Here is a 144,179-nt window from a genome sequence, read left to right as displayed (position 1 = left end):
TAGAATCAGCCAACACCAGTATGCGACAAAGGAGGCTCAAATTCTATGGGCACATACAATGAATGAACAACAATAGGCTTACAGAGATCTTCTCATTGGTTAAAAGCTACAAGACTGGAAGCCTGTGGCTTCATGAAGTACTAAATAACTTGGATTCGGCTGGGATCTCTGATCTTGAGGTAGAAGATTGTTCCAAATTTTGTGCTAGAGTCCCTAAATGTCGGAAGCCCCTTTCACAGGAGAGGAAGAACTTATCGGCAGGGCTCAAGAGATATTGGGAACGGAAGAGGGCATCAAAGAAGAACTAGTCATAAGTGCTCCTTAGTGGGCTTAAATCAATAATAATATATATGTATTCACAATTCATCTATTTCTTAAAAATGATTACAATAATATCACTGTGAAATCCATTATTAGGAATAGTTGTGATTACACTTTCACCATAAGAAATGCCTATTGAAAAGGCATGTAAAACATCTTAAGTTCTTTGTTGACATGCCAGTTGACTAAATTCCAGTATACAATACTTTTTAAATTTTATGGTGCATTAGTTTTAAGTTTCTTCCTTCACATGTTAGCAACCTCATATTGTGATGAGGAAGAAACTGCAAATAGATGACCCCTAAAATAACACTTCTAATGCACTAACATAGTTTAATAACTAACAACATGATGATATGATAAAATGGCATAATTTGCTGGCTACAATGGCATACGAATAAGTAAGGAGGGAATGAACAAAGTGTGTGTGCTTGGAGATTTAAAGTAAGATAAAGAAACACAAACAGGTCATTAATTTTTTTTTCATTTGCAACGTAGAAATATCAAACAGTGTAAAAAAGTTAACGGTAGTTATGAGGGGGAGGCATTGATTATGAACACAGTGATCTACCTGAATACATGTAGAACGACAGGAGATTGGGTAGTGCACCCAGAAGGTAGGTATGAGGATGCTGTATACAGGGGCGCCAAATCTGAAGGGAAAAGAAAGGAAGTGGACATCAAAAATGAAATGAGTACATCTGAGGAATGAGGTGAAACTAACATAATGCTAAACTGAATCCGAAAAGATTATGGAATTTGCGTAAATAAAGTATTAATGATATAAAAATTATCTGCAATTGTGCTGAGCTGATACCGAACAAGAAGACAAACCTCTCTCTCTCTCTCTCTCTCTCTCTCTCTCTCTCTCTCTCTCTCTCTCTCTCTCTCGGAATAGAGAAGTTACGTGAAAGCATAATATTTCTAAGTTCTCCAAGTGTACAAGGGCAATTAAAATGAGAACCTTAAAAGTTCCATAAAATTCCGAAAAATTGTGTGATGGTGTTGCTAGGAGGCAGGAGTATTCCTTGATGTTCAGAAAGTGATCAACATGTGGCACAATGCAGGAGAAGGCAGCGGCACCCACAACAAGATGGCTGCCCCACTGCCAACATGCACCACGATCGAGCAGTGAACTGTGATGTCTTTCTTGGGTAGTGAAGGTTCAACCAACTGTAATTCATCACAGAATGACAGTGCAGTACGGTGATTTTTGCTTATCATTACAGCACATGTACAGAATTTAAAAATGGTGTAACTTCTGTGGAGGACGTGTCAAGATGGTGGCAGGCTCGCTGCCTAGTAATGGACAAGAACATTGCATTTGTGGAGGAGATTCTGAACGAAATAGTCACCAAGTCTGAAGATTAATATTGGTTCATTGCAGAATATTGTTCACAATGTACTGCACTTTAATGAGTTGTCTGCAAGATGGGTGCCAAGTCAGTTGACTGCCAAATTGAAAGACCGCCGTGTTGATGCCTGTGAAGAACTTTTGCATCATCTCCGCATTGAAGGCAATGTATTTCCGTGAAACATTGTTGCAGGTGATGAGATAGGTCCATTATCATCAGAGAGAAATGAAGGGGTCAAACAAGGAATGGCACCACAGCTCATTGCTGAAACCAAAAAAAGTTTGCACGGAATCATCTGCTGGAATAGTCATGCTCATTCTCTTCTGTGATGCAAATGGAGTAATTTTGGAGCATTACATGGGTGGAGAAGTGGCAGTAACCAGTAATACTTATTCAGATATGCTGAAAAATACCCTGCAATCTGACTTCAGAAGTTCTGCAACAGAATGACAATGTCTGACTGCGTACAACCACTAAGACAGTTGAGACTATTCAGGAAATTAAATCTGGTTGTCTGGTACATCATCCTCATTCACCAGACCTCACTCCTAGTGATTTTCATCTGTTCGGTGCACTCAGACAAGCAATGGGAGACAGGAATTTCAAAAGTAACAAAGAGGGGAGAACCACGATGCACGACTGACTACAGCACACGACCAAAAGAATCCTTTCATCAAGGTATCTATGCACTTCTGAAGCGGTGCAATATGTGCATTCCATGTCAGGGAGAACATGTCAAAAAATGACATCCAAGTTTTTTTGTTTATTGTTACGTGATGATGATGATTGGTTTGTGGGGCGCTCAACTGCACGGTTATTAGCGCCCGTACAAATTCCCAACCTTTGCTCAGTCCAAACTTGCCACATTCAGGAATGATAATGAAATGATGAGGACAACACAAACACCCAGTCAACTCGAGGCAGGTGAAAATCCCTGACCCCGCCGGGAATCGAACCCGGGACCCTGTGCTCGGGAAGCGAGAATGCGACCGCGAGCTGCGGACAATTCATCGTTACAGTTAAAAATATTATAGCACTTTTAAATTTTCATTTGAAATTCTCTCATACTTTTGCCGAATTAACGTTTCAAATAAATCCTACTGCGAAATAATGGGGTAACAAGAGTATGCTATGCTACTTATGGGAAGTCAATGGTTTTTTTAAGGCTCTTTCCTCTAACTATAGCATGTAAGCACATTTCATTTCAATATTGAAGTTCAAGTTAGGAAGCAGGTTCCAGCAAAATCTTGCCGCTATAGTGATAAAGTTGTCATATAATCAATTTTCAACTCTGTTAATCTCAAATCCTAATCACCAAAATGAAGATATTATCATAAATATTTGTTATGGTCAAGCAATGCCATATCCATGTGTCATTCAATACTCCTATCCCAACGAATTTGTCATAAACTGCCTACTGTCTCTAATTAAAAGTAGGAATTTATAATTTTAAAAAAATATTATTTTGTGTGTAGCACCAAATTTCTTTACCAGGAGCAGCATCAGTAATAATACGTAATGTGGGTGTTGCCAGAGTATCATTGTCATACAGTCTACGATACCTGTAAAATATATATAGAGAGAGATAGCAGAAAGAGCTATAACTCAGCTAATGTCTTTTAATGGTATAAACATTTTATATTACACATGGCACACAGATTTATTCACAGCATGACCATTCACCTAAGTGGTGGAATACGTAGTGAAATATACCACTCCTGGAGAGAGAGGCGCATCCCTACAGCATCTTACTGACGAATGACACTCGCAACAAAGCAGTTTATACAGTACGAAAATAAAAACGTAAAATAATATGTCTAATATAATTGTGCAGATACTGTATTTTGGTTTTATTTTTACTGTGCGCACGGTGAGCCATACCGTGGGCTGACGTACATCTTCCCCCTCAGCAAGAGGAAATAACGGCTCAGACACGCCAATAAGTATTGCGTAAATCGCTATCCTGCCCTGGAGATGCACGTTCTTCCCGAGAACTTTCATATTCATATCAAAATGTTAAAATGGGATGCCAGATTAATTTCTGAGATGGATATGCTGACCTTGTATAAGGAAGCATTAACATGTTACTAATGACTGGGTGATGTATTTAAAGTAAAAGAATATACAGGGTGGTTACAATTAAACTTTCACTACTCGAGAGGGCCACCACGAAAAACAAGTGATTGTAGGACAATCGAACTTTGTGGAAACAGTTGTAAGGATATGCGGTAGGGAAATAAAGAATAAACCATTGGAATAAACATATTTTAATTTCTTATGAAAGTGTAACTGTTGTTTACTGTGTACCATGTTTACGTTCCAGGTTACAAACACTGCTCAACATGACGATCACCTGCATCCACGACAGCCTGGATAGCATTTCACAATTATTCGCAGCACTTTTCAAACGGTGCACTACAGAATGTTCAGCTGCGATGATTTGTGCCGCAGTTGGCCATCGGCCTCTCCCAGGAGCAATTCCCAAATCATCAGTTAATTCCAACTCCTGAATCGTGTTCTTCAAACCCAATGCAGAAAGAGGACCTCTACGTACTCCTTCAATATTTCGATACTTGCAAAGAACAGCAGCACTATTGCTGTTGTTTTGATAAAACAGCTTTACAAGTAAGGCCCTACTCATCTCATCCAGACCCGTGTAGACTGTAACTGTACTGCTCACTGATGTTTATGTTTAAAACCCTACATTGCCATACCAGCACCAACACCTAACAGCAAGTCATGGCACCAGTAACAACACACAGACTGCAGTGCACATTCTGAACATCATTCCTATAAAATTTGTATACATGAACCATGGACCTTGCCGTTGGGGGGGAGGCTTGCGTGCCCCAGCGATACAGATGGCCGTACCGTAGGTACAACCACAACGGAGGGGTATCTGTGGAGAGGCCAGACAAACGTATGGTTCCTGAAGAGGGGCAGCAGCCTTTTCAGTAGTTGCAGGGGCAACAGTCTGGATGATTGACTGATCTGGCCTTGTAACATTAACCAAAACGGCCTTGCTGTGCTAGTACTGCGAACGGCTGAAAGCAAGGGGAAACTACAGCCGTAATTTTTCCCGAGGACATGCAGCTCTACTGTATGATTAAATGATGATGGCGTCCTCTTGGGTAAAATATTCCGGAGGTAAAATAGTCCCCCATTCGGATCTCCGGGCGGGGACTACTCAAGAGGACGTCGTTATCAGGAGAAAGAAAACTGGCATTCTACGGATCGGAGCGTGGAATGTCAGATCCCTTAATCGGGCAGGTAGGTTAGAAAATTTAAAAAGGGAAATGGATACGTTAAAGTTAGATATAGTGGGAATTAGTGAAGTTCGGTGGCTGGAGGAACAAGACTTTTGGTCAGGTGAATACAGGGTTATAAATACAAAATCAAATAGGGGTAATGCAGGAGTAGGTTTAATAATGAATAAAAAAATAGGAGTGCGGGTTAGCTACTACAAACAGCATAGTGAACGCATTATTGTGGCCAAGATAGACACAAAGCCCATGCCTACTACAGTAGTACATGTTTATATGCCAACTAGCTCTGCAGATGATGAAGAAATTGATGAAATGTATGACGAGATAAAAGAAATTATTCAGGTAGTGAAGGGAGACGAAAATTTAATAGTCATGGGTGACTGGAATTCGTCAGTAGGAAAAGGGAGAGAAGGAAAAATAGTAGGTGAATATGGATTGGGGGGAAGAAATGAAAGAGGAAGCCACCTTGTAGAATTTTGCACAGAGCATAACTTAATCATAGCTAACACTTGGTTCAAGAATCATGAAAGAAGGTTGTATACCTGGAAGAATCCTGGAGATATTAAAAGGTATCAGATAGATTACATAATGGTAAGACAGAGATTTAGGAACCAGGTTTTAAATTGTAAGACATTTCCTGGGGCAAATGTGGATTCTGACCACAAATCTATTGGTTATGAACTGCAGATTGAAACTGAAGAAACTGCAAAAAGGTGGGAATTTAAGGAGATGGGACCTGGATAAACTGAAAGAACCAGAGGTTGTACAGAGTTTCGGGGAGAGCATAAGGGAACAATTGACAGGAATGGGGGAAAGAAATACAGTAGAAGAAGAATGGGTAGCTCTGAGGGATGAAGTAGTGAAGGCAGCAGAGGATCAAGTAGGTAAAAAGACGAGGGCTAATAGAAATCCTTGGGTAACAGAAGAAATATTGAATTTAATTGATGAAAGGAGAAAATATAAAAATGCAGTAAATGAAGCAGGCAAAAAGGAATACAAACGTCTCAAAAATGAGATCGAGAGGAAGTGCAAAATGTCCAAGCAGGGATGGCTAGAGGACAAATGTAAGGATGTAGAGGCTTGTCTCACTAGGGGTAAGATAGATACTGCCTACAAGAAAATTAAAGAGGCCTTTGGAGAGAAGAGAACCACTTGTATGAATATCAAGAGCTCAGATGGCAACCCAGTTCTCAGCAAAGAAGGGAAGGCAGAAAGGTGGAAGGAGTATATAGAGGGTTTATACAAGGGCGATGTACTTGAGGACAATATTACGGAAATGGAAGAGGATGTAGATCAAGATGAAATGGGAGATAAGATTCTGCGTGAAGAGTTTGACAGAGCACTGAAAGACCTGAGTCGAAACAAGGCCCCGGGAGTAGACAACATTCCATTAGAACTACTGATGGCCTTGGGAGAGCCAGTCATGACAAAACTCTACCAACTGGTGAGCAAGATGTATGAGACAGGCGAAATACCCACAGACTTCAAGAAGAATATAATAATTCCAATCCCAAAGAAAGCAGGTGTTGACAGATGTGAAAATTACCAAACTATCAGTTTAATAAGTCACAGCTGCAAAATACTAACGCGAATTCTTTACAGACGAATGGAAAAACTGGTAGAAGCGGACCTCGGGGAAGATCAGTTTGGATTCCGTAGAAATGTTGGAACACGTGAGGCAATACTAACCTTACGACTTATCTTAGAAGAAAGATTCAGAAAAGGCAAACCTACGTTTCTAGCATTTGTAGACTTAGAGAAAGCATTTGACAACGTTAACTGGAATACTCTCTTTCAAATTCTGAAGGTGGCAGGGGTAAAATACAGGGAGCGAAAGGCTATTTACAATTTGTACAGAAACCAGATGGCAGTTGTAAGAGTCGAGGGGCATGAAAGGGAAGCAGTGGTTGGGAAAGGAGTGAGACAGGGTTGTAGCCTCTCCCCGATGTTATTCAATCTGTATATTGAGCAAGCAGTAAAGGAAACAAAAGAAAAATTCGGAGTAGGTATTAAAATTCATGGAGAAGAAGTAAAAACTTTGAGGTTCGCCGATGACATTGTAATTCTGTCAGAGACAGCAAAAGACTTGGAAGAGCAGTTGAACGGAATGGACAGTGTCTTGAAAGGAGGATATAAGATGAACATCAACAAAAGCAAAATGAGGATAATGGAATGTAGTCAAATTAAATCGGGTGATGCTGAGGGTATTAGATTAGGAAATGAGACACTTAAAGTAGTAAAGGAGTTTTGCTATTTAGGGAGTAAAATAACTGATGACGGTCGAAGTAGAGAGGATATAAAATGTAGACTGGCAATGGCAAGGAAATCGTTTCTGAAGAAGAGAAATTTGTTAACATCGAGTATAGATTTAAGTGTCAGGAAGTCGTTTCTGAAAGTATTTGTATGGAGTGTAGCCATGTATGGAAGTGAAACATGGACGATAACCAGTTTGGACAAGAAGAGAATAGAAGCTTTCGAAATGTGGTGCTACAGAAGAATACTGAAGATAAGGTGGGTAGATCACGTAACTAATGAGGAGGTATTGAATAGGATTGGGGAGAAGAGAAGTTTGTGGCACAACTTGACTAGAAGAAGGGATCGGTTGGTAGGACATGTTTTGAGGCATCAAGGGATCACAAATTTAGCATTGGAGGGCAGCGTGGAGGGTAAAAATCGTAGAGGGAGACCAAGAGATGAATACACTAAGCAGATTCAGAAGGATGTTGGTTGCAGTAGGTACTGGGAGATGAAGAAGCTTGCACAGGATAGAGTAGCATGGAGAGCTGCATCAAACAAGTCTCAGGACTGAAGACCACAACAACAACATACGGTAAATTGTTATCCATCTACACTGGCTCAAGAAGCGGAAGTTTAATTATAGCCACCATTTATATTGAGTCATATAGGAATACTGAGGAAAGTTCATTCCTAAAATGTGGTGTATGTGAGATAACATTTTTCTGGGTTTGAAGGAGTTGGTATATCTGTGGTGATGACATCTGAAATATTAATGTGGGAAGTACACGGTCAAACTACTGTTACAGAAATATAATAAAAACCGCATTTTTAAAGAACCAGTTACGCCGCCAGTTCCCGGTCGTGCTATGGCAGGAAGGCCTCAGCTTTGTCTAGCCCTACCAGCAGTTTAAGCTATTTCACAATTACATTAGTGGTGAAGAGGAGGAGGAGGAGGAGATTAGTGTTTAACGTCCCGTCGACAACGAGGTCATTAGAGACGGAGCGCAAGCTTGGGTGAGGGAAGGATGGGGAAGGAAATCGGCCGTGCCCTTTCAAAGGAACCATCCCAGCATTTGCCTGAAGCGATTTAGGGAAATCACGGAAAACCTAAATCAGGATGGCTGGAGACGGGATTGAACCGTCGTCCTCCCGAATGCGATTTGTGGTGAAGGCTTCAGGGGAGATCAAATGGGCATCTGGCTGTAACTGTGTCATTAATAACCATGAATTATGCATTTAAAGTTGTGATTATAGCTGAATGTCTCAATGACTCACACTTGTAAAACTGGTAGTGCAATCTAATATTTAAAAAAAATGTATGTTCGTGAAGTCTCATTACATTTTATCAGAACAATCGAAGACCTCATCCCTAAACAGTGAGGGACAGACAATGAGACACAGAATCGTTTAATGTAAAACATTGTATTCATTCATATTGGTGGACAGTTTTACTACAAACCAAGAAATGACAGCTCTATCTCTGAATTTCAATAATGTCAACTTCGTCAAAATGTGTGCGTGTAAACAACGGTAAACACCAAAAGGTAGTAGTAACATGTGCCATGTTTATGGCAGGAAAATGTTTTTCAGGACAACTGGTAAAAAGGCAAGCATGATGTGGATACCCACAACTCAGATATAGATACTGAATACGTTCCTGAATGGCAGTCCACTTCAAAACTTGTTGCTACAATAAATATTATGTTGCGTCCCTTACCACAGTTTATGAGACAGTGTGATGATTGAAATGTTATTTGCATAGTAAGGCGACAAGAAAATTTTATTTTGTGCTGAATCACGTATTATTTTTGAGGACGTTATGGGTTCGTGCACAAGTCTGTAGCATTTTTCCACAAGTTTAATGGACACAACAGACCCACATAACAGAGACCATTAGGAACATGTTCTCCTTCACCATTTACCACAGCCTCCCAACACTGGGGCAATTTTTAAATTCTGAAATGGTAGAAATCACACAGCTTTGAGGTAAGGAACTCACCTAACAATGTTTGGAGTGCGTTTTCATCCTGAAAGAGTTCCTTCAGAGTTGTCTGATAGAGAGTGAAGAAGGTGAAAATCTGAGGGCACAAGATCAGGTGAATAAGGCTGTTGCGGAATAACTCTCCAATACAACTCCAGCACAGTGTTTTTGTCAACCTAGCAGAATGTGGATGGGTGTTAACATGGAGGGGCATCACTTGATGCAGTCTTCTTGATCATTGTCCCCGGATCACGTCTGCAAGATGTCTCAGTTGTTGACAATAAGTATCAGCAGTGATGAAACTTCCTGGAAGACTAAAACTGTGTGCTGAACCGAGACTCAAACTTGGGACCTTTGCCTTTTGTGGGCAAGTGCTCTACCATCTGAGCTACCCGAGCACGACTCTCGCCGCGTCCTCAGCTTTACTTCTGCCAGTACCTCGTCTCCTACCTTCCAAACTTTACAGAAGCTCTCCTGCGAACCTTGCAGAACTAGCACTCCTGAAAGAAAGGATACTGATACTGTGGAGACATGGCTTAGCCACAGCCTGGGGGGTGTTTCCAGAATGAGATTTTCACTCTGCAGTGGAGTGCGCTGATATGAAACTTCCTGGCAATATCCTAGTTTCATTTGCCGAATTGTTTCCGTATATTGTAAAACACAATTTAAGAGTGTACCCTTTTCAGCACAATAATTGTCACTTCTGGTTGTTGTCAGTGCACATTTATTCCTTTTGTTGTTGTGTACTTGGTTCTATAATCATTCCAACCACCTTCTGTTGTCAGCAGATGTTTTATCCTTACAAATAAGTAAGAAGATATCATCAACAAAATTGCCCGGTATGTATTGCACATATTCTACATCATTTACATAGCGTTAAGTTGCAGTTTCATTTCTTTCTCGTCTCAATTTACTAAATACGAACAAATTAGGAAAGAGAAATCGCTACTTACCATAAAGAAGACACATTAGGTTGCAGACAGGCACAATTAAAAGACACTTACACAAAACTTTCAGCCACAGCCTTCATCAGCAAAAGAGAAGTTCTCACTATTCATACACACATGCAAGCACAATTCACACACAGACGACCATCAGCTTTGGCCGGGTGCCTGGCCAGAGCTGCCAGAGTTGGCAGCCACGCGTGTATGAGATGCCGCTTGCTTGTGTGTATGAATGGTGTGTGCTTCTGTTTCTCTTTTTCTGTTGAAGGCTGTCGACGAAAGTTTTGTGTAAGTGTCTTAATTATGCCTGCCTGCAACTTAATGTGTCTTCTTTACAAGTAGCAATCTATCTTTCCTACATTGTTGATATTCCTATGTGGAGCTTCCATTTTGATGTTACTAAATGCTAGAAGTACATACACTCAACACACAGCGGCCACTTCAGTAAGATAACAGGCACAGGTTATGTTAAAGAGAAGGAGAATTTATTCAGCAGTAGAGTGCAGGCAATATTCGTAGACTGCGTGGTGGGTGAAGGAACAACATTAGTGGTGGGGGCTGCCTTGTGGAGGGAACAGCATATTAGGGGATGTGTAGTTCTACAGTGTACGTCTTCACACAAACATCATCTCACACGACATGTGAGATACAGCTAGTGCATCTGCAAATGATTATATTAACAGGTTATGCCAGTATGACGAATAATTTAAGTCAACAATTTATTATTAAAGTACAACAGGTGCAGGATCATGCTGAAATTGCAACACTGGGAATGATTGATTTTCGCCTGTCTTGAGCATCTTTTTATTACTTGCTGCAAAGTTAAAATTAGCTTATTTTCCAAAAACACAGAGAGGTTTACACAATTTCACCTCAATAAAGTCGCTAGTGCAGTTGAAACTGTGATGGAATCCTAAAACAGCCAACTATTAATGAAACAATTGAGGATAAGTGTTACGGTGTAAAGTCGAGTGCCAGGACGTCAGTCGGAAACGGTAGAGGAGAGATGGCGGTGAGAAGAGATCGGCCAATTGCACGCTGACCAGACCTCCATCCAGGACGACATCGCGAAAGCAGTGGCCACTATGTTAAGAGGACGTAAGTGCCGCGGCCGGCTGGTGGTGGCGCAGTTCGATAGTTGCTTCGAGATTGGCGAGTTCTATAGCAACGTCAACTCTAGTCGCATCACTTCTACTCTCTATGTACCACAGACTTGGGACTGTTTATACTCAAGAAGATAGATTATTTCTTATGTCGCCCTCTGCTTGTGACACATCTGTGCAATTGCAAAAGTTAAGCGTTGTAATTTTCTTTTTGTAATAAAACTCATTAATACGATTTGTTCGATTGATTGTCTCACAACCCAAGTACTCAGGCTAGCTGAGATGATGAAGATTGCACAGGATAGAGTAGCATGGAGAGCTGCATCAAATCGGTCTCAGGACTGAAGACCACAACAACAACTTGGATGGCTCTTCAAAGAATTACATTATTTCACTAGCAAAATCTGTAGTCACTCTTATATCGCAGCACATACTAAAGTTTTGCATGTCAGCTGCTTTGTATGCTATCATTTGCCAAAAATTTGTTTCATTATCTCGAATCGTGTATGAGATATGTGGGATATTATGAATCTTTCACTTCCACTTGTATTGTTTGCACACGAGATCACAAGTGAGTGCACTATATGCAAATTTTTCGAGATTGGTGGTAGGTATGGATCTAATCTCAAGTTCGAAGAAGAATTCAATACATTAGTGGCATTTTGTATGCAGCAATATGTAATCTTACATGCACCAAATGCAAATTCATAGCAACCCCTATTTTTATTGCAAACTACTCTAATTTTGTGCAGTACCTTACCAAATACAGCAATGAATGTTCACAAAATGAAAAGCAGTTCATCAAGAAGCTGACAAATGTGGTCACAAGATATGTGAGAACGGGTTTTTTTCTGGACAAAGTTCACAGCTCACTAGGCGACACACAAGCGAGGCAGCCATCCATTCAGAACCGAGGGCTCGCCCTGCATTGACAACTTGAATGCATTTCTGTACACAAGCCAAGTAATCTTGCATAAGCTCTACTTAAATCATAATTATTTGCTTCACACAGAAGAAGAAAACTATATGATGCACGTAAATATCACTGAGAGCTGACAAAAATTTGAGGAACTTTGATTAAGGAATAAAAGCACTTAAACAAATATTTTTAAATAGGTCAAACTCTTAAATGGAGTGTCTGCAATAAGTGTGTGTTTACATCATTTAATTTGAGGTGCCTGACTAAATATGGATCAGACAATGAATTATACACAAAAATAATATTGTCACTTGTGGATCATGTTGCACACTTTCAATACTCAACTCCATGTTTGAGCCAGCCATTGTGTCCCATTATGATCCGGAAACAGAACATTCCTGCACTCCCTATGAATGTATTTGTATAGTGTTTGATGGAATTACAATGAAATCATTCGATGTACCTGGCACATTCACATTTGGTAACTTCATTTATTTTGAAACTTAAGAATCTGAGGTTGGAGTGTCCTGTGTAACAAAATTTCGTAGCAAATTAAAACTGTGTGTTGGACAGGGACTCGAACCTGGAACCTTTGTCTTTGGTGGGAAACTGCTCTACCAACTGTTCTATCAGAGCACAAATGATGACCCAACTTCATAGCTTTACTTTTGTCAGAGCCACATTGCCTATATTGCAAACTTCACAGAAGTTATTTCATATACAATTCGGAACTAGTGCTCCTGGAAGAAAGGTTACTGCAGAGGCATGGCTCGATCACAGCCTGGGGGGGCTGTTTCCAGAATGTATTTTCCCCTCAGCAATGGGATGTGTGCTGATTTGAAACTTTCTGGCAGATTTAAACTGTGTGCCAAGACATGACTCAAAGCTGGATCCTCTGCCTTTTGTGGGCAAGTGTTTTATCGACCGAGCTAGCTACCTGAGTGCGATTCACAGTTTTACTGCCTTCAGTACTTTTATCTCCTACTTTCCAAACTTACATTCTTTCTTCCAAGAGTGCTAGTCCCACAAGGTATGCACAACAACTACTGCGAAATCTGGAAGGTAAAGAGACAAAGTACTGCCAAAAGCAAAGCTGTGGAGATGGGTTGCAAATCTCACTCAGATAGCTCAGTCAGTAGAGCACTTGCCTGGGAAAGGCGAGGATCGCAGGTTCAAATTGCTGTCTGGCACAAATTTTTATCTGCCTGGAAGCTTCAAATCAGATCATACACCACTGCACACAGCAGAAATTCATTATCCCACGTACTGGTTTACCGTAATGAAACTTTAAGAGAAAGTCAGTCTCCCACTAATATTATCTTCAGACACGTTAGTGCTTTTTTCCTTTGATGGTAAAAATGACTTCCTCCTCTAACATTTGTTTGTCTTACCAAACTCTGCATTTACTGTCATTTGTTGGGTACTGTGGTGTGCGTACTGTAAGACCTTCAGTACACACACCGTCAGATTATTTATTTGACTTGTTGCTCTAACGAAGTAGGCGAGTGTCAGCAATATGTCTCATGGTCTTGTTGTGGCGCGTTTATCTTCTGCCGTTAGGTCAGACGATAGAAATGCCACTTGCACGCTTAGAGTAGCAGATTGACGGTGACCAACTTTAAACAGAACTTGATTAATTTTCACACACATTTATTAAAATAATAACAAGCATAAAAATTACTTAACTTGGTTCTGGATGCTATTTACAATTGACAATCTGAAGTTCCTTTGGTATTGGTTCGTTAATCTTATTCCCACATATATCTCTGATACTTGACATAAGTGTCTACACATTTATCTTCGTGGCTATGTACAGGAATATGGTAATCTTATTAGGTGCTGACTGAAAGTTGACTATAGACTGGTACAGACTAATGGAGGAACTATGTACACGACAGGTACTCTGCAACTCATAAATTATTGTGAAGCTGAATACAATGTATCACATTCACATTAAGTGTTACACTGCCCAATTACATTAATGTGACCACCTGACAAAAGCTACCTTCTGCAGTGTGTCAGTTAGGTTCTGCAAGGTACCGACAGGGATCACGAGCCGTGCCAACTCCAGTGTAATGCCACTTCCTCGGACGAGAAATAAAAATCAAAAATTAGCTCCCAATACCCCAAAGATTTCCCCCCAAGTCCCAAATTCCCAGAAAAGTGAATAAGCGAACGGAGTTCCATTTATCACTATTATTAGGACAATAACAAGTAATTAAATCAGGAATCTAGGACTTGACAATTTAGCAATCTACGAAAGAAAGATTAAATTTCAGTAAAATTAAAATTGAAATCATAAAAAATCGAAAATCGGCATAAATTAACACTCGCAAAGTAGAACCGACGATCCCGAAGAATACTCTGTGTGAGTACTCTTTGGGAATCGTGAGTAATGACTAAGTACAATTCAATGCATCGTCACTACGTTACGAGAGTTAGCCAAAGCAGGTCATATATTTGAATGCTCGTACGTGTAGGCGCGCTTAGATTGTTTTTGAGATTGAATAATTGCGATCTATTATGACGCAATAATATGATCTTCTGACTTCAAATATCACGGCATTAGAATTCGAATGTAGGACTTTTACCTACTAGAATAAAGTGAACTTTTAACTAGATAATTGAACTAAACATTACTTACAAGGGAACCTCCCCATCGCACCCCCCTCAGATTTAGTTATAAATTGGCACAGTGGATAGGCCTTGAAAAACTGAACACAGATCAATCGAGAAAACAGGAAGAAGTTGTGTGGAACTATGAAAAACATAGGCAAAATATACAAACTGAGTAGTCCATGCGCAAGATATGCAACATCAAGGATAATATGAGCTCAGGAGCGCCGTGGTCCTGTGGTTAGCGTGAGCAGCTGCGAAACGAGAGGTCCTTGGTTCAAGTCTTCCCTCGAGCGAAAAGTTTAATTTTTTATTTTCAGACAATTATCAAAGTTCAGGCACTCACACTTAATAAACTTTACTCTCCAAAATTCCAGGACATGTTCAGATTTGCTTGGACATATGCTGGATTTGACGGTCTACACACGCAAAAATTTGAAAACGTTAAAAACATATGTTTTGACAGAGCACAGGGAAAACTGTGCGACTGTGAAACTGTCGCATTCATTTGTTGCAGTTTATGTGACCAACTCTTATGTTTTCATCACTTTTTTGGGAGTGATTATCACATCCACAAGAGAACCTAAATCGGGCAAGGTAGAAGAATCTTTTTACCCATTTGCAAAGTGTACAAGTTAGGTGGGCCGACAACATATTCCTGTCATGTGACGCACATGCCGTCACCGGTGTCGTATAGAATATATCAGACGTGTTTTCCTTGCGATCAAATGTTTTCGGTTCCCATTGGAGAGGTACGTCCTTTCATCTACTAATCGCACGGTTTTGCGCTGCGGTCGCAAAATACAGACACTAAACTTATTACAATGAACAGAGATGTCAATGAACGAATGGACAGACCATAACTTTGCGAAGATAAAGAAAGGAAACTTTTCACTCAAGGAAAGACTTGAACCGAGGACCTCTCGTTCCGCAGCTGCTCACGCTAACCACGGCACTCCTGAGCTCACACTCTCCTTGATGTTGCCTATCTTGCGCATGGACTACTCAGTTTGTATATTTTGATTTTTTTCATAGTTCCATACAACTTCTTCCTCTTTTCTCGATTGATCTGTGTTCAGTTTTTCAAGGCCTATCCACTGTGCCAACTTATAACTAAATCTGAGGGGGGTGCGATGGGGAGGTTCCCTTGTTAGACAGTGATTTAGGCAACAAACACTGATAGACAATTTTCATTCATAATAGCCAGTGGTTTATGGAACTTCAGTGATAGGTCCGAAGCATATAATTTAAATACCCCCAACACCTGGTAAAGTTTTCTTCTCATGGCTCGGTTAGTAAGGGACTGATATTGTGCAATAAAACACCCTCTCGTGCCAAGTCGTGCATTTGTAATTTAAAATTCTATCAAATTATTAACACAAAACTCCCGAGTAATAATTACACGCAGCGATAATATTTGACTGTAGCGCTCACTTCAACCATAGATGCTAGTAGACTGGCCTTGCTGTGCAGAAGCTATACGGCTGGTGTGGCTCCAACATAAACCACGTGACTGTTGGCAAAACGTGGCGGGATTTCAAATCAGCGGTGTGCCATCCTATGTTTGTATCGGGTTTTCCCCACATTTCTCAATTGACCGCCAAACGCTTCCAACAAAAATTACTTTTTTATTTGTGAAAAATTATGCCAGAACTACATTTGACCTGGATTTGTTCACAGTACCACTTATAAAATGTAACAAATACATCGAACGCCACTCTGGTGGGCAGCGGGACGAAATTACTATAAACTATCAATTAAAGTAAAATGTTAAAATTCTTTTAAACAGTAAGAGTGGGCTCGTGTCAAAACATTAAACATTGGATTTGCCACGTTTTGAGCTCTAGTCACTTATAAAAGAAAATGGGATATGGGAATTGTGTCAACTATAGGTGTCAAAATTGTTGACTTTAGGAGCAGGTCCATTTTAGAGTATCAATTCTAGGTGCACTTCAAAGGTTCAGTTCCTACTATTTTTACAAAAGTTTAAACTATCAGTTTAAAAAAAAAGAGATATTTTAGATGAAAGGTGAGACTTTGAAGTTTCAGAAAATAATTTTAGAGCCTAGTTTTAAAAATGACAGAAACTGTAAATACAAATTATAGATATACATTGTAAATAATAACCAACCTATCAAAACACTTCTCCGCGAAGTGCTTCGAGCAAAGGCGCATATGTGCAAATGGCTTAAAGTTTTTCCGTTTCAGGGCCTGTATCCAAAGTTGCCTTCGGTTTTCATCCTTAGGGAACCTATGAGTAGGAACGAGAAACGATTATACTTACTTCTGTAACCGAATTATCACAGACACTTTCCCAAATGTAATATGAGTCTGACTTTACAGGCATCACTTTCAACACTTTAATTTACGTGATACTCTATTTCAAGTGCAAAAAACATATAAAAGTCACTTCAGCAGATTTCAATAAACACATCTACACTATCATAGAAACACTTACACGTGAAATGTAATGCCATATCCCCCGACAAAACGCTGAGTACAGCCATAAGCGCAACACGAAACAACCATGTTTTGCCGACATTCATGTGACTTCAGCCCAGAGATGTTGGAGCCACGGAAATGACGTCAGGGCCAGTCTATTATATTTATGGTCGAAGAGCGCTCGGCGCTTGTGTAGAATCTTTGACTCAAATAACAAGCCCACAGTTACGATTTCTTAGATACTTGAAATTACGACCAGCTTGTACGGAATTTGTTGTGGATGTTACTGTATTGGTTTTATCATTAATATTTCATCATTAATCAGTTAAACATCGATTACGTATTTCATCATTAATCAGTTAAACATCGATTACGAACGATTAATTACGATTCTTGGTGAATTTTTATTTATTTAATATTTAGCGTATGGCTAATACAGACATATCATGAAATTAAATTACATATACATATGTACATATTGACACACAAGAAACTTAAATTTGTCTTTATATCTGAATATCCAGTCCTTCAATCCAGCGCATTGCATCTGGGATTCCCGGTGGGGTCAGGGATTTTCTCTGCCTCGTGATGACTGGGTGTTGTGTGATGTCCTTAGGTTAGTTAGGTTTAAGTAGTTCTACATTCTAGGGGACTTATGACCATAGATGTTGAGTTCCATAGTGCTCAGAGCCATTTGAACTGCATCTGGAGTTGCTAGCAGGAAGTCCTCTTTGGCGCCACGATAGGCTCGAATCCTGCATTCACTGACAATGTGGTGAACAGTCTGGTATGGTGAAGTAAATATCTCACGCACGGCGACATTCCGGTTCAGCACTGTTATTTTGTGTAACGTCGTCTTCGTAACTTGATAATGATCTCAACACTCTACCGACTGTCGCCGAGTTTTAGCCGAGGCCAAGTACAAATCAAACAAAATCATCAAGAAGAAGAGCCATTATACCAGCTGCACTTAGGTTCTCTGCTGAGAATCTGTGGCACGAACCGACTGATCGAGGTGGTCCCACAGATTTTCAGCTGGGTTTAATCCATGGGATTTGGTGATCAGAGAAACTCGTCTCGGTGCTCTTCGAACCACGCACGCGCATTGTGAGTTGCGTGACAGGTTCCACTGTTCTGCTGGGAAATGCCGTCGTGGCGAGGAAAACAAACTTCTCGTAGGGGTGGGACGTGGCCCTACAGTCAGATACATGCCAGTGTTGATCCACTGCACCCTCCATAATGACAATATCACCCACGGAATGCAATATAAACATTCCACATACCGTAACACTTCCCCCAGCTCCACCCCTCAACCTGGGACCTCACGATTGTTGCAGGGCCACAAATGCCAATGCCAATGGCCACCTGTCTGACGCAGCATAAAACGTGATTAATCAAAAAAGGCCAAAGTCGCTACTCAGTGGATGTCCAGTTGCAGTATGGGGTGAAAATGCCAGTCCTCGTTGCCAACTAACAGCAGTCAGCACGGATGCACGAACCGGGCACCAGCTACGGAGGCCAATACACGGCAATCTCCACCGAACGGTCATTGAGGGGACACTGTTGGAAGCCTCTCGGTCCGTCTGGGTGGTCAGTCACTTAACAGTTGCACGTCTATTTGCAAGTATACATCTCCGTAGCTGTTGTTCACTGCCATTATTTTTGCCCCGTGGTGCACCCAGTTGCCTCGGCACCAGTTTTGGATAGTGCCATTCTGCCACGCGTGGTGTTCTTTAACCGTGGCAGCACGTGAACAGTGTACAAACTTGGCCATTTAGGAAATGCTTCCAATCTTGACCAAAAAGCCTATGATAATGCCTTTTTTGACGGTAGATAAATCGCTCTGTTTCTGCATTACGATGACGACTGCAGCATTTCCAGCATCCTCCTGACATGTTTTATATACCTTCCACTATTAGTGCTGCCACATGCCACCTGTGAGTGGTTACTGCAAGCTGACATCGAAAAATGTCAGTGGTCAGATTAATGACTGGACTGTGTATATTCAAAAATTGTATTTGACAAATTAACTTTAAGCTCCCTATATTCCCAAACTGTTAAATCACAATTGCTGTATTTTGGGTAATTATGTGATGTTTCTTTTTGTGATCAGTATCACAAAGTAATTAAAGCAACTGGAAGACTATACGACAAGTTCCAGACTGTCGCAGATTCCAACGGTTTATTGAAATATCAGTTCTGTTAACATAAATACACACAAGGCAAAAACCATACACATCTACACACACACGCTGCAAATGATTGAAGAGCACGGAAAAGGTCACTTCCCACTGTATCAGTTATTAGGCTCTTTCCCACACTATTCACGTATGATGTATGGGACGAATGATTGCTTAAACGCATCTGTGTGCACTGTAATTAATATAATCTTGTCCTCACAATTCCTACATACAGGCTTATCGCATACGAACTCTGTCGAAAAAATCCCAGAACTCTCTCCATGTTTTTCTGCGCTTACCTTTTACTTATTGTGCATGGTCTCCTTTGAAATACTCTCCTCCGCAACTGATACACTGCTTCCAATACCATTTTCATTTCCCAGTTGCAGTCTTGGTACGCCTTTTGCTGGATCATGGGAAGCATCGTCTGCAAATTTTCTTTATCTCGTCTATCATTGCAAATCTTCGTTCTTTCAACAGAGTTTTCAACTTTGGAAATAAAAATATTTCCCAGAGGCCATATGATTCTCTTAAGGAACATCTCATTTTCATTTGCATGCTCCAAAAGGTCTACACTGATTGCAAAACGAAGATCTTTCTGGTCTCAACCCACAAGCCACGGGACAAACTTGGCGACAACACAATGCATTTCAAGATGATGTATCAGGATTTCATGATGTGATCCATCTGAAATGTTACATTCTTCTGCAATCCCTCACACAATCAGTCTTCGTTTGCCACACACAGTTTCGTTGACATTCCTGAGATGAGGATCGTCGGTAAACATCGAAGGGCATCCTGAACAAGGGTCATCATTAATTTCCGCCCGTCCATTTTTAAATGATGAGAACCATTCGTAACAGTGAGTACTGATTCAGCACTCGTCACCATAGGCTTCCTGTATCATTCAGTGTGTCTTTGTAAAGGTTTCTTGAGTTCCATGCAAAATTGAATGCAGAGACGTTGCTCCTCTACATATGATGTCTCAAAATTTGCAAACTGTGTGACAACACTCTACCCAATAAAGCACTGAACAATAACTAAAAGGCATGAAACAATGAAACTTCCAGCAGTTACACAATAAACAAAGGCATGTGCAGGGATGCCAACCGCATTTCGCTCCCACAACCACTGGCATGAAATTACGACTCTCCTGAAATTTTTTGAATGATGACATACTCCTAGATTCATCACATAAAGCTGGTTCTTGAAATTATGCATGTTTACACCTATCTTCAAGTATCTGTCACTTCAGGTTCTTCATCTGTGTAACACTCTCCCACAGGTCAAACAAACCTGTAACTATTTGTGTTGCCCTTCTCCGTACATTTGGGAACCCTATACAATCATGCTTTCAATAATAAGCCTATTTTACTGAATTAAATGCTTTCTGGAAGTTGATAAATACTGCAGCTACCTGACTGATCCATGGCTTTCAGAACATTATGTAAGAAAAGTGAGAGCTGGGTTTCACATGACTGATGTTTTTTGAATACAAGCTGTCTGTCAAGGTGGAGTTAATTCTGTTACATAAACTTCCTTATCTGAGCTCAGAATACATTCTAATTTTCTATTTCAACAAATGGATAGCACGGATATTGAACTGTAATTATGTGGATGCCTTTGGCTGCCCTTCTTGTAGTCGAGTGTGACTTGTGCTTTCCTCTAACTACTGAGCACAAGTATTTGTCCGAGGAATTTATGGTATATCTTTGCTAGAAGAGAGGCTTCATAATAGGAAATCTGATAGGGATTACAATGAGCCCTTGAATTTGGCTCAGTTTCTCAGTTTTAGCAATTTCAGCTGTTTCTCAACATCACTGACACTATTCTCTGCATCGCTCATATTCACAGTGATTTGAGTAGGTAACTGGGTCAATATACTCATGTTGTCCTTTGTAAAGGATCATTCGAAGAAAAATGAAAAGAAAAAAACAAAAAGTTCACCATTTCTGATTTTACTCTGCTGCCCTCTATGTCAATTCCTGTCTCAACCATGGGTGTCTGGGCACTAACTTTGGCACCACTAACAGCCTTGACATATGGCCAGAGTTTTTTTGGATTTTCCAAGAGCTTTCAATAATATTCTGATACGGTAATCATCAATATAAATGACTCATTATTTTTCTTGTGTACATGTTGAGTGTGTTAGTAAAGGTTGTCAGAGCAAATGCTAGGCTATTTATTTGTCAAGTGTGCAATACACGATGACAGGTTTTCATTCAAATGTATTCCCAAGGATTTTACAGGCTGCTTTATTTAGTTCCTGAGTTTTGTGGATTTTTTTTTTTTTAAGTTTTAATTGTACCAAATGGGTTTTTGAAATATTTAATTTTCATCCATTAAGCTGGAATCAAGTACCTCAGTTTTCTAGGGCATCTATGATATTCTCGGGATGTTTTCATTACTATTTTCATTCAGTACTGGTCACATATCTGTAAATAGTACTGAATGGGAATTACGTTAAATTATAGGTCATTTATAATTTAAAAAAATGCAAGCGATCACACAACAAAAGACTCAGCAGGCTAGACAATTATTACCAAGAACATTGTACACACTACAGATGGAATATAAATAAACCCAGCTTCAGAATTGCAGGAAAAATACATGTATTCCTCAAATCAATTACCTATGTCCACCAACTTCTACAAGAAGATCAACACAAAACATGTCAGGCTCAAATGAGTTTAAAGAAGCAAGTAGGAGAGATTTTTTCTAGTGTCTTTCCGTCAATCAAACATGACAATCTTCAGTAAAAGTCACAATTTAGTAAGATGTAGGTCATTTATATGAGATACTTTCCGGATTGGAAGTTTCAGGATGGAGTACTACCAAATCATTTCATTTCAAGGAACAGCAAATTACATTTTTGATGACACTGGGATAATGTTCCAAAATCAAAAACCAATTCATATAAAGCTGTTTCGTAAGTCATACTACAATGGATGACACTGTATGGAATGGAATGGGACATGTGAAGGAAAACTGTAAGATATTATTTGTTGCAAGTGAAGTACATTCCGCCAGCTTCCAGTCCACACACCAAAAAAATCCATATGGCACCCTGTATGCAATAACCAGGACACAGTTATGTGAGGAAAGGATAGTTAATACACCCACTATGAATAACTACATGGAAGAAAAAGTTACCCAGGAACAAAACGAAACATCTGTGTTTGCAACAACAGCAAAACAAAGAGCGAGGGAAAAAGCTTAGAACAAAACCAAGCATGCAGCTGGTCCCAACAAAATAAGAGGATACGACGGTTGTAAAGAACCTATGTAACCTCTCCCAACATCAGAAATGAACGATTCAAGTGATGTTAATAGGGATGTTATCATTCACAAACAATTTAAAACACCAAGAAACAGCTACTACGATTTATGTAATAAAAGTCAGTAAAAATGTCATAATGAATAGCTACACTGATGATGGAAGCCTTGAAATATTTCCCTACCTAATGAAAACAGTAGGGCATTCCTCCTAGAAGTAGTCAAAAGTGTCACAAATCTGACTGAAAAATACCCAACACTATATGCAAACAAATAATACAGCCAGGGGTAAACTGTAGGAGCCTCTGGAAATGTACAAGGGCTTGTTAGTACACAGTGACAGAAACAACAAAAAACTCCCACCTGCATACATCAATCAAAACGAGGAAGTACCACCATAGGCATCTGCAAGGGGGGCACCTACTCGCCTCCCCCATGGAATCTGGGATAAAGAGTTTCTGAAAAGTTACACACTGAGCTTTCGGCCAAAGCTTTCTTCAGAAGAGAAAGGGAAAAAAAAAAACACACACACACACACACACACACACACACACACACACAGAGAGAGAGAGAGAGAGAGAGAGAGACCACTATCTCCAGCCGCTCTGGCCAGACTGCAACTGTGTTCGTTCAATGCAACAGTTGCAATCCAGCCATAGTGGCTGCAGATAGTGGTCAAGTGTGTGTGACATGTGCCTGGTTGTATGTAAGAGTGTTTTCATTAAGCCTGATTGCAATTCAATGTGTCATATTTACAGCGATAAATTTCTAACTGACCACTTAGAAAGCAAAATGTCCCAAGCTATGGTCAGCCGACACGGATGAACTGGCTGCGATGTCTGGATGTGAACTAGTTACAACTGGAATACTGACTGCCGGCACGACACAGTACAAATCATGCTGTGAGGAAGGCAACTCCTTTCCCATACAGAATTTACAAGGTTCTTGAAAGCAACTAGGCATTTTAACAGGTGCTTCTAGTAGCAAAACAATTTATGTAGGACCTCAGCATCCTAAAATTGGAGACAGGAAAGACAGTCTTCAGAATGAAAGACATTAAAACAACATAGAAGTTGCAACAATTGTCTCTTGCCTTGCAATCACAAATACCACCATGACAGACATCTCCGTCCATTTACACAAAGCTACAGTGATCCCACACTGCAACAACAATCTTTTGTAATTAATACAAGAAAACAAAACAGGTCTAATGTTTGCCCAGGATAAATGCTGTATACAAAATAAACCTCTCGATTAACATTAAAGTGCTTAACTTCCAGTGCAGGAACCAAAAGAAAAGATGCTGCAACAATAACCATCAACTCCGGAATAAATGCAATAACATTGAGGTGCTAAAAATATTCTATACAGTTATCATTTATTTCAATATAGCAAGGGATGTGTACAATCTATTAAGAAAAGGACTGGTATGCACATTTTGGCAACTGACAAAGATATGAAAGAATAATGTAATGTCAAAGACTACTTTATTAGAGATGAAGCTAGTGACAGAACAACACAGATGCAGGGGCAAAAGGTAATACTGACTTCACAGTTGGAAACACTCGCATGTTACCTGTAATACATCAATGGGAATGTAATGAAGAAGAAAACTCTTCAGATCATATAATCATTTGCTTCAGTATATACAAAACTTTTGGCTAAGCATCACGAAAGCTTCACTTCAAATGTATCAATTGCCACAGAAGAGAAACTCAGTAAATTTGATGAACATAGTCGGTGAGCTCATACATTAACAATGCTTGAGCCTACAATGGGTAGATCATTTCTGTAAGTGTTTCTTGTGCTGCATTTGTTTTGCTTGTGACATCATCATACGAATGCAGGCACATGCATGGTTGTTTCAAATTAACTTTGTGAAAAGTTATAAATTCATGTACCTTGGAAATGCATTTAGCCAGGACACTGATTTGGTTGTAATTGTAAAGAGCTCACGGAGCACTACAAGAACCCGCAGTGAAACAATAAAAATACTTGCTAGAATATAAGTGAAGATCAGCATTAAATTAAAAAATTACAAAATAATGAAAGCTGTCAACTCATACGACTCATAAATATGAATGGAATTATAGAAAACAAAAGTCAGAGGAACGCCTGAGTCGAAATGAATCCAAAAAGCCTAAAACATACAACATCTACAGAACATGTGCTCGCATCATTGAAAGGAAATACCAAAAACATGAAAGTGCCAAACAAGTATCATGACAACCCAATATTGTTGTGTTGTCAACTGAAACTGACATGTCGGGCATCAATGCACATACACCAACAGAGGATGCTATGGTAGGCTGTGATGTTATCGATAATTAAATTACATATTAATACTCAACATTTATGACTTTACCCCAATAATTTCACAAAAAATCTATGGCAAGTACCTGAACTGTGCACACAAAACATTTTTTGTCACTAAATAACCTTGTTTCACAAATATACGCAGTTGGAAATGATAAAAATATCAAAGCAGCCTTTTGAGACCTTTTGAGACAATGTTCCTCACCTTTTAAACTGCACCAGAATTCTGCTAATGGGACTAATTTAAACGTCCTTCCTACAATTAATTAGATGTCAGTTCAATAAAAATACATCCTTCTGTGAACACAAAGTACAGGGTGGTCCAGAAGTCCGGAAACACCCTCATAAAATTCAAATGGAGTAGCAAACAAGGAAACAGAGTCCCTACACAAGGAACGGAAAGGGGAAACTTTATATGCTATGCCACCAACATGGCGGCCATCTTGAAAGCCGCCATCTTGGATTCAACTCCAAAATTTCAAATGGGAATGTGGTCATGTGACATATCAAACAGATAGAGAATTTTACTACAAAAAAAATGCCGTTGTTATTTTAAACATAGCTTTATTCATTCTCAGGTTATAGCCAGTTACATGTGGCAGCGGTGGGGCACTCAGCAGCATGTGTTATGTGGCGAACAGACATTACACCTATGTTACACAGTCTCGAGAGACCACCAACAGTCATAAGAATGGCTCGATACGTTGTCCATTATGTTGGATTGTTAATGCTATCCTCCGAACTCAGTCCCGATGAACTTTGACCAACACATCTGACTGAATTTGACCACACGCATCAACAATGCGCTGCTTTAGATGATGCAAATCCCGTATTTTCACAGAACAAACCAGTGCTTTGACATGACCCCAACAATAAAAATCCAAAGGAGTCAAATCTGGTGAACGTGGTGGCCACTCCACAGCACCCCTACGACCAATCCACTTTTGAGGGAACTGCACATCCAGGTATGCTCGCACATTGTGCCCATGATGTGGTGGGGCTCCATCATGCTGAAAGAAATCCAGAAATGTCCCGTCCTCCATTAACAATGAGGGAAACACTTCTTCATCCAATAACTTCAGATAACCACTGGCTGTTGACGTACCATCAATAAATAAAGGTCCAACGACTTTGGTACCCCATACCAGACCATCACTTTTGTGAGTCGATCATTTTGGAAGCATCAATCCAGTGCAGATTTGTGTCGGATCAGAATTTGTGATTATGCTTGTTCATTCAACATTGATAAAGAAATTGGCTTCATCACTCAACAGTACCTGATAGGGGAAACATGGGTTTATCTGCAGCTGCTGTGTCACCCATTCTGCGAACTGTACCCGATGGTCTGGGTCATCCTCGTTCAGGTGTTGGAGCAGCTGAATTTTGTACATGTGCCATTTATGCTGTGATAAAATTCGCAGTATTGAGGTACGGCGAACCCCACATTCTTGTGACAGGCGACGAGTGCGCCATTGCGGACTCTTGCTAAATGATGCGAACACGCTCACTGTTGTTGCTTCATCGGTGGCGGATTTTGGTCTTCCAGCCTTAGGTTTATCTGCGACAGAACCTGTTGCTCAGAATTTGGCCAAAAGCTTGGCAACTGCGCTGAGTGGTGGGCTGTCTGGTTGGGTGACGACTGTTGAAATCCTCAGCAATGACCCATGTGCTTCTTTCTCCTGATATCAAGATGATTTGAATGTGTTCTTCATGTGTTAAGGACATTTTGTAACCTGTAAATAAGGAAACAATGATTAAAAAGTTAGCATGAGTAAATGATACCTAACAGTTAAACACATGTAACATATCAGGCATGGGATAGTCACTTTGCACAGTTTCAGACTCCATTTTATGACTTCTCAGTACGTAACACTCACACTGCCGAGCGTCCCACTGCTGCCGCAAGTAACTGGCTATAACCTGAGAATGAATAAAGCTATGTTTAAATAAGGACGGCATGGTTTTTCTAGTGAAATTCTCTGTCTGTTTGATATGTCTCATGACCACATTCCCATTTTTTATTTTGGAGTTGAATCCAAGATGGCGGCTTTCAAGATGGTCGCCATGTTGGTGGCATAGCCTATAAAGTTTCCCCCTTCCAGTTCCTCATGTGTAGGGACTGTTTCCTTTTTTGCTACTCCATTTGGATTTTATCAGGGTGTTTCCAGACTTTTGGACCAACCTGTATGTGTCTTGACAATAGAGGATTTTAATCTAGAATTCATTCAGATATTTAATCTGCCATTTAGTTTGAAAACTGTTAAAAGCTTCATTCAAACTTTTCACACCTTGTGTAACTTCAGTGCATCTCCTTATTTCAATTCCTGAGTCTTCCAAAAAGCTTTTTATTGGTGGGAAATGAACAAACTCATTTTTATAGAAAGTAAGAAGGTATTGTGAGCAATAAAAACATTAACTTGTTTGGTTTGAAAAGTTAAATTAAGTTCATTGATCTCTGTAAAAATGTCACTTAAACAGCCATTCTGAATGAGAGAGTTTATTTCAAATAACCTCTCAATTTCAAATTTTGTTCTACGAAGAAAGCATCCATTTTGACCCCAGTGCAACAATACAGGTCAGTATCTTTCCTCAAAATAACTGCCTGACCTTAGTACATTAAGGATGATATGCATATACACATCCCATGTCCTCACGTGCGATTTTGAATAAATCATTATTTAGTGGCTAAAATTTTAGCTACTTTCTGACCACATTAAGAGCATTCTTGTAACTAATGGATAATCTTTTTTTTAATACAAAATCAATCAAAAGCAGCCAAACAGTTGCAACAACAAAAGGTTGTTTTAATCAACCTTTGACAATGTTTTTGGCAGATGTAAACCTGTCTTCTTCAGGAACACATGTAAGTAAAATCTCACATTGGAAAAGTAGCAAATAATGAAGCAATCTGACATTTATCCAATGAAAATATGCATTCAGCACATTTCATTGGATACATTATTAAATACACTTATGACCAGGCAACAATGGAATCAGTAAATAATTCTTTCATTCAGCGAGTGCACCGGTGTATCAGTGTCCAGGGTCACCACTTTGAGTACCTTTGAATGTTCTACTCCTGGGTAATGGTATAGAAGTGTCAAAGTCAGTTTTGTGTTATGTTTTTACTTTGTTTTCATTTGTTTTCTGACAACTCCAGCAAGTGGATGAGTTTGTGATCCCAGCCTCAAAGTCAGTGTTGTGTTATGTAATTGCGTTTCAGGGAATGGTACACTGTGATACATTTTTGAATAGGTATTTAGAAGAGGAAATGAATTACTGAATAAAAAGTACAGGGTGCCATTTAAAAAAGTCATACTACCCTCCATATCTTTGTAAAAAAAACAAGTTACAACAAAGGCAATCATGCTGATTGACATCCCCCTGATGGCTAAAGAACATTTGCTTGAAACATTTTGCAATTTGCACCTGAGCAAACAGTTATTTAGGGTAGTCAAGATAAATGAGACACCCTGTATTCAGTCATGTTCAATAACCAACTGAAATGAACCCCATACCATTTCCTGTTAAGATATCTATCCTGTACTGATTCCCTTTTTGATCCATTCAATCAGTCCCACCCATGTGCTTGTTTTATTCTGTGACGATGGGGAGTTCAGGAAGTACAATGTGTTCTCATGACTGTCGAGGTTATCTTTTAACATTGGTTCCTGGATTCACACCAGTCTTATTTGATGCTGCAAGAATAATGGAGATGTTATGCAATTTATACGCAGGTTGGCAGGTCTTCTATAAAATGTGGAATTCTCAAGGAATTACATTTTACATGGAAAAATTGGGGGAACTCCCAGGGAATTTCAGGAATTTATTAATATATAAGTGGATTGTATGTTTTTAACCTAGCATGAAATTTAATTTTATTGAGTTCTATAAATTACAGTTTTCTACTGCTCATAGCTAGTATATCTCAGCAGCAAGGAAAGCAGAATCGTTATTGTGGTATGCCCCCCCCCCCCCCCCGCACACTGTTAATTTATCAGGACCTTCTTATGACACCATCTTTCTTCCCATATCTGGAATTCTCATGGAAAGTTTTTCTTTATTTATTCATTTTTTAAGTATGAGTTGTCACCCTGACATAGAAACAGACCATTTTCCTTTCATGTGTCAGAATGACAAGTACCTCTTTTGTCTTTCCCTGTTCCCCCCTCCTTTAGAGGAGGGCAATTTTGGGGGATATGATTCTCTCTCGCAGTCCCAGTGCACCAAAATAATACAAAATTACAACAGAAATAGGCATCATAGAATAACACGCAAAAATTACTGAAGTGATCTCATTGGGGGCTAGCATTAGTTTTATGTAAGGCTGAAAATTTAGCATGTGTTTCTGCAATACAAGTAATGCTACATAAATTTAAATAAATGACATGTGATTGCATTTAAGGAATTACATACAGTTTTTGCAGTTGCCAGTTGTCCCCAATAGTGGGCTGCTTTTCACAACTACTAACACAGGAATGAAAGAACAGTAAACAATCCTTAAATAAGCATAACAAGATTATATAAGTTCATTTTTGTCTAAAAAGCCAGCAAAAGGCTAGTTGAATCACATGTACCATTAATGTAATGTGGGCACTAATAGGTTACAGGAGAAAATTTCAATTCTTTATTAAAAAATGTGATGAACTCTTACAGAAAAAATATTTATAGTTCCAACACAATGCTGATGAATGAAGAAGCAACTGAGACTTCTTACTTCGCTACCTGATAGCTCAATGTGAAATCTAGTCTGTTTTGGAAAATCTTAATCTTTCTCTATGCAGATGGTAAAATGTATGGTAAATGAAGAATCAGAAAAACAAATAGCTAACATTCCATGTAAGAAAGAAATGCCAGCTCAGTGTCTCGGAGATTTAGCAACTAGTTCAAAAATGAACAAGCTTTTTGGTCTCAAATCATCAGTATGTTCATTACAAATGGATGAATTTAACAATGTAACTGACTCTCGGTATTAATTATAATAGCTAGGTTTCAGCACACAACTGGAGGATCTCAATTTTATGCAAATCTCTGCCACCACATATTACTGGGGTTGAAACAGTTGGTTTCCTAGATTCTTTTCTTGAAGAGAATGAAATAACATGGGACAACTGCAAGGAAGAAAGAACACGAGAGGCATAATTTTTTGTCTATGTAGTTTACTAAAAATAGTGCCAGAACTGTTCTAGTAACCACTGCATGATCCACAGGCAAAAGAAAAAGTTAAATATTTTGAACATGGCTGTAGCTCAGCAAGTTAGAGATCAGTAAATGAATCCAAAGCAGCCAACAAGTTGCAACAAAATGTGCCTTTTTCAACCTTTGGCTGTGCTTTCAAAGCATCTTGAGACTTATATGTAACTAAAATTTCATATTGTAGAAACACCAGATGATGAAACAGTCACATTTTTCCAATGAAAATATGCTGTATCATTGAATGCATTATTAAATATGCTGGCCCCTATGATCAGGGCTTGTCAAGCAAGAATAGTTCAAATACAAAAATAAAACCAAGCAAATAAAATGGCAGTTCATGTTGTGAGCAGCACACTGCCTGACAGGAAATGGAGAGTGTTCTTGCTTGACAAGCCCTGATCATAGGGGCCAGCATATTTAATAATGCATTCAATGATACAGCATATTTTCATTGGAAAAATGTGACTGTTTCATCATCTCGTGTTTCTACAATATGAAATTTTAGTTACATATATGTCTCAAGATGACGGGTTTACATCCTTTGAAAGCATGGCCACTACCAACAAGGCCTGGACGAATCCCGCACTTCAGTACCGTAGCAGATGACCTTTGGTATGATGGAATGAAGCAGATGACTGAAAATACAGGTGCTCAAAAGATGGTGTACTGGAATAAACTTTTCAGACACCAGCACGTATTCAGTGCAAGAAATGTAGTGTGAGGCCTTGTGTTGGAATGTTTTACAGCTGATTCTACCAAGTAATTTGTTGTTTTTGATTTGTAATTTGTTCTCATGTACATGTACATATATGGTACAGTAGATTATATTAAAACTAGAATGAAAAGAATGCTTTTTTCACTTTAGATGCTTCTTTTCAAATGTAGCAAACATGCTAGAAGAATTAAATGTACAACACAAAAAATAAAAATAAAAAATAGTTCGGGCAGTAATGGGTTAAACTCACTCTGAACAGATTTCTTATGACATTTTCAAATGACATCAAGGAAACTTCTCTTTCTGCATGAAAGGATAGTTCAAATTATGTACACAGTTCCCCTGCAAACTCCAGATGTAATCTTTTTAAGAAACTTGAAATATTTACAGCAACTTCTCAATAATAAAATCATCTCAGTTTACAAGCTGCGTCATTTCAAATAAAACACTTGAGCTTTCGACAGCTGTATCTGTCACCGTCATCAGAAGATGAAATCACTGGCTGCCGGGGCTGGCAGTGATTTCAACTGCTGATGACAATGGTGAAAACAGCTGTCGAAACATTGAGTGTTTTATTTGAAATGATACGGCTTGTAACCAAGATTTTATTGAAGCATGATGCTGTGAAAGACTCTGAAGACACAACTTTTCAATACATTTATTCCATTATCAACTACATGGTTGACAATCCTATGCACTACAAGAACCAGTGAAATATACCATAATGACATTACAAGGAAGGAAGGCCAACCTCCATTGGGATTTCAAAAAATTAACTCTTCTACACAAAAATGTAGAGTATTCCCGTACTAAAATATTTAATTCAGTGCCAAATAACATCAAAGATCTATGTAGTAATAGAGTATTGTATAAAATAAAATGAAGACGTATTTGGTAAAATTATTGAAGTTCATTAGATTACTAGAATTTTCATGCATACATTTTTATTGTTTTATTTGTCATGTATTATTGTACAACATATGCTAATTCTTGTTCAGTGTTTGTTTTCACTTTTTCTGTAACTAGATTTGTAATTTCCTGTAATTTTCATTGTTACCTTTGGTGGGATAAACAAATATACTGTTACATGTGAAGCTAAAAGTTATAGGAAAAATGTTGAAGCTGAACCCACCTGTTTTTGACCGAATGGTGCACTGTGCTGGAATGTGTACACACCACAAAGCCAATTTCTTGAGAATCAATTGCAGTTGTTACATATAGCCCTAAACCTGGCAAAGCATGTTAATTTTATGAAATGTTCTCATAATAAGATGTTACATTTTGATCCTTTATACAGACAGTGTGTATAACAAATACTCAGAAGAGCCATACAAGGTCACATCAAAGTTATTTTTTGTACCCACTTTGACTGTTGCTGTTTTCCAGTATGTGATAAGTTTGGCCACTTATCAGTCCCATCTTCTTCTTGAAGGCACTGGGTAATAGACGTAACTGTTTCCCGTGAAATGTGTGGCTTTAATATTTTCTATTGGCTGCACTTAAACCCCTGATAATGACTTAGCAGACAAAACCACAACAATAGTGGGATTTACTAAGAACACCGGGCGCAGAAAAAGAATTTGACCACAGGTGTATATTTACACCAATACTTCATAACCCACTGTATGGGGTACCCTGTACCGCTACTAGTCATTTCCTTTCCTGTTACACTCACTCACAAATAGTGTTAGTGAAAAACAACTGTCTATATGCCTCCGTATTAGACCTAATTTCAAATATCTTGTCTTCGTGGTCCTACCACGCTATGTATGCTGGCGGGAGTAGAATCATTCAGCAGTCAACTCCAAATTCCGGTTCTCAAAAAGAACATCGCCTCCCCCCCCCCCCTTTCCCAAGGATTCCCATCTGAGTTCTTGAAGCATCTCCGCAGTACTTACATGTTGTTCAAACCTACAGGTAACAAATCTAGCAGCTCACCTCTGACTTACTTTGATGTCTTCCTTCAATCCGACCTGGAACATATCCCAACCAACTTGAGCAGTACTCTCAAACATGTCACACCATTGTACCCATATGCAGTATCCTTTACAGGTGAACCACTCTCTTCTAAAATTCTCCCATTAAACCGAAGTTGAGAATTAGCCTTCCCTATCACAGTTCTCACATGCTCGTTCCATTTCAGACTGTCTTGCATCATTATGCCCAGATACTTAAACAACTTGACTGTGTCAAGTGGGACGCTGGTAATACAGTATCCCCAGCATTATAGGTTTCATTTTTCTACTGATCTGCATTGTCGTTGTTGTGGTCTTCAGTCCTGAGACTGGTTTGATGCAGCTCTCCATGCTACCCTATCCTGTGCAAGCTTCTTCATCTCCCAGTACCTACTGCAGCCTACACCCTTCTGAATCTGCTTAGTGTATTTATCTCTTGGTCTCCGTCTACGATTTTTACCCTCCACACTGCCCTCTAATACTAAATTGGTGATCCCTCTATGTCTCAGAATATGTCCTACCAACCGATCCCTTCTTCTAGTCAAGTTGTGCCACAAGTTCCTCTTCTCCTCAATTCTATTCAATACCTCCTCATTAGTTATGTGATCTACCCATCTAATCTTCAGCATTCTTCTGTAGCACCACGTTTCAAAAGCTTCTATTCTCTTCTTGTCTAAGCTATTTACTGTCCATGTTTCACTTCCATACATGGTTACACTCCATACAAATACTTTCAGAAAAGACTTCCTGACACTTAAATCTATACTCGATGTTAATAAATTTCTCTTCTTCAGAAACGCATTTCTTGCCATTGCCATTCTATATTTTGTATCCTCTCTACTTCCACCATCATCAGTTATTCAGCTCCCCAAATAGCAAAACTCCTTTACTACTTTAAGCGTCTCATTTCCTAATCTAATTCCCTCAGTATCACCCGACTTAATTCGACTACATTCCATTATCCTCGTTTTGCTTTTGCTGATGTTCATCTTATATCCTCCTTTCAAGACACTGTCCATTCCGTTCAACTGCTCTTCCGAGTTCTTTGCTGTCTCTGACAGAATTACAATGCCATCGGCGAACCTCAAAGTTTTTATTTCTTCTCCAGGGATTTTAATACCTACTACGAACTTTTCTTTTGTTTCCTTTATTGCTTGCTCAATATACAGATTGAATAACATCGGGGATAGGCTACAACCCAGTCTCTCACTCACTTCCCAACCACTACTTCCCTTTCATACCCCTCGACTCTTATAACTGCTGTCTGGTTTCTGTACAAATTGTAAATAGCCTTTCAATCTCTGTATTTTACCCCTGCCACCTTCTGCATTAAATTATAGTTTTCCACATTTAGAGCTGACTGTCATTCATCAGACCAACTGGAAATTTTGTCTAAACCGTCTTGTATGCTCCTATAGTCACTCAATTACAACACCTCACTGTGCACCACAGCATCGTCAGCAAACAATCGCAGGCTGCTGCCCACCCTGTGCACCAATCATTTATGTATATACAGAACAACAGTGGTCGTATCACAATTTCCTGGTGAACTCCTGATGTCTCTGATGAACACTCATTGTTGAGGACAACACACTGGGTTCCATTACTTAAGAAATCTCTGAGCCATCTGTGTACCTGTGAATGTACCTACGTTAATAACCTGAAATGGGGCACCGTCTCAAATGCTTTCCGAAAATCTAGAAATATGGAATTTGCCTGATGCACCTCATCCACTGTTCACAGCGTATCATGTGAGAAAAGGGCAAAAAGACAGCACCAAACAAAGGACTTTGAGTACAGGAACTAGGAGTCGCAGCTGCACGTTTTCGGCACTACAGGAATGTAATTGAAATCTAATATATGGACGTCTTTACTCAAAATGAATTGTAATTCACAGAAAATGTATACGTGAGCAAAATGTTTGGACCAACCAATTGTCACGATGACAACAAGAAAAACTTGAAAGCACCACATACTCGTGTATCATACTTAGCTGACAAACCCAACAGCACTTCTTCAGAAATTAAAACAATCATATGTCGATGTTTCAGTATGTCCTAAAAGGGTCAAAGTAAATGAGTATTCTCTTGTGCACAGACTAGCCACGACTTAATTAACATTAAGTATGTTCAAAACCGATCACCGTTTTCACACTGGCATATTGCCGTTAATATTCAACTATGACCCTTAGTTCTTATACTAAAATTCCTCAATTTGATGCTGTCTTTTTGCTCTAAACGTTTGGTCAAATTGTTTTTCTGCACTCTGTACATGCACGTCAAAGACGAAAATGATGTCATCCACAACAAATGTGTATTTGTGGCTGGCATGACAGTCAGCATAAATACGGGCACTCAAGTGTTGGAACCTGTTTCTACTTCCTGCGAGATAGTTTCCGCACATCAATTACGATACTTTATTTAAATTGAGTACACTGTTTATACAAGTTGTATCCAGGAGTTGTTTCTAAATGGCATCCTACGCAGTATCCACTGCCCAGTTTCTGTTTAATCTGCTAGTGACAAGTGCGGCAGAAAAGCTGTCCTGTAGATTGAGGTACATTTACATGGGACACAGAAATTGAGTATTGCCCTAATTATGACTCAGCAACACAATGCAGACACGAATTTCGGGGTCACATTACTGTTACAAAATAGATGGACGGGAATTAGTGGACGAGTTTGCAGCTCTCTTGCTTTTGCATCCCACGAAGAAAAATGTTTACAGGGAAAAGTGAAATCAGACATTGTGTGTGCATTCTTCTTTTAAATAGGGGAAGAGCTACTGAAACTCTGACTCATGAATTGATGCTGGGTGGATAGTTTTTCTATAATTGCAACACAATTTGAATATATTGTAAAAGCAATTGGTTTGAGAGTTGATAAGAGCAATACCAATATGAGAGACTGTATACCAATTATAGCAAGACTAGAAATCACCCTTGGGTTAGTGGCTACTGGAGATTCACACACACGTTTGATGTACTTTTAAATCACACTTTGCATCGGTATGTGTCTTAATATAAGAAGCTTTCAATGATTTTGTGGAAGGGCTCAAAAAATTCATTAAGGTTTGTCAGAAGTATCAAATGTTTACATTTATATTTTATTGTAGTTCACCAGAACACTGCAACAACTATGGACCTCATACGTGTGATACATGTATGAAAGAGATGTGGAACACGGAAAGTAGGCCAATGTATACTTGGTCACGAACACGGAAGCACAAGCGACGACATTTACAAAAAGTTTAAATGTTGCCAGAACCTACGTAGAATACAGCTGTGGCTCACTGCCACTGATCCACTTCTGAGACTGCATTCTCTCTCTCTCTCTCTCTCTCTCTCTCTCTCTCTCTCTCTCTCTCTCTCTCTATATATATATATATATATATATATATATATATATATATATAAAAAGAAAGATGATGAGACTTACGGGCACATATATATATATTTAAAAAGAAAGATTTTGAGACTTACCAAACAAAAGCGCTGGCAGGTCGATAGACACACAAACAAACACAAACATACACACAAAATTCTAGCTTTCGCAACCAACGGTTGCCTCGTCAGGAAAGAGGGAAGGAGAAGGAAAGACAAAAGGATATGGGTTTTAAGGGAGAGGATAAGGAGTCATTCCAATCCCGGGAGCAGAAAGACTTACCTTAGGGGGAAAAAAGGACAGGTATACACTTGCACACACACACATATCCATCCACACATACACAGACACAAGCAGACATTTGTAAATTTACAAATGTCTGCTTGTGTCTGTGTATGTGTGGATGGACAAATGTCTGCTTGTGTCTGTGTATGTGTGGATGGATATGTGTGTGTGTGCAAGTGTATACCTGCCCTTTTTTCCCCCTAAGGTAAGTCTTTCCGCTCCCGGGATTGGAATGACTCCTTACCCTCTCCCTTAAAACCCATATCCTTTTGTCTTTCCTTCTCCTTCCCTCTTTCCTGACGAGGCAACCGTTGGTTGCGAAAGCATATTACTTTCTATGTTCCACAACAGCTGTGGTCATAAATGAATCACGTTTTTGAAATTCATGGTTTTCCTGCTATCCCATTTCTACATTCCTGAAGACAACAGACAGAGTGCGTCTATGTAAATGCACAAAAGTGAAATAATATTGTTATGTGACTCAATACTGCAGTGCTGTCTGCACGAAAAAGAGTGAGAGCGAGTTAGAGGTATTTACAGACAATGACAGAGGCAGGTATGGCCCGACCATATGAAATATTCTCCACCCCAGACGGGCACGACTGGCAACACCTCACGCATACCTCGGTAACTACCTGCAGCAGCCTGCTCCGTCAGCAGTGTCACCAGGCCATACGACTACACTGCCTCGTATTGTAGCCACAATGCAGTGATGTTGCCAGCAACAATGTTGTGGCCAACACTATCATAAAATATGGTACATAAAAATGCAGCTTTAGGTGCACTGAGAAATCCAATTACTGATACACGTGGCCGAGCAACCGACGACTGCACACCCCAAGAGCACATCCCTCGACACGAGACGAGGTGCTGTGCCGAGTCAGGTGATACACCGATGCGGTTGTAGCAATAAAAATGGATCGCTCCGGTAGGCACAAACCGTGATGTCCTTAAGACTGACAAGAAGCCATGTCTGTGCCAATTAGGTGACTGCCATCTTGATGGATGTCAGTCTTACAGGTCCTGTTCCAAACTAGGACATTCTTGTAGAACTTTTGAGGTATACACTCATTTTATTGTTTGGCTATGGTGGAATATGAGGTACAGTAGATTGCTACACTACTGCCTGTCTTCTATCACACTTTATCGTTTGCTCTGAACCTGACAGGTGGTATTTTTGCAAACTTTTTCAGAAGTGCTAGTCCAGTAAGGTGTGCAGGACAACTGCTCTGAACTTAGGAAAATTAAGTAGGGCATTTGCCCAAGAAAGTTCTGCATTTAATACCCAGTCTGGCACACACAAGTTCCCAATCAACAAATACTCCATTGCAAAGTGAAAATTCCTTCCGGAGACTTCACTGTCAATTTGATGTCAGCACCTTCAACAGGCTGCCACCAAACTTTGTAGCGTGCAGTGAACTCTAGTGTTGGTGATGTGATGTACATTATGCAATTTTGCCATCAGTGTTAACAGTGGAGTGACAGCACACTTCACTTCATAGTTTGCTGGACATTTAACAGATTACACTGCAATGTACATCCTGTGACTTCTGGTGAATCTGCGTCACTGCATCTGTGCGGCTGCAGTGTTGTTACGAGTAAAATTATAAATAACTTCTAACTTAACTCTCCCAGTGCCTGTTCGAAGACTGGAAGAACAAAGCAAGCTGAGAAACGATGAGCAAGTCAGAAGTACTCAGCACCCAGAACACTGCAATGAGTGTAGTAATGAAGGACTTGAAGCACAGCTACAAAGTCTCGCTCATAGCTGTCAAATGGTTAGACAGTGCACACATATATTATAGCTTTCCACCATTTGATAGGGCAAGCTTTTGTAGGAAAAATTATGTTGACAAGACAGTCATATAATATACATACAACATATCAATTTGATGTATGTATTTATACTAAATACATCTGATGATGAGGCTGAAAGCCTTGAAATTGGTGATGGCAAAATAAAATGAAGAACATTAAATGCAGTCTGAGGTAAACTTTCTTTCCCCGAATTATACATCAGGATTTTATCCTCTCAACACGGTACATGTTACAATTGAGAAGTAATCTTAACAAATTACAGTTGGTAACTTTCAAATAATGACTGTCTACAACACAGAGCAATGTATCATAGTCTTAATCAACAGTTCCAGGTTAGACCAGCCTGAAGCACATAATGAGCCCTGCCAGAAGGTGTATGCACTAGGTGTGTGGAACCAAAGTCCAGCCATGACTGTGTGACCAAAGCTGGTGTAATTCCACAAAGCAAATCAGTTAACACTCCAATGCCTCCACGTGTCAGAAAATATATAGATTTACAGCTGGACACCCACCTACACAGTTCCTTACTCTCTGCATGCCTGAGGATCACAATCCCGAGTCTCAATTCCTCAAAGTGGTGCCGAGAAATGTTTCTCAGCCACCGATCGCGTGTGCGAGGTCGCTGAACTGCCCCCTCACGGGGAAGGGGGGTGGGGGTAGGGGTGGGGAGAGACTAATTCAATTGAATCCTGGTGGTCTCGCGAGGATCTTGAAGGACACTTGCCCCATACCGAGATACAGTTTAAATTTGTACCCCCTCAGTGCCCGGTAAGACTTCTCGTCGATAACGAGAACCAGCGACGTGCCATCGTCCGCATCTTTCCTGCTGACGGCCTTCCATTCTGCAGATGGCACGCCTATATTCTGCTTCTGCAGAAGTGCCAGAATCTCGGGGGTACCCTTCTTGCTTGCAGGTTTCGGGATCCAGACGAGAACCTTCGCCAGCCGCATCACGGCGTTGGCAGGCCCGACCTTCAGCCTGGCACCTCCCCATGGGCTGATGTCGGGTATCGTCTCCTCCAGCCACACCGCCGTCCACTTGTTGGCGCAAATGAAATACGAGGCCCCGTCGGTGCACCGAGCAGACAGGAACTGCAACGGCTGCGTGCCACCGGACAGCTCGATCCTGTCGAGCAGGGCATCCTGCAGCGCATCGTGCTGCTCCTCGGTGATCTTAACCGACGGGAACCCTCTGCAGACGACGGCCATCCTCACGGAGGTCGTCGGGTCCCCGCACGGAGACGCGGGGCCGTCGCTCGGGTTTTGCCCCGGTTCCGAATGACCAGCTTCCTCTCCTGGAGACACCTCCAGTTTGCCATTCGTCGCACCCACGGGCCTGGAGTTTGGAGCTACCTTAGCCGGAGCTCTCCCTCTCTGCGATCGTTCAGATCTGGGAATCACCTTCTCTCCTGCTGCCAGTGCCCGCTGCATTCTCAATTTGCGCTTCTGAGCTCCACTCCGCTGTCTTTTTCCACGCTGCTGTTCCTTAAATGAGAAGTTAAAATACAGACGTACGTCATAAATAAGAAGTGCAACAGATGCATAATTTTCAGTTGTTAAACATATAATAATAATCTGCAGAAATTACGAGGGCTATCCTGAAAGTAACCTCCATTTCAATCTAGCACGAGAAGCAGTGAGGGGGACAGAACAGTCACTACATTTACCCTGGTCACTAAGCTCAGCATGGAAGCCACACTACATTGCTTCTCATTCACTTACCGTATCCACTGAACTTTAACCACAACAGCAGAACAGTAGTGGAATATTCACTACTCTGAATCAGTGAAGCACCTGATACATACGTATCTTTTCAATTTACCGATTGTCTTCTTGGTTTTTTTTTTATTTGGCAATGACAATTTTTGGTAGAAAGCTAACACTACTGATTGCTAATAAGAGAATTTTGCATAATTCTGGAATTACATTTCACATGTGGCAAAGTTAATAATGTTAGATAAAAATACAAAAGTACAGGACATTCCACTGTTTACATCACATAATCAAAAATTTCAGATACAGTTTGCTTCTTTCACAAAAACTAATAATGACTATGAATGTAGATTGACATTGTACTTCTAAATTTATGTAGGCAAGCTTTGAAGTCTGATATTAGCAGAATAATTAATAACTAAAATCAATGTACAAAACTTGAAATTTTAAGCTGGTTCACTTAGGATTCTAACATAAAACTTGATTTTATAGGAAAAAGCAGAGATTAATTAATCAAAAATCTATAATGTAAAACAATGTTATACTTTTATAAAATACAAATGCCCTGTATGGTTCCATTTGTCACATTATTTCACACTAACTTGGAAAAGGCTGTATTATTTTTTGCCTTGCATATTGAAGCATAAATCTTAAAAAAGATTGTATTGTTGTTCTTTTATAAATACCCAGTAACAGCTCATTCAAAAGTAACTAATGATCCCTTATATTCAACATTTGCTGCATGCATCACTGACATGGCCTGAATTTATATAGATTTTGCGCTACAAATATCAGCTTCCTACGTTGTTCCTCAAATTAATAATTTTGAATAAACAAAGTGTATTCAAAAACTAGGGTACATTTGGCATTAAAAAATTCAGCTCATTAGGAAAGGTTTCCATCAACAATAATATTTTACTATATATCAACTTTACTTTTCCACATAATAGCCATTTACATCTCTACACTTTCTGTAACACTGCACCAGCTTCTTTAACCTCTCTCACAGGAGTCTTCAACTGGCCACTGAATAAGTTGGTAACACCAGTCTTGAGTTCGTCATTTGTTACCCACCCAGCCACTTCTTCAAATGCAAAAAGAAGAAATAGTCACTTGGTACAAGGTCATGACTGTGTAGAGGATGCTCAAAATGTTCACAACAAAAATCTTGAATCTTCTCCTTGGTTCTGGCAGTGTGTGAAGGTGTGCATTATTGTAATGGAGGATTAAACCACACGACATTTCCCCACTGCATCGATTATGGATTGCATGTCTCAGTTCGGTCAGCAGTTCACAGAATACATCAGCTGCTATTGACCCATGGTACATGAAATCAATCAAAAGGATGCTCTTTTTTTCCCAAAAAATGATAGCAATCACTTTTCAATTCAAGAACAGAGATTGCTTAAACTTATTTGGTTTGTTTTGATTCTGCACTGGTGTACGATATCAATATCTTGTCGGTCGTAACAATGTGGGAAACAAATTCATCTCCTCCTTGTCTATAGTGCTCCAAAAACTGTCTGTACTGTGTTTTCTCAGCTCTTTGTGCTGATCAGTGAGCATTTTTGGAACCTCCCTCACACACAGTTTGTGATATCCAAGCTGTTCAGTGTCAATTCTGTAAACTGTGATTCAAGCAACATTTTGGAATTCATTAGCCAGATAAATAATCATCAATCACTGATTGCTTAGAAGTTTTCAGTTCACTTTTATCAACAATGTTGCTAGTATAAATACTGCTCATCATGGACATTTGTACAGCAAATTTGAAATTATTGACACCATTTTTGAACGTGTTTGTCACCCATTTTTCAGGTTCGTGTAGTAGGCATAACTCACGACATATTTCAGCAGCTTAAGATCCTTTCGCCAGCAAAAATCTTAGCACCTCCCGCACTTCACAAATGGCAGAATCTACAATTGTCTTGGCCATTGTGATCTGCTCTCATCAACTGGCAAATGGTACTGAATCAAACGAACATTGCAGTTGTTTCCTAAAGAGTAAGTAGACAGGGCTGCATGTGTGAAACTTCATTCAGACCTACAGTCAGTTAAATGTTAGTCACCAGACCTTAGTTTTAGAACATGCCTTGTATGTTGAAAGGATATCAATATTAAAACTTCGAAATGAGTGTTACAATACTGAAGATCCTGCCAAACATGAAATCCACTGTGTAATACAGATTTCAGTGGCAAAAAACTTCAAAACTGTTGACATTTTTTGCAAATATTGTATGGTTTCTGGGTGGTGACTGTTACAACACAGGGGCATTCCAGAGAGCGGGCATAGAGATCCCGACAGAGGGAAGTGAGACACATTGAAACTGCCAACCTCACCCGTGGCCAGTTATCAGGAAGGAGACGTCCCTCATTTGCAAAGAGAGCAGGGTACACGGGATGGCCAGGGAATCGGTGAATGGTGATGGTGTAAGAAACCAGGAGCTGGCTCCATCATATTTGTAGAGAGGGAATCCCCACTTCTGTGAGGAGACTGTCAATAGCAAGATGCACTCCATAATGGTGAACAGGGTCAAGTATTTTCAGAGTGGAAGGAGCCACTGAACCGTAAACCTGACTACCACAATCTAGTTTGGACAAAACCAGAACACAGTAAAGATGGAGAAGAGTAGCATGGTCTGCCCCCCCCCCCCCCTCTGATGTGTGAACCAGGAGGTGGGGAGCATTAAGCTTCCGCATACATGTACCGTATTTACTCGAATCCAAGCCGCACCTGAAAAATGAGACCCGAAATAAAGGAAAAAAAAAAAAAAAATTCCCGAATCTAAGCCGCATCTGAAATTTGAGACTCGAAATTCGAGGGGAGAGAAAAGTTTTAGGCCACAACTCCAAATCGAAACAAAGTTGGTCCATTGTAATATGAGACACAATTTAGGTCAGATGAATGACGATACACCTACAGTACTTTGGTTCGAGTCGTAAGCTTAGCAGTTAAGCTTTACCAGGTAGCCATGCTATGCATCAGGTGCTCCATCCGTATTTATACGCGTACCCTTCCTTTTTCACGTGCTTCGTCTGGTTTGAATTGATTGTTTATTTTTCTTTGATCTGATAAGTGCAATATTCTTTGTAATAGGTGTTTACGTCACTCTAAGCTGAAAATGCATTACTGTACTGTGTCATGCATTGTTTGTTGCATTCTGATAGTGCGTGTTTACGAACTGTCACCGCTCGCGGCATGGCTTGCTTTTGTGCACGCTACCGCCGCTTACAATTAAGAAAAAAAAAGAGAGGAATCGTCTCATTAGCGAAACAATAGCAAGAGACTGCTATTTGTTGTTACTTACACTGCTGCTTTCTTTGATAATGATCAACAAGAACCAAATAATAGACCGCGTATGATAGAACATGTTCTGAACGAGAGTTAGGCGAAAATTTTTCTCCGTTTGAAAATCTTTGCGGCCACTTCTTTGGTACATCAAATTCTACACAGAAATTAGAGTAATCTTACATTTAAAAATCTAGTCAGTTGCCGTGCTTCATTTCTGACTGTATCACTATTAGGCATAAGAATAATACGAATATAAACATGAAACGATACGTATATTCTTCCGCGTTTGCTGTTGTCTCACTCTAGTTTCGTAGTTTATTAGGCAGACAAGATTTAAATGAGATAGCAGCAAACATGAAAGAATACATGGCAAAATGTTTATATTCGTATTATTTTTATGGTGAAGAGAATACTGCATGTGATTTGCAATTCATAAAAGTTCCTATTAGCAACCATCTCTTCTCACAGGTAGGAAAAAAAATCAGAACGTAGAGTTGGCCATATTGACAAACATCCCAAACAGTCTTGCCAGTCGGATTTTCGTAGTACATTGAATTTCTGCTACATCTGAAGATGAACAATACGGGGTTTGTATTTACTTCGTTGCATAATGTATGAAAATGCAGTGGTCGAAATTCGGGGCAGAGAAAAAAGCTCGTCTTCCACCTTTTTTTTTTTAATTTATTTACTGACGCAGAGAATTTGGCGCCAGAATTTATCTTTGTGCCTGCAAAGCATGCCTGTGTAGCGCTACATATATTCGACGGCAGAAGTTAGTTGTGGCGGCACCTACCAGCATATTTCAGAACTTCCGCTTACTTTGCACTTGATTCTAAGCCGCAGGCGGTTTTTTGGATAACAAAAACCGGAAAAAAGTGTGGCTTAGATTCGAGTAAATACGGTAGTCTTCAGATGGTGGATATGGGGACCCAACATCAGCATTTTATCAAAAATAAGGCCCAAGAAAAGGGACTGCACTACAACATCTAGGAGCTGGTCACCTAAATAAAGTTCCGGATCAAGGTGTGCTGTGGGTCGATGAAAAATGCATAACCTGGGTTTTGGAGGTAGAAAACTGGAAGCCATGGGAAACTGAGTAAATTATCAGTTGGAGACCGTCCTTCCCGGAAGCCACACTGATACGAAGACAAAAGGTCCTGAGATACGAGTACCGTATTTAGTTGAATCTAAGCTACACTTTTTTTCCGGTTTTTGTAATCCAAAAAAACGCCTGCGGCTTAGAATCGAGTGCGAAGTAAGCGGAAGTTCTGGAAAATGTTGGTAGGTGCCGCCACAACTAACTTCTGCCGTCGAATATATGTAGCGCTACACAGGCACGCTTTGCAGGCACAGAGATAAATACTGGCGCCAAATCCTCTGCGTCAGTAAATAAATTAAAAAAAAGGTGGAAGACGAGCTTTTTTTCTCCGCCCCGAGTTTCGACCACTGCATTTTCATACATTATCCAACGAAGCAAATACAAATTCCGTATTGTGCATCTTCGAATGTAGCAGCATTTCAATGTACTACGAAAATCCAACTGGCAAGACTGTTTGGGATGTTTGCCAATATGGCCAACTCTACGTTCTGAATTTTTTCCTACATGTGAAAAGAGATGGTTCCTTATAGGAACTTTTATGAATTGTGAATCGCATGCAGTATTCTCTTCATCGTAAGAATAATATGAATATAAACATTTTGTCATGTATTCTTTCGTGTTTTCTGCTAACTCATTTAAATCCTGTCTGCCTAATAAACTACGAAACTAGAGTGAGACAACAGCAAACGCGGAAAAATATAGATATCATCCCATGTTTATATTCGTATTATTCTTATGCTGAATAGTGAGTCAGAAATGAAGCACGGCAATTGACTAGATTTTTAAATCTAAGATGACTAATTTCAGTGCAGAATATAATGTACCAAAGAGGCATCTGCGAAGATTTTCAAAATGAGAAAAATTTTCGCTAAACTCTCATTCAGAACATCTTCTATCATACGCTGTCTATTATTTGGTTTTTGTTGAAGATTATCAAAGAAAGCAGGAGTGTAGGTAACAGCAAATAGCAGTCTCTTGCCATTGTTTTGCTACTGAGACGATCCCCCCTCCCTCTTTTTTTTTAGTTGTAAGCGGCAGTAGCGTGCACAGGAGCAAGCCATGCCACGAACAGAGACAGGTCGTAAACACTCATTATCAGAATGCGACAAACAATGCATGACACAGTACAGTAATGCATTTTCAGCTTAGTGTGACGTAAACACCTACAACAAAGAGAACGGCATTTATCAGATCAAAGAAAAACAAACAATCAATTCAAACCAGATGAAGTATGCGAAAAAGGAAGGGTACCTGTATAAATACAGATGGAGCACCTGACGCATAGCAATGGCTATCTGGTAAAGCTTAACTGCTAAGCGTACGACTCTAACCAAACTACTGTAACTGTATCGTCATTCATTCGACCTAAATTGTGTCTCATATTACAATGGACCAACTTTGTTTCGATTTGGAGGTGTGGCCTAAAACTGTTCTCTCCCCTCGAATTTCGAGTCTCAAATTTCAGGTGCGGCTTAGATTCGTGAAATTTTCTTTTCCTTGATTTCGAGTCTCATTTTTCAGGTGCGGCTTAGATTCGAGTGCGGCTTAGATTCGAGTAAATACGGTATCAGACATAACCGGAAGCTAACCATCATCTCGAGCAGTTTACAAAGTACAATCGTTAGGCTAATCAGGCGGTAGTCGTCGCAAGATGTCGAGTTCTTCCCGAGTTTAAGGACAGGGATAACTACACTGTCTCGCCATTGCAAGGGCAAGGCACCTGTGAGCCAAATGCGGCTGAAGACCCTGAGCAGATATTGCCTCTGAGTGGAGTCCAGGTTGTGGATGGAATTCACAGCTGGAGCCATGTCACGTGAAGAGATAAAGCCTGCAAGAATTCCCATTCAGTGAAGGGTTCACCCTGGTGGGGGTTCAAACAGAGGGGAGTCTGTTCAACTCAGCATTTCTGCCAGAAAAATGTAGCAGGAAGGGGGAGAACGCCAATGCTGTTGCAGTGTGTCACAAGGTGTATTGCATAGACCAATGGAGCAGTACACGGAGCAACCTGAAGGATAAGATCCTGGACAGTTGATCGTCACTGATGGAACAGAATACAATGGAGCTTGGACCAAACCTGTAGTGAGAAGGCATACATCCCCACAGAGGAAACATAGCACTCCCATCATTCCTGCTTATCACTTAAAAGCGAGGTGGTCGGTCTCCGAAGGGTGTTGTTTAAATCACTAAAGCACGTGTCAGCAGTCCTGGACAGCGACCGCTACGACCTCAGTCCACCACGCTACCGATCGACAACAAAGGGAACCGGTGGATAGGAGGATAGCAGTGCCAGCAGCATGAAATATAGTGGTAGAGAGACCCTGCACTACCACATCAATGCAATTCGACAGAGAGGCGTCTAAGTGCACAGCAGATGTATATAAAGGACAACTGGCCCTGCAAATGCGCAACAATGGTGGCAGGGGACTGACTGATTCACCAGAAAGTGGTTACTGTCCCAAAGATCATTATGGGGTGATAGGGAAGTCACGAGAGCAGGGAAGGAGGTTATGAGATCAATAGCAGTAAATGTGCCACGAGCGGCACTGAAGTGGGTAGCGGAACCCTCACTGAGAGACACAAATCAACGTCTGTATTAAGTTAGTCAATTAGAAGATCCCTATCTGTCGAAGTGGCACTCTCCCACATGGGATGTTGTGCATGGAAGTCCTCGAGGAGGACATAGGGGACGGGAGTTGCTGTATTCAATGTAAGGAAGTAGACTGCCTGGAGGGAGGTAGACATTGCAAACAGTGAATGCTGGGGCTGTTTGCACTCTAACCACTACTGATTACACATTGGTGCAAAGGGGGATCCAGTCACTAATGACATCGGTGCGAACCAAAGTGCAGACCCTTCACATGCTATCTCGGGACCGACACGGTTCCGACAAAAAGCCCAATAACTACAAAATGTTGGAGAGTGGTCATCACAGAAGAAAGCATAACAATAGGAAACAAGCTGTTGTATTTCTCGTAGGTGACAATAATATCCAATGCAATTCCACTGGAATATCGTGTGGTGAGAGTCCAGGTTAGACATAAAAAAGCCAAGGGGAGGTCGTTTCACTCAGTCGCTGGTCTTCACCGACAAGGATAGGGTGACATCCACACATAAAACATCAGACTCAGCTGTGAGGGGCGAGATGACAACTCTGGGGCCACCAGGGTAATCTTGTCCTCGGACTTATGTTGTTTCTTATTTTTCTTCTTATACTTCTTCTCTATCAGAAGTGGAGGAGGACAGGGCAAAGAGGGAGAGCAGGCTTCTGTAACACCCAAAACTGCGAGAGCGCAGGAGACCATGGGACGATGGGACGCATAGACTGTGTATATTGTTGCTAAGTGTCATAGTAGGCTTCTGACATCAGACGCCACAGGAAGGGGGGGAAGGAGGGAGGGAGCCCCAGGGGAAGCCTGATCACCGGCAGGTGCCAAAGAAGAGAGGCACTATTTCGACCAGAGAGAGGGAGCAGTTCCCAAAGGAGAAGGAATGGGAACCCGGAGGAGGATGGGTAGGGGGAGGGGGAAGGGAGAGGAGAAAGGGATGGGGCTGGGGTAAGAAAGGGGTAGGAGAGGGAAAGGATGCAACAGGGGCAAAAGCTCCTCAACGATGCTCGAAGGAGTAAGATATTTATTTTTGGCAAGTCTCAGCACAACATAGGCTATCCATGAACTTGTACTCTTGGGTCTTCTTTTCTCTCTAGTAAGCTGGGCAATCTGGTGACCAAGGAGAGGGGTGGTCATGACAACTGACACACACAGGTGGCAGAACACAGGGGCTTCCTTCACACAGTGGGTATTCACAGTTACCACACAGAGGGTTCGAGGTACAGCGGGAGGGTATATGCCCAAAACGCAAGCACCAAAAACACCTCGTGGGTGGTGGGACGTACAGCTTCACATAACCTTTATCTTCTCTGGGAGTGTATCTTCCTTGAGAGCCAGAATGAAGGCACCAGCATCAATGCGCTTGTCTTTACGACTCTTCTGCACACATTGAACAAAAATGACACCATGTAGCTCCAGATTGCCCTGCATTCTTCTTCAGTTTGCAGGATGAGGTCCCTATGAAAAATCACTCCCTGGACCACATTCAGAGACTGGTGAGAGGTAATAGACTAAGACATTGCCAAGACAATCGCAAGCATGAAGAGCTGCAGGGTGGAAGAAGAAGCTTTGATCAAGAAGGAGCCCGACCGAATCTTGTGGAGTGACTCCACTTCACCAAACCTTGTCCTCTATATTCTCAAGAAAAAAAAAATGGCTTTCTGGCGATGAATGTGTCCCTCTTCATCCTAGTACAGACGATGTAACAGGGAAAGCAGCCCTTGCCAGGAGTTCCTATGCCCCAGGCACACAAGCAACGACTTCTTGGCATAAATGGGAAAGGGACAGCTCAGGTATAAGTAGTGCGATCCCCGCATTGTTAGGTGGGCTCAGCCAGATGGGTACATACCTGCCCCACCACACACAGTGGCTACACGTGCTGGTGACCTAGTAGGGTGGAGGGGGGGCTACGGCAGCGAAGGAAAAGAGGAAAGAAGGAGGAGGAGGAATCCACAATGTTAATGTTTGGGAGGGAGTTCTTCCCCAAAGGGTTTACACAAAAAACAGAAAATGTAGAAATGGAGGTCAAACCCCAATCGGTGATCTAAATGGCAAAAAGGATGAAAGAGAACAGGCTGGATGAAACTAATCTGGAGGCAATACAGGGAACCAAGATGATAGCCAGGTCGACATAAATCAGAACACGGAAAGAGGGGAAGGATGGGGAAGCAGGAAAGAAGTGAGGATAGGGAGGGAAGGGCACGGTGAAGGAAATACAGCCAGGGAAGGAAGAATGGACTGTAATAGCGCAGAGCCCTGTGTGCATCAAATACAAACTCATAAAAGAACCGTGAGCTCCGCCCCCAGGGGGAACTTTATTAACACACTTTCTTCAGACAGTTTACATCTATCTTTAAGAATATTTCAGTTCAGCATGTTCAGTATCTCTGTGACATTCTCCCACATATTAAACAAACCTATGACCACTTGTGCTGCCATTCTCTGTATACGTTCAATATTCTCTGTTAGTCCTATTACGTTCAGGTGCCGTACACTTGTGCAAGTTTCAGGAACCGGTCATATGACTGATTTGTAAGCAATCTCCTTTGTACACTGATTGCACTTCACCAGTATTCTACCAATAAATTGATGTCTACCACCTGCTTTACCCGTGACAACCTATGTGATCATTCCATTTCACATCCCTACAACATTTTACCCCCAGGTATTTGTATGAGTTGGCTGATTCCAACAGTGACTCACTGATATTATATTCATAGGATACTACTTTTTTTGTTTGGGAAGTGTCAAGTTTTACATTTATGAACATTTAGAGTAAGTTGCCAATCTCTGCACCATGTTGAAATATTATCAAGAACTTATTGAATTTTTATGCAGCTTCTCTCAGACAGTATTTCATTACAGATAACTGCATCACCCGAAAAAATCCTGATTGTACTATTGTCTGCAAGGTCATTAATATACAATATGAACAGCAAGGGTTGCTACACAATGCTTTTTGAAAATCAAGAAATACTGCATCTACCTGGCTGCCTTGAGCCAAAGCTTTCAGTACGCCATGTGAGAAAAATGTGATCAATGTTTTCGGAATTATGCTTTTTGGAATTGAGGAGGTAATTTTGTTCAAGATACCTCATTATGTTTGGGCTCACAACATGTTCTAAGATACAACAACAAATCAATGCCAAATATATTGGAATATAGTTTTGTGGATCACTTCTACTACTTTTCTAGTAGAAGGATGTAACCTGTGCCTTTTTTTAAAACTGGGCACGGTTTTTTGTTTCAGGGACCTACAATAGATTATAGTTAAAAGAGGGACTAACTCAACTGCAAATCCCGTACAGAATCTAAAAGGGATTCCATGGGGCCCTGAATCTATGTTAAAATTTAACGATTTCAGCAGTTTCTCAACACCATTGACAATAATACTTATTTCATACATCTTTTAGGGATACGATGATTACATTGTGGCATTTCTCCTAGGTGTTCTTAGTAAAGGAACTAGTTTTCATGGCCACAAAAGAAATTTAAGTTTTCCACATCACCTATTAGTGATCTCTAGTAAAGCGTGTTTCTTTAAAGAATCAAACTACCAGGTACAAACAGCTTCACACTGCTGATTACTTTACAAATGAAGTAATGAGTTACTTATTTTATGTCGAGCAAGTAAACAAACGATGTTATATTAGAAGTTATCGGAAGTAACTAAATACTCTCATTATCAAAGCATTTTGAATTTGGTCAATTGTAATTACATGAAATATTAAGAATCAAATTTTTGTTGCCCCTGGACACCATTAGATAGGCAACCTCAAACTGAGAATGTGCACCATGAACCGGGCTACCAATTTAGTAACACAGATTCCAAGTTCAGCCAAGATTTAAAGTTTTAACAACACTCCTGGAAATTTCTTTATTACAAACATGTCACCACTGTCCGAAAACATCACACATTTAGAAATTTTTGTATAAAGATGCTGCAAACTGTTGTCACTAGAATGTAATGTCAGAAAGCTTTGATAACAATAACATGTCACATCACGTTGAAAAACTGACATTCTTACAACATTAATTTGAGCCACAACACTACACAAAAGTTGACAAAATACATCCTAGTACTGAAACTACCGGAAAAGAACTGAAGACTGAACATTCGGTGCTGATCTGACATGTGTATTCGAATATTTACCTTATTTACACTTTCCATAAAATTAAAATTTTCTTTTGCTCTTTTATGAACGACAAATACATAACTCCATGACAAATTCTCAGAGGCAAGAGATGCAATCATACAATAAATAATGAACAAAAACTAAGATTCCTGACATCTGGGTAGCATGCTGGAATTAGCTGTGATAAAACAACATTACAACATCTCAATGCCCTTCTTCACTGTTCCTTACCCAACTGATTGTTTCCAAAGCAGAATCTCAAAGTGATTTGTAACAAATGACTAATTTCCCACTTTTTCTAGAGGAAGTCATAATCCTGTGTATACAGATCAAATGCGACAAGTGAATACGCTGTATACCAATGGTTTAATGTGCACGAAAGGTGGAGGAAAAATTTTCACCATGACAAACCTCCGTTATCTAGTAGTTGTCAACAAATGAATAAATCCATATAAAAACCAGTGTTTCACAACATCTCAATTGTTTTGCGCGAGATGGTGACCAAACAATTAGAGAACCTCCAAGTTCTGTTTTTATTGGGTACCTGTAGTCCTTTGGCAGAACCATAAATCTCTGTGCATAATTGGTGTTCCGTAAGATGCAGGCATTAACTTCTGAATGACACTGTCATCAGTGATGACAGGCAAGTTTTCTATGCTAACACAGATGTAAAATAGCTGTTAAAGGTGATGGGGCAGCGAACACACAAATTTTTGCATCAGCACAAATGGGATGTATTTGAACACCAGCCCTGAACCCATACTTGGCTTCAAGTGATATGAAAAAGTAGTTTGCACCCCGCTCTACTTTGATGCTGCCATTGTGGCTGCAAACTCAGGTGACAGGATGTTATGACGAGAGAGTTTTTCAACTCATTACGGGAGCTGATAAATTTGAGATACTTCTAAAATGTTTAGTATAACTATTACAGTACGTTATTTACAGTCAAACAGAGGTTGCTTTGTGGATAGTCTTCATAATATGAAACAGACTCTCTATAGAGATGCCGTGGCAACTGGAGTAACTTCGTTTACACTAAGAGTCAAATTTCAGAAAAATACCTTTTCCACCACCTCTGACACTTTGGCTTCTTCTTCTTCGCCATTGATGGAACTTCCATTCACAGATAAGCATGCAGGTATCTGAAATTAGAAAGGGGTAAAAAGAAACTGAGGAGTGTTACAGCATTAAAAATGTAAGAGAGACAATTATACTGATGTCTCCCTTAAAACTTCAAACAGTGTAAATGTATCAAGATACAGTTATGTGGATTTTTCCTATAAAACTTCAAACAGCTCAATAAATTCAGATTCCCCAGTCTCACAATGAAAGTATCGCATACCTCAACAAGCAGTGACTCACACTGCAGAAACTGAAATAATTTTCGGCATATATTTCTATGAGGAAATTCAGCACAGTTACTTGATTCACGCCTAGAACATGCACAAACTAATTTCAATGACTTCGTTTGAGACAGCTTTTCATGTAGCTGTAAAATCACTGGTGTAATATCAAATACCAACAACGGTCACAGAATGAATTTTGTTTCTGCAGTGGAGTGTGATATGGAAACTTCCTGGCAGTAGTATTCAGCTGACTTTTTTATGGTTCCTAGTGAAATATTTCAGTAAAATTTTCATTCACTGTATTAATTTCATTGGATGTTCCAGTGGCAGCTTGTATGTTTGGTTTTAGCTTCAAAACTGTGTGAAGTTTTGGTGGTATTGGTATTAGTTGTTGTTTAGTAGTACTGATAGAAGTTGTTGCTTTCTTAGAAGAGAGAGAATTTCGAGATCACTATCAATAGATCTTTGAATAGTTCTACTATTGTAACTGAACTTAGGTAATGTAGACGTTTAGTTTTTTCAGTAACTTAAAATTTTATTTTGCGTGACAATTGTGGGCATCGTCACAGGTTTGTGAGTAGTGGGTTACGGTGTGGGATTTGTTCAAGGTATTTTCTTGAAGAGGGCGGGTGGGAGGAATGCAGTGGAGAAGCCAGTGGGCATTCATTCATGCGAAATACTCTCCTGGGAATACAGAATCTGAAGTAGAAATAAGTTGATAGAGGAGCAGGAGCATAAGATCTGTGCCCTTCAAGTGCAGTTACAAGACAGAAAGGAGGAACTAGATGGGTTGAGGAAGGTGAAGGGTGCTGGGGAAAGTGTAACTGGCTGTTGGTAAGAAGGCACCTAGGAGGACGTGCTATTCAGATAGCTGTACGTTGTGGATATGCAATAGATATGACCAACTGTCAGAGCTGAGTGGAGAGGAGCCTCTTGTAGATGTAAGCGTGGGAAACATGCAGCAGCACTCAGCGGTATGGCACCTAAGTCAGTCACAAATTCTAACAGAAAGAAGAAGGTTCTGCTGCTAGGTAAATCACACGGTAGAGGTGTGGGCCAGCAGTTGCAGGAAGTGTCGGGGAATGGGGAGTGAGTACCAGGTCACCAGCATTGTGAAGCATAGTGCACAGTTAGCTCACGTGACTGACAGTATAGGGGAGTTATGTAGGAATTTTACAAAAGAGGATAAGGTAGTGATTGTGGGTGGAGGATGGTATAGCCTTGATAGGGACAAGGAACATGACGTAAGTGGTGACCTGGTTAAGATATCTACTCAAACTGGTGGCACTAATGTGCACTTTGTGCAACTGTTTCAGGGTCATGATTGGCCTCACCTTAATGTTGCTGTTACACGTGTTAACATGGGGCTGGAGAAGACACTGATGGCAGAGGGCACGGGTCACATTGCAGTGATGTCTGTTGAGAATATCAAGAGAGTGGATTTCACTAGGCGTGGCCTGCACCTCAATAGGTACGGAAAGGGAACCTCGCAAACCTTATAGGTGACAGTGTGGTGAGTGGTGGTGGGATCACTTGTGGAAAAATCCCTGTAGCAGTTGGTGTTAGAGCTGCATTTTTTTAGACTCAATTCAGCTGATAGGTATACCTGCTTAAGGGAAGTCCCTCTGACAAAGGAATCAGCTTCAGAAGAGGTCGGGTATCTAAGTACAGAAGGAATTAGCATATTTCATCAATATATAAGAAGTATTACAGATAAAGTTAGTGAATTGCTTATAAATGTTCAATCAGATATTACTGGTATAAAAAAAGCACCACTTTAATAATTTGACTATTCAGAGGCTTCCTTTACCAGAATACAGATTAGCTGGCTGTTTTTCAAGGAGTTCTTTTTGGACTGGGGGAGTGGCCATTTACGTAATTAGACACCATTCCGTTTGAGTCCTTAGCGTTAACACGGCACTACACTCAACAGATATTTGAATGTTGTGCAGGGGCAGTTGAATTTAGTTGTTTATATGTCCACTAACCCTAACTATGACTTCAGAACATTTCTGCTCAAGCTAGAGAGTATTCTTGTTCACTTTATAGGAAGTACCAAAAATTAGTTATATGTGGTAACTTCAATATTAATTTTGTATGTGATTGTGCACGGAAAAGGATGTTGCTAGATCTCCCAACTCATATGATCTGATGCAGACTGTTTTTTTCCAACAAAAGTGTAAGGGAACAGTAGCACAGCCACAGACAGTATTTTTATTCATTCTTCATTACTAGATGGGCATTCTGTTAGGAAATGGGTGAATAGCCTTTCAGACCATGATGCACAAATTTTAACACTAAAAGACTGAACAAATGTCTCATATAATTACCAACTATGCAGGAAAGGTAATCCAACAGCAACAGAGAGTGTTTTAAACCCTGTTAAGAAACAAGAATGGCAGGCTGTTTACAGTGCTGTTAGCACAGATGACAAATAAAATGCATTCCTTAACACACTTCCCATGCTCTTTGAGAGTTGCTTTCCATTTAAATATTCTAAACAGGGTACTAGCAATAAAAGGCAGTCTGGGTGGCAGACTACCAGGATGGGGATATCATGTAGAACAAAGTGGGAATTCTATCAAAATGTTAGAAGAAGTCATAATATAGCTACATTAGTCCATTACAAGTACTATAAGGTGCTTAAAAATGTTACTAGGAAGGCAAAGAGTATGTGGTATGCAAATAGAATAGTTAACTCACACAATAAAATTAAAACCATATGGTCAGTTGTGAAGGAAGTGTCTGGTCAACAATATAAAGTCAGTTCGTAGTAAAAATATATCTGTTACTGGTAAGTCAGACTATGTACAGTATTCAACAATCATTTTCTCAGCATTGCTGGTGAATTAAATAAATACTTAGTTTCTACAGGGACTCATGTAACTTTTCCGATATTGACATCCAAAATACTCCTCTGTGATACTGAATCAATAATTGAATCACTGAAGACTAAGGACTCTCGTGGTTACGATGGAGTTCCTTTAAGAATGGTCAGTTTCCTGAACGATTAAAGTACTCAGTAGTAAAGCCGCTTTATAAAAAGCGAGAAAGGGATAATGTAGACAATTTTAGACCTATTTCTATGCCATCAGTGTTTGCTAAAGTTATTGAAAAGGCTGTTTATATAAGGATAATTAATTACTTCATATCACATAATTTGAGATCAAATCTAGAGTTTGGCTTTAGAAGTATTCTCTTTTCTCTGTGAGGTACTGGATGAATTAAACAAAAGGTTTCAAATGATAGGCATATTTTTTGATTTAACTAAGGAATTAGATTGTGATGATCACAAAATTCTGCTCCATAAGTTGGACCATTAAAGAATATGGTAAGTAGCTCCCAATTGGTTCATCTCTTACTTTAACAAGAGACAGCAAAAGGTCATTATTCACAGTGTTGAGAATGGCTGTGCAGTGGGGTCTGAGTGGCGGGACTCGGTAAACGGAGGGGGGGGGGGGGGTGCCCCAAGGATCACTGTGGGGGTCACTCCCTCCCTTATTTATACTAGCTTCGTAGTGAAGTGAAGGATGTTGTGTGCAACACTGGCCCGGTTTCAGATAGTGCACTTCATGATGGAAGTTTATGGCTTGTCGAAAATATACTAACGCCAAATCACAGAAGACTCAGTTTTTACAGTTTCTAACACACAATTCAACAATTTTTGGCTCAGAAACCATCAGTTCAGGCAGTAAGTGGTGTAAGTTCACGAATCTCTTCTCAACCCCTGTTCACTAGTGTTTGTACTAGGCAGAAATCAAATTTGCATCTGGATCACTCTTTCTCGATTCATGAGCAGAAAGGTGTGCAGTATACTGCTGCATCCATTTTCAGTAAGTTACCACAAGAATTCAACAACCTTAGCAGTAATCCACATGTTTTCCAATTGAAACTGAAGAGTCTCCTCATGGGTAACTCCTCCTATTCTGTCAAAGAGCTCCTTGAAAAATTAAGCTGATTTCTATGTTATATTGTTGACTGCATTTACTTAAACATATGGCTTGTCATTTTTTGTATTCATAAACATTTTCTTTTATCTGTTATTAGGAGGAGGAGGATATTAGTGTTTAACGTCCCGTCGACAACGAGGTCATTAGAGACGGAGCACAAGCTCAGGTGAGGGAAGGATGGGGAAGGAAATCGGCCGTGCCCTTTCAAAGGAACCATTCTGGCATTTGCCTGAAGCGATTTAGGGAAATCACGGAAAACCTAAATCAGGATGGCCGAAGACGGGATTGAACCGTCGTCCTCCCGAATGCGAGTCCAGTGTGCTAACCACTGCACCACCTCGCTCGGTATATATCTGTTATTACTTTAATTTTGTATTTCATGTACTGACAAGGTCCATTACCTTGGAGATTTGCTCCTCAATTTGCTCCTATGGAAATAGAAGTATAAAATAAAAATAATAAGTAAATTAAAACTGTGTGCTGGGTCAGGAATTAAAACTGTATCCTTTGCTTTATGCAGGAAGGTGCTTTACCAACTGAGCTATCCACACAAGTTGGAATCTGCCAGGGAGTTTCATCAACAAAGTTAATTAATGACCTGTTGTGAGAGTAGCAAACTCGTAAATTCCTTGTAATGCAATTTATGAAGGCAACATTTCCAGGTTGATAAGGCTTTGTTTCTCCTCTTTGCTGTTGCCACAAATATTTAGCTATTTTTTACAAATATGGCACAAATGATGAGGGTGTGGTTAGACTGGAATGCAACAAATGTTAAGACTATAAGAAACCTGGTCGTGGTGATACACTGACCTTAACACAAGATCTAGGTTAGACTAGAATGCGTATCTCACTTGAAAAAAATTTATGATCTCTGTCATCACATTTTTTACAAATATGTCATGAATTATAAGGTTGCAGTTACGTTAGTGCCTAACACCACAGCTTTATTAATTCAGCTGTCATAAATATTTGCTTCATCCTGAATGTGTCATGAATTTTATGGCTGTGGTCGGTTTGAGACCAAACAACACAGGATGACTAATCTGTGTTCAAAATATTTGTCCATTTATTCAGACTGTGTTACGACTGTGGACGTTGTTGCAATATTCCTTTGTCTACTGCTGCAAAACACTGCTCTCTCACTGGCTGTGCAGAACCGGCAGTTGAAACACACCCTTTGCTTCCCACCATACCTAATAGCGAGTGCTGACAACACTGCTACACAGAACACACAACTATGCATGCCACAGGCCCTGGTCTAGACAGGGTAGCAATTCAAACTTGGAAAAAAATATTCTCTGACAATTCCTTGTAAGGGGGAGAAGAATATGTCATAAAAGGCTCCTGAGAAGTTAACGGTAACAGGTGGAGAGGGGTATGAGCAGCTAACAGTAATGACTTTTCTGTACTCTCCGCTATACTTTAGCAGCAGTTTTTATAAACATTGATAATCTATAGTGACTAATATTGAAATAATTAACACTATGAAATTATTGGTTATAATAGAGGGAAACATTCCACATAGGAAATATATATCTAAAAACAAAGATGATGTGACTTACCAAATGAAAGTGCTGGCAGGTCGACAGACACACAAACAACCACAAACGTACACACAAAATTCAAGCTTTCGCAACAAACTGTTGCCTCATCAGGAAAGAGGGAAGGAGAGGGAAAGACGAAAGGAAGTGGGTTTTAAGGGAGAGGGTAAGGAGTCATTCCAATCCCGGGAGCGGAAAGACTTACCTTAGGGGAAAAAAAGGACGGGTATACACTCGCGCACACACACACACACACACACACACACACACACACACATATCCATCCACACATATACAGACACAAGCAGACATATTTAAAGACAAAGAGTTTGGGCAGAGATGTCAGTCGAGGCAGAAGTGCAGAGGCAAAGATGTTGTTGAATGACAGGTGAGGTATGAGTGGCGGCAACTTGAAATTAGCGGAGATTGAGGCCTGGTGGATAACGGGAAGAGAGGATATATTGAAGAGCAAGTTCCCATCTCCGGAGTTCGGATAGGTTGGTGTTAGTGGGAAGTATCCAGATAACCCGGACGGTGTAACACTGTGCCAAGATGTGCTGGCCGTGCACCAAGGCATGTTTAGCCACAGGGTGATCCTCATTACCAACAAACACTGTCTGCCTGTGTCCATTCATGCGAATGGACAGTTTGTTGCTGGTCATTCCCACATAGAATGCGTCACAGTGTAGGCAGGTCAGTTGGTAGATCACGTGGGTGCTTTCACACGTGGCTCTGCCTTTGATCGTGTACACCTTCCGGGTTACAGGACTGGAGTAGGTGGTGGTGGGAGGGTGCATGGGACAGGTTTTACACCGGGGGCGGTTACAAGGGTAGGAGCCAGAGGGTAGGGAAGGTGGTTTGGGGATTTCATAAGGATGAACTAAGAGGTTACGAAGGTTAGGTGGACGGCGGAAAGACACTCTTGGTGGAGTGGGGAGGATTTCATGAAGGATGGATCTCATTTCAGGGCAGGATTTGAGGAAGTCGTATCCCTGCTGGAGAGCCACATTCAGAGTCTGATCCAGTCCCGGAAAGTATCCTGTCACAAGTGGGGCACTTTTGTGGTTCTTCTGTGGGAGGTTCTGGGTTTGAGAGGATGAGGAAGTGGCTCTGGTTATTTGCTTCTGTACCAGGTCGGGAGGGTAGTTGTGGGATGCGAAAGCTGTTGTCAGGTTGTTGGTGTAATGCTTCAGGGATTCCGGACTGGAGCAGATTCGTTTGCCACGAAGACCTAGGCTGTAGGGAAGGGACCGTTTGATGTGGAATGGGTGGCAGCTGTCGTAATGGAGGTACTGTTGCTTGTTGGTGGGTTTGATGTGGACGGACGTGTGAAGCTGGCCATTGGACAGGTGGAGGCTTTTTATCGTATTAAACAACCATTTCGGCTAGTTCTAATAACTTTTACTTTATTTCCACTTCCGTTTTTCGCACATCACTGATCATTTTTAGCCGCTCCCCACAGGTTTTAACGTCACTATTCACTATTCACATTTGTTAGCCCCATTTTTGTAATCTTTCACCACAACACCACTCCTTTTAATACATTTACACGTTTTTTCGAAATTTTCCCGAATTTCTCCGTCTTTTAACGTGTTTTAGCGGCAACACAACCACCTAACCTTCATGCACATCGCTGTCTACCAACCCAAGTTCACCACAGGATCAACTTAACCAACACTTTTTCGCCTTTTTTCATACCAGATCTCCAGTTACTTTCTAGTTCACCCATATCTCTCCCCATATATTTTTATCTTTCATTTTCATTTCAACCTCATGTTACACTTTCCACCTTCTAATACCTTGTCACCCTCACAACACCCCCACAACGACCCCATTAAGTTTTATTTACATTCCCTCCGCAAACATGCCTTCACCCTAGCCAGATTACGCTCGCATATTTTATTTTCTCAGGCTTGTCTGACATTTGGCATAACCCCCAAAGGCCTCACACTTAAAGTTCCCATCTCTGGCTGCAACCCTTCTTTCCATCAGTCCCTATACCAGTTCCAAACTGAACAATCCATTGCCCTCACCCACCTAATCCTTCACCTACACATCAACTCAGCCAATGAACACACCCGTCAACTCCTATCCTTAATAAAAGTCCTCAATCTTTCCTCTCCCACATCCACACCGGCTATTCAGAGCATCCTCCTACAGGCCAACCGCAAATTAGAACAGCATGCCACCCTTCACCTCAAAAAACTATCCAATCTCCTGGTTTCCCACCTCCGGAAAGGCAACTCACTCACCCTTCACAACCTTTCCAGCAAACCTCAACCACCTCTCATTGCACACAAACCCAGTCTCTCCCATCTACTCAATCTCCCACTTCCAGCTCCACTCCCTCCAAAACCTCAAAATTCCAAGCAACACAATCTGGCACCACAACACCCTAATTCAGTAGTTAAGCTTTCCTCCAAACCTCTCTCCCAATCCGAAACCTCTGTCCTATCCAAAGGCCTCATCTTCAGCCCCACTCCCAGATTCAACCAAGCAGCCCTCGTCAAAGATTTACTGTCCTACACTCGTACTCTCTGCTGGAAGTATCACTTTGCCACGAAGAAAAATGATCCTAATCCTACCCCTAATGATCCAACTCCCCAAGACACTATCCAAATTGAGCCCTGCCTGGAACAGTACCGTCCTCCGTCACAGCGGGACCCACCTCCTCTTCCTCAAAATCACCCTCTCCAAACCTTCCAGGAATTTCTGACTTCCAGCCTTGCCTCTCAGTCCTCCTTAAAAAACCTTAATCCTACTCCCAACATCACCACTGCTGAAGCCCAGGCTATCCGTGATCTGAAGGCTGACCGGTCCATCATCATCCTTCCGGCGGACAAGGGTTCCACGACCGTGGTACTTGATCGTCAGGAGTATGTGGCTGAGGGACTGCGTCAGCTTTCAGACAACACCACATACAAAGTTTGCCAAGGTAATCCCATTCCTGATGTCCAGGCGGAGCTTCAAGGAATCCTCAGAACCTTAGGCCCCCTACAAAACCTTTCACCTGACTCCATCAACCTCCTGACCCCACCGACACCCCACACCCCTACCTTCTTCCTAAAATTCACAAACCCAATCATCCCGGCCGCCCCATTGTAGCTGGTTACCAAGCCCCCACAGAACGTATCTCTGCCCACGTAGATCAACACCTTCAACCCATTACGTGCAGTCTCCCATCCTTCATCAAAGACACCAACCACTTTCTCGAATGCCTGGAATCCTTACCCAATCCGTTACCCCCAGAAACCATCCTTGTAACCATTGATGCCACTTCCTTATACACAAATATCCCGCACGTCCAGGGCCTCGCTGCGATGGAGCACTTCCTTTCACGCCGATCACCTGCCACCCTACCTAAAACCTCTTTCCTCATTACCTTAGCCAGCTTCATCCTGACCCACAACTTCTTCACTTTTGAAAACCAGACATACCAACAATTAAAGGGAACAGCCATGGGTACCAGGATGGCCCCCTCGTACGCCAACCTATTCATGGGTCGCTTAGAGGAAGCCTTCTTGGTTACCCAGGCCTGCCAACCCAAAGTTTGGCACAGATTTATTGATGACATCTTCATGATCTGGACTCACAGTGAAGAAGAACTCCAGAATTTCCTCTCCAACCTCAACTCCTTTGGTTCCATCAGATTCACCTGGTCGTACTCCAAATCCCATGCCACTTTCCTTGATGTTGACCTCCACCTGTCCAATGGCCAGCTTCACACGTCCGTCCACATCAAACCCACCAACAAGCAACAGTACCTCCATTACGACAGCTGCCACCCATTCCACATCAAACGGTCCCTTCCCTACAGCCTAGGTCTTCGTGGCAAACGAATCTGCTCCAGTCCGGAATCCCTGAAGCATTACACCAACAACCTGACAACAGCTTTCGCATCCCGCAACTACCCTCCCGACCTGGTACAGAAGCAAATAACCAGAGCCACTTCCTCATCCTCTCAAACCCAGAACCTCCCACAGAAGAACCACAAAAGTGCCCCACTTGTGACAGGATACTTTCCGGGACTGGATCAGACTCTGAATGTGGCTCTCCAGCAGGGATACGACTTCCTCAAATCCTGCCCTGAAATGAGATCCATCCTTCATGAAATCCTCCCCACTCCACCAAGAGTGTCTTTCCGCCGTCCACCTAACCTTCGTAACCTCTTAGTTCATCCTTATGAAATCCCCAAACCACCTTCCCTACCCTCTGGCTCCTACCCTTGTAACCGCCCCCGGTGTAAAACCTGTCCCATGCACCCTCCCACCACCACCTACTCCAGTCCTGTAACCCGGAAGGTGTACACGATCAAAGGCAGAGCCACGTGTGAAAGCACCCACGTGATCTACCAACTGACCTGCCTACACTGTGACGCATTCTATGTGGGAATGACCAGCAACAAACTGTCCATTCGCATGAATGGACACAGGCAGACAGTGTTTGTTGGTAATGAGGATCACCCTGTGGCTAAACATGCCTTGGTGCACGGCCAGCACATCTTGGCACAGTGTTACACCGTCCGGGTTATCTGGATACTTCCCACTAACACCAACCTATCCTAACTCCGGAGATGGGAACTTGCTCTTCAATATATCCTCTCTTCCCGTTATCCACCAGGCCTCAATCTCCGCTAATTTCAAGTTGCCGCCACTCATACCTCACCTGTCATTCAACAACATCTTTGCCTCTGCACTTCTGCCTCGACTGACATCTCTGCCCAAACTCTTTGTCTTTAAATATGTCTGCTTGTGTCTGTATATGTGTGGATGGATATGTGTGTGTATGTGTGTGTGCGCGAGTGTATACCCGTCCTTTTTTCCCCCTAAGGTAAGTCTTTCCGCTCCCGGGATTGGAATGACTCCTTACCCTCTCCCTTAAAACCCACTTCCTTTCGTCTTTCCCTCTCCTTCCCTCTTTCCTGATGAGGCAACAGTTTGTTGCGAAAGCTTGAATTTTGTGTGTATGTTTGTGGTTGTTTGTGTGTCTGTCGACCTGCCAGCACTTTCATTTGGTAAGTCACATCATCTTTGTTTTTACACTATGAAATTAAGTATTTTAAAATTCGTGACTGATAAAGCTCAATAAAATTAAGCTCCAATGTTAGGTTAACAACAGAATTCCACAAGATTCTACAGAATTACTGAAATTATCTGAGATTTCCAGGTAAAATGTATTTACCTGAGAATTATAGATTTTCCAGAACAACCACAACCCTACCAACAACTTCTTTAGAAAATTACACTAAAAAATAAAAAAAACAGTATTTTGTATCACTTGTGGTAAATAAATCAACAATTCTATTGCTCTGTTTTTCATTTGCTATTTTCCCAATAACTGTTCTGAATTTCAGTAAAGTAAAAACATTTCTCTAGTCATTAATTTAGTCCTGCACACACTGGTAACAGATTGAAGCATTTCAGTGCCCCAGTGTGCAAGATGAAGGGTTCTTCCATCACATAATCTTCACTCTCTTCTGCTGCCAAACACATTCTGTTCATTATACCCACATCACGTAGCTGCTCAAATTCCTATTTCTTCAGCACCACTATTTAAATATCCGCAGAGGTTTCTGTCATATGCATCTCCACAACCAGAAATTTTTATTTTATGTACGAGGGTTGACTGAAAAGTAATGCCTACACTCTCGTAATTCTTCAAGGGTTGGCAGCATTGGTATGCGGCAGACACTGGCTTGTCCCATAGGCTCTTCTCTACAGCTCCAGTTGGCAGGAAGCCTTAGCATTGAACGGTTGTGTTGTTACAGTGTTAAGTATGGAACCCTGCACAGATGGTCGATCAGTGCGATTTAAGCAACGAGCAGTCATGGAATTCTTGACAGCAGAAGGTGTCACCCCAACGAAGATTCATCAGAGAATGAAAGCAGTTTATGGTGATTGTGTGGATGTGAGTACTGTGCAAAGTTGGATGAGTAAGTTTAAAGATGTTGAGGCGGGAACATCTGACTTGCATGACAAACAAAGAGTTGGATGCCCTGTGACAGCAAACACTGAGTTTCACAAGCAAAATGCTGACGGATTGATTCAGGACAATCATCATATCACTCAGAGAGAAACTGCAAGCACAATCAGCATTTCACAAGAACGTGTGGGTCACATTATAGCTTGCTTGGCTATCGGAAGATTTGTGCACGATGGGTACAGCAGATGCTGGCTCCTGAAATGAAAGCGCACAGACTTGAAATTTGCCAGGAACTCCTCTCGTGTTACGAGAATGAAGGTGACGCCTTTCTCCATTCAACTGTGACAGGAGACAAAACATGGGAACACAATTACAACCAGGACACAAAACATCAGTATATGGAATATCGACACAAAGACTCGCCCCAGAAAAAGAAAATCAAGATGCAACCCTCAGCTGGAAAAACCATGACCACACATTCTAGCGAAATCCGAAAGTGCTTGCAATTTCTCTCTGAGTGATACAATGATAGTCTTGAATCAATCTGTCAACATTTTGCTAGTGAAACTCGGTGTTTGCTGTCACAGGACGTCCAACTCTGTTTGTCATGCAGGTCAGATGTTCCCGTTTCAACATCTTTAAACTTACTCACCCAACTATGAACAGTACTCACATCCACACACTCACCATAAACTGCTTTCATTCTCTGCTGAATCTCCTTTGTGGTGACACCTTCTGCTGTCAAGAATTCCACGACTGCACGTTGCTTAAATCGCACCGATCGACCGTCTGTGCAGGATTCCATACTTAACACTGTAACAACACAACCGTTCAATGCTAAGGCTTCCCACCAACTGGAGCTGTAGAGAAGAGGCTACAGAACAAGCCAGTATCTGCCGCATACCAATGCTGCCAACTGTTGAGGAGTTACGAAGGTGGAGGCATTACTTTTCAGTCAACCCTCGTAAAAATACACAGTCCAGTCACACTGATGTGACAACTCAGGCGAGTCGGCATTGTGTATCACCAAGAATGTCTTTGCACTTCAATCGACAGTACAAGGAATCTCATTATTTTACACAGAAAGATGGGTCTGCACACTGTTTACTGTATCATAAGATGCTGAACACTTACAGGAAGTTCAGTTTACAAAGCCACGGCTTTTTTTTTTATTAAGTCAAATAACACCGAAATGGAAAAGGCATCATTGTCGGTAATGGTAAAGTTAAGAACACCACCACAGAACACTGAAGGACCATGCAGGCAGACTTGTGCACCTACAGAGTTCTTGGTTTCAATGGTAATACTGTCTATTGCTTTATACACTGTTGGGCAGGTACGTCTTCTCCTCCTGTAATATTGTGGCATCTTCTGTGTGAGCAGTCCAATGATGTTGCTCAAGCAGCTGCACGAAGACTGAGACCTTCTTACAAAAATCATTACATATATAGACCACACTGTTGCATCCTTGAGCGCCCCGGTTCACGAGGTACGTTTAGCGGTTCTCAAGTGACACAGCCAATCAGAAATATTGTAAGTTCACTGTCTGGGTGTTATCCCATACATGTGCTGTAGGAATGGGAAAGGATGCAACAGGGGCAAAAGCTCCTCAAAGACGCTCGATGGAGTCAAGTAATATATTTTTTGGCAAGTCTCAGGATAACATAGACGATCCAGGGACTTGCACTCTTGGATCTTCTTTTCTCTCTAGTAAGCCGGGCAGTCTGGTGACCGAGGAGAGTGGCACTCATGACAACTGACACACACAGGTTTTGGAACACAGGGGCTTCCTTCATGGAGGGGTATTCACAGTTACCACAAAGAGGGTCCACCATCCAGCGGGAAGACATATGCCCAAAACGCAAGCACCGAAAACACCTCGTGGGTGGTGGGACGTACAGCTTCTCATAACCTTTATCTTCTCTGGGAGGGTATCTTCCTTGAGAGCCAGAATGAAGGCACCAGCATCAATGCGCTTGTATTTACGAATCTTCTGCACACATTGAACAAAACTGACACCATGTAGCTCCAGATTGCCCTGCATTCTTCTTCAGTTTGCAGGATGAGGTCCCTATGAAAAATCACTCCCTGGACCACATTCAGAGACTGGTGAGAGGTAATAGACTAAGACATTGCCAAGACAATCGCAAGCATGAAGAGCTGCAGGGTGGAAGAAGAAGCTTTGATCAAGAAGGAGCCCGACCGAATCTTGCAGAGAGACTCCACTTCATCGAACTTGTCCTCTTTGTGGCAGTGAATGTGTCCCTGTCCATCCTAGTACAGACGAGGTATCAGGGAAAGTGTTTCATCCCAAGACAGCAAGCCTGAACCTATTCCCTGGGTGTAGCCAGGGAAGGGAAGGCTGCCGGGTCATACCAAACAGAATTCTATGATCCTTTAACATTTGAAGAGACAGCCATTTGAGAATGGCCAGATATTTTGCACCTCGATACACTTCAGGTGCCAAGTGTCCATGCTGATACCACCCAATCAGGGACTCTCCCCATGGGTGCCACTCAGCTATAACTAGGGCCACCTGGAACAGCAGCCATTGCCCCAAGTTCCTATGCTCAAGCAACCACTTCTTGCCATAAATGGGAAGGGGACAGCTCAGGTATCAGTAGTGCGATCCCTGCATTGTTAGGTGAGCTCAGCCAGATGGGTGCATACCAGCCCCACCACACACAGCGGCTACACCTGCTGGTGACCCAGTAAGGTGGAGGGGGGGCTACGGCAGCAAAGGAAGAGAGGAAGGAAGGAGGAAGAGGAATCCACAATGTAGATGTTTGGGAGGGAGTTCTTCCCCCAAAGGGTTTACACAAAAAAACAGAAAATGTAGAAATGGAGGTCAAACACCAATCGGTGATCTAAATGGCAAAAAGGATGAAAGAGAACAGGCTGGATTAAACTGAACTGGAAGCAATACGGGGAACCAAGATGATAGCCAGGTCGACATAAATCAGGACACGGAAAGAGGGGAAGGATGGGGAAGCAGGAAAGAAGTGGGGATAGGGAGGGAAGGGCACGGTGAAGGAAATACAGTCGGGAAGGAAGAATGGACTGTAATAGCTCAGAGCACTGTGTACATCAAACACAAACTCATAAAAGAACCGTGAGCTCCGCCCCCAGGGGGAACTTTACTAACACACTTTCTCCAGACAGTTTACATCTATCTTTAAGAATATTTCAGTTCAGCATGTTCAGTATCTCTGTGACATTCTCCCACATATTAAACAAACCTATGACCACTTGTGCTGCCATTCTCTGTATATGTTCAATATTCTCTGTTAGTCCTATTACGTTCAGGTGCCGTACACTTGTGCAAGTTTCAGGAACCGGTCATATGACTGATTTGTAAGCAATCTCCTTTGTACACTGATTGCACTTCACCAGTATTCTACCAATAAATTGATGTCTACCACCTGCTTTACCCGTGAAAACCTATGTGGTCATTCCATTTCACATCCCTACAACATTTTACCCCCAGGTATTTGTATGAGTTGGCTGATTCCAACAGTGACTCACTGATATTATATTCATAGGATACTACTTTTTTTGTTTGGGAAGTGTCAAGTTTTACATTTATGAACATTTAGAGTAAGTTGCCAATCTCTGCACCATGTTGAAATATTATCAAGAACTTATTGAATATTTATGCAGCTTCTCTCAGACAGTATTTCATTACAGATAACTGCATCACCTGAAAAAATCCTGATTGTACTATTGTCTGCAAGGTCATTAATATACAATATGAACAGCAAGGTCGCAACACAATGCTTTTTGAAAATCAAGAAATACTGCATCTACCTGGCTGCCTTGAGCCAAAGGTTTCAGTACGCCATGTGAGAAAAATGTGATCAATGTTTTCGGAATTATGCTTTTTGGAATTGAGGAGGTAATTTTGTTCAAGATACCTCATTATGTTTGGGCTCACAACATGTTCTAAGATACAACAACAAATCAATGCCAAATATATTGGAATATAGTTTTGTGGATCACTTATACTACTTTTCTAGTAGAAGGATGTAACCTGTGCCTTTTTTTAACAACTGGGCACGGTTTTTTGTTCGAGGGACCTACGATAGATTGTAGTTAAAAGAGGGACTAACTCAACTGCAAATTCAGGACAGAATGTTACAGGGATTCCATGGGGCTCTGAATCTATGTTAAAATTTAATGATTTCAGCTGTTTCTCAACACCACTGACAACAATACTTATTTCATTACCTTTTAGGGATGTTGTTGCGGTCTTCAGTCCAGAGACTGGTTTGATGCAGCTCTCCATGCTACTCTATCCTGTGCAAGCATCATCATCTCCCAGTACCTACTGCAACCTACATCCTTCTCAATCTGTTTAGTGTATTCATCTCTTGGTCTCCACGCTGCACTCCAAAACTAAATTGGTGATCCCTTGATGCCTCAGAATATGCCCTACCAACCTATCCCGTCCTCTAGTCAAGTTGTACCACAAATTTCTCATATCTCCAATTCTATTCAATACCTCCTCATTAGTTATGTGATCTACCCATCTAATCTGCAGCATTCTTCTGTAGCACCACATTTCAAAAGCTTCTATTCTCTTCTTGTCCAAACTATTTATTGTCCACATTTCAATTCCATACATGGCCACACTCCATACAAATACTTTCAGAAACGACTTCCTGACACTTAAATCTATACTCGATGTTAACAAATTTCCCCTTCTTCAGAAACGCTTTCCTTGCCATTGTCAGTCTACATTTTATATCCTCTCTACTTCGACCATCATCAGTTATTTTGCTCCCCAAATAGCAAAACTCATTTACTACTATAATGTCTCATTTCCTAATCTAATTCCCGCAGCATCACCCGATTTAATTCGACTACATTCCATTATCCTCGTTTTGCTTTAGTACATGTTCATCTTATATCCTCCTTTCAAGACACTGTCCATTCCGTTCAGCTGCTCTTCCAGATCCTTTGCTGTCTCTGACAGAATTACAATGTCATCGGCGAACCTCAAAGTTTTTATTTCTTCTCCATGAATTTTAATTCCTTCTCTGAATTTTTCTTTTGTTTCCTTTACTTCTTGCTCAATATACAGATTGAATAACATCAGGGATAGGGATACGATGCTTAAATTGTGGCATTTCTCCTGGGTGTCCTTTGTAAAGGAACTAGTTTTCATGGCCACAAAAGAAATTTAAGTTTTCCACATCACCTGTTAGTGATCCCTAGTAAAGCGTGTTTCTTTAAAGAATCGAACTACCTTGTACAAACAGCTTCACACAGCTGATTAGTTTACAAATGAAGTAATGAGTTACTTATTTTATGTCGAGCAAGTAAACAAAGGATGTTTAGAAAAGGTTCAAAATTATATTAGAAGTTATCGGAAGTAACTAAATACTCTCATTATCACACACTGGACGAGTACAGTGTGGCTGATTTGCACTACATTTTAAACAAAAGCTAGTTTTTCTCACATCTCAATGTCTCTCCTGAACTGTGTGTCTTAGAATTATACAAGACTGCGGGTATACTCAGTGGAGTAAGTCGATACCAACGGCAAAAAGCATTGCAAATACAGACCATAGTAAAGAAGTAAAAATTTGAAACATCATGACTGATATTGAAGTTTTATTGCACAAACAGACAAAATTAACTTTTGTCCTCTCATTATTTTGCAGAAAGAGAAGTCAGGAGCGTGAGGGGGCATACATGTCAGCGAGATATGGTTTATTGGAAGTTGCAAGTGATCTTATTCTCCAATACAGTATGACTAAAGTCTGACTCGGAACATGTGCTCGTCTACTTGTCTTACTGTGTTCAATATTTACTACAGGATTATACCTCTTAATGAATAGAGCATTTTGAATGGCAAGCATTTTGAATTTGGTCAATTGTAATTACATGAAATATTAAGAATCAAATTTTTGTTGCCCCTGGACACCATTAGATAGGCAACCTCAAACTGAGAATGTGCACCATGAACTGGGTTACCAATTTAGTAATACAGATTCCAAGTTCAGCCAAGATTTAAAGTTTTAACAACAATTCCTAAAGTGTTAAGGTCTTGACACTCCTGGAAATTTCTTTATTACCAACATGTCACATTGTCCAATAACATCAAACATTTAATAATTTTTTGTATAAAAATGCTGCAAACTATTGTCAGTAAGTTTTGATAACAATAACATGTCACATCGTGTTGAAAACCTGACATTCTTCACACTATTAATTTGTGGCCCAACACTGCACGAAAGTTGCCAAAAATACCTCCTAGTATTGAAACTACTGGAAAAGAACTGAAGACTGAACATTCAGTGCTGATCTGCGAAACACATGATCAGATATCTACCTTATTTAGACTTTTAATAAAATTAAAATCTACTTTTGCTCTTTTGTGAACGACAAATACATAACTCCATGACAAATTCTCAGAGGCAAGAGATGCAATCATACAATAAATAATGAACAAAAACTAAGATTCCTGACATCTGGGTAGCATGCTGGAATTAGCTGTGATAAAACAACATTACAACATCTCAATGCCCTTCTTCACTGTTCCTTACCCAACTAATTGTTTCCGAAGCAGAATTTCAAAATGATTTGTAATAAATGACTAATTTCCCACATTTTCCAGAGAAAGTCAAAATCCTCTGTAGACAGATCAAATGTGACAAGTGAATGTGTTGTATACCAATGGTTTCATGTACACGACAGGTGGAGGACAAATTTTGACAATGACAGAAAGTTGTGTTATCTTGTAGTTGTCAAATAACAAATAAATCCATATAAAACCAGTGTTACACAACATCTCAATTGTTATGCAGAATTCTGAGTGTATTGCACAAAATGGCTACCAAACAATTAGGGAATCCCCAAGTTCTGTTTTTATTGGGTACCTGAAGTCCTTTGCCAGAATCATAAATCTCTGTGCATAACTGGTGTTCATTCAGATGCAACATTAATTTACTGAATGACATTGTCACCAATGATGAAAGGTAAGTTTTCTATGCTAACACAGATGTAAAATAGCAGATAATGGTGTTGGGGCGGCGAACACAAAAATTTTTGAATCAGCAGAAACGGGACGTATTTGAACATCAGCCCTGAACCCATACTTTGCTTCAAGTGATATGCTGTCACATTGTGAATAGACTGTTTTTCAACTCATTAAGGGAGCTGGTAAATTTGAGATTCTTCTAAAAAGTTTGGTATAACTATTACAGTATGTTATTTACAGTCAAACAGAGGTTGCTTTGTGGATAGTCTTCATAATATGAAACAGACTCTCCATAGATATGCCATGGCAACTGGAGTAACTTAGTTGACATTAAGAGTCAGATTTCAGAAAAATACCTTTTCCACCACCTCTAACAGTTTGGCTTCTTCTTCTTCGCCATTGATGGAACTTCCATTCACAGCTAAGCAGGCAGGTATCTGAAATTAGAAAGGGGTAAAAAGAAACTGAGAAGTGTTACAGCATTAAAAATGTAAAAGACACAGTTATATAGATGTCTCACTTAAAACTTCAAATATTGTAAATACATCAAGACATGGGTATGTGGATTTTTCATATAAAACGTCAAACAGCTCAATAAATTCAGATTCCCCAGTCTCACAATGAAAGTATCGCATACCTCAATAAGTAGCAACCCACATTACAGTAACTGAAATAATTTTCTGCGTATATTTCTATAAAGAAGTTCAGCACAGTTACTTGATGCATGCCTAGAACATGCACAAACTAATTTCAATGACTTCATTCGGTACAACTCTTCACGTAGCTGTAAAATCATTGTGTATTATCAAAACTCAACAATGGTCCCAGAATGAATTTTGGTTCTGCAATGGAGTGTGATATGAAAACTTCCTGGCAGTAGTTTTCAGCTGACTTTTTTATGGTTTCTAGTGAAACATTTCAGTAAAATTTTCATTCATAGTTTTAATTTATTGAATGTTCCAGTAGCCCCTTCCATTTTTTGTTTTAGCTACAAAATTGTGTGAAGTTTTGGTGGTATTAGTTGTGATTTAGTAGTACTGATGGAAGTTATTGATTTCTTAGAAGAGAGAGAATTTTGAGACCACTATTGTTAGTTCCTTAACTAGTTCTACTGTTGTAACTGAACTTAGGTACTTTTTTCAGTAACTGTTAAGATTTTAACGTGAGTGAGAAGTGTGGGCTTTGTCATAGATTTGTGAGTAGTGGGTTACGGTGTGGGATTTGTTCAAGGTATTTTCTTGAAGGGGGCAGGTGGGAGGAATGCAGTGGAGAAGCCAGTGGGCATTCATGCGAAATACTCTCCCGGGAATACAGAATCTGACGTAGAAATAAGTTGGTAGAGGAGCAGGAGCATAAAATCTGTGCCCTTCAAGTGCAGTTACAAGACACAAAGAAGGAACTAGATGGGTTGAGGAAGGTGAAGGGTGCTGGGGAAAGTGTAACTGGCTGTTGGTAAGAAGGCACCTAGGAGGAGGCGATATTCAGATAGCTGTACGTTGTGGATATGCAATAGATTTGACCAACTGTCAGAGCTGAGTGGAGAGGAGCCTCTTGTAGATGTAAGCGTGGGAAACATGCAGCAGCACTCAGCGGTATGGCACCTAAGTCAGTCACAAATTCTAACAGAAAGAAGAAGGTTCTGCTGCTAGGTAAATCACACGGTAGAGGTGTGGGCCAGCAGTTGCAGGAAGTGTCGGGGAATGGGGAGTGAGTACCAGGTCACCAGCATTGTGAAGCATAGTGCACAGTTAGCTCACGTGACTGACAGTATAGGGGAGTTATGTAGGAATTTTACAAAAGAGGATAAGGTAGTGATTGTGGGTGGAGGAGGGTATAGTCTTGATAGGGACAAGGAACATGACGTAAGTGGTGACCTGGTAAAGATATCTACTCAAACTGGTGGCACTAATGTGCACTTTGTGCAACTGTTTCAGGGTCATGATTGGCCTCACCTTAATGTTGCTGTTACACGTGTTAACATGGGGCTGGAGAAGACACTGATGGCAGAGGGCACGGGTCACATTGCAGTGATGTCTGTTGAGAATATCAAGAGAGTGGATTTCACTAGGCATGGCCTGCATCTCAATAGGTACGGAAAGGGAACCTCGCAAACCTTATAGGTGACAGTGTGGTGAGTGGTGGTGGGATCACTTGTGGAAAAATCCCTGTAGTAGTTGGTGTTAGAATGCATTTTTTTAGACTCAATTCAGCTGATACGTATACCTGCTTAAGGGAAGTCCCTCTGACAAAGGAATCAGCTTCAGAAGAGGTCGGGTATCTAGGTAGAGAAGGAATTAAGATATTTCATTAAAAAATAAAAAGTATTAGAAATAAAGTCAGTGAACTGCTTATAGATGTTGAATCTGACATTTTTGCTATATCAGAGCACCACTTCAATAGTTCGACAATTCAGAGGCTTCCTTTACCACAATAGAGATTAGATGGCTGTTTTTCAAGGAGTTCTTTGTGGAGGGGGTGGGGGGCATATATGTAAAAAGTAGTATTCCATTTGAGTCCATAGACTTATCATGGCACTGCACTGAACAGGTATTTGAATGTTGTGCAGGGTCAGTTGAATTTAGTGAAACTAAACTTCTAATTGTTGTTGTTTATATGTCCCCTAACCCCTAACTACGACTTCAGAGCATTTCTACTCAAGCTACAGAGGATTCTTGATTCACTTTATAGGGAGTACCAAAAATTAGTTATATGCGGTAACTTCAACATTAATCTTGTATGTGACTGCCCAAGGAAAAGGATGTTGCTAGATCTCCCAACTCATATGATGTGATGCAGACTTTTCTCCAACTAAGCTGCAAGGGAACAGTAGCACAGCCACAGACAATATTTTTATTCATTCTTCATTACTAGATGGACATTCTTTTAGTAAATGGGTGAATGGTCTTTCCGACCATGAAGCACAAATTTTAACACTACAAGACCAAACAAATGTCTCATATAATTACCAACTATGCAGGAAAGGTAATCCAACAGCAACAGAGAGTTTTTTAAACCCCGTTAAGAAACAAGAATGGCTAGCATAGATGACAAATATAATGCATTCTTTAACACACTTAACATGCCCTTTGAAAGTTGCTTTCAATTTGAATGTTCTAAACAGCATAATAGTAGCAAAAGGCAGTGTGGGCGGCTAACTAGCAGGATGGGGATATCATGTAGAAAAAAGTGGGGAATTCTATCAAAATGTTAGAAGAAGTCATAAAAAGCTACATTAGCCCATTACAAGTACTGTAAGGTGCTCAAAAATGTTATTAGGAAGGCAAAAGATTAAGTGGTATGCAAATAGAATGGCTAATTCACAGGATAAAATTAAAACCACATGGTCAGTCGTGAAGGAAGTGTCTGGTCAATACCAGAATGGCTAATTCACAGGATAAAATTAAAACCACATGGTCAGTCATGAAGGAAGTGTCTGGTCAATACCACAAGGTCAACAATATAAAGTCAGTTAGCAATAAATCTATTTCCGTTACTGATAAGTCAGAATATGTACAGTATTCAATAATCGTTTTTTGAGCACTGCTGGTGAATTAAATAAAAACATTCTGCAGGGAATCATGTAACTCTCTTGGAAAATACGTTTCCAAGACTGACATCTGAAATACCTGTCTGTGATACTGAATCAATAATTAAATCCCTGAAGACTAAGGACTCTCATGGATATGATGGAGTGCCTAGAAAGATATTAAAGTACTGCACATGTTGGTCATACACTTGGACATATTTGTAATTTTTCCTTTAAGAATGGTCTGTTTCATGAACAATTAAAGTACTCAGTAGTAATGCCACTTTATAAAAGGGGAGAAGGGGAGGAAGGGATAACATAACAATTTTAGACCTGTTTCTATGCTGTCAGTGTTTGCTAAAGTTATTGAAAAGGCTGTGTATATAAGGATAATTAATCATTTTATATCACATAATTTGCAATCAAATGTACAGTTTGGATTTAGAATTCTTCTCTTTTCACTATGAGGTACTGGGTGGATTAGACAAAAGTTTTCAAATGCTAGGCATATTTTTTGATTCAACTAAGGCATTTGATTGTGTTGGTCACAAAATACTGCTCCAGATGTTGGACCATTAAAGAATACGGGGAGGAGCTCATAATTGGTTCACCTCTTACTTTAGCAACAAACAGCAGGAGGTCATTATTCACAGTGTTGAGAATGGCTTGTGATGTGGGATCTGAGTGGGACATGGTAAAATGGGGCGGTGTGTGTGTGTGTGTGTGTGTGTGTGTGTGTGTGTGTGCAGGGGGGGGGATGTAGGGGAGGGGGGGGGGGTGCCCTATGGATCAATGTGGGGGTCACTCCTTTCCTTATTTATATAAATGCTATGCCCTCTAGTATTACAGGAGAATCTAAAATATATCTGTTTGCTGAAGACACTAGCTTCGTAGTGAAGGATGTTGTGTGCAACACTGGCCCGGTTTCAAATAGTGCACTTCATGACGGAAGTTTACGGCTTGTAGAAAATATACTAACAACAAATCACAGAAGACTCAATTTTTACAGTTTCTAACACACAATTCAACAAAATCTCTCCTTTAATTTCACAGAATGGGTACATGATTCGTGACACTGAACATTTCAAATTTCTAGGTGTTCAGATAGACAGTAAACTATCAAGGAAAGCCCACATTCAGGATCTTGTTCAAAGACTTAATGCTGACATTTTTACTATTGGAACTGTATCTGAAGGAACTGATCATTCAATACGAAAATTAGTATACTTTGTTCATCTTTATTTGCTTATCTCATATGTTACCAATTTTGGGGTAACACTTCCCATTCTCCAAAGATATTTTTAGCTCAGAAACGGGCTGTTTGGGCAGTTAGTGGTGTATGTTCACAAATCTCTTGTCAATGCCTGTTCACTAGTCTGGTTATTCTGACATTGGCCTCTCAATATATATATTCTTTACTTTTGTTTCCTATTAACAGTATCAGCTTATTCCCAATAATTAGCAGCTTTCACTCATTTAATACAAGGCAGAAATCCAATACGCATTTGGATCGCACTTCCTCAATTCTTGTGCAGAAAGGTGCGCAGTATACTGCTGCATCCATTTACAATAAGCTACCACAAGAATTCAAAAACCTTAGCAGTAATCCACATGCTTTCAAACTGAAACTAAAGAGTTTGCTCATGGGTCACCCCTTCTATTCTGTCAAAGAGTTCCTTGAAAAATTAAGCTGATTCCTATATTATATTATCGATTGCATTTACTTAAACATATAGCTTGTCTTTTTTGTATTCATAAACATTTTCTTTTATCTGTCATTACTTTAATTTTGTAATTTCATGTACTGACATGTTCCATGACCTCTGAGATTTGCTCCTCAATTTGGTCCTATGGAAGTAGAAGTGTAAAATAAAAAGTAAATTAAAACTGTGTGCTGGGTCAGGAATCAAAACTGTATCCTCTGCCTTATGCAGGGAGGTGCTTTACCAACTGAGCTATCCAAACAAGTTGGAATCTGCCAGGGAGTTTCATCAACAAAGTTAATTAATAACCTATTGTGAGATTAGCAACTTCATAAATTCCTTGTAATGCAATTTATGAAGGCAACATTTCCAGGTTTATAAGTCTTTGTTCAAGACATACAGCAATATCTGTATAGATCTTCACAGTGCACCAGTATCGGTTCTCTAAACTTGCTGTCCTACTTCAAAAAATTACAGCAAGCTACTAACTATCAGGATTAATAACAACTCAAGGAGGGTTATTATCGAAAGCTACTATTTACTATACCTACAAAACATGATATATTTCAAAGCCTACTGTATTATTTACACATCGTCACTAGAAACTGACATCTTACATCAAAGTCCACATAAGAGAAGGTCAGAGGCAGTTACATAAGTGTTTCTTTACTGTCCACAGATTTGCAACGCATCAGTTTTGCATAGCCAAAGGGACGATACCTTCAGTAATCGATGAGAGCCCAGAAACCAGGCAATGAATTTCTAGCACCAAAATTGAAACCATTCTCCTCTTTGCTGTTGTCACAAATATTTAGCTATTTTTTTTACAAATATGGCACAAATTATGAGGGTGTGGTTAGGTTGGAATGGAACAAACTGGTTGTGAGTTGGTGAAACCAACAAATGTGAAGACTATAAAAATCCTGGTCATGGTGATACACTGACCTTAACACGAGATCTAGATTAGACTAGAATGTGTGTGTTTCACTTGAAGAACTTAAATTTATGATCTCTGTCATCACATAGATTTGACTGCTTTTTTCCAATTATGTCATGAATTATGAGGTTGCAGTTACTTTAGTGTGTATTAATTCAGCTGTCTCAAATATACACTTCATCCTGAATGTGTCATGAATTTTATGGCTGTGGCTGGGTTGAGACCGAACAGCTCAGGATGAATTAAATTACTAACCTGTGTTCAAAATGTTTGTACAGTTCTTCTGTCTGTGTTACGACAGTGGACGTTGTTGCAATATTCCTTTGTCTACTGCTGCAAAACACTGCTCTCTCACTGGCTGTGCAGAACCGGCAGTTGAAACACACCCTTTGCTTCCCACCATACCTAATAGCGAGTGCTGACAACACTGCTACACAGAACACGCAACTATGCATGCCACAGGCCCTGGTCTAGACAGGGTAGCAATTCAAACTTGGAAAAAAATATTCTCTGACAATTCCTTGTAAGCGGGGGAAGAATATGTCATAAAAGGCTCCTGAGAAGTTAACGGTAACAGGTGGGGAGGGGTATGAGCAGCTAACAGTAATGACTTTTCTGTACTCTCCGCTATACTTTAGCAGCAGTTTTTATAAACATTGATAATCTATAGTGACTAATATTGAAATAATTAACACTATGAAATTAAGTATTTTAAAATTCATGACTGATAAAGCTCAATAAAATTAAGTTCCAATGATAGGTTAAAAACACAGAATTCCACAAGATTCTACAGAATTACTGAAATTCTCTGAGATTTCCCTGATTTTCCCGGGTAAAATGTAATTACCTGAGAGTTACACGTTTTCCAGAACAACCCCCACCCTGTTAGGCATTTACAGACAACTTATGTAGAAAATGACACTTTAAAAAACTTGTGGTAAATAATTCAACATATCTACCACCTCTGTTCTTCATTTGCTTTTTTCCCCAACAACGTTCTGAATTTCAGTAAAGTTGAAACATTTCTGCAGTCACTAATTTAGTCCTGCACACTCTGGTAACAGATTGAAGGATTTCAGTGCGTCGGTGTGTGTGATGACATGTTCTTCCGTCACACCATCTTCATTCTCTTTTGCTGCCAAACACATTCTGTTAATTATACTCACATCACTTAGCCACTCAAATTCCTAGTTCTTAGGCACCACTACTCAAATATCCGCAGAAATTTCTGTTATATGCATCTTCGCAACCACAAATATTTATTCTATGCAAAAACACACAGTCCAGTCATACTGATGTGACCATCTATCAAAAGCATAAATAATCACTATCTGCAGCGTCAATCGCTGTGAAACGTGCAGCCGAGAGTCGATGGGGTTGTGGAAAGTAGTGACAGGGACGTAGGACCGTGCCGACTCCAGCGGCGTGGCCAGCAGCACCGAGTTTCTCAGTCAAAGATCCGTACTGTGAACAGCCCGATCCAGGTGGTCCCACAGATTCTGAATCAGCTGTAAATCCAGGGACTTTGGTGGTCATTGGAGTACAGAAACTCATTGTGGTGCTCTTCGGTTCACACACGTACACTGTGGGCTTGTAATGTCCCCACAGCAAATACCCTCTACCACACACTAATTAATCATTTTCAATCAAACCATCCACATTCATTCACTTTGGAAAAGTTATCTGATCTGATTTTCTCGTAATATATGCGGCGACATCTCATCAACGCCACACTATTTTCTAGTGCATTTATTCTTTGAAATAACAGGGATGCATATATGCATTCTCCATGGTTGTTAGAGGGGTAACTAGGACAGCTTCTGGAGTATCTGTTGAGGGATTGAAGTGTTTCCGAGAGATACATATTCTGCTTTTCTTCTCGCTAAAGCGAGGCAATTAACATTTGTGCCGCTAGCGGTTTGTTTTGAAGAGAAAGAGATTGTAAAAGAAAAATAATTAAGGCGTGGAATCACCGGAGATCTGGACATGTAATGGAGATGGATTTGATACACGATTTCCTCTATAAATAAGGTTTGTGACTTTTTTGTTGTGGAGTGAATGAACGAATGAGTTTTTTCTGAATCATTTGTTGATCACGTTGGCCCTGCGTGGTGCTACTACATGTACATGGGTGAATCCCGAACACAATTCTAATTATGTGATTCTTGAGTTTCTCCCGGCGTATTTGATAGTCAAAATATCCACGGGTGTGCTGCCGGTCTATAGTGTCCAACGGGCATGTCGCCATCATCAGGTGAACTGACGGACTGAGCTCCTGTGAACGTGCCAGCACGGAGATCCGTACGCTATGGCTGCTCAGAGGGAACTGGGTTCGGTCGTGGCGGCGGCCGATTTAAATATCCTCCGCCCGCGGCGCGCTCCCTCCGCCGTCCGCGCCCCGCGCCACGGTCGCGCGGTGGAACAGATTGTGACGGAGTCTGAGATGACGTCGGAGTGATGGCTCTGTCCGCCATGGTCGTCACAACTACCGTATTTACCCGAATCTAAGCCGCACTCGAATCTAAGCCGCACCTGAAAAATGAGACTCAAAACAAAGGAAAAAAAGATTTCCCGAATCTAAGCCGCACCTGAAATTTGAGACTCGAAATTCAAGGGGAGAGAAAAGTTTTAGGCCGCACCTCCAAATCGAAACAAAGTTGGTCCATTGTAATATGAGACACAATTTAGGTCGAATGAATGACAATACAGCTACAGTAGTTTGGTTCGAGTCGTAAGCTTTACCAGGTAGCCATTGCTATGCGTCAGGCGCTCCGTCCGTATTTATATGGGTACCCTTCCTTTTTCACGTGCTTCGTCTGGTTTGAATCAATTGCTTATTTTGTTTGATCCGATAAGTGCCGTTTTCTCTGTTATAGGTGTTTACGTCACTCTAAGCTGAAAATGCATCACTGTACTGTGTCATGCATTGTTTGTCGCATTCTGATAGTGCGTGTTTACGGCCTGTCGCAGTTCGCGGCATGGCTTGCTTTTGTGCACGCTACCGCCGCTTACAACTAAAAAGAGGCGAATCGTCTCATTAGCGAAGCGGTGTCAAGAGACTGCTATTTGTTGTTACTTACACTGCTGCTTTCTTTGAGAATGATCAACAAGAACCAAATAATAGGCTGCGTATGATAGAACATGTTCTGAACGAGAGTTAGGCGAAAATTTTTCTCCGTTTGAAAATCTTTGTGGCCGCTTCTTTAGTACATCAAATTCTGCACAGAAATTAGAGTCATCTTAGATTTAAAAATCTAGTCAGTTGCCGTGGTTCATTTCTGACTGTATCACTATTAGGCTAAGAATAATACGAATATAAACATGACATGATAAGTGTATTCTTCCGCGTTTGCTGTTGTCTCACTCTAGTTTTGTAGTTTATTAGGCAGACAGGATTTGAATGAGATAGCAACAAACACGGAAGAACACATGGCAAAATGTTTATATTCGTATTATTCTTATGGTGAATGGTGAAGAGAATACTGCTTGTGATTCACATTTCATCAGGTTACTATTAGCAACCATCTCTTCTCACAGGTAGGAAAAAATTCAGAATGTAGAGTTGGCCATATTGAAAAACATCCCAAACAGTCTTGCCAGTCGGATTTTCGTAGTACATTGAAATTCTAATACATTCGAAGATGAACAATACGGAATTTGTATTTACTTCGTTGGATAATGTATGAAAATGCAGTGGTCGAAACTCGGGGCGGAGAAAAAAAAGCTCGTCTTCCACCTTTTTTTTAAAATTTATTTACTGACGCAGAGGTTTTGGCGCCAGTATTTATCTTTGTGCCTACAAAGCATGTCTGTGTAGCGCTACATATATTCGACGGCAGAAGTTAGTTGTGGCGGCACCTACCAACATTTTTCAGAACTTCCGCTTGCTTTGCACTCGATTCTAAGCCGCAAGCGGTTTTTTGGATTACAAAAACCGGAAAAAAAGTGCGGCTTAGATTCGAGTAAATACGGTATACGTTTGCTCGATTTACTCTTGATTAACCCGATTGCTGGTTCCCAAGCCTTGCTAAGATTATAGCCACAGTCACGGTTTATGAGGTCGTCATTGGTGCGAATTTCGATGGCCTCTCTCACAACGCTGTCCCAGTATCTCGACGTCTGTACCAGAATCCTCGTGCGGTCATATTCCATGGCGTGATTTTCCGACAAACAATGTTCAGCGACCGCCGACTTGCTCGGATACATCAGGCGAGTGTGCCTCTGGTGTTCACGGCATCGATCCTCGACGGTACGCATCGTCTGACCAATATACGACTTGCCACACTGACACGGAATCTGGTACACGCCGGCCTTCCTCAAACCGAGATCATCTTTGGCGTTCCCCACCAGTGCACGAGTTTTATTTGGAGGACAAAACACAGTTCCGACCCGGTGTTTCTTCAGAATGCGAGCGATTTTCCCCGAGAGTGCGCCTGTGTATGGAATAAATGCAGTGCCTACCTCCTCCCTCGTGACTTCATCCATCTCAAGAGGTTGTGCTGCAGTGGTTGGGCGGAGAGCACGTTGAATCTGCCACTCTGAGTACCCATTTTTTCGAAATACAGTTCTCAGATGTTCCAATTCCTGGGGTAGACTCTCTGCGTCAGAGATAGTGCGCGCCATATGTACTAGAGTTTTAAGTACCCCATTCCTCTGTGAAGGGTGGTGGCAGCTGTCTGCGTGAAAATACAGATCAGTGTGCGTAGTCTTCCGATACACCCCATGACCTAGGGTGCCGTCAGCCCTTCTCTAGACCAAGACGTCAAGGAAAGGTAATTTACCCTCCGTTTCAGTCTCCATAGTGAATTTGATATTGGGGTGTATGGAGTTTAGATGTGTAAGGAAGTCAAGGAGTTTATCCATACCATGTGGCCAGATGACAAACGTGTCGTCCACGTAACGGAAAAAGCAAGTAGGTTTCCATACGGATGACGACAGGGCTTCCTCCTCGAAGTTCTCCATGTACAAATTCGCTACCACCGGTGAGAGTGGGCTACCCATGGCGACTCCCTCCGTTTGTTCGTAGTATTCTCCATTAAAAAGAAAATACGTCGAAGTCAAGACATGCCTAAAAACTTCAGTGGTCTTCTCGTCAAACTTCTGACTAATCAATTCTAGTGACTTTCGCAGGGGTACCCTCGTAAACAAGGAAACGACGTCAAAACTCAGCATGATATCTGACTCATCCAACCTGAAGCTGTCAAGGCGTTTAACAAAATCCACGGAATTACGGATGTGATGAGGGCATTTACCCACATAAGGACTTAATATTCCCGTCAGGTATTTGGCCAACAAATATGTAGGTGCCCTGATGTTGCTGACAATGGGTCATAATGGTATCCCCTCTTTGTGAACCTTCGGGAGTCCATATAGTCTAGGCGGTACCGGACCTTGGGGTAACAATTTCTTAACGTCACCCTCCGGTAAATCTGCGTCCTTGAGAAGCGCCCTCGTCTTGTTCTCCACCTTCTTTGTAGGGTCAACGCTGCTCTTCCGGTAGGAATCGTCATTTAGCAGGCTCTGCATCTTATCAGTGTAGTCCTTATGGGAGACAACAACTGTAGCATTGCCTTTGTCAGCCGGTAAGACAACAATTTCAGAGCGCTCCCTCAGATCACGAATGGCCGCCCTCTCTTTACTGCTGATATTTGACTTCATCGGCTTGGATTTCGTCAACGCACAAGTTTCATGACGTATTTCCTCGGCTGATTCTGGCGGAAGTCGAGCTGCAACCTGTTCAACAGCACTAACAATTTCTGCGACTGGAGTGAACTTGGGGGTGGGAGCGAAGTTGAGACCTTTCTGCAAAACCGAGACTGCATCATCACTCAACACCATGCCACTCAAATTGATGACAGTCTTGCACGGAACCTGCAGAGATGGTTTGTCAAGGAGACGTGAGAACTTAGCTGTATGACGTCCCGTAGCCTTCTTATGAGCGGAATCAGCTGACACCCAGGTGACACCATCAATCCAATCCCAGGAACAAGAAGTAAACTTACTAGCCAGTTGCAAATGTAGTTTGAGTAATTCCTGTGAGATAAACTCAAGGCTCCGGCGGGTGAATTGCACTCTCTCACGTACCAACGCGAGGCTGGCTCGTTTCTTGATTCTCTTAGCTGCTGCAGAATTGATGTGATGCATAACCTTAGCAAAATTTGGAACAACATTCTCGGAACGACATCTCTTTAGAAAGGCAAGAGTCCTTAGCAAACGACATCTACGGTGGCGCAACTTTTCAAATTTCTTCATGCTGCGATACATCTCCTCCCCGTAAAGGTGTATGATGTGATTCTTGAGTTTCTCCTGGCGTATTTGATAGTACGGATCTCCGTGCCAGCACGTTCACAGGAGCTCAGTCCGTCAGTTCAGCTGATGATGGCGACATGTATGATCGCCGAAATATTGTGCCCGTTGGACACTATAGACCGGCAGCACACCCGTGGATATTTTGACAATTCTAATTACTTTATTTATGCAGTGTATAGTCCACTTTTTGCCTAAGTGAGGAGTTATCCTAGAATATTGTCCCATAAGACATCAGATAATGAAAATATGTTAACATACTGACATCTACATCCCCCAACTTGGCAATTATTCTAACACTAAAACTAGTCAAATCTAAATCTTCGAGAAATAATAGAACTTTCTATTCCGTTTGTTATTTCTTGTTGGCCCACTATGTTACTAGGAAGTGGGATATTTTTAACAGTCCACAACTGAATGATATATATATATCGCACTCTCTCTCTCTCTCTCTCCCCCCCCCCTCCTTCCCACCCCCTCTGTGTGCGTGTATGTGTGCTCTTTTTAATTTTTTTGGTATAAAGCTAGCCTGTTTGTGCAAAACCAGTAAGTAACTTAAAAAAAAAAATATTTCTCTGTTGAAGCTTCTTTGCTCCACTTCACAACAGTACTTGTACCATCTGCAAACAGGACTAATTTTGGCTCATGGCAGATCATTTGCACAAGGCATGAACACTAGTGCACGGCTTAACAACTCACTGATTTTGAGTGTGTGCATCTGCATTTGCTCATTCTCTTGCTCACAAATGCACCAGTTGCAACAAAGTGGGGAGTGAGGGAAATGCGTGTGCATCATGCCACGACAATAGGGACAAAGTGCAAATTGACATAAGTGAGGGGCAGTTTTAACTGTGGTGCCACTTAATATCAGCTATGTGAGTCGGCAATGCATATCACCCAGAATGTCTTTGCACTTCAATCCACAGTACAAGGAATGTCATTATTTTACACAAAAAGGTAGATCTGCACACTGTTTACTGTGTCGTAAGATGCTCAATACTTCCAGGAAGCTAAATTTATAAAGCCACTGCCTTTTTTTTATTACACCAAAATGCACACAACTTGAGTATGTACACAAGTTGTTGAGACTTAAGAGGATGCTTATTGAAGAGGAAGAATAGAAAAAAGAAATATCATGCGAGTGTGCCGTTTGGATGAGCTACAAAACTGCACTACTTTTAGTAAAGTCCTTGTGCCCTATCACCTATTGTAATTTAATAAAAGAATACATGGTAGTTGCAGCTGAACAATTATGTCCACTTTAGGTAGAACAATTGTGACACTCATGGGTCCACAAAGGTTATGGCAGATAATGTTCAGAACCAGTTTGCAAAATCTTTGTAAAAAGTTCGTTGCCACTCTTTAGCACTCTATGCAAATGTAGATAACACAAGCACACAACTGGATGTGTCATTTGTATCAATGTCTAAGAAAGTGTAGAAAATGTGGGTTTGTCATAGAATTTATTAGTTTGTGTGTCTACAGACAGACCATCAGCCATATTAGGGGCAAAAACCAGGATTTGTAGTGCAACAGAATGGGAGAATCAAATAGCTTACAGTAACAAAATAGCACTACTCTTCATTTTGAAGTGACTGATCTGTAATGCAACAGGAAATGTAACGGCAGTCTAGATTTCTTCAAAAATTTCCCTCAGGATTGAATTCCTTGCTTACACGGTTTCCTCGTCCTATTCCCCGTGATGGTGGAGAATGTACAGTACTCGCTGCTTGCAGGCATGAGTTCACTGCCTGCTCACAGAGCATGTTTGCTGTGAAGCCCTGCACTAGTGGGACAACGATCTAATCCGTTGGAACTCCCGTTGTACTTTCTCCCACGCAGAGGACATGGCGGCTCTCTTTGTAATACTCAAAAAGCCTTAGTTAACATTCTGCATTCAATTTCTTGAATAATAATTACACCAGGCATATGTGGAACTAAACACTTTATAAAAGTTTAGATAATAGAATATTTTTATTCACAAAGTCAAATGCCTTCGAAAGTCACAAAAGATCCCATCTGGTGATATTTTATCGTTTAAAGATGTTGTTATGTACTCAGTAAATTACTGCAGGAATATCTGATTCGACCTAACAATGGCATATTTCAACCTGTCTAGATAAACAGTCTAACGAAGCATTACATCACGCATTACCCTAACTGAAGTAGGACGTTACATTTTAGATGCCTGCAGCTTTTCAGTTACTATGCACCCATTTGAACTTTTACTCTTTGTAGTCACAATGATTTTTCTAATATGAGATGGGGATGCAAGATTAATTTTTATTTCATTAACGTCCTCTGTAGTGAATCTTTGGTGTACTGTTTTGCTTTCTCTTCTGAGCTACTTGCACCAGTTTTCTGATCACTGTAAGAGGTAATTATTAAAAATATATGCTACACGTGAACTGTCTTTTACAATGCTCCCATCCTCCAGCAGAAATAATGTCATCATCTATGGCTCACTTCCCTGTTTCCATTTTAACAATATTCCATACTTAGTTTATTTCACTGTTTGGTCTGTCAATATCAGACAATATGTGCATAATGCTTCATTTTTTACAACTTTCCCTGTTATAGCAGTACAGGTGCGCGTATAGAACAGCACTGTATAAAGCTCTGAATTCACAACAGTAGTTACTTAATCAGACTTTTGCATCAACCGATTCCTCGAAGTCATGAAATGTAATAGTCCGTAACTGCTACACTGATGGCTGCAGAACTGAAAGTTTATTGGACAATGCAAACTGCTGAATTGTTCTTCCTTGGAGTGGAACAAAGGCAGGCAAGATAATGCACAGAGATCATACATGCATATGCCTCTGCCACATTGAGCTATATCAAACTAACATGACAAGTACACTAATGTTGTGTCCTTGTCACTGCAAGCTGTATGAAGTGGAACTCTCAATCTCAGTTCTTAGTCATCCACAGCTGAAATCAAGCACTGATTTTAACAGCTGAGAAACCTATGGTATTTGTATTCCACATGTGACACTTGTCATTCATGTTGTATATCAATGTGACTACTCTGCAATTCACACTTAAGTGCCCGGAAGAGGATTCTTCGAATCACCTTAGGACAATTACTCTTCAGTTCCACACTCAGCGCATGCAAAAATTAAACATATCTTTCTGTACAAGCTCTAATTTCTCATGTACTACTACTACAATCATTTCTCCCTACATAGGTTGGCAGCAATAACGAGGAGAAAGTTTGTGACTGAAATTCTGAGAAAAGATCTTGTAGTAATGAAAAACACTTTTTTTTTAACAAATGCCACCCCACCTGCCGTACCCGTTAAAAATACTCCCCCATTTCATGATAATACAAAACAAGCTGCCTTTCTTTGGACTTTTTTGATGTTCTCCATTAATATTATCTGGTAACGTCCCATACTACACAGCAATACTCTAGCAGAAGACAGAGCAGTGTATAAAGTAATGTCTCTGGTTCTCTCTTTTTTTTTGTGAAAAATCTTACAGCTTTTTAAATAAAACAAACGTTATTAACATTCTACATGCCTATACGTCTGCAGTCCTCTGCTGCTAAAGGATTCTGTAATGCAGTGCGTAACATGGCAGTGTGTAATGTACCTAAATCGGTCCGTGAGAAACAGTGTTCTGACATCATGTTTCAAATTCAAACAGTTTGACCACACATGGAGCATTGAGAAATCTGCAACAATCCAATGCCTCGGGTTCACAGTCATCAATCATCCTCCGTACAGTCCTGACTCGGCCCATTCGATTTTCAAGTTTCTAAAACTTAAAAAACACTTTCGAGGACTTCACTTTGATAGTGATGTGAAGCAGTGCAAGCAGATGCGAGGTTGTGGCTCCGTCAGCAAAGTCACACATTCTACAGTGACGGTATCAACAAACTGGTCTCTCATCGGGATACGTGTTCGTCGCTACAATGCCTTTGTTAAAAAATAAATATGTAAACCTGAAGAGTAAAGACATAGAATGTTAATATTGTTTGTTTTATTTTAAAAGCTTTAAGAGTTTTCACATAAAAATTCAGAGGCATTATTTTTCAGCAGTCCATCATAGACGTTTTCCATCTACTAAGTGTTCTGCCAATGAAACACAGTCTTTGGTTTGCCTTTCCCCAACATTATCTTTGTGATTGTGCCAACGTAAGTTGTTCATAATTGTAATTCAAACATATTTCATTGACCCGACAGCTCTTAGATTCATGTGATTTATCACGTAACTAAAATTTATTTTTATTACTCGTGTGGATGACCTCACACTTTTCCTTATTCAAAGACATTTGCCACTTTTTGCACCATACAGATATCGTGTTTAAATCATTTTGCAAACTGGTTTTGATTTTCTGATGAATTTGCTGGATGGTAAATGACAGCATCATCTGCAAAGAATCTAAGAGGGCTGGTCACATTGTCTCTTAAATTGTTTATATAGATTAGGAACAGAAGAAGGCCTGTAACACTTCCTTGGGGAAGACCACAGACGACTTCTGTCAGTGCTACATACTGTGAGCTTTCTAACAGGAAATCACGAATCCAGTCGCACAAATGAAATGATACTCTATTGGCACACAATTTGATTTGAAGTCTGGTGTAAGGAAGTGTAAAATGAATTCTGGACATCTTCAGTCCACAGAGTGACTTGATGCAGCTCTCCTGAGCACGTCTCTTCAGCTCTGCATAGCTACTGCAGCCTCAATCCATTCGAACTTGCTCACTGTAGCCAAGCTTTGGTCTTGCTCTAAATGTTTCATCTCCACACTTCCCTCCATTACCAAATTAACTGTTGACTGACACGACAAAGTGTCCTACCGACCAAACCCAAATTTACTCAAGATGAGCCATAATTTCTTTTTCTTTTTAATTTGAGGGAGTGCTCTTTCATTTGCTATCTTATCTATGAACTAAGTCTTCAGTATTCTTTTGTGGCACATTACATTTCAAAAGTTCCTAGTCTCTTCTTGTCAAAATCATCAGCATTTTATTCCATTTTAACGCTCCCAGTCAAGTAAAAACAGAAAACACTACCCAACACTTCATACAAGGTCCGGTCACATTAATGTGATCACCACCTACGTGCAGTGTCAACGTGCAATAACAACACAAATACGGCAGGTGGCAACACTAACAGTGGAGCCTATATAAAGTGTGTTAAGGAAAACTGAAAACAGTGCAGTCCTCGTCATAATGCAGAAATGGAGCGATTTATGTGACACCCAGAAGGGCATGGTCGTTGGATTTTGGGCAAAGGGTGGAAGAGTTTCCAAAGCAGCCAAGTTTGTAAACTATTTGCATGCTGCCATCTTAAACAGTACTGTGCATCGAAAAATAATGGTCGCCAAGGCAACTGTGGCACACCCGGCTGCAGAGACGTGGACACACAAACAGACGTGCAACTGTTGAGCAACTGAAAGTCCACAAATTTTTTTATTATGGTTTTAGGGCACAAAGCAGCTATAGTCATAAGCAACCATTCTGTGGTTTAGTGAAGGGCAAAAACAGGAATTTAAATCAGCAGCAACGGGAACGAAACTGAAGGAGGCGGGAAATTAAAAACAGAAGGAAATCTTAGAAAAGTGCTATTGAAGAGGGTTTGGTTTCCCCAAAAAGAGCTTCAAATGCATCTCACTAACACTTATAAGCTCAAGGACAATTGGCCAAGCTCCATCTGCTAAAAGGGAAGATTTATCAAGCGGCAGCTGTAAACGGGCAAGTAGCGGATTAAAATAGGGGCAATGAAGTAAAGGTGTCACACCATCCACGATTAAGAGCATTGGGGACAAAGCGGGGGAGGGTCGTCACTTAAAAGATGTCGATGGCTAAAAAGACAGTGTCCAATCCGGACTCTAGTTAAAATTATCTCCTCCCGACGATGAGGCCAGGAGGAAGAGTTCCGAGCACAGGGAAGAGGTTTTGTGCCCCATAATTTATTATCCTGAAGTGCAGACCAACGTGTGTACCATAAAAGAGCATCACAACAACACAAAATGTTCTGGAGATTGGAAAAGGGAACCACGCGAACAGTGGGCCGAGGAAGAGAGACAGCAGCCTTTGCTGCTATATCAGCTGCCTCATTTCCACGTATGCCAACATGCCCTGGGATCCAGCGGAATGCCACAGAGATGCTCCTGAAGTGCAGCATGTGGAGGCAGTCCTGAATCTGGTGGATCAGAGGTTGGATAGGATCAAGAGCTTGGATGTTGAGCAGAGAGCTGAACGAATCCGTGCATATAATGTAATGTATATGCTGATGGTTACAGATGTATTGAACAGCCTGGAAAACAGCATAAAGCTCTGCAGTAAAAACCGAACACTGGTCGGGAACCCAAAATCTAATAGGGGTGTCGTTAATAACATAGGCACTCCCAACACCAAAGGCGGTCTTGGAGCCATCTTTGTAAATAAATGTGGCACGCTCCATTTGTGAGCATAGAGCACCAAATGTTCGCTGATAAAGTATAGGGGGGATACTATCCTTGGGAAGTTGACAAAGGTCACAGAGAAGACAGGACCAGAGGCAATGCCAAGGTGGCTTTGTACCCCCATTTGTATTGGAACATGACTGGCTGGTATGATTAAACCTCTGGCATTGATAGCAACACGTAGGGTTGGGGATGAAAGGGTGAACTGAAATTATCTCATATCCTGCTTTAATGTTCAATGGAAGTTGAACTCTGTCAATGTCAAGAAGAGCGTGCAGGTTGTTGCCAATTCCTTTTCAACCCTTTTCATTACTGGATATATGGCCTTTACTCCCTGATCAGACAGGTAATTTTGAATGTCCTCATTTGATAATCCGTCAAGTGATCTTGTATAAACCACCCCGCATGATGAGTTTAAAATGCTGTGCGCTTCCACCCGGGCAGGGAAGGTGTGTAGCAGTGCAGTTCGAAGCAATTTTTGTGCCTGGAGGGCACTGTCTGTTTCTAACAACAAGGTGCCATTTCGTAACCGGGAATAAGACTTTACAGGACCTGCAATTGTGTCGACACCTTTCTGAATAATGAAAGGGTTCACTGTTGAGAAGTCTTGAACTTCGTCAGACCGAGAAACAACTAGGAACTTTGGCACTGATGGAAGAATTTCCTGTGGGTGAGACTTATCTAGCTTTCTCTTGTGGGCAGAAGTTGTAGCAGAAGAAACCATCGCAAAAGTGACCCCCACGATTACCGGCATATCCGATGGTGCGCTCCTTCACAGTGGAGGCGCTCTCTGAGGGCACTCCTACCTTAGGTGATTGTCCACACCTCATGTCACCCCTCCCAAGAAATTGACAGAGGGACCAATTGGCATGTTCGGAAGGTATCAGCTCGGGTAATCACCCCTCTCTGGACCTGGCCTTTACCAGGGACTACGTAAGTATCCTACCTGTCTACCCGGGGCAGGGAATTATGTGTCACCCCGTCACTGGCTATGCGTTGGAACGTGTGGGTCGAACTTCAGACACGCACAGGGAGGAAAGAAAGGAAAAGAAACACAGAAAAGGAAAGAAGAGAAAAATTCTCAAACGCTGCAGTGGAGAAGAAGGTACAGAGAAGAACCAAGGAAACAGAAGGACAAAGTGAAGGCAGATAATTCACATTATAGAGATAAAACAAGAGAAACCACTTCAGCCATTCATTCACAAGTGTCTACCTCTGGACATAGGCACAAAACGTACCCCCGTAACATGTGATCTTTTCAGATCAATCACGTTTTATGCTCCATTGGACAGACAGGCACTGGCATGTACACCCCTACAATAACCGCCAGAAGCGTCCAGAGGCAGGAGGAGGGAGTTACGGACTAGGGATGTTTTCGTGGCATTCCCTGGGTGATCTTGTCATTATGGTAGACACAGTGGATCAACAAAAACATGCATCTATCCTTCAGGTCTATGTTCATGGCTATATGCAGTCTGTATTTCCTTGGCACAATGGGCAATGCACAGTTCACAGTATACGTGCGTGGTTCGAACAGCAGCAGGATCAGCGAGATGAGTTTGCCATACTACCCTGGCCACCCGCACCCCAAATCTAAACTCATTCAAGAATCTGTAGGACCACCTCGATCAAGCTGTTTGTACCACGGATCTCCAATTGTGAGACGAAATTCAGCTGGTCACGGCACTGGAGTCAGCATGGCTCTACATCCCAGCCAGTACCTTATAAAACATCAATGATACTCTTTCTGCACATCCGAGCTGCAAAAGATGGTTATGCACGCTTTCGACACGAAGTTGGAACGGGGTTGTATTTATGATTCTTTCTTCACAAATCATAAAACAATGTTTCTCTCAATAAATTTCCATTTTGTGCACTCAGTGCATTACCTCATACACCACAGCAGTTATGAAAACAAAACTGAGCTATTAAATCACATGAACTACTTATCTACTCCATGAATGTAATGGAGAAGCTTATGTAAGAAAGAACAGATTAACTGAAGCCTTCGGTACTGTGTTGTCAACTCTTAACCAAACACTCAAATTTCAACTTAATCTAGGCCTCGACTCCAGCACACATCAGTATGTCTTCACACCTACAATTCTGCATTCAATGTTCATTGGCTTCACCAACCTTCAAGCAGCCTGTCACCTTTCAACATAACCTATATCTTGGGTTACACTACAAGTCAATGTGTCACCCAAACCTACACTCCAAAAAACAATATAGACAAAAAGATATTATCAGTCATCTGTTATCTTCCTGTTTACACATTAATGATGTCACTCATCACATCGTCATTGTGTCACAGAACAATCATAGGTTCAGTTGACCAGGAAGAACATAAGGCACCTCTCTCAAAAAGTTTAAATGGAGAAACGCATCACATATGCTGTGCTGTCTTACCGGTTTCGACCACAGACCACCTTCACAGCGGAAAAATATCTACTGTGACAACTTCACATGCCATACACGCTATTTACGGCCTGTTGAGTTATGACATGTGAACATGTTACTATAAATATTTTTCTACTGTGAAGATGGTCCATAATCAAAACCAGTAGTGAATAAATGTATTATACGAAAGCACAATGTGTATCACGTATTTCTCCAACTATATCAATGCTGTTGACAATCACCTGAAAAAAATTTTGATTAAAAAAAAATAGTGTCAATTTAGATTTCAATCGTTTCTCTGCACAGAACTTGCTATTCTTCAATTCATAAATGACATACAAAATTTGCCACTCACCATATAACGGAGACGCTGAGTCACAAATAGGCACAACAAAAAGACTGTCACTAATTAAAATTAGCTTTTGGCCAGATGGCCTTTGTTAATAGACACACACACACACACACACACACACACACACACACACACGACTGCAGTCTCTGGCAACTGCAGCCGAATTGCAGGCAGCCACCAGCAATATCTATGATCTGAAGCCACACTGCTGGCAGTGTCTGTCTGTTGTCTATTTCTGACGAAGGCCATACTGGACGAAAGCTAACTGGTGACTGTCCTTTCGTTGTGCATAAATGCGACTCAGCATCTCTGCTATATGATGAGTGGCACCTTTCCTTTCCATAATATTGTTACATTCCATCCTGGATATTCCATTGTTTGATTGTATAAAATTTAAATGACAAAATACTTCAAATGGGTATTTTCTTGCCCAAAATCATGATGGTGCAGTACACAGCTATTCTCCCAAAGAAGACAAAATATTAGGTATCAGAGATCCTGCTAGCAACTTTTTTCTATGGCATCTAACTAAAAGCATGTACTGCACTAAGAAACCCAAAGAGTGAACACAACGATAGTGCACCTTTATAAAGGGAAATAGTCATTACACACACCAATACTGGGTCCACTCTTGTTCTCAATAGCAACACAAAACAGACCTGTGACACAGCGCAAGTGCACTTTTCCCTCAAAGTGCACTTACAGTGTACTATGGCTTTTTTATTGCATGCTTTTCACATGATGAGTTGTGACAAGCCAATGCGACAAATCATTAGTCATATGGAAGTAGCCAATGGGATTACCATTTCTAATTTTCTACGGTTCGCAAATAAAATTAGCTGGTATTTTGTTCTATTTGGTTAAAACTGAATTTAACCATATCAATGGAATGTTTGACATAATCAGAAATGAGACCTACAAGTTGGTTGTTGCAATGAGAAATATATATCTTGTGCTACACTACACACCAACCTATTATGACAATCTTATTTTCCCTGTGGAGATTCATTACCAACTCTCAAGAAAATTACCATATTCCAACCTCACCTAGGCCACAGGCTTGAGTACAGGTTGTTCTGATGTACGCGTAGCTTTCTCCAGTAATGATATAAATACAAAATCATTAAGCAATCTTGAAATACATAATAGGCACATTAGTACAAGTTATTCTGACACTTTTCCATGTTGTTGTTGTTGCTGCGGTCTTCAGTCCAGAGACTGGTTTGATGCAGCTCTCCATGCTACTCTATCCCAATACCTACTGCAACCTACATCCTTCTGAACATGCTTAGTGTAGTCACCTCTTGGTCGTCCTCTACGATTTTTACCCTCCACGCTGCCCTCCAATACTAAATTGGTGATCCCTTGATGCCTCAGAACGTGTCCTACCAACCGATTCCTTCTTCTAGTCAAGTTGTGCCACAAACTCCTCTTCTCCCCAATTCTATTTAGTACCTCCTCATTACTTACATGATCTACCCATCTAATCTTCAGCATTCTTCTGTAGCACCACATTTCGAAAGCTTCTATTCTCTTCTTGTCCAAACTATTTATCGTCCATGTTTCACTATCGTACATCACTACACTCCATACAAATACTTTCAGAAATGACTTCCTTGGCACAGCATAACCCAACTTAATTTGATTACATTCCATTATCCTCATTTTGCTTTTGTTGATGTTCATCTTACATCCTCCTTTCAAGACACTGTCCATTCCATTCAACTGCTCTTCCAGGTCCTTTGCTGTCTCTGACAGAATTACAATGTCACCGGCAAACCTCAAAGTTTTTATTTCTTCTCCGTGGATTTTAATACCTACTCCGAACTTTTCTTTTGTTTCCTTTACTGCTTGCTCAATATACAGATTGAACATCATCGGGGAGAGGCTACAACCCTGTCTCACTCCCTTCTCAACCACTGCTTCCCTTTCATGCCCCTTGACTATTTTAACTGCCATCTGGTTTCTGTATAAATTGTACATAGCCTTTCGCTCCCTGTATTTTTTACCTTTCCTTAATCTATCTTCTAAGATAAGTCGTAGGGGCAGTATTGCCTCACATGTTCCAACATTTCTGCAGAATCCAAACTGATCTTCGCCGAGGTCGGCTTCTACCAGTTTTTCCATTCGTCTGTAAGGAATTTGTGCTAGTATTTTGCAGCCATGACTTATTAAACTGATAGTTCGGTAATTTTCACATGTGTCAGCACCTGCTTTCTTTGGGACTGGAATTATTATATTCTTCTTGATGTCTGAGGGTATTTCGCCTGTCTCATTGATCTTGCTTCACTAGATGGTAGAGTTTTGTCAGGGCTGGCTCTCTTAAGGCTGTCAGTAGTTCTAATGGAATGTTGTCTACTCCCGGGGCCTTGTTTCAACTTAGGACTTTCAGTGCTCTGTCAGACTCTTCACGCACTGGTCTTTCAATGCTGTGTCGAACTCTTCACGCAGTATCATATCTCCTATTTCATCTTCATCTACATCCTCTTCCATTTCCATAATATTGTTCTAAAGTACATTGCCCTTGTATAGACCCTCTATATACTCCTTCCACCTTTCTGCTTTCCCTTCATTGCTTAGAACTGGGTTTCCACCTGAGCTCTTGATATTCATACAAATGGTTCTCTTTTCTCCAAAGGCCTCTTTAATTTTCCTGTAGGCAGTATCTATCTTACCCCTAGTGAGATATGCCTCTACATCCTTACATTTGTCCTCTAATCATCATGCTTAGCCGTTTTGCACTTCCTCTCAATCTCATTTTTGAGACGCTTGTATTCCTTTTTGCCTGCTTCATTTACTGCTTTTTTATATTTTCTCCATTCATCAATTAACTTCAATATATCTTCTGTTACCCAAAGATTTCTACTAGCCAACCTCCGGTTCTGTAAGTTTATCCAAGTCCCACCTCCTTAAATTCCCACCTTTTTGCAGTTTCTTCAGTTTTAATCGACAGTTTATAACCAATAGGTTGCGGTCAGAGTCCACATCCGCCCCTGGAAATGTCTTACAATTTAAAACCTGGTCCCTAAATCTCTGTCTTACCATTATCTAACCTATCTGAAACCTCCCAGTATTTCCAGGCCTCTTCCATGTATACAACTTTCTTCCATGATTCTTGAACCAAGTTTTACTATGATTAAGTTATGCTCTGTGCAAAATTCTACCAGGCGTCTTCCTCTTTCATTTCTTACCCCCAAGCCATATTCACCTACTACGTTTCCTTCTCTTCCTTTTCCTACTATCGAATTCCAGTCACCCACGACTATTAAATTTTCATCTCTTTCGTATCTGAATAATTTCTTTTATCTCATCATCATACATTTAATCAATTTCTTCATCATCTGCAGAGCTAGGTGGCATATAAACTTGTACTACTGTAGTAGGCGTGGGCTTCGTGTCTATCTTGCCCACAACAATGCGTTCACTATGCTGTTTGTAGCAGTTTACCCGCACTCCTATTTTTTTTATTCATTATTAAACCTACTCCTGCATTACCCCTATTTGATTTTGTTATTATAATCCTGTATTCACCATGCAAAGCAAATGTAACAATTATGTATCTTCTGCTGACAGAAACCGTGAGATTTATCAATTCTCATTGGCTACTGTGTACTATCACCTGGTTGGCTACACATAACAATACTGAATTGCCAATAGCAGCACACAACAGAAGAACTGCAGTACACCTCACTGAACTATCACTCAAGTTATATAAAACACAATACATCCCATTCACTACCATATAAGGCCTGACCACATCAATCCCAGGCTATTAACCAACCTGTGGCAGTACACACACATTCATCACCAATGGCCATATACTATAAATATATGCCGGGTGCAGGTTTGACCCGTCGTCCTCCCAAGTGTGAGTCCAGTGTGCTAACCACTGTGTCACGTCACTCGGTATGATGCTATTTCTAATTGTCAAACAACACAATATGTGTGGATGACTGGCATCACAGTCCGCATGCTGTCTGATAGTGTCACTATTCAAAACTGAAGGTTTGAATTGTACTCTTCACTACTTCCCACATGTCCTTGCATAGAATTTGCTAGGAATGAAATGGAGAGCATGTGGAGGAAGCAAGTTTGTTACACCAGTAAGCACAAAGATGAGACATTAACTTCTGATGCTTCAAGCAGATACCATAGTTCCATCAACACTGAAGCACTCTTTACATTCCATTACATTCTGTTGGCAGCCGACATGAACATTGCAATTTTAAATATGTTGTAGAATGTCTTAGTGATGTTCCACCAAGTCTGAATTAAAGTTAATAAAGAGAACATCATGTCAGGTCTCCAAATGAACAGAATGGATGTCCAAAGCAGCAGCAATACTGTTAAAATTTCTTGAAGGAAATGCCTTAATATGAGCAACATATTTACAAAGATAGACAGAAAAGGGTTATATAGGAAACTTCTGTACCTTTTAATGTTCATGCCTTCACAAAGTAGGTAACTGACAAAGTCGAAAAAGAAGATTAGACTAATTTCAAACATGTCAAGTGATACAAAAAGAGCTCAGATTATGAATACAGTAATTCAAAGTCAATATGGCCTAATGATAATACAGCAAAATGGCTCATGGAGAGTGAGATATCATTAATCTGAAAGGGTCGACCGAAGAGTCCGATCCCACCCGCCGGCTTTGACCCGTGACGTAAGGCTGTTGTGGTGTGCGACATCACAACAGTGCGGAATTTAGTTTGTGAGAGTGGCATGTTTGTAGGTGTTTAGGTGTGATCGGTGGTGCTCTCTGGTGGTGTTTATGTGTGGTGCGTTAGGTGATGTTTTTGGTTTAGTTTTCGTGTGTGGCATATTGTTGCGGTCAGTGGTTCTCTCTGGTGGTGTGTTTATGGGAAGCATGTTACGTGGCGTATGGGGTGCATTTGCATGGTAGCATTGCACATGTGTGGTATTGGTAGTGACTGCACTTTCAGCAGAATTTTTTTCAGTGAGTTAATGATTTTGGTTTTGTTATGCCGACGTTATTGTAGTTTTCTGTTCATTGTGTGTGAATTTTGGTAAATTGCTTTTTTTATGTCTTTGGTGGGTATGAATATCACTGACAAGGTCAACAGTTTTTGGTTGTTGGTGATGATGGAGGATAGTGCGTTGTCTCTAATAAAATTTCTTCAACTATTCGTTTTTGGATGAAGTTGTAAAGTGTTCAGCGTGTCGTAAAGAAATGAGGGTTACTAAAGTTCTGGTGTCTCGGACGAGGGATGGCTATATGTGGAGATGTCGTAAAGATAACAGGTCAAGGGAAGTGTTCGATTCCAATGTGTGGTTGTGGGAGTTCCGGTATCGGGAGTTGCTGTTGAGCTATATAGGTCAAGGGAAGTGTTATTTGTGGGATCGGGAGCTGCTCTTGAGCTATATAAGTTAAGGGAAGTGTCCGATTCCAGCGGATGTGTTTAGTGGAATTAGGGGAGTTTTGTGTTGTAAGTTTTTTTTTGTCGTTTTGTGTGGTTTGGTATTGTGGTGTGTGTCTAAATTAGTTTATATTCACTTTGTCTCCACCCAAAAACCCCCAATTTCCAACACCTATCCTGTTACTTTCGTTAGGTTTTTTGTGGAACGTATGTGTGTTGGTTTTTCAATGTACTTTTGTGTTTGTGGTCATGTTTACATAATGACATCATAGGCGCCATATTGGAGTCGTAGTGTATGGTCGTTTCCACCATATGTGTGACGTCATGGGTGAAAGCAGATGGGTGGAATCGGACGCTTCTGTATTTCCATCTGGGTGGGGGGGGGGGGGGGGAGTTTAGCAGATAAATACTGTTTCCAATAATCTAAGCTCAGTGATATTTGCAATGGTGTAACTGGAATAATATACCTATCAAGACCTCTTCTGCACAGTCTGTCATGTACTTTTTGAGCCATATATGAAACATGGAATCACAGTGTGGTGGTGGTGGTGGGTGCAGTGGGGAACTCTATCATCACAAGAATAAAAGATTATTCATACTACAGAAAAGGAGGCACTCAGATTACAGGGACTGGACAAAAATATGGATACCCCACCAACCCATCACTGTATCATGCTTAATACAGTGCAGGAAAACTGCAGACACTCAAATCAGTTTCAAGTCATCTTTGAATGGCAATGATGGAAGTGGACTGTGATCACGCAACCTTCTTTGCAAAGTAGACCACAAAGGCTCCATAACACTGAGATTCGGTGACTGTGGCAGCCAGGGAAGATGCAATAATTCATCCTTGTGCCCAGAAAACCAGCCCTGGATGATGTGAGCTCCATGAAACAGGAGCCTTGTCATCGTGAAGTACAGGAACACCAATGGTGAACAAATACTGTACCATGGGATGGACCTGATCAGCCAGAATGGTCAAATAACACTGGCAGAAATATGACCTTACACTGTAATCACAAGGCCCATGGACTACCATAACGGGGCTGCCCAAATTATCACCGAACCCCCACCGTGTTTCATTCTTGGGAGCCCACACTGACCAAAAGTTGGAAATTGTTTGAAACAAGACACATGTGACCAAATGACTTTCTCCACAGTTCCGGTTTTATGCCTTCAGCACCACATTTTCCTGCTACAGACATCCTGCATCACTGACAAATGGTTTTCGAGCTCAAGCCCACCCTGCAATTTCCACCTCACGGAGCTAACAGCATTCACGAGTGTGACACCAGTTCTGCAGTGACTTTTGCAGATTTTGCAGCTGTCATCCTCTTTACTTTTCATCACAATCCTGTTCGACGGCCGCCTGTCACGATCGCTCGATACACACTTTCCCAGGTCGTGACTCAGTGGATGATTTTTTTTCTGTTTTCACTGCATGCGCTAGAAATCTTCGATGCGGTGCCTCTTGAAACAGCAGGCACTTCTGCTATCTTGGGTATGGAAATACGGAAGTGTCCGATCCCGCCCATCTGCTTCGACCCATATTGTCACAAATATAGCGGAAACCACCATAAACCACGTTCCAATATGGGGCCTATAAAGTCGTTAAGTACACATTATGAGGACGAAAATACATCGAAAAACAAACACACACACATTCCACAAAAAGCCTAATGACACTAACGGGACAAGTGTGGGAAATAGGGGTTTTTGGGTGGGGACAAACTAAATATAAACAAATTTAGACACCCACCCCCATACAAAACCACGCAAAACGACGAAAAAAACCGACATCACAAAACTCCCCAAATACCACTGAAGACAATATCATCTGGAATCTGACACTTTCCTTGGCTATATAGCTCAACAGCAGCTCCCAATCCCATAAATTGGGACCTAACAATTCCCTTGACCTATATAGCTCAAAAACATCTCCAAATACCAACATTCACAGCCACACATTGGGATCGAACACTTCCCTTGACCAGTTATCCTTACGACATCTCCACATACAGCCGTCCCTGGTCCGAGATGCCGGAACTTTAAGTAAGCCTCATTTCTTCACGACATACTGAACACTTCACGACTTCATCCGAAAATCCGAATAGTAGAAGAAATTTTATTAGAGACAACGCACTGTCCCCCATCATATCCGACAACCGAAAACTGTTGACCCTGTCAGTCATATCCATACCTACCAAAGACATAAAAAAAGCAATTTACCAAAATTCACACACGATGCCACACTCGCAAACTAAACCAAAAACATCACCTAACACACCACCAGAGAGCACCACCGATTGCATCGAAACGACACCTACAAACATGCCACTCTGACAAACTAAATTCCCCGCCGTCATGTCGTCACACACCACAACAGCCTTATGTCATGGGTCAAAGCTGACGGGTGGGATCGGACGCTTCGGTCGACCCCTTGGTTACAGATGCAACAGGCATACGAGCACCGACAATTTGCCCATGTTTGAATTCATTTAGGTCCAACATAGCACACTCGCAACTACACACAACACCATTCTGACCTCAACTGACACTTGCAACATATTGAGGACATTGCACAGGTGGCATTAGTGGTCAAATATGACAGGGCAACCTACAGGCTCAACTAGCACCTCTGCATTTATGTCCATGCGTGCACTGCTCACTGCATTTGCATACTTTGTCCAACTCTTGTATATCACTCTATATATTCAGGACCACTGTGACTGCATTAAGGGATCCCTCAAAACTGGAGACCAATGAGACTCTTCAGTCCCATAAGACAAGAAACTGAAAATAATTTTAGTGCCTTTCAGACTGAGTCCAGATCTTTAAAAATGAGCCTCAATACTCCGGTATCAAGTTAACAAAAGCATTGTCCAGATAATTACAAAACCTCGAACCTGAGATGACTTTCCTTGTAACCCTAAGATTGCTAATACAAGAAAAATCCTATAATGTTGTTGAGTATATGAGCAGACAGTGAGCAAAAGTTCATCATGAGTAATAAATATTATGTATCTTGTTTCAGAGAAACTAGCACTATAATGCAAACTAGAATTACAAATCCTCAGGTACAATCAAAAATAATATGTCACAAAAATGTAGATTTTAAACTGGCATCTTTATGTATTGGGAGGAAAAAACTGGCAGGAAAGGGTCGACAGAAGCGTCCGATCCCACGCGTCTACTTTGACCAGTGATATAAGGGTGTTGTCGTGTTTGACGTCATGATGTCGTTTTCTTCGTCGTTTTGTGTGGTTCTGTGTGGGGGTGGGTGTCTAAATTTGTTTATATTTAGTTTGCCCGCACCCAAAAACACCCCATTTCCCACGCTTGTCCCGTTAGTGTCATTAGGCTTTTTGTGGAAAGTGAGTGTGTGTGTGTGTGTGTGTGTTTTTCGATGTATTTTCGTCCTCATAATGTGTCCATAACGACTTTATATGCCCCATATTGGAATCGTGGTTTATGGTCGTTTCCGCACTTTTGTGACGTCCTGGGCCAAATGAAGACGGGTGGGATCGGACGCTTCCCTATTTCTGTGGGAGAATATAGCAAGTCCAATTCCACCTGTCTACTTTGACCCACAATGTCATATTTCGAGTAAAGAGGGTAGTTACATGAGTTGCAATGACAACCACAAGTATCATTTCTTAACTGGCCACTTACATCTTTCACAATGTACACTCGTGATGTCACATAGCATGTTATGGGTCAAAGCAGATGGGTGCAATTGGACAGTGTGCTTGATAACAAAAGGATTACGTATTGCAAATCATTGTGCATTATGTATTGTGTAAGCTATTATAAGTATTTACTGTGTGAGCTGTGACAAGTTGAGGCCATACGACGACTAGATTGTACGCATAATGATGTGTGCTATGTTACAAGTACACCCTACATATCTTCATAAACAGTAATTTGTAGGACCATTTAAAATCAATCAGCATTATTTAAATGAATGATATGCTCAAGGCAGATAAAAGGGCCAATGAGGCTGAGTAGTAGAACAGTACTGGAGGCAAAAGTAAGCTAATATAAACATAAAATTACAAATTATTTTAATGTTTCAAAGGCAACATGGTCACACAAAAGTACAAACGAGCGGAAGTGTACCACATCAGTTATATAGACTTTTGACCACATTAAAGGTTAATGTCACCACAACCAAGATTTTGCAGACATGCATCTGCGGAAATACGGAAGCATCCGATCCCGCCCGTCTGCTTTGACCCATGACGTCACAAATATGGCGGAAACGACCATAAACCACGATTCCACTATGGCGCATATAAAATCTTTACATACACATTATGAGGACGAAAATACATCGAACACACACACACACACACACACACACACACACACACACACACACACACACTCGTTCCACAAAGAGCCTAATGATACCAATGGGACAAGCGAGGGAAATGGGTTTTTTTTGGATGGGGACAAACTAAATATAGGCCTAAACAAATTAAGACACTCACCCCCATACAAAACCACGCAAAACGATGAAAAATACCGACATCACAAAACTCCCCAAATACCACTAAAGACAATATCATCTGGAATCGGACACTTCCCTTGACCTATATAGCTCAACAGCAGCTCCCAATCCCATATTGGGATCAAACACTTCACTTGACCTATATAGCTCAAAAACATCTCCCAATACCAACATTCACAACCACACATTGGGATCGAACACTTCCCTTGACCTGTTATCCTTACATCTCCACATACAGCCGTCTCTGGTCCGAGACGCCGGAACTTTGAGTAAGCCTCATTTCTTCACGACATACTGAACACTTCACGACTTCATCCAACAATCCGAATAGTAGAAGAAATTTTATTAGAGACAACGCACTGTCCCCCATCATAGCCGACAACCGAAAACTGTTGACCCTGTCAGTCATATCCATACCTACCAAAGACATAAAAAAAGCAATTTACCAAAATTCACACACGACGCCACACACGCAAACTAAACCAAAAACATCACCTAACACACCACCAGAGAGCACCACCGATCGCGTCAAAACGACACCTACAAACACGCCACTCTGACAAACTAAATTCCGCGCCGTCATGACGTCACACACCACAACAGCCTTATGTCATGGGTCAAAACCGACGGGTGGGACGGGCGCTTTGGTCAACCCGCATCGGCTACATCACCTCTTTTTTTTTTTTTTTTTTTTTAAAGAAACAATGTAGTATTACTAATTTGGCTGCCACACTAAAAAGTGTTCAAGCTTTCTAAAACATCATCATTTACTTTTCTATGTTAAGATTTAGACATGTCAAATACCTTTTGCTTTACACATGACAAATACACTTGTTTTTTTACTTCACAAAGTTTCTGACTGTATGACTTTTACTAAAGGGGAACTAGGGATACTAACTACTGCTTTCTGACATTCATTTGTTAATGAAGTTTTGGCATTAAAAAACTCTCTTTGTCAAACCAACAGCTCAGTTCTTGGAAGCAGTACGATAATCTTCATAAATAATTAGAGTTACTATACTTACTTTGGTCGAGAAATGTGTCCTTTGTACAAGTACACACATTTTCCATAACTTCTGTGCAAATTCAATGTAGTAATGCAGTCATTGCAAATAATTATTGTAAATTGATTTTCTTCCTATTTGATGTCTAAGAGAATTGCCTAAGAATTAGCACGGACAGCTCAGTGTATTGAACAGTTACAAGTTATGAGAAAAGTTATGTAGGACTATTACCTTTCAATGATATTCTTTTTATCTAGGATTTTTTTTTTTTTTTACTTATCCCACACCTATGAAGCCCATCTGGGATTTAAAATGCTTTGGATCTGTGGATGGTAATTAGTGTATTCGTATTTCTGATAAATATTTGTGTACTGTTGTTTCCTGACATGTTCTATACCTCAGAGTATTTCTTCACAAGGGATCAAAAGCACATCTAACCAAACATACTTTATGCTTGGAAGCAAATCCACGGCTGGTTTCACTTTGCCAATAACTTACATGCTTTTTAGCAGAAACATTCATATTTTTATATACCAAGTTACGAGTTTCTTGTGTATGTTAGATCAGTTTAGAAAACCTGTTTTCGAAACATTTGGGGTTCACTAATTAAATATCATTACTATAAATCAAGATAAATCAACTACCAGCCCGCGAACGGTCACTTTGAAGGATGAGACAGCTGACCCGTAGTGGACAGATCTTTTTTGGCTAAACGGCGCTCATATTTGTGATTATGGGTTTCTGGTAATGTCCAATTTTCGAATACGTCGCCAATGCTTGTAGTTATAACAATAAGAAATGAAAATATTTACAAATACATAACAGAAATTCGACTCACTTCCTGCTTCATCCTTAAAACAGAACGAAAATTGTTTTAGCAGCGGCAAAACACCAACGCCCGTCGAAATTACATGCGCACTTTCATACAACCCAAAGAACTTCGGTGAGCAACTGTTCTATCCAAAGAGTTATCTTCGATTACATCTCTGGAAGGCGTAAGAGCTCGCGAGAATGGAAACGGCAGTGGGTTTTGCCAACGCCTTCCCTAGAAACAAAGCCAAATAGCACACGTCCCAGATGGCTGTGACGTCAAGCGTACTGATCTTGAACCATCCGATCTCTTTGAGTACCTAGTACCAAATGGTGTGTTGTGCTTCGATTCAAGTGTGCGTTAACGTTTTCGATTGTGCCAAATAAATTAAAGCTCTATCAGAATGCCACAGAGGTGGTGTATTGCAGAGGCACTTACACCAATGGGCCTAAGGTCTCTGTGTTTTATTTTCTGTCTGATGAATCTCTAAGACGGAAACAGATCTCGGCCGTTCACAAACAAGATTGAGTGCCTAGCAAACATTCAGTTGTAAGTATCGTTGTGTTTGTTAACTACTACAGTACTATTACATAAACTGTAACACATAATACCTTTTATTCCAAAATGTATTACGAATGGAAGCAATACACAATTTCGTACATCTTAACGGTAGTTTCATAACATCTTTAACAATCAACTGTACACTTCTTTTAAGGTTTGTGAGCTGCATTTCAACGAAGGAGATATATTAAACACTAAGCAGTACAAGTATGTACGACCCAAGAACTGGCAAACTGTTAACGGCACCACTGGATCGTCGACGCTTAAGAAAAGGCAGGTTAAAGAGCCAAATGTTAGGGAGGAGGCTACATTTGTAAATTATAATGTCGTAACGAGAAAGCTGATTGTGTAGTTGCATGTCTTTTTATATTAAGCTTTTCTTTTTCAGATGCTATACCTTCAGAGTTACCAGGATGCCCTTCATATTTGTCCAATATGCCAACATCAGCCTGAGAGGCCCCCAAAAGTCGCAGGGAGCGACTAGAAGACAGTGCCTTCACATTGGCATTCGAGAAAGTGTAGAAACGCAGGAGAAGTTGATAGAAGCGACTTCTTTCCGTAATTTAGAGCAGCTAAAAAGTAAAATAAGTGTCTGCGATAAGCATAGTCACTGGAGTGTAGTTAACAAAATAGGCAGTATACAAAGTAGACAGTGTGTGTTTACTGTTAATTAACCACAGTGCTTACCCAAGAGTTGTTTGCTGCTGTGTTATAAACAGCGACTTATTTCTCATTGTTTTTATGAATGATGTGGAATTGAAATGTGTTGGAAAGATGAAATTTCCCAAAAAAGTCTGCAACACACAAGAGCTGAGTGATGCTGTTACGGAAATTTTTTTGGTGTACAATAAAGATGAGGTACGTGTTGATAATTTTATGTCGTTTATTGAATATAATTTGCAGATTTTAGTAGAGAGGGTCCCAGAAAGGGAAACTAATACATTTTTTTTAAAGGAACAGGTTTCTTTCCTGAAATGTTAAAGTTTATCTCAGTTTAGATATTATGCTGACTCTGATTATGTGGTCATTAGTAAATACTATTAGCCCAAATGGACATAAGTTTCTGAGAAGCAGTGACATTATTAGTATGCCAAGTACAAATACACTGTCCAGGCATTGTAGTAAGCTTTTAACTAGCCCAATCATTGAACAAGATAGTGATCAGTTCACAAGTTATATCATACAAAAAGCTGGAACATTAGCCTTACGGGATAAAACAGTGCTTCTGTTAATTGATGAAATACATTTGGAATCCCAGCTTGAATACAAATGTGGGAACATTGTCGGTGGTGCCTCCAACAGTGACAAATTTTTATTTGCAACAAGTGCTTGTATTTTTACGATACAAAGTTTAGATCCACCTTACAAGGATGTGGTACACATTCTCCCAGTTAAAACAATTCAGGATGATGTACTTTTCTCATACATAAAAAAAGTAATTCTTAAATTAGAAGCAGCGGAAATTGATCTGGTTGTGTTAGTGACAGACAATAATTCAGTTAGTAGAAAAGCAATATCTAAGTTTAGTAATCTGCCAGAAGTAAACATAAAGTATTGTCACTCTGCAAAAACTTCTGCAGTTCATCTTTTAAAGTGTCTCCAGAACAACTGGTTAAATCAAAAGGAGCAGATCCTGTGTTTTTCTGATTTCGATGAGAGCATGGAGGGAGGGTTTTAATCAGTCACAGCACTGAAATAGCTACACATGATTGAAAAATATGATTCATTATTATACGGAAATTCCCTAACTGTAAAGTCTCTGTCTCCAACTTCAATTGAAAGGCAAAATCTTAAACTGGTGCTTTGTATCTATAATGAAATGACAGTGGTTGCTTTACGGAAACAATGTTCAAAGAAACGAATTCAAAATTACTTAAGGGTCAGAAGCTACGAAATGTTTTCTAGGAACCTGTAACTACTAATTCTAAACATACAACTGCTTCGATTGATTTCAGTAGCTATTGGCTGTCTGATAAAAACAGGTCTTATTTACTCCGTGGAAAAGTAGAGACTGACAGTCTGGAAGATTCTGTAAATACCACCAACAAAGTGGGGGAAATTACCACATTTATCTTAGACTGGTTTTTGAAACTGAGCAAAAACTTAGGGATCAGAGCATGTTTTCCCTCATAGTATAATTTTAAGTCGTTGGATATGCGGTTATTAAGGTGTCAGATATTTTTGAAACAACTTTTGAAGTCCAGCAGTTAAAGATACCCCAGTACCAGATTTATTAAATGTGGTAGTAGGTGAGAATTATGTTGAAGGGATAGTGGAGGACAACTGGCCAATATTGCACTACATATCAGGATACTGTTCACACCAAGTGCTGAAAAAAAATCATTGAGTATTGCAAAGTATTTCTCATTACAGATGAAGTGAAGCAGGATGATCATTTGATAATGGCAAAGGATCAAGGAGGTTTAGCATGTGTCAAAGAAGATGTAGTGGCATGCATAACTCATGTTTATTTAAACAATAGACAGACATACACACTCACACAAACGACTGCGGTCTCAGACAACTGAAACAACACTATAATTGTGAGTCTTTCTGTTGTGCCTATGCGACTTAGCATCTCCACTGTATGGTGAGTAGCAACTTTCCTTCTCATAATATTGTAACTTTTCAAAAAATTATAAAAAAAACATGAAATTTTGTTTCTGCAACAGGAAAATCTAAGGTGTGTGCTGTAATATTCCCAGTCATTTGTTTAGTCAGGCAGCAGCAGATGGCTGAGACACACACAACAACAGGGAAGTAACTGATTTTGTGACTTTTACGAGTTCCTAACCAGAAGCGAATTTTATATCATCATCTGTGTGCTTTAATAGTTTAATTTCTTGAGTTCCTGTGTGTTAAAATAATATCTAATAGCCACAGTTCTCGTGTTTTTGATTGCATCGGAAATCAAACCGAGTTTGTGGCATATTACAAGTTCCTAATCAGGGGCGAATTATTAAGTTTCCCATTAGGGAACAGTTACAGAGTTCTACAGTATCCACTATGGATGTAATTTACTTAATTGTAATAATGATGCTTCATCTTTATTGATCTCCAGCAATATAAACATGTATATGAATGTATAAACACCTGAGGATGGGCACAAGCCTGAAACCAGTTGTGTGACGAATAAATAACCTTTTATTGTGACTGATACTGGAAATTTTTCTATCCTTCATTTCGTTTCACCTGAGTGCTTTGGTAGTCTGATTTTCTAATCTCTGTGTATTAATCCAATTGACTAGACACAGTTCCTGTGTTTACGTCAGTGCCTACAGTAGAGTTCCTCAGCAGATTCTGGTAGTCTGTCTATCTGGATAGTTTAGTATTCCACGGTCTTCAGTATGGACAGGGACTGTGATTGCTGTGTGTGGGTGCGATCCAAGTTGGTGACGCTTTGTTTTCAGCTCCAGGCCATGATGGCTTCAGTTACACAGCTTGATGCTTCAGTGGATAGGCACCACTTTCGTGGGCCGGTCATGGGGATCCAACAGACGTCCAGCACGTACAGTCGGTCCTCACCGGCGGCCACTCCAGTTACTGCTCATACTGAAGTTGACACTTCCCCTGTGGACAAGTGGGAGGTTGCCCAGGACGTAGCAGGCGACGAAAGACTTCCCAGGTGGTCGCAAGTAAGGCCTCCCCTGTTAGTCTGACTAACAGGTTCCAGGTGCTGCCTGTGGCTGACACTGTCGCTGAGCCAGAGGCTGTTGCCTGTCCTGTTTCAGAGGAAACCTTTCATCCTGCAAGATCTGGAGAATCACAGAGGTTGAGATTATTGATAGTTTGGAGCTCCAATGTTAGGCGCGTTATGGGGCCCCTTAGGGACATGGCTGCCAAGAAGGGGAAGAAAACCAATGTGTGTTATGTGTGCACACCGGGTGGAGTCACTCCAGATGAATGAGTCCTCTCGGATGCCTTGAAGAGCGCAGAGTGCAGCCAACTGCAGGTGGTGGCTCACGTTGGTGCCAATAATGTGAATCAATTTGAATCAGGAGAGGTTCTCTCTCTTTTCTAGCGGCTAACAGAAGTGGTAAAGGCTGCCAGTCTTGCAAGCAAAATGAAGGAAAAGCTGAGCATTTGCAAAATAGTCGATAGGACCCATTGCGGACCTCTGGTACAGAGCCGAGTGGAGGGTCCAAATTAGAGGCTTATCGGTTCTGCGATGGTGTAGGCTGCAGATTCCTCGACTTGCGCCAAAGGGTGGTTGGGTTCTGGGTTGTACTGAATATGTCAGGAGCCCACTATAGGCAGGACGTGGCTACACGAGTAGCAGGCGCTGTGTGGCGTGGACTGGGCGGTTTTTTTAGGTTAGAGGGTCTCACGAAAACACAAAAAGAGTTTCAGTCAGAAAGGGCGCAATCTGAACACAGGAAGAACATAGACACAGGAACCATCAGTATAACAGTTGTAAGTTGTCATAGTGGTGTTGGGAAAGTACCAGAGCTGCAAGTGCTAATAGAAAGCACTGATACTCAAATCGTTATAGGCACTGAAAGCTGGAGATAAGCTCAGCCGAAATTTTCGTGAAGAACCTAACGGAATTCCGAAAGGATAGCCTGAAGACGGTTGACGGTGGCGTGTGTGTTGCTGTTAGAACTAGTTTAACTTGTTCCAAAATTGAAGTAGACAGCTCCTGTGCATCAGTATTGGCAGAGGTCATTGTTGGCAACCAGAATAAAATAATGATTGGATGCTTTTCCCGACCTCCCAAATCAGATGATACAACTGCTGAAGGTTCAAAGAAAACTTGAGTTTGTTTTCAAACATGTACCCGACTTATATGATTCTAGTTGATTTTGTCTTTAATTTACCCTTGATATGTAGAAGATAATACATGTTTAATTCTGGAGATATGCATAAAACATAGTCCAAAATTGCGCTAAGCACATTTTCTGAAAATTATTTCAAGCTGTTAGTTCATGAGCCCACGTGAATGGTACACACATCAAAAAAAGTTTTGCATCACCATGGTTCCGAAAGTTCCGGAACCTGTACAGAAAATTGAAATAGAGGTCAACATAAACGTCATTTCTGCCCTTTTTATTGTTCATGAAAACCACACATTGATGTTGTACCACCATACAGTGAGACCTCCAGATGTTGTGGTCCAGATTGCTGTACACACCAGTACCTCTAATACCCAGTAGCACGTCCTCTTGCACAAATGCATGCCTGAATTCATCGTGGCATACTATCCACAGGTTCATCAAGGCACTGTTGGCCCAGATTGTCCCACTCCTCACAGGCGAATTTTCAATCTATTCCAGGTATTTTCAATAGGGTTCATGTCTGGAGAACATGCTGGCCACTCTAGTCAAGCGATGTCGTTATCATGAAGGAAGGCATTCACAAGATGAGCATGATGGTGCGCGAATTGTCGTTCATGAAGACGAATGCCTCACCAATATGCTGCCAATACAGTTGCACTATGGGTCGGAGGATGGCATTCATGTATCATACAGCCGTTACGGGGCCTTCCATGACCACCAGCAGTGTACGTCAGCCCCAAATAATACCAACCCAAAACAGCAGGGAACCTCCACCTTGCTGCATTCGCTAAACAGTGTGTCTAAGGCATTCAGCCTGACCAGGTTGCCTCCAACCACATCTCCAACGATTGTCTGGTTGAAGGCATAAGCGACCCTCATCGGTGAAGAGAACTTGATGCCAATCCTGGGAGGTCCATTCGGCATGTTGTTGGGCCCATCGATACCGCGCCGCATGGTGTCATGGTTGCAAAGATGGACGTCGGGAGTGAAGTTGCGCATCATGCAGCCTATTGTGCACAGTTTTTAGTTTTAACACGACATCCTGTGGCTGCACGAAAAGCATTATTCAACATGGTGGCGTTACTGTCAGGGTTCCTCCGAGCCATAAACCATAGGTAGCGGTCATCCATTGCAGTAGTAGCCCTTGGGCTGATTGTGTGAGGTATGCCATCGACAGTTCCTGTCTCTCTGTATCTCCTGCATGTGTGAACAACATCGCTTTGGTTCGCTCTGAGATACCTGGACACTTCCCTCACTGAGAGTCCTTCCAGGCACAAAGTAGCAATGCGGATGCGATTGAACCACAGCATTGACTATCTAGGCATGGTTGAACTACAGACAACACAAGCCGTGTAGCTCCTTCCTGGTGGAATGACTGGAACTGATCGGCTGTCGGACCCCTCCGTCTAAATAGGCGCTGCTCATTCATGGTTGTTTACATCTTTGGGTGGGTTTAGTGACATCTCTGAACAGTCAAAGGAACTGGGTCTGTGATACAGTATTCACAGTCGACGTCTATATTCAGGAGTTCTGGGAACTGGGGTGTTGCAAAATGTTTTTTGGGGTGTGTAAATGGTTGTGAAAACACACTTGACCTAGTAACTAATAATTCTAAGTTAATAACCGGCATCAAAATGGATACAGGGATTAGCGAACACAAAGTTGTCGTAGCGAGATTGAATATTGTAACAAAATCCTCCAAACATAAACAGAAAATCTTAGAGAGAATCTCCACTCCTTCCAAATTAACAATATAAATATAGACCAGATGTGGCTTGAATTCAAAGAAACAGTGTCGGCACCAACATAGAGATTTGTACCAAATAAATTAACAAACGACGGAGCTGACCCTCCTTGGTACACAAAACGGCTGAGAACACTGTTGCAGAAACAACGAAACAAACATGCCAAATTTGAACAGACGCAAAATCCCCAAGACTGGCGATCTTTTACAGAAGCTCGAAATTTAGTGCAGACTTCAATGCGAGATACTTATAATACACTCCTGGAAATGGAAAAAAGAACACATTGACACCGGTGTGTCAGACCCACCATACTTGCTCCGGAAACTGCGAGAGGGCTGTACAAGCAATGATCACACGCACGGCACAGCGGACACACCAGGAACCGCGGTGTTGGTCGTCGAATGGCGCTAGCTGCGCAGCATTTGTGCACCGCCGCCGTCAGTGTCAGCCAGTTTGCCGTGGCATACGGAGCTCCATCGCAGTCTTTAACACTGGTAGCATGCCGCGACAGCGTGGACGTGAACTGTATGTGCAGTTGACGGACTTTGAGCGAGGGCGTATAGTGGGCATGCGGGAGGCCGGGTGGACGTACCGCCGAATTGCTCAACACGTGGGGCGTGAGGTCTCCACAGTACATCGATGTTGTCGCCAGTGGTCGGCGGAAGGTGCACGTGCCCGTCGACCTGGGACCGGACCGCAGCGACGCACGGATGCACGCCAAGACCGTAGGATCCTACGCAGTGCCGTAGGGGACCGCACCGCTACTTCCCAGCAAATTAGGGACACTGTTGCTCCTGGGGTATCGGCGAGGACCATTCGCAGCCATCTCCATGAAGCTGGGCTACGGTCCCGCACACCGTTAGGCCGTCTTCCGCTCACGCCCCAACATCGTGCAGCCCGCCTCCTGTGGTGTCGCGACAGGCGTGAATGGAGGGACGAATGGAGACGTGTCGTCTTCAGCGATGAGAGTCGCTTCTGCCTTGGTGCCAATGATGGTCGTATGCGTGTTTGGCGCCGTGCAGGTGAGCGCCACAATCAGGACTGCATACGACCGAGGCACACAGGGCCAACACCCGGCATCATGGTGTGGGGAGCGATCTCCTACACTGGCCGTACATCACTGGTGATCGTCGAGGGGACACTGAATAGTGCACGGTACATCCAAACCGTCATCGAACCCATCGTTCTACCATTCCTAGACCGGCAAGGGAACTTGCTGTTCCAACAGGACTATGCACGTCCGCATGTGTCCCGTGCCACCCAACGTGCTCTAGAAGGTGTAAGTCAACTACCCTGGCCAGCAAGATCTCCGGATCTGTCCCCCACTGAGCATGTTTGGGACTGGACGAAGCGTCGTCTCACGCGGTCTGCACGTCCAGCATGAACGCTGGTCCAACTGAGGCGCCAGGTGGAAATTGCATGGCAAGCCGTTCCACAGGACTACATCCAGCATCTCTACGATCGTCTCCATGGGAGAATAGCAGCCTGCATTGCTGCGAAAGGTGGATATACACTGTACTAGTGCCGACATTGTGCATGCTCTGTTGCCTGTGTCTATGTGCCTGTGGTTCTGTCAGTGTGATCATGTGATGTATCTGACCCCAGGAATGTGTCAATAAAGTTTCCCCTTCCTGGGACAATGAATTCACGGTGTTCTTATTTCAATTTCCAGGAGTGTAGTTTCCACAGCAAAACTTCATATCGTAATGTGGCAGAAAATCCAAAGAGATCCTGCTCGTATGTGAAGTATGTTAGCGGCAAGACACAATGAGTGCCTTCTCTGCACTATAGCAATGGAGATACTATGGAAGACAGTGCTGCCAAACAAGAGGTACTAAAAGCATGCCTTCCAAAATGCCTTCACAAAAGAAGATGAAGTAAATATTCCAGAGTTTGAATCAAGAACAGCAGCCAACATGAGTAACGTAGAAGTGAATATCCTTGGAGTAATGAAGCAAATTAAATCACTTAATAAAAGCAAGTCTTCTGGTCCAGACTGTATACCAATTAGGTTCCTTTCAGAGTATGCTGATGCAATAGCTTCATACTTAACAAGCACATGCAACTGTTCGCTCAACGAAAGATCTGTAACCAAAGACTGGGAAGGTGCACAGGTCACACCCATATTCGAGGAAGGTAGTAGGAATAATACACTAAATTACAGGCCCATATCATTACCGTCGGCATGCAGCAAGATTTTGAATCATATATTCTGTTCAAACATTATGATTACCTCAAAGAAAACGGTCTATTGACATACAGTCAACATGAATTTAGAAAACGTCGTTCTTGTGAAACACAACTAGACCTTTATTCGCATGAAGTGCTGAGACCTATTGACAAGGGATTTCAGATTTATTCCGTATTTCTGGATTTCCAGAAGGTTTTTGATGCTATACCACACAAGCGGCTTGTACTGAAACTGCGTGCTTATGAAATATCGCCTGAGTTATGCGACTGGATTCGTGATTTCCTGACAGGGAAGTCACAGTTTGTAGTAACTGATGGAAAGTCATTGAGTAAAACAGAAGTTCTTTCTGGCGTACCCAAAGGCTGTGATACAGGCCCTTTGCTGTTCCTTATAAACGGTTTGGGAGACAATCTGAGAAGCTGTCTTAGGTTGTTTGCAGATCATGCTGTAGTTTATCGATCAATAAAGCCATCAGAAGACAAACAAAATTGAAAAACGATTTAGAAAAGATGTCTCTATGATGCAAAAATTGGCAGTTGACCCTAAATAACGAAAAGTGTGAGGTCATCTACATGAGTGCTAAAAGGGATCCGTTAAAATTTGGTTACACGATAAATCAGTCAAATCTGACTGACTGCTTTTTATCGGCAGGACACTTAGAAAATGTAATAGATCCACTAAAGAGACTCCCTACACTACACTTATCCGTCCTCTTTTAGAATACTACTGCGCAGTGTGGTATCCCTACTAAATAGGATTGACAGAGTACATTGAAAAAGTTCAAAGAAGAGCAGCACGTTTTGTATTATCGCGAAATAGGGGAGAGAGTGTTACTGAAATGGTCAGGATTTGGGGTGGACGTAATTAAAACACACGCATTTTTCGTTGCGACGGAATCTTCTCACCAAATTCCAATCACCAGTTTTCTCCTCCAAATGTGAAAATATTTTATTGGTCCCTACCTACATGGGGAGAAACAATCACCATGATTAAATAGGGGAAATCAGAGCTTGTACGGAAAGATACAGTTCTTCGTTCTTTCCGTGCGCTATACGAGATGGGAATAATAGAGAATTGTGAAGGTGAAAATCAAACAACGGAAAATCCAGGATGGATTGTAACTATACTAGAGGAGGAAAGTTACTTCTCACCAGTAGCGGAGATGCTGGGTCGCAGATAGGCACAACAAAAACATTTTCACACTTAAAGCTTTTGGGCAATGGCCTTTGTCAACGACACACACACACACACATACACACACACGACTGCAGTCTCAGGCAACTGAAACCACACTGCTCACAGCATGTGTCTGTTGTTACAAAGGCCTTTGGCCGAAAGCTTTAAGTGTGAAGAATATCTTTTTGTTGTGCCTATCTGCTGCGACTCAGCATTTCCGTTATATGGTAAGCAGTAACTTCCCTTCTCTAGCAGAATTGTGAAAGTGGTTTGATGAACCCTCTACAGGCACTTAAATGTGATTTGCCGAGTATCTGTGTTAATGTAGAGATAGTGGATTCCAATGCAAAAACCGACATAGCCTCGACTCTACCAGGTGTTCCATACTGCTCTGTTGTGTAAATATCGTATTAAATTATTATACTAAGAGAAGAAATGAGGCATCTACGAAGAAAAATACAAATGTTTTTAAAATAATGAAAAAAATGTAACCTAACTGTACTTTCATTTTTTTATTGACATGTAGAACAGTGTTTTGGTAATCATATTATGAGGCGAAATAAAGTCGCTTTTATCTTTTTATTTTTATTCCTTTCTGTTTCTTCCCACCCACCCCCTCACTTTCTGTGTGTGTTTGTGTGTGTGTGTGTGTGTGTGTGTGTGTGTGTTTGTGTATGTGTGAAAATTACATATAACTGAATTTCTCAATTATTTTAAAGAGTCGTGAATGTTAGTTCCCTTAGTCACTGAGGACGTGACATGAATCAGTAGTTTCAGTAATATTTGCATTAATTTGTGAGCTGCTGCTTTAACTGTGTAATCCTACGTAAAAAAAAAAAAAAAATGGTGGCTAAGTTACAGCCAATGTGGTAATTTTCCATTAACAGAAAATGAACATGGTATGCACCTGCTATATTTTACAATTCACATCTGCACTTGTTTTCCATTAAAATGTGTTAGTTTTATTCTGATTCATAAAACATGCACAGGTGTGGATCGCTAATCGTTATATGAAAAGGCACATTACCATTTATGTATTGTCACTCTACGAGCTTATGTTAAAATTATGAAGTTGCACATCAACAAAGTCGAAATATTGCGAATATGATATTTGCAGCTGTAATAGGCGTTCGTGAAGGAACTTACGTCCATATTTATTTTATGCTATTTGAAATGACAATTTAGGTTTATACCACAAGACGCGGGAATTAATGGTAGATTCACGAACGTTTGTTCATTATTGAACAGTCTGTGTTCCAGGGTCTTCCAGGCTGCCAAAGAGCCGATATTGTGTAACACCTGCTGTGATGTCACAACACACGCTGTGGTTTCGCACTCTCTCCACCACGTCATACCAGCTCTAACCAAACGACCATTGAGAAGACAGAACTGGAAGGGGAGTGGGAGAGCGATATTTTTCACCTGCGTGCACTTAAACCTGTATCAGCATGTAATTGTTGTTCTGTGGTGTGTAACACGTGCAGTGTATTCTCATGGAGTCGTTATATTTTCGCTTTTTATTCGCTTGGTCGAAGTTAGAAATTATAATTCATCGTGATTACTTTCAGTGATAAAATTGCGGACAAACAAAAGAGTGAAATAGCTGTAACTACACTACTGGTCATTAAAATTGCTACACCACGAAGATGACGTGCTACAGACGCGAAATTTAACCGATAGGAAGAAGATGCTGTGATATGGAAATAATTGGCTTTTCAGAGCATTCACACAACGTTGGCGCCGGTGGTGACACCTACAACGTGCTGAAATGAGGAAAGTTTCCAACCGATTTCTCATACGCTAACACCAGTTGACCGGCGTTGCCTGGTGAAATGTTGTTGTGATGCCTCTTGTAAGGAGGAGAAATGCGTACCATCACGTTTCCGACTTTGATAAAGGTCGGATTGCAGCCTATCGCGATTGCGGTTTATCGTATCGCGACATAGCTGCTCGCGTTGGTCGAGATCCAATGACTGTTAGCAGAATATGGAATTGGTGGGTTCAGGAGGGTAATACGGAACGCCGTGCTGGATCCCAACGGCCTCGTATCACTAGCAGTCGAGATGACAGGCATCTTATCCACATGGCTGTAACGGATCGTGCAGCCACGTCTCGATCCCTGAGTCAACAGATGGGGACGTTTGCAAGACAACAACCATCTGCATGAACAGTTCGACGACGTTCGCAGCAGCATGGACTATCAGCTCGGAGACCGTAGCTGTGGTTATCCTTGACGCTGCATCACAGACAGGGGCGCCTGCGATGGTATACTTGACGACGAACCTGGGTGCACGAATGGCAAAACGTCATTTTTTCGGATGAATCCAGGTTCTGGTTACAGCATCATGATGGTTGCATACGTGTTTGGCGACATCGCGGTGAACGCACATTGGAAGCGTGTATTTGACATCGCCATACTGGCGTATCACCTGGCGTGATGGTATGGAGTGCCATTTGTTACGCGTCTCAGTCACCTCTTGTTCGCATTGACGACAATTTGAACAGTGGACGTTACATTTTAGATGTGTTACGACCCGTGGCTCTACCTGTCATTCGATCCCTGCAGATCCCTACATTTCAGCAGGCTAATACACGACCACATGTTGCAGGTCCTTTATGGGCCTTTCTGGATGTAGAAAATGTTCGACTGCTGCCCTGGCCAGCACGTTCTCCAGATCTTTCACCAACTGAAAACGTCTGGTCAATGGTGGCCGAGCAACTGGCTCGTTACAATACGCCAGTCACTACTCTTGATTAACTGTGGTATCGTGTTGAAGCTACATGGGCAGCTGTACCCGTACACGCTATCCAAGCTCTGTTTGACTCAATGCCCAGGCGTATCAAGGCCGTTATTAAGGCCAGAGGTGGTTGTTCTGGGTACTGTTTTCTCAGGATCTATGCACCCAAATTGAGTGAAAATGTAACCATATGTCAGTACTAGTATATTATATTTGTCAAATTAATACCCGTTTATCATCTGCATTTCTCCTTGATGTAGCAGTTTTAATGGCCAGTGGTTTATTTACAGTACTGTTTTGCTACTACCGTTTTTAGCTTCTTACCTTTATTATTAACATTATTTTATGGTCTTTACTGGGCAGCTATAGCCAGTTATGCATAGATTTATACAGTGTCTCTACAAGGATGATGTATTATTGGATAAAGGCTGTTTATTTCTGTCTGCCCAACATTTCTTCGTACTTTGAGATGTTTTCGTACTTTGAGATGTTTTCTTTCTTCGTTTGAGAGCTATCTCAATACTGTCAGTTAATTGATCTTCGTTTGTAGTGTGGTTCATGTTTCTTGCAGTATTCTAGTTTTCACAGTTTTGTTTTTTCAGGTCATCTACTTTAATTTGGAATTATCCTACATCTTCCTCCATTTCCGTGATCCGTTTCATTTCACTTACTATTTTACAATTTATCTGCTATCCTGTTACTAACTCTATTTTCTGCTGCTCTCATCAGATCTCCAAAGAACTAGATGTGTTTCTTCCTGGTTCTGTTTCCTTGTCTACTGTTTCATTTGTTGCCATCCTTCAATGTCCATTTACTTGATATTGTTTATGTATGCATGTGGTATTTTGTCAATTCCTACTGTATTACTTGTTTTGAAGATGGTTTCAGCTCCATATGTTGTTTCTGCTTGTATAACTGTTTTATAATGTTTTAATTCTCCAGCTGTAGACATTCTTTTTTGTTGTGTTTTAGATAATGTAATTCACTTTGTTCAGTTTTTTTATTCTAGTTTACTATGTTGCTCTCTCATGTTGATTGTATGTCATGATTACACCGAAATAATTTAGATTTATAAACAGTTTTGATTTCCTGTTCCTCAGTTATAATCTTTTTTGCAAGTGGGGGATCAGTTACCATGATCTCTTGTTTTTCCAAACGATATAAGCAAATTTTTTGTGCTTGCCACAATTTAACTTGCTGTGTAGTCTCTTGAAAATTGTTAGGTAGGAGAGCAAGATCATCAGCAAATTCCAAGCAGTTTAAACTTATATCATTCTTTGTACTTTCAGTTCTTGTCTGCTTTGAGTTAACATTGCACTATTCTCACATTTCAGTCCACAGTTGAACAGTACTGGTAACTGGGATGAGAATTCACCTTATCACAAGTTTGTTTTACGAGGAACGGTTCAGAAATACGTTTGATTTTGTGTTGGTTGAGTAAATTCTATTAGTTTGGGATTGAGTCCGGGCTTTCTTATAATTTTTAATTTTGAAGGTCTGTAGAGACAGCCAAAAGCCTACGAGTCCACAATTATTATTGCCAGGCATTTGTTCTGTTATCTGTACTATGCTATAACTGACTTTAAACTAATGATCTGCTCTCTAAAACCACCTTGGTATTCCTGTAATTCCTGTTCTAGTTCTTCCTTGATTCTTCCATATAGAATCTTTGATAAAAACTTGCATGTACGGTCAAGGAGAGAGATTCCTCTGCAGTTGTCCAGATTGCTCTTATCACTCTTTCTGTGTAGTGGATGGACAGAAGCTATAGTACAGTTTTGGGGAAATTGTTCAGTTATCCATAGCCATGTGTAAGGAGGTCCTTATTGTCACTTGAATACTTTCACATCTCAACAAAAACGTAATCTCCACCGTATCACAATTAAGTTTTTGTCCTTTGAGTGCCTTTCATATCTCTTGGAAAGTTGAAGGGTCTAATTCGTTGAGTTTGGATTTTATTTGGATATCTACATTGATTCATAACATTTCTGTGGGTTGCTTCCAGTTTATTAAATGCTTTTGCCATGATTTCAACTGTTTATTTGTTACTGTGTGACATTCTTTCATCTTCTCCTTTCAGTATTAGTGCAGGGGGGGGGGGGGGGGCTGATACACTTGTAGTTGTTTCCCAAAGATTTTGTATTATTGCATGGAATTGGTTTCGTAGTAATTATCTTCATTATAGTTTATTATGTCTTTCTGAAACCGTCTCTAATTATCCAAAGTTTTTGAGGCTGATGGCACTTTGTTCTGTTTCGTCTGAAAATTTTACTATGCTTGGTTTTTTCTTCATGGAATTTATGACATTCTAGTGTACACCACACATGTTTCATTTATGGTTCAAGAGAGGTAGATTCTCAACTTGGCATCTTACTAATACACACTGTTATTTTTCTCAACATGAAATTCTTCCAGAATGGAAAACATATGTGCTGGGTATTAAGGATAATGACGGTGATGTGCCAGAGCTAAGAATTTTCTTGTGGAAGCTAAATCAGGATACGAATTTTGGTAGTTGTTGGCACAGTTTCAAGAGAAAGGTGGGACAGCATACTCAGTAAGTCACACTGAACAAGTTTCAGGAAAAGTAGTCATTTTTAAACAAAGGTTAAACTGTCAGTGTAACACATGTCTTGAGAGAACTCATGATCTAGCAGTGCATAAGGTGACAGAGAACACCAACTGCCCTTCAAAAATGAAAGTCACAATCCATGCTGTGCATGATAAGTACCAGGGCAAGTTAGTGGAAGTTAGGACTGTATGTTCTAAGATGGTTTTGAGTGGTGATGATTATATAATATGGTAAGAGAGCACTTTCAGTTAGTTGTAGTCTATCAAGTGTAGATTGCATAAATGCTGCCAGTATTAATATAAGTGTATTTTATTTTCAGCAATTGTTCACCATTAATGCAGAAAGTGCACCTACACTGGCAAGCTGCATGCAAAATGGTTTTTATAGATTCTACAGGTTCTCTGTACCATGATGGTTGCAGAGTTTTTGTATTACTCACATACAGTGAGTGTGGAGGATTGCTGCTGGGCTTTATAGTGACTTCATCTGAAAGCTGTGAAGTTTTGGAAATAGGGTTCCAGATTTTGAAAGAGCTAGTAGGGGAAAATTTTGGGGGGGAAACTTTCATGAACCAAGTGCGTTTCTCACTGATGACAGTCAGTCAGAGCAGAATGCAATCAGAAGATGTTAACCAGCATCAAAAACTAGTTCATAAAATCAAGAAAAGGCATGCCACAAGAGAAACATGTTGAACACTTTCAGAATTTCAACCAAAATTATGATTGCACAGAAAAATGAAGCTGAGACTAATTATAATGTAGTCAAATCAAATACTTGTGACAAACATCAAATGCTTAGAAGGGTATGGGCAAGGCGGGAGCATTAGGCAATTTATATCATGTAGGTATGTTGATAGGAGGACACAACATGAACAATATTAGTGATGCATTTTTGAGGATTTTTGAGAGGATTCGATCCTTCAATGTTTTGAAAATGGTTGATTTTATGCTAACCAGAGTGAATTTGTATTTCCTGTGAAGGTGCCTTGATTCTGCAAACAGAGCAAACCATAGATTATTCTGCAACCCCATTAAGATCCCTTCAGCAGAAATATTGTCAAAACTAAAACAGATTAACTAAGATATTCTCTTGGTTACCAGCGAAAACAGAAAGAAACATTGTTATATATTATGGAAATAAGAAAAAATTTACATCCTATTAATAATGCAGTTACTTGGATGTGACATTAGTTCAGTTTGAAAGGAATGAGATAGGGGAGCAGTAGGGATATCCTGAAAGAAACCTTGCCATATGGAAATCATTATGGGAATGCTAAAAATTGTAACAGAGTCACTCCAATTTAGATTTCAGTACCTTAATAACTACACCGTGTGGGTACACATACATCTATGTCTACGTAATTACTCTGGTATTCACAATAAAGTGACTGGCAGAGAGTTCAATAAATCACCTGTCTCTCTTCCGTTCCACTCTCCAACGGTGAGCGGGAAAAACGAGCGCTTAAATTTTTCTGTGCAAGCCCTGATTTCCCTTATTTTATCAAGATAATCATTTCTCCCTACGTAGGTGGGTGCCACCAGAACGTTTTCGCAATCGGAGGAGAGAACTGGCGATTGAAATTTCATAAGATTCCGTCGCAACGAAATACGCCTTTGTTTTAACGATTGCCACTCCAAGTCACGTATCATGTCTGTGGCACTATCTCCCCTACTTCGAGACAATACAGAACGAGCTGCCCTTCTTTGTATTTTTTCGATATCATCCGTCAGTCCCATCTGATGCGGATCCACTCTGCTCAGCAATACTCCAGAATAGGGCGGACAAGTATGGTGTAAGCAGTCTCTTTGGTAGATCTGTTGCACCTTCTAAGTGTTCTGTCAATGAATCGCAGTCTTTGGTTGGCTGTACCGACAACATTATCTATATGATCGTTCCAATTTAGGGTATTTGTAATTGTAATCCCTAAGTATTTAGTTGAATTTAATGCCTTCAGATTTGTGTGGCTTATCGCGTAATCGAAATTTAGCGGATTTCTTTTAGTACTCAAGTGAATAACTTCACACTTTCCTTTATTCAGGGTCAATTGTCACTTTTGGCACCATACAGATATCATATCTAAATCATTTTGCAAGTCGTTTTGATCGCCTGATGACTTTACAAGACGGTAAATGGTAGCATCATCTGCAAACAGTCTAAGACGACTACTGAGATTGTCTCCTGTGCTGTTTATACAGATCAGGAACAATAGAGGTCCAATAACATTTCCTTGGAGAACGCTGGATATTATTTCTGTTTTACTCGATAACTTTCCGTGTATCACTGCGAACTTTGACTTTTCTGACTGAAAATCTGACAGAAAATCCAGTAACAGAACTGAGGTGATATTCCAGAGGCACACAGTTTGGTTAGAAGGCGCTTGTGAGGAACGGTGTCGAAAGCCTTCTGGAAATCTAAAAATATGGAATCAATTTGACATCCCCTGCCGATAACACTCATTACTACATGAGTACAAAGAGCTGTGTTTCGCAAGACATGTTTAGTATTGATTATATGTTCATAATACTAATGTAACTGTTTTTGTATTTATGACTGAATAATAATTTTATTTAAGTATTGCGTTTTATTTGCCTCAGTAAGTATTCAGGTACCGTGAAAATCACGGCAGATACTGGAAATGGTCAATGGAAACTTTAATGTCAATGATTTTTCAAGACTTCTGGAAAACTTTGGTTTTAATTAAACAGTGTGATTGCCAGTTTTGCACTGACAAATCTGCATAATTGGGACCCAGTGAGTTACGTGTCCTTTATTTTCACTAAGACTGAAAATATTTTATCTTTTCTGTACTTCCACCACCTACAAAATGTATCTTCTGGGCATGAGAAGTTACTAACTTTTTGGAGTCACAACTTCTGTTTATGTGATCATAATGCATATGATGAGAGAGGTTTGCTGACTTGTGCAATCACATAAAGTAAAGCTATACTGTTGTTTTTCATTTTGTACTCCAACATACAACTAAATTGTTCCAGTGTATTTTTACACAATCTGTGGCTAGTACTTAACATGTCGATGCCATTCAATGGCTGTGCTCATTCCTTGTGCTGGGAAAAAGAAAATTTTTACTAGTAATATTGTATTAAGTACTTTTTAAATGTTAAAAATCTAACCTCAAAAAGGAGCCTGTATAACCTTTGCCAATAACATATAAAATCAGTGTATTAAGTCTCCAGATTTGTTGAATGTTATCAGCTTGTTAAGAGCAAACAATGATGTTAGATTGGCAATGACAATAAAATATTATGTTATTTTTCCCAAGATTTTGGAGGAGCTCATCTAGACCTGGAGAACACTTTCAAAACTACTTTGAATTTCACTGGTTTATTCTGATTTTCATTTCATCTGGCAAATTAATGTCAATAATTTACCATGGTGCATGGTTCCTTCATGTCTAATATTAGTTCTTGTTTGGTTTCGTGTGGAAGATTGTTTCCTTTCTTGTGTTATTAGGCTAAAATGTTTTCATTTAGTGCTAAACAACAAAATGCATGCCTACAAAATGAGAAACACAAACGTGAGTGTGCTGCCAATACTAGTCATACCAATTTAGTATTTGTTAAACAGTGTCTGAAGCATTACAAATTCTTATTACTAACTACAGTACAAGGAAAATCCTTATCAGTAGTGTGAAGGAACACAATATAAGTGAAACACCAAAAGAAAACGTAAGTTATTACAACATATGAACAAATGAAATGTGTAATTACTCGACTAGTACATAGAATCATATCTGTTCTATAATTTTAAAACGTTGTGACCTTCTATGGGTTATGGTTACTGTAGGCAATTTCTGTGTCTTATGTGAAAATAGCTTAGACAACAACCCAACACACTGAGCCATTAGTTGTTGAGTTGAAAGAGCATGAGCACAGCATGCGTGTGCCCACACACACACACACACACACACACACACACACACACACACACACACACACATCATTAAAAAACATTAATCCATTTGAATTTCAGTGATATTCATTCATGTATTCAATACTAACAAAAAATTTTAATCAGAAAATCATTTTGTATTTGGCTATTGCACTAAAAATAATTTCTGGACGATACAGGGGACTTTTAGGAAACAAGGCTTTTTCTCTGTCAGTATCTATAAAAATATCATGTAGGTAGCAGAGTGTATTTAAGACGTGCACCAAACTTTGATAGACCAGCATTGTATTTTTATCGATTTCTGTGTACTGTGAATTGTAAACTGACTGTTGGCAGAAATTGTGAAGACTGACTTGCTCGTGGTCTATAAAGGATGCATCTTCCGTAAACAAAACTTTTCATAGATATGCCACATCTCTCTGCAGTTTTCCTATGTAACATTCTCGAATCTGTAACTAATTTTGTAAGTCATTTCCAGACACCTGGAGATGGAGTGAAATGTGGACAGAATGAAATGTGATGGACTGTGGTGTTTGCAGAACACTCCTTTGGTAGATCCCTATTGTATATCTGTGATTCCTCTTACATGAAGTAGCTTTTGGATTGAATGTTACTGCTGCTGAAATATTATTTGCATTTGTTTCGTCAGTTGCTTCTTTTCTCTGTTGGTGTACTTTACTGTCCACATTTATAATTGTTAGCATTTTTTTAATGTTTGCAAAGACAGATGGTATGCTGCTGCCACACTAAGGATACCGTTCCCAGGCAACTGAACCAGTGCTGTAACATCTTGGCAGATGCCATAGATATATTAATGTTTTCATCTTTCCTATACATGGTGAGTGTCTCAACAGCTTTATGAGCAAGTTGTCCAGTCGCTGCAACAGCAGAGCACAAATTAATGGGACTTCAGGCTGCAGACACACAGGTAAACACATCAGTTGTACGTGAGGTTCATTTTTGGTTACATTTGCTCCAGTACAGCAGACAGCTCTACCGCTGATGGGAGGATAGTGCTTTGCTGCCCTCTAATCTTGGTGCTCCTCAGTGAGATCTGATACATGTTATGTTGTTGAGGCCCTGCTACAGGGTTCTGTCCAGTGCTACAGAAAAAAACTTAATGATTTCATAAAAAATAACAAAGTTGGTGTCATAATTCTGAAACTATAAACATAATAAATTACTTACACACATCACACAATTCTTCACACTATCCACTGAAACATACTGCTCTATTTACCCTGTCTGAATAGGCTGGGATGGCCTGTGTTAATGGCCTCACCCTGTAAATTAATTTAATCTCTTTTCTGTCTTGTATTGCTACAGTGCAGCAGACATTTGTGGGAGCTCTTCTACTGATTGCAGAACAGTGTTTTGCTGCCGTGTAATCTGTATGCTTCACAATTGTTCTATTGAGTGTCAAATTGTTCTCAGGCACTTGCTGTTATTTTGTGGATTAGACTAATTTCAGACTGAAGATATGTGTGTTTTATTGAAGGTACATTTGAATGCCCTGTTGATAATGCATCTGTAAGCAGATTGTTGATGGGCCACTGGATGTGTGACATTCACCTGCTTTATTTCTACGTTGATAGTCCTCTGTGTTGGTATACTGCATTGTTATACTGGCTGAAAAATGGGGGAGGGGGGTAGAAGTTCAACACTGACTACTGTAAATGATGTAGGCGACAGTTGCACAATGTCATTTCATAGGTCTTTTAGTTTCACTGTTCACAACCCCCCAATATTACACAGTTCTATGGTCAGTTCACTATTGGTAAATGTTGATAAGCCTCAATGATGCGTTGCAGGCATCAGCATACTGTCACAACAGTTTGGTGTTGAACGTCTATGAGCAGTAAAAACTTAACCACACAGTTCTTGCAGAATAATATGGTATGTGTGACACTATTTTTGAAATAAATTAAACACACATTGTCATTAATTTTCTAACATATGGCCTAATTATTGCACTGTTAAGTTGATGCATTGTTGTTAATCTAAACATTACATGTTTCACGTCTGAGAATCGGCCTTGGACTGACTGTCTGGGGGACCAAAAATCGGTCCTTTACATAACCTCACAATAATAGGCACTGAAACTGTATACTATTCGATGTTAAGTTACAGAAACTACATTTAAAACATAACTCATTCAATTAACTGAATACATCAAAAAATTCCCTCTTTTTAACAGTTCCTTCTATCACAAAGGTTAGGCCAAATTATTTGTTTAAATAATTAAATTAAGAGATATAGTTGTACAAACAATACTTTTGACAAACCTGGTAATTATTTTGGAACAATTAAGAGCTGGCTTTGCTAATATGTTTCTGAATAGAGCCAAATAAATACTTTAACAATACTAGTAGTTCTTCTTCGAAATGTTTATAATTAGTAAAAATGTATATTTGTTTATAAGTCAACAATAGAATATAAGTCCGGAAACAATTACTGATTTCACGCTACAATAATGTGTGGCAAAAGATATTAACTATGAATGGTCAAAATAAATTGGAAAATTAATTGCATTAAAAAAACTAAGCACAAAATTAGAGTTGGCGCTGTATTCCTTAAGACTGAGGGCCAACCCTTCTCTTTTAGGAAAATGTAGGGTATACTCATGAATTTTAATGGTACTATAATTAGGCAAAAATGAAAATAAAATGAATTTAAGGAGGCAGATGGGAAAACAACTGAGGGAATAGAGAGACCCCAGCTTGCTTCATCTCGGATGGATGGTGTGTGTGTGTGTGTATTTGTTTAGTGGCCCACCGTTATAGGAAGTTTGTGCTGCTGAGATTTTAGTTATCTACTCTGACCTTTATTTTTTTCCATACTGTTTAGGCCATTAACAGTATTGCATATACACATCAGTATTACTATAATTCACTATAAGCAGGGTATCATTCATGTACTATTAGCAGTCATCATCATCATCATCATCATCGACAGTTTCCAGCTTCTGGCCGGGTCTGTATGGAACATAGGCTTCTCCATCGTCTTCTGTCTTGCCATCATCTCTCCGTCTTCAGCTTGGTCCAGTCTCCTCCTTTCTTCTGGATGCATTCCTCTTCTCCTTTCAGCCATCTGTCTCTCGGTGCAACTGGAAAGTTCAATGGCCTTAGTAAATAAAGGAAATGAGTTGCAAACAAAATACCTTTAGGGGCTTTCAAGAGTAATTACCATTCACTACAACAGACTTCTGAAACTGGTAGTAAAGCTTTTGAAAACTCGGCAAACACGTCTTGAGGAATCGCTCAAATCATCACGATCACGAATTGGATACCCACAACGTCTATGTGCTCAACTGTTTGAATCAGTGCAAGTTGACTGTTCTTAAGTGCCCCCCTTACTCTCCAGATTTGGTGCCAGCGGGTTTATTTCTGTTTACCTGTCTTAAATTACCCCTTAAAGGCTTAGGCTTTGCAATTGTTGCATGACCACAGTGCTTTGAGAATTCCAGAAGGGCTGTTAACAGTTTTCAACACATCTATGACCAATTTCAAAAATGTGTTGTGGCTAATGGTGAGTACTTTGTATGCCAGTAAAGGTATTTTGTTTGTAAGCCTGCTTTCCTTTATTTTCTGAGATGATTCACGAAACTTTTCAGATGCACTTAATATAAGCTATTGATTTCAAAAGCATGAACACTCAATCACTCTTAAAGACTGTAACATGCTCTCTTAAAACTGATTCATGCATTTACTGCATAGAAAATTGCTTAATTTTGTTGTTTCTTCAAAACAAATACATGCATCTGGTGAAAATCGCATGCTTATACTTAGTATACGAGAAAAATGTGATCAGTGGGAGTAAATGGGTATTGTGACACACAATATTACATGAACATGAAAAGGATGGTTGCTACTCACCACATAGCGGATGCTGAATTGCAGATAGGCGCAAGAAAAAACTATCATAAAATAAATCCTTTATCAAAAATACACACACACACGCACGCGTACACACACACACACACACACACACACACACACACACACACACACACAAAACCAACCAAACCACAGCCTATGGCAACTGAAGCCACACTATGAACAGCAGCAGTACATGATGGAAGAGGCAACTGGGTGGCAGTAAGGAGGTGGCTATTTCATATGTTACATTACATCCCAGATTCTCCATTGTTTAATATTACAATAACAGTATGAATTAGTTCCTGTCAAAAGTAACCTGACTGTTCTCAAATTTTAATAAATGCTTAGAATTTGGAGTTTTTCCTAATACACTCAAGATATCTAAAGTCATCCCAGTTTATAAAAAGGGGAATAAAGAACCGTCTGAAACCTATTGACCAATTTCAATTGTGCCTATATTGTCAAAAATATATGATGCACTAATGCACAATCAGCTAAATACCTACTTTGAAGATCATCGCTTACTTTGTAACTTTCAGTTTTAGAAATCGTTGATCGAACATTATCTGTTATTGAAAACAAAAACAAAGTATCACTTGTATTATGTGAGTTAAGCAAGGCATTTGACTGCATTCCTGTCGACATCCTACTAAAGAAATTGGAATACTATGGGTTGCAAGAGAACACTTTAGCCATTGTCACTTGTTACTTGAACAACAGGAAACAGTTCGTTTCAGTCAGGAATATGCATTCTTTCAAGACAGACACAGGTGTTCCCCAAGGATCTATCCTTGGACCCTTCTTTTTCATTGCTGCAATCAATGACGTGCCTTACAACATATCACATCCCGTCATATGTTATGCAGATGGTACTACACTGTTTACCTCTCATAAGAACATCTCTAAACTCAATCACATAACAAAAGAATCTCTTGACATAGCTTTGGACTGGTATACTGCTATTAAACTCTTATATAATCCTGATAAAACACAACAGATCATACTAGGCATGACAAAGGATATAGAAACTAAATCAGTAAAACTTCTAGGTATTCACATTGACTTCAAACTTAATTAGAAAGAACATATCAATCAAGATATCTCGGGTATCATACCTCTTTTTGAAACTAAGGGACATGGTAAGCATGGATTACCTTTTAGATGATATACTTTGGACTTTTCCAATCGCATATATCATATGGTCTTATTATATGGCGCAATTTTCCACATGTTGATAACATTTTAAAAATACAAAAGAAAGTATTGTGTTTAATTTGTAGGACAGGTCATTTGGAACATTGTCGTCCACTATTCACCAGGCTTAAAATACTTACTGTTGTAAATGTGTGTATATATATATATATATATATATATATATATATATATTACCTAGGCACAGGTTAGCAATGACTGGAAATTCTCACAAAGTAAAGCCACTCAGAATTTTCAGTAAGTAGCCAGTCTTTGCTAGGACCATGGATATATTTAGTTTCAAACGTAAGTGGTACAATTGGTCAACAGATCACCCTTTTTATAATATTAAAGAATACTTTGATTTACCAGATTATTATATTAACTTTTAAAAACTGTTACTTTTAATTGTATTATTATGTATTGTTAAATTTTGTAGAACTAATATTTAATGCTACACAATGTACTGCTACACATTGTATATACTTTATCTTGGAATCAAATTGACGAGTCCCATATCATTGTGAAATGATTTATAATGAATAAAGATTCTTGATGACTTTCTGAAGTAGTTACACCAGCTGAGAATGAAATTTTAATGTTCCTGCAAGTTTGCAGCCAACAAAGAATAAGCTTTTGGCTGTAAGTGGAACAAGGAAGCTGAACTGTGTTCATGATTAATGAACATTGACAGTCCCATAGAAAAACAGAATTTAGCGCATACTGAGTGGGTGGAATCCAATCACATTGTCCAGTAGGGCAGATTTAAGATGTGGTGTATCCACCTACATTAAGAAAAAGAAAACGAAAATGTGGAATTATTGCTAAGTGTTTAGCATTAAATCGTGTTTAGTGTTAAATCATTTTGTAACTTCACTCATTCCATTATTGGAAATTTTGTGTTAATACGTTACATTCATAATCACAATAAAGACTTATATGTGAAGCAAGGGAAAGGCAAGTACTCACCTTAGCAGACTGATGTGTGCAGCATGGGAAACAGCATTCAAAGTTTTGTTGCACATTTCTGTGCTCCACGCATCAGCCTTATTCTATGTGCTGCTCCACCCAGGAATTTACATTTTAGTAAATAAACACTTACTAATTCTAAGTCTCTAGAAACTTATTCTGCCCTTGTATGAGCAAAAAAATTCAATGATTTGATGTTTGATGACATAAACGCTTATCTTTAGGGTATAGTGGAAACAAAAAACACACTAAAGTAAGGTTCTTGGCATGGTGCCAATGTTTGTGTCTCCATGGAAAGGCAAAGAGTTCAAAAAATGACATTTGTTAACTGCTCTTGCTATTACCTCTTTGGCAAACAGCTGCAAGTCATAACCACCCTAGACTTAGGCACATTTAAAAGTGAACTTGAGCCATTCACTGAAGACATTGCTTATTTTTTACTGTGGAAATAACTAGCCCATTACACTGTGTATCTCGATAATATAGCAGACCCAGATTCAATCTCTGGGCTGGCCATCCACTTTTGGGTTTTCCATAGTTTTCCAAATTGCTACAGGCAAGTACTGGAGTGATGTCATGAAATGGCCACAGTAGCTTTCCTTCCCTATGATAACATCAAATCTGAGAACAGTTCGATCTCTTATTTCCTTAACTGTCAACAGGACATAAAACATTGTTTCTATCTTCCTTTCTTAATGTAATAATTTGTAATTATCATAACTATGGAAACTACCAGGGATCAAATCAGATCCCAGCGTCCAGTTCAATGAAAACCAAAGTAATACAGTTAAATTGGGAAAAGTTTGCACTTAGACTACTTCTGAATAGTAAAAAAAAGTATTCAGGTGTAGTTAGTAGACCAACTAATGGGCAAAAGCTCAAGTACACTACAACTAATACTGCAAGAAAATAAGCATACATGCTAACTGAAAAGCTTGGAAAAAATGTGTGCTAGATACTATAAGAAAAACTGTTAGCAGAATATCAGTTCCAAACCTAAAAAAATAAGTACATGGCACAGCTAAATGTTTTAAAACTTTTGTTTTTATGTTATTACGTGTCACACACTGAAGTAGGATATAATAGTCACAACAATGAGGAAACACTGTATCTTTAAAATTAAGTCAGAAAGTGACAAAGTGAATGGCAAAGGTAAATAATGTAAGGAGCGTGCTAAGTATTCAAATATCTCAGGCCACAAAATTGATGATAATGTGAGCATGGGTGAAGCACTACTGCCTACATTATAAACAAAAGCATGAAAGAAATTTCAGTAGACCTGAGTCACTCATTTATAGATCAACAAATCAGTAACCAACATCAGTAAATCCAGAACAGAGAATCACTATGGGCTGTCTAATTTTATTACACATATAAGAATTAATAATTATTCATTCCATAACTATTAAACGAGACATCAAATGTTTACCTACAGAGCTTAAAAATTTACAAAAATAAACTTGTTCATAAAATATGTAATAATCAATTACCTGACACTGTCACAGTGCAATAAAGTGTCACCTAATTTATATACACTGTAAGTTGACATGTGGATAGTGAAACATACAGACTGTATACACATACATTGTCTTTTTTCACTCGCATCTGCATTATGGAACTTGATAATTTCATATGAACACATGCCACATTATATCAATGGCAAGCTGGTTGATCTATACCCTACTTTTTTGGGGGGAGGGGGAGTACAGAAAATTAATTTTTAAATTACTTAACTATATCACAATTGGTATTCTACAGCATCCGTTTCTACGAGAATATGACTGTCTCTAGTATGGAGAAGCTCCAGTTCATCAAAAACTGCACAGAAGAACGCAGTCAGGTGCAGTATTGGAATAACACTCAAAGAATCAGGCAGTCTGTACTTCAAAGGATTAGAATTATCACAGTCTGTGACTTGGCTGCTGTATAGCTGATTAGGCTGTGCTAAATAATATTTTATAACAACTTTGACCTTAGAATCTCAATAGATCACAACAGAAGGAACTGAATGCAATTAACGTTCCTCATGGCATGCTACCAAAGGTCCTCAGTAGCTATAAGTATCTACTCTCATTTTTTCCAACAAATTATTAACATAATTGCTAAGGATACCTGACACCTAAAGTAACAGTGAAATAGATCACTACAGCATTAGTCATAAACAAAATTTATATTTAATGCAGATCAACAGTGGTCTTTGTTGGAAAAGTACCTTTCACATGATGATTAAATGATAGTAAACTTCAACATACAAAGGGAATTACTGATGTTACACTATTTTTGAAAGATTGAGGTACATATAGGCAGCATCAGCGTTCTGGCTCTCTGGATGGGTACTGAAATTCGGAAAATAAATTTTCCTTTGTTGGTGTAAATAAACTTTGGTAATTTTTTATATGCAGATGAAACAATACACACACTCCAATCTTGTAACGATTATGGGTATGTGGGTTTTGCTACAGATACAGGGTACTGACTTTTAAATTACCTAAGTCTTATGGGATTGATGGTATAACCAACAAATCGCTTATGTCATACCTAACCAAAAGAATGCAGAAAGTTGTACTTAGTAGCAATACAACCAACAGAATCCAGGGACATAACTCTGACTGTTGAATAATCAATATGGAGTTTCCCAAGGCTCAATCTTTGTTCCACTACTGTTTCTCAAATATGTAAATGACCTACTGGATAATGTACAACAAGCAGAATTAGTTCTTTTTCCTGATGACGCCAGTATTGTAATCACTCCCAGTATACATACAGAAATGGAGGAAAAAATTTCTCAAAAGGATCATTGACTGGTTTTCTGCAAATGGTCTCACCCTGAATTTCACAAAGGCAAATTTTATTCAATTCTGCAACTCTACGGGTACTGCAACAGTGATAAGTGTAACACATGGTGATGAAGTAATACATAAGGTGGAAACCAAAATTCTTAGGTGTCAATATTGATGAGAATTTAAATTGGAAAAAAACACATTCTGGAACTCCTAAAACAACATAGTTCAGCTACATTTGCACTTAGAATCATAGTAAATTTTGGGGAGAGAGAAATCAGTAAGTTGAAATATTTTGCTTATTTTCATTCACTAATATTATATGGAATAATGTTCTGTGGTAACCCATCTTTAAGAAGGTTTTCATTGCCCAAAAACGTGCTATAAGAATAATATGTGGTGCTCACCTGTGATCATCTTGTGGACATCTGTTTAAGGAGTTGGTTATTCTGGCTACTGCTTCACAGCATATTTATTGCCTCATGAAGTTTGTTGGGAATAATCGACTACAGCTCAAAAGGAACAATGAGGTAAGTAATTACGATACTAGAAGACAAAAATGACATTCATTACTCAACATCAAGGATGTCTTCGGCACAGAAAGGGCTGCACAACGCTGCAACAAAAATTTTTGACCACTTACCCAGTGATTTAAAATGTCTAACAGATTGCAAGGTAAAACTTCAAAATAAATTGCAAAAGTTTCTCCTTGACAACTCCTTCTATTCCGTAGAAGAATTGCTATGTGTGTAATATGCAAGAGGTGGTAGGTAGGAATTGCTAACTTAATCTGTATGTCTTGTTTCATTTCAGGCGGAAAAATTGTATGGTGTTGTTTAGAGTGCAAATAAATGTACAAATTAATTTGAAATATGAAAGTAAAATGACTTGGTCCACATCATGATGACGATCCATGGAACATAAAAGTAACTAACTAATCAAATCTAACTAATCAAATCTAATCTGCAATCTTATCTTCTTTTGTAAATATATTGGTGTTATAAAGTTTATGTAAAAATGTTTGATACAACAGATGCGTCGGAGTGCTGTGTGTGAATACCATATCAAACATTACTAGGAAAAATACATTTCCCATATAGTGCTATATGTTTACATGTATAAGTAACTGCTCTTCATAGAATTTATTTCACGTCCACTTGATAGCATTCCCAATAGAGGGCTTGTTTTTACAGCTGCGCTAATGAGCATTCAGTTGTAAAGTACACCAAATATTTCTCGTTGAAACTATTCTAGAAGAAAATGCCAAAATTTAGTTTAAAGCAGTTTTAATGATTGCTGTTGCACTTGATGATGAACAGAGAGCAAAAAGAGTCTGGGTTAGAAAAATGTTAAAAATGTTAAAAAATTGAGACTGTGAAGGAGAGTTCCACATTCTTTACAAGGTGCTGGAAGAGGAGGAGTCATCATTTATCACCTCCACAGAAGGTGATGGTTTGCCTACAGTATGTCTAGATATATTTCTGATACATGCTTTTCTTCGTTAATTTATTATGAATCTTATTTTGAACTTCTGCGTGCCACATTAGCCTCACTCCCAGTTTTTTTCTCCGTTCCGCTGGAAAAATCGTGACCAAAGCACATTGAACGAGATACATGTCGCTCATTTTGTAGTGTATTTCTTCAGCCTACAAAATTCTTTAATTTAGTATTGTCTTCTAGTACATATTAATACCTTTTCGTAATACCAGTCAGTGGGGAATACTTTCGTATTAGTTCACACTGTGTACTTAATTCACAGCTTAGACACTTCGCCTAGATTTTGTTGCCTACTGTCCTAGCAGCACGCCAAATGGCCAGTAATTTAAACAGATTGATTGACTGATATGTTTATTCATCCGTATAACAATACAAATTCTATGTATGTCGTCAGTTGTGTCTTATGAACTAAAACATACACGGGTTATTATAGTGTTTACAATTCAATTCTTACAATTTTTACAGGTCAATTCTTACAATATATATAATGATGCCCCTTACTGTCAATTTATATAGGTCTATGTGATATTTGTGTCTATTAAATAGCTATCTACAATTACTGTAAATACTCATTTACTTTGTAACAACTTTTACTTAATAAATATGTTTTTAGCTTTTGGCTAAAGATATGAAGTTTATTTTTATTTCCTGTGGCAGCCAGTTGTACAGTTTTAGGCCATTATATAGCATACTGTTCTGTGTTTTGTACTTGTTTTTCCTGTTTAGGCATAAGTAGTGGCTGGATCTAGTTTCATGGTTACATATTGAGCTGTTTGTAGCACACAGATGAATATTTTTCCTCACATACGTTACAGTCTCTAAAATACACTCACATGTGACAGTGAGAAGTACTAGCTTTTTGAATAAATCAGTACAATGTACCCTATTGCTGCTATTTGTTATTATCCATATAGCTCTTTTTTGTACATCAAAGACAGACTGAATATTTCCATCTCTTGTTCCCCAAAACATGATTCCACAACTGAGGTTTGAGTGTATGTAGCAAAAATATATCTATTTGAGGCAAGAAATATTGCACACTGGTGCAAGTATTTATAGAGCATAACGTACTGTAGACAGTCTCTTTGTTAAAGCTTTTACATGTTCTGTCCATTTCAACTGGCAGTCTAGCTTCAATCCCAAAAAACTGGTATCCATGATACATTCATTTACATCATTGTTAATTTATCATGATTGTGTCTTTCATTCGACTGAAAGTACATACAATTAGTTTTCTTTATGTTATTTTATTTTTCGGTGATCACTTGTGAACATCTTTGAAGACCGCATTCGCCTTTCCTGACAAGTATGTTGGCGTTTTGGCTGTGATCACTATGTTGCTGTCATCAGTAAATAGTATTCTGTGGAAAATCATTAATGTAAATAAGAAAAAGGATTAGACCTGATATACTACCTTGTGGGACACCTACATTAATATATTTTGGATCTGATAAGTGTTTTACTAGAAATCCTTCTGAAGTATGTGAAATCTCAACATGCTGCATCAGGTTTTCTAGGTTGGACTTAAACCACTTCTTCACCACACCTCTTATTCCTGGTAACTCTAGTTTATATAATAAACTTATGTGGTCCACTGTATCAAATACCTTCGATAAATCCAAGAAAATTCCATTCACATGGTCATCTTCATCCAGTGCCTCATGAATGACCTTTGTAAACTGTGCAATAGCTGATTCTCTACGTCTTTTGGGCCTGAAACCATGTTGCTCTTTGCAAAGAAGATTAAACTTATTTAGATACTGCATTAACCTATTTTTCATTACATTTTCAAAAATATGGGAAATGGTGGACAGTAGAGAGATTGGTCTGTAGTTTTCTACATTTTACACATCACCATTTTTAAGTATGGGTATGACTATCGCTTGTTTTAGGTGCTCAGGGAAACATATTTGAATGATTCACTGAATATTTTTGTTAATGGAGCTTTTATGGAATTTGCGTATTCTTTAAGCTGGGACTTCATCTAGACCAGTTGATTTGTAATTGATGTATAACGTGTGCGACCTCTTTCTCAGTTGTTGGACAGAGTGCCATTGAGTTGCGTGGATGGTTCTAGGTGAGATATGTCTTCCAGGTTCTGTTGTAATTTCTTAGCAATACTGTTGATGAATAATATTTCTTTTGGGTGGTTCGTTTGTCTATTTTTGTTCTTAATTTGTGAATTCAAATGCTTTTGCTCTGCGTTTGCTGTTTCCCATTTGATAATATGCCAGGCTGTTTTGCTTTTGTTTTCTGCCCACAGTAGTATTTTATGGTGCGAGAGGTTTTTAGCAGCTAGTAGCACCTTTCTGTAGATTCTCTTGTAGTTTTTATAAAATTGGAAAAAGGCTGGGTCAGTCTGTCTATTTTTGGTTGAAACGAGATACCTAAGAGTTACAGAGGATTTTTTTGTTTCCTCTGGTTATCTATGTATTTTTTTCTGAAATTGCAATGGTATGCAAAGTTTTGAGGAATGGTTCCTCAAATTTTAGTTTAAAAATGGGCAAGAAACTATAAAATATTCTGTTCACATTTGTTTCTGCATAGACTTCCTCCCATCTTTCATATTGTATCTGGGCTGAATATTCATGCAAGTTTGACTTTGAGAAGAGCCTTTTGTATACTTTTAATTTAGGGGGTATTTCTACACAAAACTTTACTTTTAATATCTGGCAAAAATGATATGACAAGCCTAGCTCTTGAACACGTATACAGCATTTTTTTCTGTCTGTGTCTGTTGCTACTTGGTCTATCAATGTAGAAGATTGTTTGGTTATTCTAGTGGAACAGTTTACACGTGAATTCATGCCATAACTGTGCAAAACATTTAAATATGCATAGCTGACATCATCTGACTTCATTGTATTGATACTGAGGTCCTCACAGACGATTATGCTCGTTTTTGAGCAAGATACCTTAGCTTGTGTCCGATTCAGTTTTGAGAAATAATTTTCACATCACCACTCGGTGTTGCTACACACAAATTACCATTTTTTTTAAATGCTGTGTTCTGTTACTTCAATAGCGGAGAGGTCATAATGTTTATCAACACTTGATGCAGTAAGGTCATTTCTGCCTTTAAATGAAATACCTCTCTTCACATAAATACATTAACCCCCACATTTCATGGAGTGTCTACTGTAGAAAGAAGCAAGTTTATATGAGGCTAAGGCTAAATATGAACTTTCATTCTCTTCACACCAATGTCCCATAAGACACACAACTGAGCTGTTTAGTGTTTGTAAATTTACTTCTGTTGAGTTCGGCATGATGCTGAAAGCAAAAGTGAATAGTGGTTGTTTAGTTTGGTTTGTACAATGATTTTCACAAATGGGCGTGTCTGTAGCGCAATAAACTGCAGCAACAAAAAGAAGAAGAAACCACATGTGTCTTTTTAGGATTCCTAAGGACCCCCAGAGATATATACCATCATGTTACCAAACTATGTCATCAGGATTTGCTTGCAAACTACATGTGTATTAATGATTTCGTTTTTGGTCAGAAAATGGCTACGTAGTGAATAGCTAATGAGAAAATCTTATGAAAAAAGACACTGTCTACCTTTATAATAATGTTAAGTTTTCTTTGCTGAACTTCGAGCAAAACCAGTTCATGAATAATGACAATAATAAATTCATGTGGAATGCAGTACCAGCACTCTTTGGCATCCTGAATAAGCCACCTCAACTGAGGAACAAAGAGGAAACTGAAACAAAGGTTTGACAATCTGTCTACAGTTGTGAAACAGTACTATGGCACAGAAGCAGTCAGTTCAACTCTCCATATATCAGTGCCAGATTCATCTGAATCATCAACACAGACCTGCTTTGATGATGAAGTTGTTAGGTTAAGTCCAGTTATTCGTGTCTTGCAAAAGCATGTGAAGCAAGAGAAGGTGCAGATAGATTTGGTGCAAAACTACTATGGGACAAGAAAAATTGCCTATTATTTTAAGTACAGACAGCAACAGAAACTGCATCTGAAGGATCATGGGAAGATGTAGAAACAAATTTTGAAAACTATAGGATCCCAATATTTAAAAAAAGATGTCCTTGACTTGTTGTTGAGCCTAGCACGCCACTGAACGTGAAACGTGCTGCAAGATGGAAAGATGAAAATAAGCTGTTTGCTCTAAATTTATTATATTACACCACTCAGGCATACAGATGTTTGTCAGAATGTTTTATGCTTTCATCAATGTGTACATTACAGGGGTATGTGGAAAGCATACAAATAAAATGTGGGATAAGTGACAATATATTCCACTATTTAAAGCAGAAGTTACAGCATTTCTCCAGTACTGATAAACTAGTGAATATGTCATTGGATGAAATGTCTCTAATGGCGAATTTAACATACGACAGCACTTCTGATAGTGTTATTGGCTTTGAGGACTTGGAGTTTACACTCACAGCTAAAATTGCCGCAGTGTGTTGGTGATAATGATTAATGGCAATTTTCGTTTTTCAAACGACCATTGCTGTAATGTTTTTGTAAAGGAACAGTGAGAGCTACGCATTTGACAGCTATATTGCATGAAGTAGTCAAAAAGACTTAAGGAAATTGGCTTGGTGGTGAAGACTTGTATGACTGACCAGGGTTCAGGTTTTGTGGACAGCGGAAAGAGACTGGGAATTACACAAGACAATCCAAGTTTGGTATATGAAGATCTACTTCTTCTATGACACCCCTCATTTGTTAAGGAGTATCAGAAACAATTTGTATGGGTATGATATAACTCATACATTAAATGATTGTTTGGTTGGTGCTACCTCTTGGAAGGACATGTCCCAGCTCTATTCAGAAGGACATGTCAAGCTCTATTCAGAAGGACATGTCCCAGCTCTATGCAGAAGGACATGTTCCAGCTCTATTCAGTAGGATATGTCCCAGCTCTATTCAGATGAACTCCACAGAAGACACAAGTTAGCTCCCAAGCTGACTAAAGTTATGGAACTGCCAGCTTTTTCTAAAATGGAACTACACTTCATGTGTTAAGCTGGTATTGACACTTGTTTTTTGTGGTAATATGCCATTATCTGAAATCGTTACCGCAGGCTTTTGTCACAAAGTTAATGACATTTTTGAAATCTTTAATGCATACAGTGTGAAAGGGCCTGTGCCATCTAGATGTTCTACATCTGATGAAGCCATGGATTCACTCTCTGTAATTTGTAGACTATGATGGGAAAGATTACTCCACAAGGATAAAGTGTGTAAAGGAGTTTCTAAGTAATATATGTGCATTGGAAATGCTTGCTGCTGAGGTATGGACTGGAACCAAATTGTATTTATTCTCATGTAAAATTAACCAAGACACATTGGAAAACTTTTTTTTTAGTATAAGGTAGAGAGATGGTTTTGCAGCAACACATTCCAAGGCAATTTTGTGCTGCATTTAACAACTGTAAGTTAAGTAAATTGATAAACTCTTCTAATGTGGCAAGCAGTAATTGTGAAGGAATTGACTGGGGTCAGGCAATACTAGACATGAAATCTGCTCACACATTACAGGTCTCACCATTGTTATGCAAGTGTCACACAAGTTCTGTCACAAATATACCAAATATGGAAGTTCCAGCAGATCTGGGAGAACAAAATAGTATGAGATATGTGTTCACTACATCTTGAAGAAACTTTGTCCTTTACATAATTGTGTCAAATGCAGGACTCTGCTTGTAGACAACAGCCAGGACTGAGATGCAAATGACAAATTTCATTGCCATTTTAAAAGTTATGAAGACAATTTTCGAAGCTTGGTTATTAGCAATGAAAAAGTTAGTTTTTTTTGAGGGATTGTGAAGATCAGATGGCTTCAGTTTTTGATTAACATGCTCACAAGGAAATTTGTGGTGCATTATTTGTGGACTTGTTAATGGCTATCCCTAATTTTCTTCCTGGATGTTATGAAGAAATTAAGCTGCTGTTGATCAGGTTATTTGTTAAAGTGAGATTCTTTTACTGCCTCAGATATTGGAATCAAGACTTACTTTCTAACAATGAGAAACCAAATAAGAAACTGAAGAAGTTGGTTCATTTGGGCTGCTGACTTCTTTGGCATGTATTTCATTCACTTCTGTTGCTTGTCACTTAATTGTCTTTGCTTCCTTCATGTGATGACATTCTTTTCTTTAGCGCCTTGTTCACTGACAGATTGTTTGAAAATTATTGAAATGTTTGATCTTGCTTGAAATATAATGTAATTAGATTTAGATTAGATTAGATTAATTATTTATTCCATAGACCCACTAAAGAGGGGATCCTCCTGGTTCTGGAACATGTAAATACAAACATTACAAAAATGTAATTAGAAAAACTTGAGTTTCATTAATTTTAATGATCCTCAGTCAATAAACAGTAAAATTATGTACATGAATTAAAATTAAACTTCTAATATTTACAGGTTTAATGCTTAACATCTGCTTTCATTAAATCTATCATTCACACAGTAGCTAGTTACTTGTCTATTACAACCAAGTATTGTCAAAAATTAAAGTAAATTACTCATTTCGATGAGTCTCAGTTAAGAACAGTCAAATCATGTACAAGATTTAAAATTAAACTTCCACTATTTACAGACTTAAGACTTACAACTGCTTTCCATACATCCATTATTCACACAGTAGGTAATTACTTGGCTGTTACAACCAAGTATTGTCAAAAATTAAAGTATAATAAATTTTCATTAAAATGGTCTACTGCACTTGTTGAGAAATTGATAGATGGAAAAGAAGGAGTTGGATACCAAAAATTCTTTTAAACTATGTTTAAATTGTGCCTTGTCTGAAACTAAACTCTTAATGGTTGTTGGTAATTTATTGAAAATATAAGTTGCTGAATACTGGACTCCTTTCTGGGCAAGAGTAAGTGATTTTAAATCTTTATGTATATTGTTCTTGTTGTTAGTATTGATACTGTGTAGTAAGCAGTTAGGTGGAAAAAGAGATGTGTTATTTACGACAAACTTCATTAATGAATAACTATACTGAGAATATGTGGTTAGTATGCCCAGTTCTTTGAATAGGTTTCGACATGATGTTCTTGGATTTACTCCACACATTACACGTATTATACGCTTCTGTACTCTATAAATTTTTTCTCGGTTTGTGGAGCTACCCCAAAACATGGTACCATATGACATAATGAAGTGAAAATAAGCAAAAAATACCAGTTTTTTTATATTTATATCTCCTATGTCTGACGTCATTCGCATCGCAAACACAGACTCGTTTAGGCACTTTAGCAGTTCGTTAGTATGTCGCTCCCTACTGAATTTATTATCAAGTTGTAATCCCAAGAATTTTACACCCTCAACTTCTCCTATTTCCATGTTGTCATGTTTTATACACACACTAGAAGGAAATTTCTTGGAAGTTCTGAACTGCATATAGTGGGTCTTTTCAAAGTTTAGTGACAGTGAATTGGCTATGAACCACTTATTAATGTTAGTAAAAATTTGATTATCTGCCCTTTCTAAATTTATATTTCATTTACTATTTATTTCCATGCTTGTAACATCTGCAAATAAGACAAACTTGGCATATGATAAAGTAACATATGACAAGTGATTTATATACACAAGAAAAAGTAATGGACTTAGTATGGAACCTTGAGGAAGTCACGTAATTTCTTCCCAGTCAGATGATGTCTGATTGCCTACTGCTGAAGTGTTACGTAATGTTGCCCTTTGTTTTCTATTATTAAGATATGACAGAAACCACTTTGCAGCACTACCAGTGATGCCATAATATTTTAATTTACTTAAAAGAATGTTGTGATTCATACAGTCAAAAGCCTTTGACAAGTCACAGCATATGCCAGTTGCCTCTATTTTGTTGTCTAATGAATTAAGGACATTTTCACTGTAAGTGTAAATAGCACTCTCAATATCGGAACCCTTAAGAAACCCAAACTGTGACTTTGACAGTTATGTTATTTTCACTAAGGTGCTTAAGTAGACGCTTGAATCAGCTCATCGTAATGTTTTCATCATATTTCTGCCACTATTTGGCAATTGCTTGTCGCAGTTAGAATAATATAAAGATGACGGTCGTACTTGTGGTAACAGGTGACAATGACGAAGACACAGTAGGCCTATGGAACGACAAATGAGGTGTCGATCCCCTTTGCACATAGAGGTACATGTCTGTGCTTCATGCATATGAATTTGTGTGTTTATATTCCTTTAATATGACATTCCATTAGAACTACTGATGGCCTTGGGAGAGCCAGTCATGACAAAACTCTACCATCTGGTGAGCAAGATGTATGAGACAGGCGAAATACCCACAGACTTCAAGAAGAATATAATAATTCCAATCCCAAAGAAAGCAGGTGTTGACAGATGTGAAAATTACCGAACTATCAGTTTAATAATTCACAGCTGCAAAATACTAACGCGAATTCTTTACAGACAAATGGAAAAACTGGTAGAAGCGGACCTCGGGGAAGATCAGTTTGGATTCCGTAGAAATGTTGGAACACATGAGGCAATACTAACCTTACGACTTATCTTAGAAGAAAGATTAAGAAAAGGCAAACCTACGTTTCTAGCATTTGTAGACTTAGAGAAAGTTTTTGACAATGTTGACTGGAATATTCTCTTTCAAATTCTAAAGGTGGCAGGGGTAAAATACAGGGAGCGAAAGGCTATTTACAATGGCAGTTATAAGAGTCGAGGGGCATGAAAGGGAAGCAGTGCTTGGGAAAGGAGTGAGACAGGGTTGTAGTCTCTCCCCGATGTTATTCAATCTGTATATTAAGCAAGCAGTAAAGGAAACAAAAGAAAAATTCGGAGTAGGTATTAAAATTCATGGAGAAGAAATAAAAACTTTGAGGTTCGCCGATGACATTGTAATTCTGTCAGAGACAGCAAAGGATTTGGAAGAGCAGTTGAACGGAATGGACAGTGTCTTGAAAGGAGGATATAAGATGAACATCAACAAAAGCAAAACGAGGATAATGGAATGTAGTCCAATTAAATTGGGTGATGCCGAGGGGATTAGATTAGGAAATGAGACACTTAAAGTAGTAAAGGAGTTTTGCTATTTAGGGAGTAAAATAACTGATGATGGTCGAAGTAGAGAGGATATAAAATGTAGACTGGCAATGGCAAGGAAATCGTTTCTGAAGAAGAGAAATTTGTTAACATCGAGTATAGATTTAAGTGTCAGGAAGTCGTTTCTGAAAGTATTTGTATGGAGTGTAGCCATGTATGGAAGTGAAACATGGACGATGACGAGTTTGGACAAGAAGAGAATAGAAGCTTTCGAAATGTGGTGCTACAGAAGAATGCTGAAGATAAGGTGGGTAGATCATGTAACTAATGAGGAGGTATTGAATAGGATTGGGGAGAAGAGAAGTTTGTGGCACAACTTGACTAGAAGAAGGGATCGGTTGGTAGGACATGTTTTGTGGCATCAAGGGATCACAAATTTAGCAATGGAGGGCAGCGTGGAGGGTAAAAATCGTAGAGGGAGACCAAGAGATGAATACACTAAGCAGATTCAGAAGGATGTAGGTTGCAGTAGGTACTGGGAGATGAAGAAGCTTGCACAGGATAGAGTAGCATGGAGAGCTGCATCAAACCAGTCTCAGGACTGAAGACCACAACAACAACAACAACAACAATATGAATGTGGTAAGCTGCAGTTCTGTCAGTGTCACAAATGTTTCTCCACGAATATTTTGTAGGTTGCCATTGGATTCACAAGTTTTTGCCTCGATGGCTGGGTGGTCGGTGCGACGGAATGCTATGCAAAGGGACCCAGGTTTGATTCCCAGCTGGGTTGGAGATTTTCTCCGCTCAGGGACTGGGTGTTGTGTTGTCTTGATCATCATCATCATCATGATCATCATATCATCACCATCGCCACCCAAGTCACAGAAGTGGCGTCAACTCAAAAGACTTGCACCAGGCGACAGGTCTACCTGATGGGAGGCCCTAG

General features: G+C 40.1%; 1 protein-coding gene and 1 non-coding gene across 2 annotated transcripts; both read right to left on the bottom strand.

Annotated features, from left to right (window-relative positions):
* Nucleotides 1-38,469: 38,469 nt before the first annotated feature.
* LOC124720164 lies at nt 38,470-104,369 on the bottom strand. Its single transcript, XM_047245480.1, has 4 exons — nt 104,278-104,369; nt 71,256-71,336; nt 52,217-52,297; nt 38,470-39,794 (listed from the first exon to the last, which is right to left on the bottom strand). Exons 1-4 carry the CDS (start codon nt 104,287-104,289, stop codon nt 38,988-38,990), a joined length of 981 nt encoding a protein of 326 aa, XP_047101436.1. The 5' UTR covers nt 104,290-104,369; the 3' UTR covers nt 38,470-38,987.
* Nucleotides 56,722-56,794, bottom strand: Trnaa-cgc. Its single transcript has one exon. It is a non-coding gene; the product is annotated as a tRNA-Ala (tRNA).
* Nucleotides 104,370-144,179: the final 39,810 nt, after the last annotated feature.

Source organism: Schistocerca piceifrons, chromosome 11, assembly GCF_021461385.2.
Source record: "Schistocerca piceifrons isolate TAMUIC-IGC-003096 chromosome 11, iqSchPice1.1, whole genome shotgun sequence".
Taxonomy (NCBI): Eukaryota; Metazoa; Arthropoda; class Insecta; order Orthoptera; family Acrididae; genus Schistocerca; species Schistocerca piceifrons.
The sequence above is the reverse complement of the archived record's forward strand: the minus strand, read 5'-3'. Positions and strand labels throughout refer to the sequence as shown.

Coding starts and splice junctions, on each gene's coding strand:
- LOC124720164 (XM_047245480.1), bottom strand. Junction 52,298..71,255: donor TGTTAGAGGTGGTGGAAAAG/GTATTTTTCTGA, acceptor TTCTAATTTCAG/ATACCTGCATGCTTATCTGT. Junction 39,795..52,216: donor TGTCAGAGGTGGTGGAAAAG/GTATTTTTCTGA, acceptor TTCTCATTTAAG/GAACAGCAGCGTGGAAAAAG.